A 144,179-nucleotide genomic window follows, 5' to 3' on the forward strand; every position below is an offset into this window, starting at 1 on the left:
TGCACTGAAGTGTGACAACACGCACACACACACACACACACACACACGGCAAAGTCCGGAGGTGCTTTGTAAGCTAATTAGACAGAGGCTGTGACTATACTTCACTCTACAAGAAATCACCCTGTTTACTTTTTTTTGTGTGTTTCAGTGCACATAATTTCAAAGACAAAAATTTTGTTGGTAATCTTTTATCTTCCTCTGAAATGACTTATCTTTTTGGGTGATGTTAACAAGAACTGTTAACAAGAATGTAAAAAAGCATGTAAACCCTTAAATCGGACTATTTTCTGAATATTTACTAAATATTGATAAGATGACATCATGGCAAAAATTACAATTATACTTGTGGCAGCTCCGGTGACATTATCACGATTCTGAACACGACAAATGAGGACTACGTATGCACTGTTTTGTTTGGAATACATGTAATGCACAGGCAGACGGATATGTGAATCAGATTGCAATGTTTACGGTTAAAATAAACAGATCTTTCAGAATGTGAAATCAGATTGGATTCAATCCAAAGACATGTACACAATATATACACCAAGACAGTGTTCTTGTTGAATGGAAGAAATTGCGACACGCAATAAGTCCCGCCTTCCAAATAAAAGAGCCAATTGCAAATGGGTAAAGTTATCTCATCACTGAAGCTGCTGTCAGCTCTGGTTCTCACAGAAACCCAAGACTTGTGCTTAGGACTGCAGATGGCCATATTTATTTTTTAGCATAAGAAACAACATATATGAAACCGATTTTATTGCCGATTTGAAATCTAGGTTTGTTCAGCATTTGTTGCAAACCTGTATGACTTTCTTCTGGAAGACAAAATAAGATATTTTGATTTTTTTATATATATATATATATATATATATATATATAAAGTCTCATTGTATGGGAAACAAACGTTCTTTAAAATATATTCTGTGCTCCGCAGAAGAAATAAAGTAATACAGATTTGGAACAACATGAGGGTTTACTATAAATGATGACTGTTTTTATTTTTTTGGGTGATCTACACTTTTAAACATACTGTTTCACTAAAGAATCTATCATTACAGAAGTAAAATGAGATGTGGATACCGTTGACAGGATCAGGAACCTCGAAAATCCCTTTAAGTGCACTCAAACAAACTACAGTTGTGCTGCAGGAAATGTCCACATATCATGTGTGTACGATCATGAAAGGGAACGGGAACAGGAAATAACCTAAGCCAGACCCAGAAACTCCAATCACAGTGTGTGTGTGCTAACCACTGCACTGTGGCTCCAACAAAATAGTCTATTTTTATTTAAAATAGCTTGTTTTCAAGCACTTCACTCAGTGTATGGTAAGGACCTAGACTGGAGTGTGCTACAGTTCAAGCCCAATATATATGAGGAGGCAGTCCAAATCTGCTAGGAAATGAGGATTTAATCCACTTAATGGGGAGAGGTTCAATGTGAAAGCTGCAGCTCCAGGGCTAGAAGTGTGTAGAAGAGAGAATAAGCCAGTATACCCTAAATGCAATAGACAACAGTTAATTTACATACAACGGAAAATCATTAAATATATGTTGAAAGTGTGATTCGACACTTGGTGACACTATCTCTCTCTCTCTCTCTCTCTCTCTCTCTCTCTCTCTCTATCTATCTATCTATCTATCTATCTATCTATCTATCTATCTATCTATCTATCTATCTATCTATCTATCTATCAGAGTTTGAGCTAATCCCAAAGATCTTAAGAATCTATCACAACATCCAAGGAGTCATCTTTATATTGTGGAAAGAAATGTCATTAAATGGGACAGATACTAAAACAAAATGTGTTAACGAAACATAACCAACCTTAACTGAAACGAAAGAGCTTCTTTTTCCAAATGGATTTCCGGCAAATGCATCAGCAAGTTTTAATGGCATTTTGGTGCTGTTGTTTAAATGGTAGCAAAACAGATAAATGATGGAAAGACACTGCATGTGTGAACAGCAGATGTGGTACATTTACCAGAAAATATATCCAGCTATTTTTACTGCAATTTAACGGGTTTCATTTGTGTAAGTGGCTATTGTTTATCATTCATATGTGCAAAATTCCTATTAAACAAATGCAAACATTTATGAGAAGAAAGTAATAGTTTTGAATTTATTCAAGCTAAAGTTTTTCAGTAGAAGCCTAAAAAAAAAAAAAAAGACAGTCTTTTAAACCTTGATGAGAGCACATCCACACAATTAAGTTAATTGGCATTAATAAACTACACACAATGTTACTTTATTTTTCGTTTAACAAATGTTTTAGTTTATTTTTCAGAAAGCACATTAGGCGGTCCAGAGAGTGCACAGCAGCATGGCTTACATTATTTATAGACACAGTTTGACATATAAATAGAAATAAAAACCAAGATATAAGAATAAAACACTTTATTTATTTAACATTGATCAACAAGAGAGTCAACATCACAAAAATTACATCAATGCCAAGACCTTTGCAGAGGTCATAAATCACTGTCTTAAATAACCGCCGTTACAATCAGTCACAAAAATGAACCTTTGGAACAAGGGCTCTTAGAAAAATGAAAATGGTCTCATTAAACATCAGTGAAGTCCTGCCATTTTAAAGGTCTTTGTGTGAGTGATGTCTTTAAAACTTTTAACCACTTAAAAGAGAGGGAAAGTGCTTTGCTTTTAAGTGTCCTTGAACAAACATAATTCTACGTACACAACACCGATGTAAGTCTTGGCAATATTTAATTTGAAGTCATTGTATGGGTTATTTTTTTTTTATTTACCGGTCTCTGTTCTTCAACATAACATTATAACCTATGTACAGAATAGCAAAAAAAGTTGCTCTGTTCGAGTTATTGAACAGCGTCACACATGCCATGCATAAATTTAAGGCACTTCGATGCGAACGCATATATCACATATCAATTTCAATATTCAATAGTTTTGTCTAGTAAGTGTTCCAAGAAGCCACACTGTTTATTTCAAAGTGATAATGATCACTGCACTTTAATAACTCGACACGTTTCCTCATATTTACCACTATACATCATTACATGCCCTTACTAATATTAAATAGAAAAGATATTCAAGGTATCTTTGAGTATTGAGGAAACTAATGCATAACAAACTCAAACTACTTCACTAAAATCATGACATGCATTTTAAAAGAAGACAACACAAACGGTCACAATGATGTACGAATACTCTCCCAGGCAAAACTATATTTACATTTCCAAACTTTAAAAGTGCAGGCTCTTTATATGTATATAGCACTTCTTAGCTTATACTTGAACTTAACTCTTGTGCTAGCAACATATGTGTTTTTTGGATACAGTATATACTCTCTCAATGTCTTTAGTGTGAAGAAGGATGGAGGAGCGACAAGCGGTGCCATTGTGAAAGAGCCGCCGAGACCATGGATACCATGTATAGAGAAGTAAGAGGGTTTTTCTTTTCGAAGTTACAGTATCTCCACATAGTTTTCAGGGATGAGTCCTCGCTTTCCCTCCAGCACACCCTCCAGCCATCCGGGCTCCCTGGAGTGTGTCACTGCAGAGCAAAACCACGGACACACAGGTAAAAGTCTTACTGCAGCTCTTCTGTCACATTGCACGTCAGACAAGCAAGAATTCCTCATCGGATGGAAGGCATTTCTTATGTGGATGGTTAGCATGGCTGATGAATGTCAACTACGCCACAATGGGTAGGAGTTAGGAACGTTTACATAAAAATAAAAAAGAGAGATACAGCAAGGCCCTGATGAAGTTTGCTTTATCAGCACTTACTGTGCTAATTTGGGAAAAAAAAAAAGGAACATGGGAAAATGTGGTAAATGGAGCTGATAGAATTATTGATTTATTAATAGCCAAAGTGTTAAAAAACAAACACAGAAGAGGTGGGAGATTTGTGAATAATGGGTGGAAAGTTATTTTTTTTTATTGTTATTATTATTATTATTTATTTTATTTTTTTAGATGAGAGCAGCGATGATTCAATCCAAGGGTACTGAGGCTCTGGGAATAATTTGAAAGTCTGTGTCTAAACTTAGGATACTAATAACTGTGAATGTTAATTATCACTGCATACTGAAGATGCTGAATGCTGTATTAGACATAAGCCAGGAAATACTGGCAAAGAAATACTGAACAACTGACTGGTAACATGTGCAGGCCTGCTTGAACAAACAGCGGGATGCACGTACAGTTAGTTACTATGATTTGTCGAAGGACAACCTATAATTTCAATAAATGTAATGTATTAGAACACTCTGATGAATAATGGGATGTGAAGGAAGTCCAAGTGAATGACTGAAAAATTGTGAAAAACACAAAAATGATGAAAAATGAACATGCGGATGCTGTGCTAGCAACACCACATTTACAATCACAAATTATACAAATTGACTAGAAAATAGACAGAATAAAAAATTCTATCCAATATTTTCAAAATATATTTACGTTTTTTTGCCTTTCTTGGCTTTCATGTTTTATGCCCATAATTTGACCACCATAATTTGTTTTTGCTGGTTTAGTTGAGCAATATTATTTATCTGGTTAAATATTCTTTTCTTTTTTACAAACTTTTAATAAATGTAACAAAATGTTACTTAAGCAATCTGTCATATCATTTGGGAAGCCAATTAACAAAAAAAATTAAAAAAATCACTTGATTCCATTGGTTCCATTGATTTGGCTCAAAATCATCTCAATTGTATATCAAATTCAGCAAGACTGCTGAGAGGCTTCAGCTGAAGTAGTTGAGAATAGTTTCAGAAAACAGGAGCTCTGATAGTGATTAAGGCCTTTATTTCCTCGTGTCATTCTAGCTCTGTCTCGTTCAATGTGAATTGATTTTAGGGGATGCTACACCCCTGTCCCACTTTCCTCCCTCCACCTATACTGATATAAGATCAGATTTTTTTTTTTTTTTTTCGTGCTGGTAGGACCCACCAAATCCAATATGTCTGTGGATTCGGGTGAGTGCCTGTGGCAGTGATAACGTTAACACTTACCGTCATGGAAGATTGCGCCAACCTGGAAAGAGAGTTCGGAATCGTGTTCAGCCTCACAGGGGTACACAGCCTTGGCTTTCATGAGGGTGACACTGAAAAATGGAGGCAATCAGTTAGTGGATCTCTCGCTATTCGGAAGCGTGGGGATTAGGACACGACTTTCCAACTAGCTGTAAAGTGGACTCAGCCGAAGTTTCAGTGGACTCACTGAAAGAAGTCTGTGTGATTAACATCTGTCCGTAAAAATCCCAGAACTGAGCTTTGAAGAAGTTTAGAAGTATGATAGTCATCAAAGAGTAGATATGATTCAAACAGAGAGAAATTCTCAAGCAAGTGTGGGCAGCATCCAGGCATATCCTGCCATTTAGAACTCAAAAATTTGGAGCATGTTCTGCAAAGCAGAGAACCGTTTCCACACCTTTTAATGCATTTCAATGGCTTTTCCATGATTTATCCAAACATTTATACTTACTGCATACATATTTCAATAATCTTATAAAATACAAATTGTAATTGTACTCACAAAGAGCAATTTTAGTCAATCATGTCCAATGGTTTTAAAGACTCTTTTGATTCCAAAAACTTAACGACTTGAGATTTTACTAAATATAACCATTTATTAGAAACAATGTGCGGTTATTGAAGAAGATATAGCAACAATGTGCTCTAGACTCTCTTCACTAGTAGTCTGCAGAATGTTTTATATATTGTCTCAGAACAACGTGCCCTTAAGTTAATATACGACCCAGGCAGACACCCAGAATCCAGAAGTTACTGCAGGAGGTCTATACAACGGCAACATAACAAAGACGTCATTCCTGAAGGTCAGTCATTTTTTTCCAACAGCTTTTTAACAGATTAAAAGACTTTAAATTGAATGAGTCTGATCACCTGCCATTGGGCATCATTCATTTTATATGATGGAAAGTTAATGCATCTTTGTGTCTGGATCAGAACTATAGATCATTGCAATGGCCCCTGCCTGGAAAATGTGAGACTAAGAGAAAGTATGTGCGTGTGTGTGCATTTGTGTGTACAGGTGTAGAGTCACAAATAGAGCTGAGGAAGCAGAGATGAGAGAGAGAGAGAGAGAGAGAGAGAGAGAGAGAGAGAGAGAGAGAGAGAGAGAGAGAGAGAGAGAGAGAGAGAGAGAGAGAGAGAGAGAGAGAGAGAGAGAGAGAGAGAGAGAGAGAGAGAGAGAGAGACAGCGTCAGCATGTAGAGTTGTAGAGTACAGTTGTGTCGGCATGTAGGAGGAAAGGAAAAGTTGGCGAGTGTGTGAGTCGGAGGCTAAACAATAACAGATGAAGACTTTGCGTCTTTGCATGAATGCATGTGTGATTGAGTTAATAGCCTGAGGCTGTGAGCTTGGAGTGCGAGTGAAAGAATCAATGAGACAGTGAGAGAGTATATGCGATAAAGGTTGAGCCAAAACCGGCCAACCTGACACTTAAATCAACAGACTGGAACAAATTAATTACATTCTATGAGAATGGATGTGTGTATAATACATGTTCTTCAGGGACAAGTGTGTTTACATCTTACCTTTCCTCAGGTTTATTCTTTTCCTTTCCTACTGATCCAGGTTTCACCGGTGTAAGTGAGTCAGGGGAGGAATTATTCATCCATGAAGCCGTGGCAGAGCATATCCTGTGGAACAAAAAGTGACACAAAAAATGTATACTGTAATGCTTTCCTAAAGTAAAAGACACCTATTTTAGAAATATTGCCAGCCAGTAAGTAGAAGAACAAATAGTGACCCAGGTTTGGACTGACATAATTTTGTTAAAATCCACAGATTGCATACTTTTAAGCTTCTAAGCTACTTTTTGAACTACAAAAATATGAACATCGTCTATTTATGCACATCAAAACATATAAACACAACACAGACAAACAAGGGGGTTAAAGACACAACAGATATGCATTCTGCTGCATGTATTCCTCCACACAAACCCCTTCATCATTATTCTTAGAGAGGCTGTGAGGCTCAGACAGTCTGACAATCTCAGAGAGGGTTAGAGAAGTGAAGGTTATGGGGAAAACTGCCCAACGTCCCCAAGAATCTGAAGGATTTAGAAAATGCAAATAATGCAAATGAGCACTTTAGATCCGCAACAGCTGACAGCAGGATCAGGCACTGCACAAGATGCACTGCAAATATCAACATGAAATACAGCATCTACACACACACATACACAAATAATCCATAGTAAGTAAATGCACCTATTTGAGTTTAAATAATACTACTAATATAGTACTTAATATAGTATATATAGTATAATATAGTACTTAAATAATATTTTCAATATGTATTTACTCAAACTCCTTAGAATCAGCAAATCAGTCAATTGTTAAAACAATTCAATTTAATCAGTTGAAAAGTATGAAAGTGGTTTGGATAGAGCAAGTTGTGGAACAAGCAAGATTCAGTTAGTTAAAATGAATTAAACTGGTTTACATATTGGATTTATTGATGATAATCTGGTAAACCTGGTTATTGTACATGTAAAACAAGTTTTATTCATACTATAACATAAATCTCATTCTTTAAACTGTGTATTCCAAATATTTTATATGCAATTGAAATACCGGTACATAAATCTAAATTATAGGCCAACATATTTTTGATCTGAAAAAAACTTTTTTAATCGATTAATCAGTACATGTTATTAAAGTAGCATGAAATAATCAATAAAATGATGTTGCTTGTACAGCACATTAACAGATGCCAGTTGTCAGGTAATGAGCATAGCTGACCGCCTGTGTTCGGCTTGTCTAGCTTGCTTCCAATGTCAGCTATATGAACGTATGCAGACTTCAGGAAGGAAAAAAAAAATGTTCTTTGCTAATTCAAGACACTTGAAGTCACATTCAAGTCTGGCAAACCACCTGTTCAGCCCCATGTAGACATGGAAGTCACATTTTTGTATCCTTGTACAGACATTATATGGAAGTCAACAAAGTTGGATGATTGGATGGAACTTTACACAGACAAGGTTGACTAGAGTAATGTTGTTAGCTCATATAATATTTAGGTCTTGTGGCTAGTCAATTTTCACTACCGTTCAAAAGTTTGGGGTCAGTAAGAAGAAGTCTCTTATGAGCACAAAGTCTGCATTTATTTGATCAAAAATACAAAAACAGTAATATTGTGAAATATTATTACAATTTAAAATTATTTTATATGTTAATATATGTAACGTTTTATTTATTCCTGTAATGGAAAATGTCATTATGCCAGATGTCACATGATCCTTCAAAAATTATTCTATTGTTTTGGTGCTCAAGAATTATGATCAATGTTGAAAACCGTTGCCGTGCTTAATATTTTTGTGAAAACCTATTTTTATTTAAACCAGCGTTTAAAAAACACACACACACAAAAAAAAAAACACCAGCGTTTTTGTTCATTTTCACAAAAGTTGCATGGCCCCCAGAATATTTTGCTGTATGAATAGCTGGACATACAATATCAAAAGAAATGTGTGTGCAATATACCACTTGAATGTGGGTAAGTTTCATAAAAAAAGTTACATTTTGAGAAAAAAGCTGAGAAAATCACGTTTTTGTCAAATGACTACATCCAGATGGGATTAAGAACGATGATCAAAGCATATGGAGTAGATCGAGTCCATCAACACCCCCAAAGCTTCACAGTCCTGTAGCTCGTCCTGGGTCGACATTTCATTCAGTAACATTAGGCAGTTTAAATTTATATGCGGTTTAATGTTGACGATCGCATTATTTTACATATGCATATGATTACATATGATATCGCTGGTCTCTGCTTCTTCTTCGCATGTTTTGATCAGGAGATTCAGTACTCTTTCAGAAGATGTATAATAGCGCTACCGTATAACACTGAAAGCCGGAAAAGTCCGTCAATGGCGGGGAAAGAGTTCAAATAGAAATCTTTTGTAACATTAAAAATGTCTTTACTGTGAATTTTGATCAATTTAATGCATTCTTGCTGAATAAAATTCTTACTGAACCCAATCAATCTTTTAAATGACAGTGTACTTCTAATTTTCACTTCTGTTTTCTTAATTATGTATATTATACATGGCATAAATTGAGCTTCACTTAAATCTGGAATATCCAGATAACAGTTAAAGTCAAGCCATGCTCTTAATTATATTTGGGTAACGCTGGTTTTGAATCTCAAGATAATGGGGACGAGGAATGTGTGTGTGCTGAAGGTGAGGAGTTGTGAAGGACTCATAGAAGCAGGGACAGTGGCAGCAGAGGGGCAAATGAGGAGAAGCATAGTCCAGCAGGAGAGACAGAGGAACAGAGAAAGAGAGAGAAGGAGATATATGTGTACAGTACGTATAGATAGAGCGAAAGATGCAGTGATTTATGACTCTGCAGTGGGTCTGTGAGTCCTCAGCTGCTGCACATCAGCATGAGACTCTAGCAGCGCTGCAGTGCAGCAAATCCACTCATTAACCTTACACCAGCCTCACACACACACACACACACACACAACTCACACCAGCCGCATGAATCCCAGCTAACACACCACACACACTGCTTGATACATACCGTTCACGCTCACACATTTCAAAACAAGGTGAATTTGAATCGTCAAACTCCAAAAGAAAAGCTAAATGAAGTGGGGGAAAAAAATTATAAATATAAATCCAGTATGGTTGCCCTGGCAACCAGCAGAACCACAGGGAAATGGTTTCACCCCAAAAATGCTTTTACAATTACAACTAAGCCACAGCAAGGAAATCGCGCTCAATTTTAAGCTATTAAAAACAGCACTTAGCAAAGAATTGCATCTTATGTCTTGTTTCTTGATCCTCAAAAAATGTCCTACTTGAAAGAGGCACAAAACGATTTAAGACTGAACAAGAACTGAAAAACAAACACTGATCGAATGTGTTTAACAATTCAGCTCTTTAAGTGCTGCTTACTGATAAACAATGTGTACATATAATAAGTACATGCAACATTGACAAAAATACAAGACAAAAACTTCAATAATAATGAATGAATTGGTCACCATTTCCACGTTTTTCAAAAATGTTCATTGATCCATGTATTCTTGCAATTAATTAATATTAAGTTTATATATATATATATATATATATATATATATATATACAGTATATATACATAAATAATTATAATTATTATTATTATTATAAATAATACAAATCAGTGTATCAGACTAATTACAATCAATCAATTTATTTATTTTTTATTTTTTTTTGCAGTCCAGCGCGAATACAGATCTATACATGCAAATACAGATTGATCTAGAGTGTATCTTTTGTATAACGGATAACATTTTTCTAAATTATGCCAATTGTGGATACCCTGGATTAACTCTCTGGTGCTCTTCAGTCATTTGTGAAAACTTGGTAAAGGTTTTGGCAATTGCCATGTGAAAACACACACACACACACACACACACACACACACACACACACACACACACACACACACACACACACACACACACACACACACACACACTCTTGTACATCTATCTTTATGAGGACATTCATTGACACAATGCAATCTCTAGCTGCTGACCCTAACCTTACCCATCACAACTAAGTGCCAAACCCGAACCCTTACCCTAAACCTAAACCTACCCTTAACCTAATTATAACCTTATCCCTAAAACCAAGTCTTGACCCTCAAACAGGCCTTTAAAGGGGTCTCAGAAATTGAGGACCGGCCAAAATGTCCTCTTTTTACTCTCTTTGTCCTCACTCCAATGGTCTAAAACTCAAACTGGTCCTCACAAAGATAGTTGTACAAGCACACACACACACACACACACACACACACACACACACACACACACACACACACACACACACACACACACACACACACACGATTCGAAAAGGTTAAATGGTCCTGAAAAAAATAATCACACTTGTGCTCCTCGCGATCAAAAATGACCGCATTGGAAATGAATGGGAGACGATTTTCATCTAGTGGAAACTTTTGGTACTGCGGCCAAACAAAATCTTACTGAAAGCTCATTTTTTTAGATATCAAGCTCAAATTTGGAACACAACTTGTTTAGATTTATGGCTTTGACTTTCTTGCAGTTTTAGAGTAAAACATATTTTTGAAAATATATATTTCATATAAAATTTTAAATAACAATAAACATAAAAATTCTGTAACTTTTCCACTTCACTTTCTTTTTTTTTTACTTTTTTCACTTTCGCAATAATTTGCCACGTGTGGTCTTTGAAAAGAGAAATTTAAGTTTGTGCTCTAAAGCATTCAAGATTAACGACAGTTTAAGTTGGAAATGAAATTTTCAGGTCTATGCTCAAAAAGTGAATAAATGTATTATAACTACAGCGTAAATTTAATTTAGTACCATAAATCAACTAAAAATACAAAATATTAAATAAAAAACATTATCGAACTAAAATATAGTACATTCATTTCATTGAAATATTTTATTTAATTTTTTTAAACGTGAAGAGCACCAGATTCTGTGTTGTAACACATTATCTCAAACAAGGCAAGAATACAATGAACGTCTCATCAATTACACGGTGGCCTGTCAACATCCAAAGCTTCATCAAGTGCGATATAGCACAATTCAGCATTTCCTACAGCATCACTGTGATCTGTGCTCTTCTTCAAGGCCAGGGGCTGGGAGATTTACAGATAAACAGGTGACAACCTCGTGACATATGGACAGGAGTAGCTCTGTAAGCGACAGCGCCTGCTAGAAGGGTAAACAAGGCGAACATCTCTCTGTGTCAATAGTGTTTACGGGGTAGTGCTGTGGCCACCTGTCCCTCGGACAAACAGCAGGCAGGATTTACAGGCGCACAGGGAGCCGCTTCCTCTGATGGCAGAGAGTGGGAAACGGCAGGGAGAGAAGCAGAGGGTTACATAAGACCAGCGCCGTCTGCACACAGGACCGCAGGCCAAGAAGAGAGCAGCATGTGATCAAAGCTCGAATGTGTATGGGAAAAGGGGAACTGTGAGCACATGAATGGGTAATTAAAAGAATAAAGGGGGTGCAGGAATGGATGGAGGTTGTGGCTTGTGGAAATGAGTGAGAACAAAATGTATCCAAATTTGGAGTGGAGTGGTAGAAACAGTGAACAGATGTTTGGACACAAAGTTTATTTCCAGGTGACTGCAGAAAGTGGTGGGCCCCTATTAGGATTCAACACATGAGCCCCAGACAAACACACAGCATCTGAAGGGCTGTGAAAGAGCTGAGAAACCAGAGGCAAAACCTCTGGCAAATAACACTGGCACAGGATAAGACTCTTAGCCCAAGAACTAAATCAAGTTGACAAGCACAGGCTTGAGCTCAGAAACAGAACCAAATACCAACACACACAAAAAAGACTGAAGGGATGGTCAGGTTATGCCTACAATATTGGTGATAGTTTTCTGCTGCCAAATTATTTTAAATAGCTTTTTTAGCATTATTTTATAAGTTTTTCTTATTATTTTTGAATTGGCTTATATTTCCAGCTTTCATTTTAGCAATTTTTTTAGTAAATTATGTGCTTTTGTCATTTTTATTAGTTTGATTTTTTTTTTTTCTTACATTACTATATAATATAGGTTTAATTTATTTTTAGTTAATTTTATTTTTGTTTTGGTTTACGTTCAGCTTTAGTTTTTATTGATTTCCAGTTAGTAGTTTTAATTTATTTCAGTTAGTTGCTAAGGTAACATTTCTAATTTGTTTATTTTAAGTTTTTAATCTAATATATTTTATTTTATTTAAACTTTATTTCAATTAACAAATATGTTTTAGTAGTAACAATGTAGCCAAGAAAAAAAGAAAGAAAAGAAAACTGTTTTATTTTAGGTGACAATAATAGCCCTGCTTCTGACTTGCTAGTAGACTGTTAAACAGCTTAGCACTAACATGCACTTCAATGACATGATTATATAAGGTTTACTTTAGGTTACACGTTGTTTTGATAGTCCACTTTAGACATTCTACTAACTAATAGTAACTTTGCAACTAACTCGTTAATTTGCAACTACTCTGAGTATTGGTAGACTTAGATCAGGGTTAAAGGAAGTAGAATAAGTTGACAAGTACTTGCAAAGTTACTGATAGTCAGTAGAATGTCTGTTGGAGGACCATCACAATAAAGTGCTAGCAGATATTAAGCAGACAGTCTACTAATACTCTAATGACTGTTGATGCAGTTGCAAAGATACTTATAGTTAGTAGAATGTCTAAAGTGTACAATAGAAATAAAGTGAAACTTTATAACTTAAAAAAAAAAAAAATCTGTTGTTCTGACTTTACACTGCAAAAGCAGCACAGAGGTAGCATTTGCAATTTGTTTCTAATATACAATTATTAGAGGAAAAGAATGGTTATTCTGAAGAAGCAAAAACATAAGATTTAATTTTAATACTTTATTTTAAAATGTTAACTCATGATTCTTAAATCACATTATATACCTTTTTATACATTCAACACATAAGCAATGCTTATTATAACAATGGTTTTGGAGAGACAAGTCTTTGCTACATACCCGGTGCTCTCTAGCATGGATGTGCTAATGGTGGCATGATGATTCTTGGATTTTTCGGGGGGCGTTCCAGAGGCATTCGAGGACTGGGAGGAGACCGACTCATCACTGACCACTGATGCCTCATCACTACCCAGGGCTGGACTCTCAAAGGATGGAGAGACTGTCAGAGCAAGGGAGAGAATGGCAAGGAAGAAAATAATGAAACGATAAAGACAATAAAAGACAAAAAGAACAGGAAAATGAGAATGAAAAAGACATATTTGTACATTTTTGTACATTTGCAACACATGTAAGGGTCAAATAAGTTTATCAAGAAAAAAAAGTGTACGGATTCAAATTGCACCTTCTTTTAAAATACATTTTGAGGTGATATTCTGTAGCCTGACGTCGTCATACTCAGATTCTAGTCAGAATATACTGAATAGAATATGGAGATACTGCTCCATTGGGCTGTGATTATGGGGCGTTTCAACCGAACCAGGAAAGAAAATGCCTCTGCACTCAATTGGATAGACCTACTGTACAACCAATCAGAGTGTCGATATCTTCTATAACAGACGCGATGGCGGAATCTACACAATATCAATTCTCCAGCGGCAGTCATGTGTTGTAAACAAATTCAACCCAAGCGCTCTTTGGTGACGCGGATGATTACGTTACTATTGATCATCTGTCCATCATCGTATAAAGCCCGCCCTGACAATTTGATGGGTCCGAACAGCTCTGGTTCGAGCATAGTTGCTCCACCACGGATCAAGTCCAGACCGAACTTCCCGACCTCAAATGTTGTGGGTGGGGCTAAGTTTGGCTGGCATCCAGGCTAGATATTCTGATTCTTTTCTCGTCCTTTCTCAATCTCTAAGCCATTGTAGACATTTAAGGTGCTCTAAGCGATGTCACGTTTTTTTTAGGCCAAAACATTTTTTGTCACGTACAGCAAACAACTCCTCACTATCTGCTAGCTGCCTGTCCCCTGAACACACTGTAAAAAAAAACGTGTTCTCTGTAGACAGCCCATGCTCCACAAACAGCAACAAAAACAAACTGGGCTAACCCGCACCATGAAACATAACAAACTGTTCCAGCCAATAACCGACAAGAAGGATTTGGGGGGTTAATGCGCGGATAAGGAGGAAGGAGGGTCTAGCTAGCCTTTTGTTTGACAATACTCTGAACGTCAACAAGAAGTGACGTCACCCAACATCACTTAGAGCACCTTTAATTGAAGCATTTTATTTTTTAACCTGACAGGTCGTTAATGGTTTTAACACTCTTGTGTATCCAACCAATGGCACTGTTGCCATATGAATTTAAGCAAAAACGTTTGCACCGAGTGTTAGAGGTAATATAAACTGATAACGATTGTGTTCTAATAACAAAAAAAGTAACACAAAAGTCCCCAAATTCATAAAAAAGAGAGTCAGAAGTCCCTGTTCTGTCTTATATCCAAGTATATATATTTTTAATTAGGTATATTTGTAATGTTTTTTGTTTTGTTTTGTTTTTGCATAAAAATCAATGACTTTAGTGCAGTTTTCTACATAAATGCCCCCTCCACATGTGAAATGAGTAACAACCATTTCTCATGGTTTGCAGGTTTTGCCGTTGAGTCTAATATAATTTGCAGTTTAAACCACCATTTTGAAACAGACGCACGTGTTTATTTTAGCACTTCTGTCAGTGAAACACCACTACAGCCTGTAAAACATTGAAATAAATATCAGTAAATATTGGTAATCTAAATAATATAAGTAAGTTACATGTTATTTCAAAAAAACATTTGTTTTATATTTCCCGACAAAGATGCGTCATATTTTATCTTCTGCAGTGTCAAGACATTTAGGCTATGTTTGATTTTGTGCTGCAAGAGAAAGCGAAACTAAAATCCCATGCGCGTGTGAAATGCGCTATACAAATAAACTTGACATGCCTCACTCGTGTCATAATATCCACGTAAAACAGCATTCACGTTCAAAAATAATTGTTTTTGCTGGTGCTACTCAGCCACAGACTGGGTAAACCCAGTCCGATCTGCCCGCGATTTGATTTCGCTCTGCAGCTCAGGCTGGAAACCTGTACATTCTTCTATCCTGCTTCCGTTACAAATTTGCGGGGACCAATCACAAACTGGCTTATCCACCTGGCACGCTATTGGCGGGTTTAATCCAATCCAATTCCTTTTAACCTCTCAACGATGCTCAATGGCTGCTTTAGTTTAGCAAACAAATCACTCGAGTGGGTGTAAATACCACTTACTTTCATGTTTTTTTTGCACAACCTGCAAAAATCGCTCGATGCCATTGCTGCTTCTGCAAACCGCTGATCAATGCTCCAAACCAACATGTTTATTGACACGTTTCCTGCCTGGAGTTTTCACTGCAAAGTACGTCACCTGGATCGTTGGTCTGATTGGTTGAAGGACTATCCAATTGCGTACAGAGTCATTTGAACTATGCCCGTTGATCACGCCTCTTGTGCAGTAGAAAATACAGAGCAGACTCCCCAGACTAATGTTCAATCTTAAAAGATCTGGTCTGGTGATAGCCAGACTAACTCAGCCACTGATGCGGTTGTCAAGTTTACCGGCACAGCCCTATCGCACACAAACTAAAACTAAACTAAAACTAAAATGCGTAGAGGTCCTTCAACCCTGAAAATGCTTAAGTAGAGATTAATAATGATGGTTTGGCCTTTTCATGAATCCAGCATTACACACATTTATAGTTTTTCCACCTTGTCTGTGTGTTTTGGCAGTGGCCACCTTCCCTTTCTGAAGTAACATCCCAAAACACAGAGGGATCTCTACTAAACAAATAACCAGTGTTTACTATCTTGTGTGGAACAGTGTGGTTAATCTGACTCTGAAAACTGCTGTGTTTTCAAAACCCAGCACATTTTGGAAAGCCTTGTGACAATGTGCTAATTCACTTTGTGAAAAGGGCCAATACTAGTTTTAGTATACCTGCACAGCTGTAGTGTGGACAAACAAGTGAACACACAGAAACATCGGTCACACTTTAGTTTATGGTCCAATTCTCGCTATTAACTAACTATTGACTACCACTTTTGCCTCAATAAACTGCTAATTACTGCTTATTAATAATAGTAAGGCAGTTAAGTTTAGGTGTTGGATAGGATTACAGGGTGTAGAATATGGTCATTCAGAATAAGGCATTAATATGTGCTTTATAAGTACTAATAAACACCCAAATATCCTAGTAATACTGTATGCATGCTAATAAGCAAAGGTAATAGTGAGAATTGGACCCTAATACTGAAACCACATAATTCTATAACTGAAAAGTGAAACTGGAAATATGATCTGCTTTGTTCTGTACTAAAAATAAAAAAAACCTTTGCTCAAAACCTAGCCTAATCCTGCACTGATCACAGTCTGAAATTATCCAAATAGAGAACTGGAAGACACATTTCTAAGAAGTCCAGGGCCCCTAAAGCATCAGTTATCCACCTAAATATGGACTGGCAAACTACATCCTGTAGCCCAGAGTGACAATGGGTAATCAGCATGTTTCAGCTGAGCATCACATCTGATTGCTCAGTAGTCTTACATAGTCATGAACCCTCACTAAGACAAACGGCCAATGTCCACATGGAAATAAACCAACTGCACAAACACTGCAAAAAAAGGGTTATTTTACCACCAGGTTTATCCAAATGAAAATGAACCTCTATGAATTGCTGCAAAGTCACTTTAATATTAAAGAAAAAGTATCTTTATAATTTATATATTGCATCATATCTCCGGGCACAGGCCAGTATTTTCTGTGCTTCTGGTGCAATATCTGTGAGAGTCAGTGTGGTTCTGCTTATCTTTCTCTTTCGATTGATAAAGGCCCTATATTATGTCATTATCTATTTAATAGTAAATCTATGTGACAACTATAATTCCTTGTGCTTTTCCCTTGACCTCACTGTGCTTAAACCCGATTAGTCTCCCGTACCTGTTTGAATATCCAGCACCTGCGGGTTGTACACAGCCAGCGGGCGATTCTGGCGGCTGAGCCTCTTGGACTGTCTGGTTGGCGCAGAGAGGGGTGTAGTTGCTAAGCATGGAGAGCTGCTCGGAGCATCCCCGAATATCTAAAAGAACAAAAAGTTAGTGGGATTTGCTGGCTAGACTGAATGTGTTGTGTGCATGTAAAAATCAAAGTAAACAGTTTGTTTACAGCCGATGCCTGCAGAGAAATAAAAATGATTATGTATGCGAGTGCAAATGTGTGGTGGAAAAAAACAAAACAAATAAAGATTCTGGATGTGCTCGAGACCTGTCTCTTAAAGGAATAGTCAATCCACACTCATGCATTTCAAAACCTGTATGACTTTCTTCCTTACGTGGAACACAGAATGAGATATTTATAGTAGAATGTCCAAGCTGCTCTTTTCTATAATGAATGGTGACTATGACTGTCAAGCAAGTGAATAAAGAATTAATTTCACTCTGTTCCTCACTCAAAAGTAATGATGCACCAAAATGTTTTTTACCGAAAACCAAAAATAAAACCTGAAAATAAAGCTTTAATAACTAAATTTGGATATTCGGGTATTTGAAAATGTATGCTGTCCAGGGTGTCCTGTTCTCAGGTGATATGTTAAACCAGCTGTAGTAAAGTTCTTTGGGCAACAAGCCTCTCAATTTTACAGTCAAACTAATTTTACATATTGCTACTCTAGCATCATTTTTGGTCACGGTGAGATTTCACTTGCTGTCTGTATGTGATGCTCTCTGAGGTGTAGTTGCGTCTTTAAACCTAGCCAGCTGCCAACCTAGACAACATTTTGGGCAGCTCACTAGTTTTGAGAAGTGGTCACGCATCTCCAGTGAGAAGTCTCACCTTTTCATGCTGTTCTATGAGAATCTCAACCACAATTTTCTGGAATTTGAGGTCTGTAATGGCCGCAACCATTTCTCCTGCAGCCTCATGAGTGTGGGGCCAAACACAACACCCGCGTCACTGGAGAAGCGCTAATTAAACTCAATATTTTCGGTCAATGATTTCAGCCGTTTCTGCTGAAAATTCTTTTCTTTTTTTTGCTTCAGCCGAATATTTTCAGTTGCCGAAATTGTGGTTTATTTTTAAAGATTTTGAGGTCAAAGGATATCATTTGACTTCAGAACACTCGGAATAAGGACACAGCTCATATGCATCCATTTTATGATGTTTTTATGGTGCTTTTTAGAGCTTAAAAGTCGACACACCAAGCCAACGGTCAGCCATCAAGCAATGTCAGGCGATAGTTGAGCATCTGTCGGCCTAGTTTTTGTGACGTTTTCTGCACCGTTGGCACTAATCAGACCCCTGCCGGGTATGTTGAGCATGTTGAATCGCTGACAGGGCCTGTTCTGATTGGCTGTTAAGCTTAACAAACCAGTCCACGAGTATAAAAACCGAAGTGATGAAAGCAAGCAAACAACTGCTTTGTTTACGGTTTGTCAGCTGCAGTCCTAGCTCTTTCCTTTTAGAACGATAAATACAGACTACTGCCACCTGCTGGTTATTTCCACTCAGGGGTGTAGTCTCTGGGGTGTGTTAAAGCACACCACAGTCGAATTTCATCGGTGCTAGTTCTTTGATATTGGTATGGTGTGCCTGGGCCTTCATCACCATTTACTTGGAAGAGAGTAGCATGGACATTCTTCAACACTTCTACAGAAAAAGGACAATCAAAAAGTTTTTGAAAAGACATGAAAATTAGTAAATAAATAAACTTCATGTTTTAGGTGAACTTTTGCTATATTAACAGCAACAGGCATCAAAAGACCTCTCATGAGAGTTAAGCCTAAATAAGATAACCCAGGCACATTGCCCAGCTGATTGTGAGAAGCTGAAACTGACATTTGAACGAGTGGCAGCCGTTCAGTGACAACACAGGAAACATGTTTTCATAATAGCGTCGACTTCATTACAGTCACGCAGTGTTTACATTTGAACCCCAGACGGGCAGTGTGAGTGACGGAGGTTAACAGAAGTGTGGAACTCTCGACAGGGATGAACAAAGGAATGAGGGAGCTGGTAGAAGGGATAGAAATCTGATACAGTTGTGAAATTCTGCAGACGACAGCAAAGCCTGCTCTCTCTCTCTCTCTCTCTCTTTTTCCATCTCAGTCTTTGCCCATTCCTCTCTCTCCCTCTCACATTTTCTTCCTCGTCTTTCTCATTCCAGATCTGCCTCTCTCTTGTTACCCTCTCACCCCCCCCTCTCTCTTTGCCCTCAGTCTACACACATTCCCCCCTCGTCTCTTCTTTGTCTCGCAACTTTTCCAACTACTCTTTCTATCTCTCTCTACAGATGGACCTGAATGCAAAACACTGTCTGTTGAGTGCATCTGGGGGTATCAGCAGTCTGGAGAGGAGCTAATCAGTCTGCTGCTCTGCAGAGTCATTGCTTCTGAATCTCAACGCTTTGCCCACCTATTTTAACTTACCTCAAAACAAAATCAAGGTCATACGCAATATCATTTTGTCTAGTAATGCTGTATATTAAACATTAATCTGCCCATTTATGGAATTTTGGATGCTGTTTCAGGGTGCTTTTCAGAACACAAGAACATTGATAATTTTTTGCATTATTCTTTTACGTACGCCAAGCACACATACTGAAGTGAGTACTAATGTCATAATGGGTAATAAAACAATCATAATGTTAACCACATCTTTTTTGGGTGCATGTATGTCTCTTAAAAATGGTGTATGATAAATACAAACAAATTCCCCTGTTGTTAGGGTTAGGGTTAGTCAACATTTTATTATTCAAATGAAATCTTAATTATTATTATTATTAATATAATACAAGTTTACAAAATCAGTTTACAAAAGATAATATGAAACAGTGAACATTTAATCAGCAAAAGTGATTAATAGATCCTAGTGTTTATTTTGAATACTAAAATATGATCATTGGTCACAACATTGGGCATAGTATGAAAGCAATTCATCAGACTGTTTCAAATGAAGGCTAAATAATTCAGAGATTATGAAATAATCTCACTCTTCCTCCCTTTGTCCCTCAGAATAAACCCCATTTTAGGATTAACCAGATTACTGTCATCTAAAGCCGATTAAATCAGTGTTTTAACCTGTATTTTAGTCAAATGAGTATGGTAGTCCAACTGTATTTGAGCCATCAGAAAGAGAAGCTAACTGAGCAGAGTACAGTCAAAACACATGGTTCCCCCTCCTGGCTGTGAAGAGAAGTACAACAACCCCTGCATGGGCAATGCCTTATAGAAAAGTTCAAAATCAAACATTGTTCAAATAAATAGATTTCATTAGCTGTCTGCTGTCTGTAATGTGATACTTGTGTCTTTAAACCTAGCGATCTGCAAACCTAGACAACATTTTTGGGCACCTCACTAGTTTTGAGAAGTCTTACCTTTTCATGCTGTTCTATGAGAATCTCCACCACAATGTTCTGGAACTTGAGGTCCATAATGGCTGCAACCGTTTCTTCCTGCGGCCTCATGAGTGTGGGGCCAAACACAACACCCAGGTTCGCCACTGTCATCAGGTTTTGTTTGCTGTTGGCTGCAACACTACACACACACACAGACGTTATCAAGTTATGATCAAATGACTTCAAAGAACAGGAAAGATAGACATCACTGCACATTTTTTATTTTGAGGAGAGATAGCGAGTACATTGAATTTATTTTGCATTTGTATTATTGGTTTTGATTGTGTGACTAGATGCAGTTAACCTCCTATTACAAAGATTCCTTAGAGACACGATCTTCAGTGTCCTTGCATCCTTGCTGAATTTACTCTGGTTGTGTTAATTATAGACAAATGACAAAATAAGAGAGAGGTGGGTAAACGCCATTACCCAAAAGACTTTCATAAGGGAAGAGAGGGTTGGCAGCACGTCAAAAACTTGAGATATTCAAAGTGTGTATGTGTGTGTTTAACTGCATGCTGAATGACTAAAATATGATTTTCACCCTTTTGGCAATTAGCCTCACAGTTGGAGAAGTTTTAGCCAAACTTCTTTACTCATTATATTTTCCATGTAGATCCATTTGTAAATCATATGAAAGTGTATCCTTACCACCCTTTGTATAAGAAACAAACCATTCCTTCGTAAGTCGCAATGAAAAATGTGTGTCTGGTGCATTTTCTCTTTTTAGTTTGGTTCATGTAGGCATGTATACTGTTTGAACATGGTAATTAAATTCAGTTCAAACAAAACAACAAACATGGTCCGAGACCACCTTGAGGAAACCTTGGCCCTGTTTACACTTGGCATTAAGATGCTTTTTGGTCATTCGGATCACAAGCAGATGAGGGAGACGCATTCCCGTTTACACCTGGTATTTTAATCCGTCTCTTTTGTCCACTTTCAACCACTTCAGTCGTGATTTCTTCGAGGGGAGGGTCTATGGGTGGGTACATTTTTCAGATCTTTTGATCTAATGGACAAAATAAGCTTGCGCAATTCACATATGAACGCGCCCGGAGATGACGGAACAACATACAGAGAGCAGCAGCTTACATTTCTGCTCTGAAAACTGCAAGACCAAGCCTTCCACAAGTGCGTGTTAGAAATCAGGAATGGTGGGACAACATTGTGCTTGGCTCTTTTTTCCAACCCAAATTTGAGTCTTCAGCCGACAAAGTTTGAATCCCGTCTGGCCAGTGCGCTTCCCATAATGTTTGCGCATTAGGTCAGTAGGCAGAGAGTAGGCGGCCTTTTGTGACTGTTCGAACGCATTCGGCCACGAGTAAGTTTTCGGAAGTGGTTGAAAGTAGTCAAACTCAAAACATTTTAGACCGTTTACATCTATTTAGCGTCATCCACTTGTGATCCGATCAACGAAAACACTTCTTAATATCAGGTGTAAACCGGGCCCTTGCTGCGATTTCAATGTTTATTAATATTACTCAGTACTTATTTGAGTAAGTACCACATAACTTAACTACGTCACCTTAAAATAAAGTGTAACCATATAATCTTACCTACACCAAACTTTTGAACAGTACTGTATATCCAATAGAGTGAACAAAGCAAAAAACAAAACAACTTTCTTCCTCTAAAAATGGTTATTAATGACAACTTTGACACAGTTTAAAAGATTCAGAAATGCAAAATAACATTAACAAAAACATTTTAACTAATAAACTTAAAAAAAGTATTATTTTTTTTTTTACTTCAAACTATTTTGTCCCTGTTTCAGAACAATGCGAATAAACAGCCCTGAAAAGTCAGTTTACCGTTTTTAAATTATGCACTTTGAAAAGATATATGCCACAGACAGACAGCAATTAATCACCTCTTTGATTATATTTCAGATAACATGGCAACATTTGGCTTTTTTCTCTCCATCTCTGATGGGTGTGCAACTGCGCCAACTCCTAAAGCATTCTGCGAGGGCTGGAGTGGATGGAAGAGGAATTTAGTGGCGGATAACCTGAATTTAATTTCCAATTGCACATCTTTGGCTGCCAGCAAATCCCACTCTATATTTTGAGGAAATGCGGCTGCCCAGTCACTGATTGCCGGAGGTTAAGAGAGATTATATGCTTATCCTCAATTTGCTTACATTCACATTATATAGAAATGTTAGGCCTGAGGTAAAGCCTTGTAATGGTAGCGAACATTTTTTTTTTTTGGAAATATATTACCCGATCTAATCTCTTAACAGAAAGCTGTTGCATAACTCTCTTCTCTAAGTTTGCAGTTGTTGGATGTAAAGGAGATGGTAAAGGCTTTTTTCTCTCTAGAAAAACAAAATTGTTGATCTAGATAACAGCATGGAGACTATGCAAGTCCATGTGGAGTTGTCTCTTTGCTCAGTCTCTTTTCTCTCCAGAGTGCTGTCTGCCTGTTTGCTCTGTTGCTCAGCAACAGAGGTAGCCTACTGGTGCTGCCAGTAAGAAGGGTGTGTGTTTGTGTAGTGAAGGTAAGCATGAAGAGAGGGAGAAATAATGAGAGAAAAAAAGTGGCTGACGGCCGAGAGAAGTAAAAGGTTGGAGAAATAAAATAGAGAATGTACACAAAAAATTGTGTATGCACAAGAGAGAGAAAAAACAGCTTCCACTCACTTGGCGAGATGCTTGGTTACCAGACTGAGCACTAATCTGTTCCTCTCTGGCAATTTATGAACCAGACAGTGAATGGCCTGAACTCTAGATTCTGGACTAGCGCTCTCTGTGTAGACCAAAAGAGAGAGAGAGAGAGAGAGAGAGAGAGAGAGAGAGAGAGAGAGAGAGAGAGAGAGAGAGAGAGAGAGAGAGAGAGAGAGAGAGAGAGAGAGAGAGAGAGAGAGAGAGAGAGAGAGAGAGAGAGAGAGAGAGAGAGAGAGAGAGAGAGAGAGAGAGAGAGAGAGAGAGAGAGAGAGAGAGAAAAATGGGGGTTTTAGAAGACATCATGAAACATGCAGTATCACAGTTTACACTTTACAATAAGAGTAATATGAGTGTTATACTCTGCACTCAATGTACCAAAAGTACCTGATCCGTTTTTTTTTTTTTTTTAAAGGCTGAATACAAACACTACCAGTCAAAAGTCTGGACACATCTGGCTGAATTTGTTTCCATGAACTTACATGTAAATGCATATGCTTAAATGTTTGTAATTAGTTTTGTAGACAAATATACATTTCACCTATGTATAAATTATTTAGAAAATAAATAAAATGTATTTATTGTTTTAAACGTAATATAATTAATTAAAATAAATATATATTTAAATATTATTGAATTAGTAGGACCAAACAGTACAGGAAAACTAGCCTACAAATGACCAGCATAGACACTCCTAAAAAAGAAGCATCTCAAGATACTGCTCAAAGTTGGTCCAGTAAATAAATTAAAATATAATATGATATTTTAAATTTGTTCAACTCCCAATCCTTTCAGGTTTTGATGTTTTATTACGGCTGGTGTAATCAGTGTTACTTTTGTATTATTTATATAAAGGTGTTATATCCCGAAACACCTGTTTTAGACCACTATAATTTATTAATATGGTGTAGGGCCTTCTTTTGCGGTCAAACAGCATCAGTTCATCTTGGGAATGACACATTCATGTCCTTCACAGTGGCCAGAGGGATTTTGAGCCGTTCCTCTTCCTGAACAGTGACCAGGACACCATGTGATGCTGGTGGAGGAAAACCTTTTCTGACTTGCTCCTCCAAAATACCCCAAAGTGGCTCAAAAATATTCAGATCTGGTGACTGTGCAGGTCATGGGAGATGTTCAACTTTACACCATTCTGCCACAAGTCTTGCTGTGTGTATTGGTGCATTATCATGCTGATGCACAGCACCCCTTCAGGGTACAATGTTTGTACCCATTAGGTGCACATGTTCCTCCAGAACGGTTCAGTAGTCATTGAAAGTGACGCGCCCATCAAGCACAGTAGGGAATGCAATTATATTAGACCCAAACCATATAAATAGACCCAAACCATCACTGATCCACCCTGTGCTTCACTCTGGGCAGCAACAGTCCGGGTGTTGAGCCTCTTTAGGGCTTCTCCACACCGTAACTCTTAAAGATGTGGGAAAGACAGTGAAGGTGGACTCATCAGAGAACAATGCATATTGTACATGGTCCACAGCCCAAGATTTGCACTGTTGGGACCACTGAAACCAACATTGGCTATAGCAGCCCGACCATGAATATTGACTCCTTGGAGCTCCCGTTGAACAGTTTTGGTGGAAGCAGGAGGGTCAAGGTGCGTATTTAATTCTGCAGTGATTTGGGCAGCTGGAAAGTTACTCCTGTTGGATGTGGTTCGTCCTTCGTGGTGGTATGCCGACATTACCCTAGATACCATAGCTCTCGATACACCACAAAGATTTCCTGTCCTGGTCAGAGATGAGCCAGCGAGACGCACACCAACATTTGTCCTCTTTTGTATTCTGATATCTCCCATTATGTTGTGTGGAATACAATTTTTTATGTCCAGCTGTGCTATTGCTCAGCTAATTCAACCTTCACACTCTGCTCTTACTGATTGAATGCAAAATCAGTGAATATTGGCCACCAGGTGCGCATTTATGTGAGCCTGACTAGAGTTTGGTTTTTCCAGCTCGAAAGTCAACGGAGAGTTGCTAGACCACCCTGGCTGCAAAATAAAATTAAAAAAAATATATAGTTTTTATTAATATTTTAAATTAGCTTTTATTTTTATATTTTCAGTTTCTATTTTAATTACTGTTATGTTTCATGTTTCGATAATTTTTGTTTTTAATTTCATAATTTAGTCATGTGCTTGTCATTTTTATTAGTTTTAGTTAATTTCATTTCTATTTAGCTTTAATTTATTTTCATTTCAGTTTTAGTAATTTAGTACTTCAACTTTAACATATTTCAGTTAATTCAGTTCAGTTTATTTGCGTTTTTCATGTAATATTTATATTTTATTTAATTTCAGCTGTATAAATCATTTTTAATAGTTTTAGCTAACAATAACAACACTGGGTGTAACTGTATTGGCCGAAGCGGAGTAGTGGCTAAATGTTGCTCCAGGGGGACCTGAATACAATAAGTCCCTGTGGGCCTGTCAAAAGCAAAATAACTAACAGTAAGTTTAGGCCTGCCTCTATTGACTTACAACATCTACCATAACCTACGACAACCTTCTGAGGACAACCATCTTTGGCAGTCATTTTCATATTTCAGATGTCCTTCAACAGAATTTAATTCAGTGATACTTTTGACAAGCATTTACCCCCCTTAAGAGTTTCACAAATCATAAGCTCTTTTCTCACTGACATGCACATATTATAATCGTATGGCATTTGTCAAGTAATTGATTGGGTATTGCTTGATTATTGTCTAAGCAAGGACAAAGACCTTACTTGCAGGGACGATGAACTCCTTATACAGCTCGTATGTCATTAGTGGCTCTGGAAGGCTCCTTGAGAGACAGAGAGAGAGAGAGAGAGAGAGAGAGAGAGAGAGGGAGAGATTTATCGGCTTTATTGGGCATTATTATATACACAACACTATGATTAATGTGGCTGATCACTGCAAGAAATTAGATGAGCACACAAACACACATACACACTGTGATAACCAAGTTCATCTGAAGGTACTTTCGCTCAGTATCTGGCACACGTCCCAGCACCGTTAGCCCAAAATGAGCACACCAATATCATTCATACTTGTAGTGCAGTACAAAGACAAAACACACATATAACTCTTTTTCTGCTGCATTACAAAAGCTGCCTTGTGCTATTCTATTGTTACACATCAATTACAGAAATCAGCTAAAAGCAATATTAATTAAATGTTGAAATATACATATTTTATCACTGAAAGGAATGTCCCACTGTGAAATTCACTAAAAAAACCCTGACATTTCACATGAACACATATATCCTTGATACTTTTATTTGAGATTTAAATCGATTTATAAATGAAAAGGCCCATAAGTTTCTTTCTGAGGATTCACACTTGAAGTTAGCTTTAAACTAAAGTTTACTTAGAAACAAGCAATTGTCTTAATGCTGAATGGTGTAGGCCTATTCTGTCAAATTACAATCAGTACATTTAGAGAAAGGATATATAGAAACTATGTTGTGTTTATTATCTGCAAACAGAAACGGAATGTAGAAAGTACAAACTCACCTCAGGTAAAGCTTTAAAGCACTGGTGATGGTTTTGACATCCCAGTCCTCACAGGCTGCTAAATCTATTTCATTGCTCTTCTCATCTGCAGATCACAAAACAATAAAGAATTAAGATCTAGAAATAAGAAATAATCTTTATTAGAGGGCAAAAAACTATGGTCGGTGAAGGGGGTGGATTATTTTGGATCTATTGCTCCTATCTAATGAGTGATTATAATCAAGGTATTAGCCTAATCCATATTTTTCCTTCTAAACATCACACGAGTTGAATGACTTCTCTAAGCTTATGAGATTTTACTTTGTTATAGAAGCTACCAGTGTGATTACTGCAATGTTCTTGTAGAGTATTCTCTAATGTCTGTATTTGATATCTGAATGCTGTAACAGCGCTTGCTTATTTAGCCCGGCTTCCAGAAATGAAGTATGGACTTCTTTAACATGTCAATACATTTATCTGCTTTTCTAGGGTACTCTGCCAGCAATGGTCACAGGGGTCATTGAAGTCTATAGTTTAAGGGACCATTTCTCAGTTAAAGCCTTACTTTCCAGTTATATTAAAGTGTCCTCTCCTTGAGAGAAAGAATGTATTATCTTGATGTTTTGAGAAGACTCTCCTGTTTATAGTTAGAGCCTGGCCAAATCCAACCTTGAAGAAGCTGTGTGTCGGTGTGTGTGTTAGTCTTCTTGGTTACAGGTTAAGGAACAACTGGCATTATTGGAGATTGACTGAGTTGTTGTTCTGGACATGCTGGCGCCCAGCAACCCAAATCTGCGACCTGGAAGGTCACGACGTGCCTGACTTCAGGGTCGGAGTGTCAGCTGCATAATCGATGGAGATATGCTTCAGTCTATCTGTATATGTGTGGAAAATTACTATGTCTATCTATTTCTTAGCCAATGAGAATCATTCAACCTGAAGCAAGGATGTAGCTTAGACCTTGGAAATGGTATAACTGCTGTGATCTTTCTAACTGTAAGCGGGGCGGCCTATGAACCCTGTGTGAGTCTTGAAGCCGACTTCTGCTGATGAAACTGCAAACTATCTTCAGTAAAACTTTTCTTCAATTTATTATAATTCTGACTCCGGTTATTCATTCATCATATCTGGTTCTGGGTCTTTGACTGTAAATCCCCTTACATCGGTAAGATTATTTAAATTTGTTTAATTGTCTTGTTTGGTCATCAAAGCTGCATGTGATGGCTGCACAGTAAAACATTAATATTGTGAAACATTACAATTTTTGTGGAAACTATGATAAAAATATTCAGGATTCTTGGATTATTTGATGAATAAGAAAGTTCAAAAGAACAGCCTTCATTTGAACTGTAATTTTGCAACATTATGAATGCTGGATAAAAGTATTAATTTCTTTAAAAAAAGACCCTAAACTTTTCAACAGTAGTGCATTTTGAAAAGTCTGGGACAACAGTAAAATGATACAATCAAAATAAACACAAAACACATTTAAAAGAAGCAGAAATAAGGGATTCAGATGGAGGTTTCACTTGTATGTTTGACTTGTGATGTGCTAACCTGCCTTTGTTCTTTTCTATTTATTTGTTTTGAATAATCCCTGTAATGCCTAAAATTGCGATTAAAGAAAAGAAAAGAAAAAAGCAGAAATAAATGATAAACTCGTGGTAAAACATTTCTGAGCCAGTTTTAGTGTAACCCTACTAGGACCCGATTAGGATGCTCAGTATAGATGAAGTACAATGAGAAAGATAAAGAAAGTAAGACAGAGAAAGGGCTGAGGGTCAGAGTACGGACGATTTGAGGGGAGGACATATGGAGAACTGATTCATTCAGTTAATTTCCCTTCTACATTTGAGGTAGTATCACTGCTCACATATGGGTTTATGGAGCTATAAATACTTTCCTGCAAGGAGGTTGGACAAAGAGTATGCAAATGTTTAAAATTTTCTGCTTTGAGTTTGTAACTTTTGAAGAATTCAGCCAAAGCACTGACAATCACACCTCTGTCTGGTTGTTACCATGGTAATGTCTGAGTGTGTTTTTAACACAGTAGATAATCAAAAAATGTCTTAGGTCACTTATATACAACATTTATATAAGCAAATATAGTTTGAATCACTGTGTGCCATTTGCAAAGGCATATAAATATTCTCTGTCTTAAACTGCAAGTCTGATTGAATTCAGTCAAGTCGCTGAATTCAACGTGCTCCAACCTGTTCTAAACTATTTACATTTTATAATGCAGTCCGCTGTTGACGACACACACAGCAGAGAAGAGATTGAGACAGAGATAAATTCTCTCTTTCCCAGTTCTGCTCTCCTTTAAAACGCTGGTGTTCTAGAACCTCAACTCAACCCTCAGACAGCCTGGAATACACAGACTGTATACACAAACTCGAAACTACTGTTGAAAGTTTGGAGTAAAACTATTTTTGAAATAAGTTTTGCAGAAGTCTACATTCATTTGATCAAAAACACAGCAAAACTGTGCAATATTACTTCAAATTAAACTTTTAATTTGAATATATTTGAATATGTCATTTAGTAGCAAAAGCTGCATTTTCATTACTCCAGTCTTCAATGCTCAAGAAACTGATTTGGTGCTCAAGAAACATTTCTTATTATTATCAATGTTCAAAAGAGTTTTGCTGCTTATTTTTTTTTGTTGTGATTGTGATTATTTTGTATAACTAGAAGTTGTTCTGCAGGTTCTGCAAATGTTGTTAATAAATGATAACAGTCGCTTGGCCTCTCATGGCTTATTGCTTTATTAAAATGGCATGTCAACTACCTGAGTTTTCAACCAGTGTTCCTGTGAGCACAACGAATCCTTAAGTGTTATGACTTGTGAGCACATCACGTCTCTGATACAGATAACGTTTTCGCACTATGTGGTTTCATCTTAACACTTAATTTGCATTCTACCGTCATCTCAATACAACATAATGCATGCTCATCCTCCTAAGTCACATTGTGAGAAAGAGTCTGTCAATAAAACAAATATAGCAATTGAAATTGGGATACAGGCGTTATGATTATATCGCTGTGGAACGGATTCATCTGGATACTAACGTATAGTATTATATTTCTTTGTAAAGATTCACTTACATAATCCTACATCATTAAAAAAAAAATCTAAATGCATAATTCTAATTGTGTAGACCTTAAAGCTTTAGTCCACCCAAAAATTCCGACATCATTTATTCGCCCTAAAGTTGTTTCAAACTTGTATGAATTTCCTTATTCCGTGGGACACAAAAGAATATATTTTGAAGAATGTTGGTAATCAAATAGTTCGGTTTCCAATTGACTTCCATTGTATGGATAACAAATAGAATGGAATGGAAGTCAATGGGGAAAGAAACTGGTTACAAATATTCTTTAAAATATCTTCTCTTATGTTCCACAGAAGAAAGAAATGCATACAGGTTTGGAACAACAAATGATGATTAAATGATTTTCATTTTTGGATGAACTGTCCCTTTAAATAAAGAGAATGTGTGGATATAATCCAGCGACAGCAGAACCTGTTAATGACAGTGCTCTGAATTTGAAAATGAGATGGATAGTTGGTTGTGCTCTGGACATTTGGCAGGTTTTTAAGTTCATGAACCAACTACAAGGGCTCAGGCTGTTCTCAGATGAGGACAGTGGATCCGTATAGAGTGTTAATGGCTATTAGACTCTGGAGTGGCTGAGTTCATGTAGCAGCAGGGGCACAGGCAGCCTGCCGACTCGACACAGCATTTAGCATTCAGAGCAGAGAGATACCAGCTCATGCTACGACTGGAGGAGAGAGAGAGAGAGAACCCAAAAGAAAGAAAGAAAGAAACATAGATGAGCATGGAACAGGAGCATAAGAGAGATGATGATAGAGCGTGATCAGATCGTGTCGGGTTTTTGGGAGAGGCGAAATAGGATCAAGGAAAAGAGAGAGAAAGCGAGAGAGAGAGAGAGAGAGAGAGAGAGATCTGTCCAGAAATCTGATTGCCTGCCTGCAGTAATGGAGTCAGGTGTCACCTGAAGGACAGGACAAAGGGACATACAGACAGACACCAGACAAGATGAATGTCTGAATGCCAATGAGACTCAATAGGACACTGGCTCTAGATACAATAATGGGGCTAAATCTGACCAACAATTACAGACCTATAATACGACGCTCAACTTACCAATCATAAAACTGACAAGCTTCTGTACTTTTGAACTGACTCCAACCACTCTGTACAGACCCTGGTCATTAATACCTGCAAAAAAACAAACAAAACAATAGCAGTTAGGTACTCTATAACCATCCCAGCTGATCTGGAAAAACTAAATAGCACACCAAGCTTTTCCTGCATTATCCAGAATGAAGCACAACAGGTTGTTGGTTTGGGCTGAGAAAAACTGCTAGATCATTCTGCTCTCTAGTGTTCAGAGGGTGTTACTACAGTATGTAACCTTACTGAAGGTTTTAGCAGACGTTTTCCTTTGTTGATAGACAATAAACTGTAAATAATGCCTGATGTTTTTATATGCATTACAACATGCTGTTACTTATTTTGTATATGCTTTTCATATATTAAAACATTACTGGGATTTACCTCTGGCTTCAATGGCGTTTATGGAATTTTTCACAAAGCTTATTCCCACATCATCCAACTGGGCATCGACTATGGAACACACAAATGTCATCATAATATATGCACCATCAATAAATACAAGCATACAAATACATTTTTGTTTGTTTGTGCATAAGCACTACAATTAAAGGTAAACTTCAGCTATAAACAGTAGCTCTGATATGATATTAATTTGAGTTCACTCACTTCCTCTTTCTCTTGAATGTGTTCGGTTGAGATACTGCATCTGTGCGTGAGAGATAAACATCAGAAAACACAAACCATACCAGCATGAAACACATTACACCAAACAGAACTGAATTTATATAATAGTCAAGAGACTATTAATGATCATTAAAATGCTTTGAAGTACACACTACCATTCAAAAGTTTGGGGTCGGTAGATGATGTTTTTCAATATTGCTACAATTTACATTAACCTCATGTTTTGTCAACTGATAATCAGAGAATTATTTTGACTGAATATAGCTTGAAGTTGAAGTGAGGGATTGACACACCGGCTCCTTTCCTCCCATCGCATGCATCCAGAATCTGTGGTCATCTTCTGAGATTGCCTGGACTGTCAGCACTGTGCCTGGTCTAGAAAAAAAAAAGAAAAAAAACAACACAGACTTAGCCTGCTGCTATATATAAAACTGAACACAACTACCCGTTTATTGTAGATTATTTGTCTTTTAGTGCATGATTCATTTCTCAACAGCTCCAAAATTGTTTTATCAAAATGTAGTAACTGTAAAGTGCCTTTCCATTTCATGTTTCTATTATTTTAAGGTTGTGCCTCTGGATCAGACACAGAGTTGTTTTGAGGGCACACACTTTGAGTGCTAATGAAGTTAAGTTAACGAAGAGAATAAAAGGAATACAGACAGACCAGTCCCTTCAGAAGCGAGGGCTATCTTTACATACAGGAGAAAGGTACACAATAGTGCTGCACGATTTTTGGTTTCAAACAGAGATCACAATTCTTTCACGATTCTGAACAGACAACTAAACAAAATAATATGTCATTTACAAGAGTTTCTGAAAAAAGATAAATGCTGGAGTCTATTTAAAATCCGAATGAATTATTTGAAAAAAATGAATGGTTTGAATGAATGATTCAATGACTCACTCATAAATACTTCATTGTTTCATTACTGGGAACATTAATCAAGTTTTTTTTTTTTTTTTTTTAACAAATCTGTTATTAAATGAATGATTCAATGACAAACAGATTTTTTTAACAGTCTCTTGTCACCACCTGGTGGCGTAACAACGTAATATACTGTATACAACTGTTATTTGAAGTGTCAAGTTATGTACTTTCAAAAGGTGATTTACTCTATTTTGATAGTGTTTACGTATGTCTGAACTATAAACTTTTATTTCAGTTCTTCTGTGAATATATGAATATTTTAACACAGAAATGATACTGTGTGGTTTAAAAGACTGTTTGTGAAGCTGTTTCATATTTACACTATATATAACAACTGCTCTCTCTGGATCAGCGGTAGCGCAGACGCAGATCTGAACGTTCCAGCGTTCCAGGTTTAATAGACACAGGCGAAATGTTGTCATTTAGGAATGAGATCGCGTGGGAGTTTGAATCGCGATTGCGATCTTTTAAAAAATGAATTGTGCAGCTCTAGCACACATGCAGCTTTTATGGTGCAAATCTGGGGTTGTCTTTTAACTTTGACTGTGCCATCAATTCGAAACGGACCAAATCCAGTCTTTTTTTTTCTTGTTTAAGATCCTTTTCACTTGGAAATACATTGGATTATGGAAATCAAAGGCATATTCATTTTGATATTGAGTCATATCCTAATTTGGAAACATTCTGATGTGCTATTTAAAAGATTCCACCAACCAGCCTCATGAAGCAAACGATTAGCGTTCATCATACACTCTGCCCGGTTCAGCTTTGGCTTTGATTAATGAGGGTTCTGAGCGTATCCTGGATGATCAAAATATTTAGATTTTCATTATCCTCTGACAAATGAGATGTAGTACCAATGAATCTAATTTGTCTCGCACTCATGTTAAACCCAGTAGTTTCAGAGGGATTTACGGTCCTATTGTTTTTCTTTTCCTGTTTATTATCATCATAAGTTAAATGTATAAACCTTAACAATCAAAAACGACTAATTTTGTCTGATTTGTTTTCATAAAATGCATTTTCAGATCTTTATATTATGTTCACTCTCTGTCAAAAAAAAACGTGGCAAACTGATTGGCAAAAAAATATCCAATGCAACCACAATGATTGCTTCTGAAGACAAAATACTTGCCACTGGTGTAGCTTGCAATACAAGATATTTAGAAGAACTGTCAGCTTGTTGAGATTAATAAAAAAAAATGAAGAGTCCGTTCAGAAATGAGATGACCAAACAAAAACCATTCTCTTTCAATCACTAAGGCCAGCTGTTAAAAATAAACTTAAAACTTGCATTTCTAATAGTTTGATCTCTTGGGAGTGTATGCAGCATTTTTGGAAGTGCAGTTTGTCTATATCCAGGGACAAAATAACTTCCGAAGGTTTTGCTCAACAGCAGTACCACTCTTGTGATCGGTGGACAGACATGAGTTGTTAAGAGTACACATCCTTGATTTACATGCGCCTGTTAAGGGGCGTTTCAACTGAATTCAATTTATTTACAACAGTGGAGTTAGCTGGGTAAGAAACTTGCAGTAAGTAAACTATGATGTGTAAATAGGACATTTTGATTTTCTATTTCATTTCCCCTTTAAGCAAAAAAAATCTACTTGTCAAGGAATACTGGGTTACAAGTGAGTCATAGTAAAACATTGTAAAAGTTTTTATTTTTGATGCATAAACGACATTATTTCTTGTGAATCAGAAACGCATCATTACATTTATTCATGCAAACCATTATAACTGGAGGCATGGCCAACATACCGATCTGTGATCTCTATGTCTAGGCAGAACCTCCTGTCAAGTGTGTCTGTGGTTTTGCGGACACAAGACTTCATTGTAACAGAGTCCGTCTCACCCTGAAAGGATACAGAACATTCTGTGAACAGCAGATCGGCAATACATTACTATTATATGAAACATGCCATTATCAAGACTAATGTGTCACGTGTGATGAGAACTTACAAGCTTCCCGCCTGATCTCTGGTCAAACGTTTTCATGTGTAAAATTTTTTGTTCTTTGACAAACGTGCAATAGCGTTTCACCCAGCTGGATCCAAAAGGAGGAGGTCCTGCAGAAATAGCAATAACTATCAGTAATGCAGCCAGCAAAGCGCAGGATAGATGGCATGACAGTCAGTAAAAGTAATAGGCACAAAAGAGTTCCATCATAAAAATTGTCTTGCGTACGCTTCTCCTGCATGTAAAGATAGCCCTCGCTGCTGATGGGGCTGGTCTGTCTGTACTCCTGTGGCGACTCTTTGATTCTCTTCAATAACTCAAACACCTCAGAGCGTGTGCCCTCAAAACGACTCCGAGTCTGAAAGCAGAGGCACAACAAAATAACACAATCATTGAGTAAGTTTTACAAATTCTGTGAGGGCCTGGTAACTGGGAATTTACACTGATGGAATTCCCAAAATCTTTGGAACACATTAGGAAATTACTCAATCCATAAAAAAAACACCTCAATGTGCTTAAACATTCTAATCCATGTTTTCAATCTAATCATCCACAGAACTCTGACCCTGACCATCACAAGTGATTTATAACTGATTCAAAACAAAACACCAGCGAGGGCAGTGACGCGGTCCAATCAAATAGGACAAGGGAGGAAGTCGGCTCTCAAACTTCCGGCTTAGGAGTTAAACACAATGGAAGGTCAATGCAAACAAAGGCCTTTAAGTTTCCCTTGGAAACCTTGGCCCTCTCAAAACGCTGCTGTATCCTGTCTTGGTAACTCTCTTTCCATGTCACTCAGCGAGCCAATAACATTAACAAGAAGAACGTGAGTGAAGGCTGACACATCTGGGCAAATCACTCTACATGTGTTGATAAACAGTTTATATGCTTTTTATGTTTAATATTTTACTCATTCATTGTATATATGAAATAAAATAAATAAAAATAAATAATAATAATAATAATAATAATAATAATATTATATATATATATATATATATATATATATATATATTATTATTATTTATTTATTTTTATATATCTTTACGAGTAAATCGTTCAAAAAAAGATTTAAAGTTTAGTGTATGAAAGTAAAAAATATTATGAAAGTTTTTACTTACATTTTGAATATTGATTTGAAGGGCCTTTTTGTAATGATCAAAATCTTTGGCCAACTCATATCCCTGATGATAGAAAGTAAATACAGTCTGAAAGAATGCCAGCATCTGCACAAGAGAGAGAGAGAGGGGAAGAAGGGAATGAGAAAAAAAAAAAAAAAAAACTTATACTTATATCCACTAGGACAGACATTACCATGTTCATATATGTTTTTGTGTCTAAATCAATGTGTAAGACAATGTGATGTCAAAGAACACGGTTTCATGTAAGTAGAAAGTCAGACATCCATAAACTGGAAAGTAATCAGGTAAATATTTGCTCTGCTAAAACACTCAGCTAAATTAGAAGGATACTAATTTATGTGCTTATGCAAACTATTAAATTGTGTTATCCTAGGTGAATTAGTGAGAATGCGGGCCCAAATAGACCCACTTGCAAATGGCCTGGACAAACCCATATTTAAAAGAGGCTTTTGTGTGTGGTAATTGCACCAAATGTAACCATGCTGTACTTACAGCTCTCACTGAATATAATTCTATTTCATTTATTTATTTGATATATGGTAGGCTACACTTTTTCCTCAGTATTTTTAAACAAATAAATGCAGCCTTGTAGCCTGGGAAAACCCAGACAACTTCCGGCAAATTTAGATTTGCTCTGCAAGTAGTCTGGCAAAGAGCTCATTCAAGCCCATTTCCATGCCGTCGCAATCGCGGCACCAATCAGAAACGTTGAGGCGGGCTTTACATGATGACGATCGCTCTGATTGGTTTTAGGTCTAGCCTATCCAATTGCGCCCAGAGGCATTTGAGTGACGTCTGTTGGTGAAGCGCACCAACTTCTAAATGCATTATTATATTCAAAGTGCAAACACATGAGGACAGTCTCCATGAAAGACCCACTGGCAGATGAACGTGCTACTACATTTCTCTCCGAAACGGTAGGAAATTAAATTAGATTTAATAGAGGATTTTAACTGACAAGATGATTGACAGGGCAGTTTATGTGACAGGATGCACACGACAGATCCGTCCGATAAAGATGACGAAGTAGTATGTCCCAAAGCTTGCCTACTTTTTTGCTACACATTCAAAAGTAAATACATTTTCTTCACAAAAAGAGTACATACTTTTATGGCGTAGTGTAACTAGTGGGACACAGCATATGGCTTTACATGATGCCGATCGCGCTGATTGGTTTTAGGAGTTTTAGGTCTATCCAATTGCGCCCAGAGGCATTTGAGCGACGTCCGTTGGTGACGCCCCTTTGGAAATGAGTTATTAAAGAAGCTTTGCCAGACTATAACTCAGTTACTACTGAGAATGGTCTGGTTTTAACCAGGCTAGCAGCCTTGGTGAGCATAACATACTAGTGTAAATAGGATTATGGTTACCAATATTGTTATTATGTAACTAACCTGTATATACATAGTGTCCACTTTCATTTTATAATCAAAGTTTAATTTATTCATCAACTCAGTTTTGTATAAAATTTGCAAACTTACAACATTACAAGAAATAGTAAGAGTATTATGCCAGTATGCCATTCCAAACATAGCCCTTATTTTTGTTATTCTATTTGGTGCACACGGCAGCTTTTTACTAAGTGTTATGACAATACAGATGAAATAGTGTATATGTATAAATACATTAATAAATGTATATTTGTAACGTGTATTCTGGTGCTTTACAATCGCTTCACAGCATTGAGAGTTATTTCATTAAATGTGTTTCCTTTCTTTTTAGTGGCATGTGAAACCATACCAAATGCTGTTGATAGACAAACAAGAAAGCAAACCATGTTGAAACAAATCAAGTTGAATGACCATCTGGATGAAGGGTCATGCACTCACAGGCTCAACACACTCAAACTTCTTTCTCTCCTGTATCTCCTGCAGCTTGCAAACGTACTCCAGAGACGTCTCCTGAAAGTGCTGTCTCATCGCCTCCACCGACACGTCTGCCTGAAAGACAGACAGAATGAAAAAAAAAGTTGAAGAAAACAAGAAACAGAAGCCATCACATGAAAATTAAGAGTGACTTAAGATATGCAGATGGAGATATGGGTTTTCCAAAAGCTGTCTGCCTGTCCATGTGTTGCCTGCCTTACAACACACAAAGGGCCTTATTCTGAAAATGTAACATTGAAAACAAATAAATGACTTGGATCATGCAATTGAGTAAAGTACTGTGTGAATGTAAACAGTGCTAAACAGTAACAACTTTAATATAGTTATTAGTTGTGCAAATACAGTTAAATGCAGTGCATCATACTGACGTCTCTTAGCAACATTCCATGGCGAACTCCATCATAAATAAACACACTTATGTAGGCTTAAAGTCTCAAAGCATTACCAAAAGAACTTGGAACTTGAACTTGCAATTGAAGGAATCTATGCCCACATACACACTGCCAAGTTTTGGCAACTGCATTTAAATGTGGGAATGAATCACTTAAGCTTTTGTCCTGTGTGTGTTATGCATTCTGGCGAATAACGAATACAGGAATAACTCCCAAAATTCATTCAGTTGGCATTGCAATAACCACAGCAATGTTTCGATTTCTTGTAAACAAGAAAATTGGACGCCAATAGTTGAACTTTAACCCAAATGGTGTTTGTGACATTAGCTAGTTTTAACATTTATTATAGTTAATATTACTAAAGACGTAATCATCTGATTATTTTATTTTTATTTTTTATAAACCACTACCAACAGATTCTCTTTTTTAAATCATTAAGCCCATGCTTTAAACAGAGTGCATAATCTGCATTGTAAATATAGGACTGGTGGGAGAAACTACCGTGGAGAGACACAGCATAAAATAAATAAATAAATGAATGTCTGCATTAACACTGAGTTTTGAATTAAGTTGTCTTGAGATGTAACAGTGTCTAAATATGTACAGTAGAATAATTTGTTGCGTACTAGATTAGACTGAATGACCAAAATCCTCATCCCTAACCATATTTGCCTGGAGTCAATGTGTACATGGCCCATGACAACTTAAGTGTCTTATGAACTGGAGAAAATTTAGCAGTCCTCTGGCATTCTTAAGTATTTCTATGCATCTTATAGAAGTTTGTCTGCTGTGAACACCAGTCTGACACTAAATAGCCCACTGCTAAAACCACAGCCAAAAACCACACGTCATAAGGTCCAGAGGAACATAATGGCCCACCATAAAAATTTCAACAGTCTCTAGTGGTTTTTGTGCTCAATGTACACAACATTCATGGCTGATGGGTACGCCTTAAAAGGTTATGTTCCCCAGACATTGTTCGATCAAGTGAGATGCCTAGCTTCTTATATATAGTAGAAATAATGACCAACGGCAATAAACAGTATAGTAAAAGAATATAGAAAACCATTGACCTTGGCTTAAATAATATATATATATATATATATATATATATATATATATATATATATATATATATATAATTTTTTTTTTTTTTTTTTTCACGAGATAAAGAAGAAAACCAGTATTTATAATTTGCATTACACATCCATCTTGTGTGTGGGAAGAATGAAATGTAAAGTACCTCCTGTAATTGTGGCTCCTTCTTCTTTGCTGACATGTTCAAAAGTTTCTCTAGCGAGCTGTAGTACTTCTCTGTTTCCTTCTCGTACCTCTTTCTCTCTGCCTGAAATATCAAATGGAGGAACTTACTATTTTTAATATATGGAACTGGTTACAATAAATGTACATTTTTCCATTTATTTGAATTACATCAATGCAAACATCCTAAATGTGGGAGCTAACAGTGAAGATCTAGAATTTTACCTTTGCTGAGCCGAGATGCTCTTTCCGAAACTTTTCTAAAGGCTTCATCAGTGTCTCTGTGATGTTTCTCATCTGTGAAAATGCAATTCAGTAATTTGATATATAATATTTGACCATTTAATTTAATTATATTAAACATTAGCAGAAACAGGATGATTTTCTTTCATCAAAACTTGAGCGAACACATTGTAGGTTTCAATTTTAAATGTCAATAAAGGTGACATCTTCGCATCACCTATTCCTTAGTCATGACTAAACCTGCACAGAAACTGTAAACAATCAGATAGCTCCACAGATTTCTACAGAAACTGAACGGCTGCCATTCATAAAATTCTACACTTCCCCCACTGCTTCCATATTTGTTTACTAAATATGCTGGATAATATAATACTTTCATCTAATAAGAGTACACTCTCGGGTCCATTTTAAGATTTTTTTTTATTATTATTAAATTAGCAGAATTAAAAAATTTGATTCTTTTTTATTTATTTTTTAATTAAAACAAACATTAAACAAAAAGGTAATATGCTCTATATTCTATGTGGTCCTTGTGATGACAAGCCAAATAGAATGCAGTAGTATGGAGCCCCTAAAACAGGGTTGGGCAACACAGGACTTCGAAATATACTTTCCTGCAGAGTTAAGCTTCAACCCCAATCAAACACCCGAACAAGCTAAACAAGGTCTTCAGAATAACTAGAAAGCTACAAGCGGATGAGCTTTGCAGGAAACTCCGCAGGAAAGTGGATTTCTAGTAAGCCCAGCCCTCCCTAAAAGGACATCAATGCTTTTGCGTTCACTTGCAAAACTTTTGTGTTCCAACAAGAAACTGCATTAGATCGCAAAATCTTAGCACTCTCTCGCAAAAAAAAAAATAGTTTTACGATCCTCAAGAAACTTTGCGTTTACTCGCTAAACTTTTGCCTTCTCTCATAAATCGCATTCCCCTAAGAAACTTTGCATTTGCTCACAAAATAATAATTATTTCCATCACAAGTTTTGTATTTGTCCAAGAAAGTTCATGAGAACACAAAACTTTTCTCTGAGAAATGCAGAAGTTTTGCGAGAAAAACCCAAACACATCAAAAACCCATTTCCCTTTAAGGACTCAGAACAACAATATGAATGCAGCTCTGCACATATCTGTTATGATTTATTTACATTTGCGGTGTAAATCAAGCTTCTTGAAATGTAGGAACACTTTTCCCCATTTGAAGTAATTAAGGACATTCTCTTTACCCTGAAATGAGATAATGAAATAACCAAGGCAATCCATGATGTGACTGTTGGAATGAGCATCTCCGGTCTACCATTACTCTGTTTCTGACCCTGTCAGGACCTGTTAGCTCTGCCCCTTCCACACATGACTCCAGTGAGCCAAGGGGCCATAACGTCATTGGCCCGCCGTGGTGTTATGAACGGGTGGGGCTCAAATCTGAGCTCATGACAACTGTCAGCTGTTGCACTTTGAGTCATGGGCAGGACCTTCAACTCTCTAATTCTGCATACTAAATAAATACTAACATGACCTACATGCAACATGAGCCCTTCCTACCTAGATGGTTAACCACGTATTAGAATATATAGTCCTCTCATACCTTAAGAATGCAAAAAATGCAAAAAAAATGTCTATGCCAGAGGAAGGGATTTGTCAATCTAATAGGTAAATCTGAAATCTTTTCTTTTGTCTCATTTTTACACATTTTACACTGTACAGCAAGTTACTAAGTTAATTCCAGATAACACAAGTGCCATTGGACGTTCTTTTGTTTTTGAAAGTACAGTTTCTACACAACACAGTTGAGATAGCATGACTCAACATAAGCAGCAGTCTTGTGCAATATCTGAGTAATCTGTTAGAGAGGACACAAATAACTTATGGCAATGTAACTCACTTCCTGTGGCAAAACTGTGACTAAAGAATGCAGGAACAAACAGAGGACTGACGTCGCTTTACAGACTATGTGTTGAAAAGTGTGTTGAACTCAGTGTTAAAACTGATTACTGATTATGTCTCTCCAAAAGCAAATGGCCATGCTGGCATGTTCCAAAAATATCTTTTAGCCTGCAAGGAATTGAGTGAAATGTATAACAGAGAGTGTGTTTGGTGCAAGTCTCAACTGGTTGTGCTCACCATCAGCTCTCTTTGGTCTTCCAAGTTTCTGAGAAAGGATGAGAACTCTTGCAAGGATTCATCTGAAATTACACATATGCAGACACTGAGCAAAGCACAATATAAGCAAATGTATTCATGTATGTAAATTAATATATGCAAAAAGGGTGAAAAAAAAAAACTCACCAATGCACTTCTCATCGTCAGTTTTGGCATCGCCGATGTATTCAAATTTGAACTCACCCAGGCACTGAGCAAACTTCTTCTGGGCCAATGAAAGCTCTGTAAGGCAAATAGTGAAGACAGAGGGAAATCAGGAATTGTATTATGTTTGGATGTTCTAGTGGCAGAGAGTTTTCCTTTTCATTCATTTTTCATTTTCATTTGGGAAGGTGTGTCACACATTAACCTACGCTACCATTAAAAGTTTGGGGTCAGTAATATTTTGGTAATACTTTATAAGGTCTCATTTGTTAACAGTAGTTAATATATTAATTAACATTTATTAACTAATATGAACAAATATGACTTGATTTTAAAATAAATGTTGAAATTAACATTAACGAAGATTAATAAATGTTGTAGAAGTATTGCTAATGATAACTAAAGTGGTTAACTAATGTTAACTAATGAAACATTATTGTAAAGTGTGACCTTTTTTTTTTTTTTTTTTTTTTTTTTTTTTTAAGTAAATTGTATTCAGCAAGGACACATTAAAATAAATCAAAAGTGACATTAAGGACATTTATGATGTTACAAAAATATTTCTAGTTGTTTTGAACATTCTATTCATCAAAATGTCCTGGAAAATGTCCCATTAGAGACTTCTTTCAAAAACACTAAAACATCTTACAGCCCCCAAACTTTTGAATGGTAAAGTATGTAAACCAATCCATTACATGACCTTAAACATTTAAAACACACACACACACACACACACACACACACACACACACACACACACAAAACAATCGTTTTATTGTATCGCACTGTGAATATTTAGATTACATTGTCTTCTGTTCAGGTGAAGTATTCCCAAAGAATAGTTTAACAATACCACCTATTTACAGATATAAGCTGGTCATAACGAAAGTTATGCTCTGCAAACATCCTGCTGGACTCTTATGTTGCCAAGAGCATCCTGAAGTAGCAGGTGTTGCTAATAGATATCAAGAATTCCCCTTCCCTCAGGAAAACATGTGGAAAACCCAATGAAAAAATGGATGGGACTTCGCCTGGAACATGAGGCTGGGGGAGGATTTGTAAATCAGAGAGAGTTTCATTTCATTCTGTGGATTCCCAAAGGATGATCCCGATATAAGTGAACTCTCACTGGGGTCCGTGGGACAGAGTGCTGGGGGTATTTTAGGACGAACACTATGAGCAGTATCCAGCAATGTAGTGTCATCAACACTGACAGCTGGGCCCGCCCGTGTGAAATGAGCTGGAAGTGCAGTAGACCCATCACATCTTATTCTGCTAACTATGGCGGTTTCTAAATTTGCTTGCCATATTTGTCTCAGATTTACAGTCTTTTATCCTTGTAATCCACTTTTAAGAGTCATTCTAGTTGATTCCATTCAGTCATTCATGAATGACCCATATTTCATTTATGGCCACACAGCTACCCATTAAGCTGCTTACTCCACCCTCTTGCCTAGTCCGAACTAAAAACGCCCGGTCAACTCATCTGTGAGGTTTGGAGTGAATGTGGATTACTCTACAACAATGCTCAATCATGCGAGTCTGGCAGAGTGGACTTGCTGACTACATGCCCCAGGACAGAACGGACTGAGAATGTCAAGAGATAAATGTGAATGATAAACACTATGCTCTAGGGCAGGGCAGGGCAGTGGTATTCAATTAAAGTTCCATGAGACCCAGTCTCTAAATTTTTTACTGTAAGCAGATGTCTGTACACTATGTGACATTCTGAGTGCGTCAGTGAGATGCTTTAATATCAACTGTGTTTATAGTTTATGTAGCTGAACATATCATGGTATTTTCATAGTGAAGAGAACTACTGTGTTGTGAAAAAAATGCTTTGATTAATAATTATATAATTATAAGGTCTTTTCAGCGCAACACCGTTTACATCACTTGCACACCGTGGCACCGCCCCCCACCGTCGTTTAGATTTTTGGGGATTTTTTATAGTAGTACAAATTATTTAGTTCAGTTAGAGAACAGACAATACAATTAAAAACAGTACAATTAAAAACTGAACGTGTCTACTCAATGCAGCGTTGGACGCGAGTCACAGCACAGATCAGCAGCAGGAGTCAGGTTTCACCGTTTCAAGACGATGGAGGAAAATTTGGCTTCAAAGCGAAATGGAACAGCCCCTTTTTAAGCGTGTTTGTCATTGTACTGTTTTGTTGTTGTTGTGCCTCTGTTTTTAATAAGAATAATAATGAACCCACCATTCAAGCAACTGCTGCCACCGAATTGGCGCTAATTCAAAAGCGAAAGTAAAACGCACACAGGCATTCATAATGGTGCGTGTCGACTGGCGCGGAGCGAGTGTGTGTTCGTGCTCAACATCCATAAGATTGAATAGAAAACGCTTTCTCTGCTCCGCACCGTACAGTTAAGCAAAATGATATTCATGACGACGCAGCACTGGCCCGATCGGGCAAGCGACAATTCCGTAACTGTCCCAAGCGTCTTTCATGCTGGCCCCGGGCCATCCGGCAGTCCTTATTGTTGAGCCCTGTACAGTCAAATGAACTATACAATAAACAGATTAATTAACCATAATTAAATAGCAACATTTGCTGAAAAAAGTCACCAATCATTATTTCTAAGAATGCTGTTTTTTAGAAGGCAGCTGTGTGACTGAGATGGCGAACGGGAACATGGTTTGTGTAACATTAGCAACACATTATTAGCTGTTTGATAACGTAGTCAAGCCAAAGGCTAATCATATCAATTACCGTTATGTCGACTTTTATTCAAATTCTGAATGGATTATATATAGCCTAGAAAACGTGCAAAGACCTCCTATTATAATCACTAAAAAGCGGTCACTCATCTCAGTTCACAATCTCACAAAGTTCGGTTGTAATCAATAAAGTACACTGCACAATTAATCTCTCTTATTTACACTGTCTACACTTTGATAATGAGAGGATTCGCAAGCATGTAGAACTCAGCACTGAACAAAAACAATACAAAAATACAGCAAATAGAAACATTTGACGTTCTCCAGAGTGCAACTTAAATATGCACTGGAGCGTTTACCAAATCTGTTTTGTCAATATGATATATCAACTGAGGGTGCTCTTGCTTTTGTCTGAGGGTGCTTAGCACCCCAATAGTCCCCACAGAACCGGGCCAACCAGTATAATTTGCTCTTCCTCTTCTTCTGAATCAGCTGATGTGATAGAGTGGAGACAGGGACTAATTTCCATATTCAGGGATTCACGTACACTAAATGAAGCAAGAATTCAAGCTATTTTAAGGCATGAATAAATTATTTTCACAGGGATTTTTTACTTTTTGTATATGTAATTTTGATTATCAAAGATGATTTAAGGCAGGGGTATCAAACTCAGTTCCTGGAGGGCCACAACCCTGCAGAGTTTAGCTTCAACCCTAATTAAACACACCTGATCCAGCTAATCAAGGTCTTCAGGATTACTAGAAACTTCCAGGCAGGTGTTTTTGGAGCTGGTTGGAGCTAAACTCTGCAGGGTTGTGGCCCTCCAGGAACTGAGTTTGACACCCCTGATTTAAGGGATACAATTATTGACTGAAAATATGAATGACATTTTTAAATGATTAATGACCCAGAACTGGGACTGAATCTGGACTGCAGTCTGATAATTGGTGGCCTCTGCTCTAGGGAAAAAAATAATAATTAGTGTGAAGTTACAGGTATGATTATTCTGTTTATTGCCGAGAAGTATATTAATGTCTAGAATACATCCATGACAGCAACCTCTTACACAGCATCCATCCACCCATCTGTAAAGACAACATCTGTCTAACAATGTCTCACCACTGTGTGCAGGGGAGGTTGATCGCCTAATTCTAGTGGGTATTAGGAAGGGCAAATGGCAGCCCGTGGGCAGCTGGGCACTGGACTAATTCAAAGCAGTGTTTGATGAGCTTCTGTTCTTTTAGCCAGACTCAAAATAGAGTCGCCAGGAAACAGTTTTCTTTCCTTTCTTGTGTGCAAGGTAAGCATCACTCTGTAAACATGAAGTCGTGGCTGTGGAAGTTGCCACGTTACAACATGCAATCAAAAGTGAAATTCAAAACTAAAAGTGTCATGAGCAGATCAGACTATTTATAATGACGTAATGACACAAAGACTTTCCCACGGAAAACCACCAGTACCACTGGTATTAAAAACATTATTACAAGCTTTCCGTTTTGAATCGAGATAAGGCAAGCAGTTTTGAACACTGGCTGGTTATGTACTTGCTTAAAAATTTATTTTGGATAATTTTTAACCCAAAAAAAGTTACGAACTGCAGCTTTAAATGACATATAAAAGTAAAATTATACAAATACACACTACCATTTAAAAGTTTGGGGTTGGTAAGTAAAAAAAAGTGTTTTTGAAAAAAAGTCTCTTATGCTCACCACGGCTGCATTTATTTGATAAAAAAATATTTCAATTTAAAATTAATTCTCTCCAACGGTGAAATGATGGTTTGACATGCACCCGCCTCCTCTCGCTCAATCCTCTCATTCACCCTGGTTGAATAGTGTTGGTGTTACGTCCTGAATATTGCACATAATTTTAGTGATTCCCGCAGGTTTCGCGCTCACACCAAAAGCTTGTGCAAAAAAAATAAGCCACGTAACAAGGATTTTTTTTTTATAGATATAGAATAGTAGGTTTTAGTAAAATTGAAACAAATGTTGGCGAAAGAGATGCGTCTTTAGTAGATTCTTGAAGATGAAAGACTCAGCATCTTGGGTTGAGATAGGCAGGTCATTCCACCAGCTTGGAACAGTAGAGGAAAAGGTCCGTGGAAGTGATTCTGTGCCTCTTTGGGATTGTTACCACAAGGCACAGTTCACTTGCAGAACGCAAGTTTCTGGAGGGCACGTTGGTCTGAAGTAATGAGTTGTGATATAGGGGTACAGAGCCAGTGGTTGTTCTGTAAGCAAACATCAGTGCCTTGAATTTGATGCGAGCGGCAATTGGCAGCCAGTGCAATTTTAAGAGGAGAGGTGTGACGTGCTCTCTCTTCGGTTTGTTAAAGATCACTCTAGCTGCAGCATTTTGGATCAGTTGCAGAGGTTTGACAGTGCAAGCTGGAAGGCCTGCCAAGAGAGCATTACAATAGTCCAGTCTGGATAGAACAAGCACTTGGTCGCAAGGAGTTGTGTAGCATGCTCTGATAGGAAGGGCCTGATCCTCCTAATGTTGTATAAGGCAAATCTGCAGGACCGGGCAGTTCTAGCAATGTGGTCTGTGAAGTTCAAATGATCATCAATCACAACTCCAAGGTTCCTGACTGTCCTTGATGGAGTTATGGATGACGAACCTAGCTGAATGGAAAAGTTGTGATGAAGTGCTGGGTTGGTCGAGACCACAAGCAGTGTGGTTATTTGTGTTATCATTTGCAATTTGTTTATTTGTTCTTATTTTATTACTGAATGTTTGCTTTTCTTTATTTCGTTTACGTCCCCATACCGGCGTGATGACTCCGATCTTCAACCAGATGGAACTGGATAATACTCTGATTGTTCCAATCCAATCTGACTTCTGACCTGTAATGCTGCCTGAATCATAATCATACACTGTTTGTTCATTGGCCAGAGGAGAACTGGCCCCCCGACTGAGCCTGGTTTCTCACAAGGTATTTTTCTCCATTCTGCCACCTGATGGAGTTTTGATTCCTTGCCTTGGCTTTTGGCTTGCTTAGTTGGGGACATTAAATTTAACATTTAATTTAATATTCAACAATATTATTGATCTGCCTGCATTGACACATTATATGAGAACTGAACTGAGCTGGACGATGACATCACGGTTTTCCCCAGAGCAGCTATATATATATATATATATATATATATATATATATATAGTAGGGGTGTGCAAAGCAGCCGGTATTTGTATCTGTATTTGTATTTGTTGAGGGGGGAAAAGTATTTGTATTTGTATTTGTATTCGAGTAAAATTCAAAATAGGTGTAAAAATCCATTTTTTTTGCGTTACACTTCTAATTTACGTTATAGTGTAAGTATTCTTTAATTATATCCATTATAATAATTATGGATATGCAATATTGGTTGATGTTTTTTTATAAATCCAGCAATGAACATGTAACAAGGAACGTCATTAAAAAGAAAATAACATAACAGCCATTACCTACGTTAACGTTACTCTGTCAACAGCCTATTGTCTAAATTACCGAGCTAACAGAGCTACTAGTGTTGTCACGGTACCAAAATTTCAGTATTCGTTACCAATACCAGTGAAAATCCACAGTTCTCGGTACCAATTTCGGTACCAAAGCTTAATTTAGATTAAATTTACATATATTAAAGTGTATATCACGGTTACAAAGATGGAAACTGTAGTATTAAAAACACTTTACAATAAGATTCCATTTGTTAGATAACATTAGATAAAATGACCTAACAATAAACAATAGTTATATACTGTCGCAATTATTCTCCTTTAGGGGTTAATTTAAAAATACATTTTTAACATTACTTACATTATTGTTTATGTTAACATTATTTAATGCACAATGAATGAAGTGAACAAACATGACCAATCAAGTGTTTGTATTAAATAACATTCACAAACATTAATTAATGTTGTAAAAATATATTGTTCACTCAATGTGTTTATGTTAGACAACACATTAAGTAATGTTAATGAATAGTATCTTATCGTAGTGTTACCAAACTATACAGGAGATAAAACGTGTTTTATTTGACTTGACTGTACTTTTATTTAATCCAAAACTGCATTCATATTTAATTTTAAAAGGGCTTTTTAAACCTGCTAAGAGTTATCCAGCCAAGAATAAGACTAGAACTGCTTTTCTGATGGACTGATATTAATGACATAATGACGGCTTTTTATTTCATTTCTCATCTCCATAAATATATCTAAAGCTAATGCAAGGGCTAGAAAACAATTAATTATTTGCTGATACTTCCTCGTCATCATGGAGAGCGCAGTTCGCACCGCTTTCTCCTTTCCACAAGCGCTTGCTCTCCCGTACGTCTGTCGTTGCTATGTAACCATGGACATAGGCACGCCGCTCGATTCTATTAAGAGCGCGCTTGCCGCGCGCCTACATTTGAAATCTGAACGCGCAAAAAACGCGCTATGTTAACGACGTATGTGTCTTTTTCCTCCTTTCTTATCAACAAGTGGATTTACAGCCACCACATCAGCAGCGCCGCCGGTCGCCATGTCTCATGAGGAAACGCAGCTTTTTGATATAAAGTTTTTCTTGTTCCCGAATACAAATATATAATTACAAGTATTTGTTCGAAATAAGTATTCGTAAAAAACACATTATTTGTGCCTTTCCGAATACCGTATTCGGGTTCGGCTCCACCCCTAATATATATATATATATATAATAACTAAATTAATAACTTTTTTACAACAAAAATGAAACATCACTGAACTTAAGCTGGACTGTGATGCTATTTTCTTCTGGAAACAAACTTTGTTGCATTATTTTCCTGTTATCTCTCTAAAGCTGCTTTGAAACAATCTGTATTGTAAAAAGCGCTGTATAAATAAATGTGACTTGACCTGACTTGATTATTTGGAAATGTAGTTCAAAGATTAAAATACAGCCTTTATGTGCTTTGCGTAAGCTATTAAAACACAATTACCCAAAATATCATAAAATTATAAGATAATAACAAAGTATATGTATGGTGGTATGTATGGCCTTTTTCCCTGAAGTATTGAAAATGGTATCGAATTTCAATATTTTTCAAGGTATCGCTTTGAAGTTGGAAACTCCAGTATCGTGACAACACTACTATATAGAGCAGTCAATATAGGCAACATCAGCTGAAAAAAAAACAAGTTCAGAAACAAGTTGAGATATGGTCTACCCCATATACTCTGGACTCAGCAGTAATGTGCAGGCTTTAACAGGACAGACAGAGACCTGACTCATGACACTGAGATATGCTGCTCACTCACTCATGGGGAATGCTTGAAGCATTGATTTGCTTTAGAGGGACTGTGACTTAAGGGGTCTTAGGATGTGCATTCAGAAAGGGCATAGTGTTATGGAGATATCAAGAGGGGCGTGCTAACAGCACACACACACGGAGGTTCGGCCCATTGACAACACCCATAAAATTCCCTGGTCAATCCGAGGGAATTCTTCAACAGTAAAGCATTTTGAAAACACAAACCAAAAACAACACACCCTGGAAACTGTGATTGTAAGGTCAAATTCTGAGTGCAGCCAAACCCTGGTGCTGACCCAAGCAAACTATTTTGTCAAATTAATGAAAGAGACTCAGTGACCATTACAATTTTCTGCACCAAGCATTTGCCATAGATTTGATAACAAATATATTATGTAGCCTAGCCCTTAAAATGATAGCAAACTCGTTCCAGGAAACTGACAACACTGTCGTGTCAACCTATATATTATGGAGAGGTTAAATACAGGTTTGGTGCTTTATTGTCAAAACAGAGGCACTGGCAGAGGCACATATTTTAGTTTCAAACACAGAGGCCTGCATTTAAAGTGACGTTATAACCTACGTTTTAAATTGAGAGTGAAGACAGACACACTTTGCTGATAAATTAAACTGCAAGGCTTGCTGCATGCCTGCACCATGACTTTGAAACCAAAGACACACGTTCAAAAAAATAATTTACCCAAAAAAGAAAATCATGTTATAATTTACTCACCCTTATATCATTCCGGAATAGTTTTCTTTTTATCCGCTGAACACAAATGCTGCTTTTTCCCACACAGTTAAGGTGAATGTTTACCAGGGGCTGTCAAGTTCCAAAAAAAAAAAAAAAAAAAAAAAGGACAAAAATCTCCATAAAAATATCATAACAGCACCAAATATAGCGTATCAAGGTGTGTCACATCAGGTCGGATGCCAATGATTCAAAATGACTTTGGTTCTCGTGTCTAGTAAAACTGATTATGAGGTGCTAAATTTGAATATGCACACAATGGTTGTAGGGACTACTTTTATGACGCTTTACTCACAGCATTTACTTTTTGGAAAAGGTTATGGTTCCATAAAGTAACTTTATGGATAAAAGAAACATCCTGCTTAAAATCTGTCGAATAAAGAATATTGGAATATTACAATGGAATAAAGAAAAAATTGGAGCATCAAGAAGATGAGTACGTTCATAACCAATGTCTTTTGTTTGTTTGTTTTTGGCTTTACTGAGCTTTACTTGTCTACTACATACACAAGCATGCGTGATGCTCGTGGTATTTCCAGTGTCTTCACAAAAATAAATAATGACATAATGAATATATTTTTCTATTGCATAGAAAAAAAAAATAGAAAAAATTTTTCAATTTAGTAAAACAACACTGATTATAATTATTACTATTACTATTAACTATTATTTCAATGAATATCATCAAACAAATATTTTTTTTATTACGTTTTAAAACATTGATTAAATAGTTAAAGTTTAACATTCATTTGATTAGACACTATTTTTTAATGATACATTTGTATTAAATCAAAATCCAAAAAAACTAAAAACAGAAACCACTGATTTTGGGGAGGGAAAGAAGAATAAGAATAAGAATAAGAATAAGAATAAGAATAAGAATAAGAAGAAAAAGATTAAATTAGATTTAGACATTAATTAAATTAGACATTAAATAAAGGATTTTACAAGCAATATATGTTTACATTTATTCTCAAGGTCTAACAAATATGTGGAATGAATTGCCTTGCCTATTAATGGTGTAACATGATATATACTGTGATAAATATATAAACTGAATGATATAGTATATACATGGGTTGGAAAATGAAACCGAAACACCTGTTTTAGACCACTATAATTTATTAATATGGTGTAGGGCCTTCTTTTGCGGTCAAACAGCATCAGTTCATCTTGGGAATGACACATTCATGTCCTTCACAGTGGCCAGAGGGATTTTGAGCCGTTCCTCTTCCTGAACAGTGACCAGGACACCATGTGATGCTGGTGGAGGAAAACCTTTTCTGACTTGCTCCTCCAAAATACCCCAAAGTGGCTCAAAAATATTCAGATCTGGTGACTGTGCAGGTCATGGGAGATGTTCAACTTTACACCATTCTGCCACAAGTCTTGCTGTGTGTATTGGTGCATTATCATGCTGATGCACAGCACCCCTTCAGGGTACAATGTTTGTACCCATTAGGTGCACATGTTCCTCCAGAACGGTTCAGTAGTCATTGAAAGTGACGCGCCCATCAAGCACAGTAGGGAATGCAATTATATTGCAGCCCAAACCATCACTGATCCACCCTGTGCTTCACTCTGGGCAGCAACAGTCCGGGTGTTGAGCCTCTTTAGGGCTTCTCCACACCGTAACTCTTAAAGATGTGGGAAAGACAGTGAAGGTGGACTCATCAGAGAACAAAATGTTTCACATATTCCAGAGCCCAATATTTGCACTGTTGGCACCACTGAAACAGACATTTGCCATTGGCACGAGGGACCAAAGGTTTGGCTATAGCAGCCCGACCATGAATATTGACTCTGAATATTGTCTTCAGTGTTTAAGCTTTTAAACAAAGATTTCTTTGTGTACTTAAAGTTAGCTAAAATAGGAAAGTCTTACTGCTCTCTGTCCAGCAGGTTTACAGACAGTTGAGCAAGACAGACACACACACACGCACACGCACACACACACACACACACACACACACACACACACACACACACACACACACACACACACACACACACACACACACACACACACACACACACACACACACACACAGTCTCAGCCTATATTGTGTAACAGAACAGTGTTACTCAGTGTTTGATTACACATAAATGTCTTTGCTAGAAACACCTCCCACTCCTCTGTAATTTGTGTACCGTTTGAACAGTCTTGTACTGTTGAACACAGCATCGGCCAAGCAACTCATGTCACGTGTGGATTTATCAAGTTTTAATTGTTTCTTTCCTGAGTAATTATGCTCGAAACATCCGTTGTGTTGCACTAACATTGTAGAAAATACATTAAAGGAATATTAGCTGATCTTATTATGACAGATCCATATTTCTAAACATTTCAATGATTTGTAGTTTATCTTGGTTCATCTAGTTTTTGCCACTGAGCCCAGGAAACCAGAAAAAAAAGAAGAAAAAAACACAGGAAAATGCCCCTCCTATTGCTTATCACAGGAAAACACACATCTGGGCACATGCAATACTATAACAACAGGGCACAGTCAATGTGACACAACAGTGAGGTATGACTCTTCTGCAACACTCTTCCCCAAAGGCATTTCGAACAAGTTTAAAGGATGGCCAAAACACAGTGTATTTTTTCCCAAGAAATAACAACACGCACTTCAGCAGCAGAACTGCCTTTGGACAGAGGACACACACCCAGTCTGAGTTTTAATCACTGCAATCATTCATATGCACTGTGAACCAATGAGTAATGAGCACTTAGAAAGACTTTTGGTAACTTGTCATTAAGCAAATGCTTATTATCTTGAGCGATTTACAGTAATGACATGAGCAGTCTTTCTGAAATACCTTTGTTTCTTTAGTGCCTGGGAAAGAGAATTTTAGTTATTCAGTCATTTCAGTTCATGGACAGCCCTTATATAGGATCAGACCTAGCTATAGCGAATAATGAATTTATCTATCCTTAAACTGAAATCATAACGTTTCAGATTTTAAAACCATCTAGAAAGGGTCTAGTACTTTGATTGATTAAGATTTTGAGCAGTCTGTTTTGAATTAACCAGAAATCCCCATTGAGTCACATTCTGAATATAAAAAGGAAACTTCATTTGGGAAAGTGATGTCACTCACAATGACGTCCTGATTGGACCCACATGTGTGATTTAGCTCAGGGGGTAAAAGGGAATCAAGCAAGGCTCAGTGTGCTTCTTGCAGATCTAAACCAACTAGATCACTGAATGTACAGTTCATTTAGTACTGTATTTATGGAGATGTAAGGGAAAACAATGATCCTAACTTACTCAAAGACTGACTCATGAAACCTGATGCAGAGAAATTAGCCTGGTTGTCAATAACATCTGGTTATATGGAGGTCTAATGACAAGTTTTACACATTAGAGGGCACCTATTATGCCCTTTTATACAAGATGTAAAATAAGTCTCTGATGTCCCTAGAGTGTGTATGTGAAATTTTAGCTGAAAATACCCTACAGATATTTTTTTACAGCATGTTAAAATTTCCACTTTTGGGGGGTGAGCAAAAACACATAATTTTTGTCTGTGTCCCTTTAAATGCAAATGAGCTGCTGCTCCTGGCACAGAGGGCGGTGCTTCAGGAGCTCGTGCTTCAGTGTCAGGACAATCTCATCTCACGGAATGGAAATGTCAGAACAGAAACTGTACTAGCAGTGTTCAGTTCGAACTGGAGTCGGACAATAATAACTACAGAGCCAGAATATGCTGTATGGAGATAGAGCAGGTATAGTTTAGTTTAATCACGGTTATAACTTATTTGTCATCTTATTTGTCTGTTGTAGCGGACCTCGTCCGAATAATGGCCAAAAATTTACTGATGAGTTTTATGTTTAAGTTTATTGTACTTCACACAAAAGATGAAGTATTTGTTTTAGTCCAGAAAATCACTGTAAGAGTAAAACAGTACAAAAAGTGTGCATTAAAGTCTTATCTATAAACTCTCTCTCTCCCTTGCATTATCTCATTACAACTAACAGTAAACAAATATATACAGACCTTTTCGGTGGGTGCTTAATAAACTGGTAAACTTTATATCCGTAAAACAACTCTGATGAACTGTAATAAATAGGGGTGGGAATCTTTTACCATCTCACGATTCGATTCGATTCCGATTCTTGAGGCCACGATTCGATTCAAAATCGATTTTCGATTCAAAAAGATTTTCGATTCAAAACAATTCGATTTTATTCATAATGATTTCTAATCAGGTTTCTGATCATGATCTACTCTCATCTGCTTTGCAATACAGAATGACAAACGGAGACATTAAAGTGTCTTTTTCACATTTATTAAGTTCAATTCTCAGGGAAGTGCCTTTTATCAAAAACATTGAAAAAATATTTTTACTTGGTACTTTTAAAGCAAAGTATTTATGATGACCCATAACGAACTTACTTCCAATACTTCCTATATTAATTGTATTAATAAAACAAATGGAAGTGATTTGGCAAGTCAACTGTAAGGTTACATTTGCCAGCATATGTCCCAACATTGCTGAGAACCAACAGGAAAATAAATGTGTGCCTGTACTAGCAGCATACTTGTAGTAAATTAATACAAACTTCAGCATATTCTGAATCTCTGGCATTTAATAATAGACTTCTAACCAACATCCTCTTGTTATTTCCAATGAGCAATATAATCCTTCAGACAAAAAAAAACATTTTGCTGTAGCAAATTCACAAACAGTTTTCGTTCAAAAATATAGAATTATGTACCTGAAGCTATCATAACGTATAATGCTTGTGGACTTATGCATATTCTGAATAATTAGTAACATACAAAGTCGCTCTTGACTTATACACAACTAAATAATAAAGAGTTATGACTTGAAATGTTTGCTGTATACCACAATCAAAAATAGCAAAGAAAGTGAATGAACATTCTGCAGAGAGTAACTTACAGTCAAAATGTAACTTTTTGTGACTGGCATTGCACATATTGCATACAGATCAGATCGGTTTACACAGCATATTGATGTGAAAACTAAACAATACAGAAATTAGCTCTCATACAAAAAAATACTAAATAGATCACAATGAAATTGCCAATGTTCCATACGTTAGCTTTTAACGAAGACATTCTCTGGTGCCGTTCGGATTTGGCGCTCAGCCATCATGCGTCTGTTATGTGCGCGTCTCTGTTATGTGCACGCCACAGACTGTCCGCGCACTGCACGTCCGCTTCAGAGTTCCGCCTTTTGCGTTCCTTCAATGTTACGTTATTAGATTTTTTTTTATTTTTTTTAGAAAATCGATTTTTGACATTTGTGAATCGATTCAGAATCGTCCACGTCCCGAATCGCGATTCATCTAAGAATCGATTTTTTTCCCCACCCCTAGTAATAAAGTGCGCACTCTCCCTTTCATTACTGCCGTGACCAGTATCACTCCGGAGACTGTAAGATGGAGCACAAACACAACAGTTGGTGCTGATCCATCCTGGGGTAACAACTTTTTTAGCAAGCCTGCTTTGTACGGACCTTCGTTCACAAAGCAGTCTGGTGTAAAATGATTTGCGCAAACAAACACATTTAGGTAGATTAGGGGCTCATTCCCTTCAAAAACAAACGTAATCCACTCTTCAGCAGCTCAGATGTTGGGAGTAAATGATGACTGCTATGTTCAAAACACCTAAATCGCTTCTGCTCCGGCGTCGAAACAATGGCGGACTGTGTACAGCTCACTCAGGGCGGGGCTATGCTAATATGGCAGTGTCAATCAACAGTTGTGGAAGGGGCTTGTGCAAAAGGACGTCACATTGCCCAGAATCTGAAAATGGCTTGTTCTGAGACACTGAATGATTTATGGGGATTGGGTGGATTTTTACCATTATAGGGTGGTTGTGTACACACACTGCCAACACACATTTATGTTATGTTCAAAAGTGAATTATGCATAATAGGTGCCCTTTAAGAAATAAAATGTGTTTTTGTTAAGAATCATCTGAATGGTGTAGATGAGATGCCTGTAATCAAAATATGTTAAAAAAAAAAGAAAAAAAGTTTTGATTATATATAATGCGGGTACACTCCCTTAATGCATTTTACCATGTTGAAACAATGTTACTTGCTGTGTTTCACTACATCAGAGATAATCCTCGTTGGCTGTCACATCTGCTATGCACTAGTAGTGTAATGTAGTTTGGTGATGTTGACAGGTAAAAAAGAGAATTGCTAGAATTCTTTTGATCACTCTCTCGAATAAAAAAAAGAAAAAAAGAAAAAAAAAGAAAATGTAAAATCATTACATCACATGCTCTTTCCATATAGATTTTACTAGTATCAGTGTTATTATAGTTAAGACTTTCCTATTTTAGCTAGGCCTAACTTTAAGTATACAAAGAAATCTTTGTTTAAAAGCTTAAACGCTGAAGACAATATTAAGAGTCAATAAACAGAGTCAATATTCATGGTCGGGCTGCTATAGTAAAAAATAAAATAAAAAAACCCGCAGAAATTATAAAAAATAGATTAAAGTATTAACAAAACCTAGTATCTCAATGATACTAAAACACTGACTAGTATGGCAAAATCTGTTTATTACAGTGTGATATATATATATATATATATATATATATATATATATATATATACATATAATCTGATTTGTATTTTATAAATTAAATGATTTTGCTTGTAAATTACTTGTTGTATCTCTTTATTAAGTAAAAAACACTTATTTGCTCATTTTTCATTGCACCCCTAAAATTTCTACACACAGTCCTACATTTTTCAACTTAGGAGCACATGAGCTACATGGGAAAAAAAATAAGCGTCAAGCCCTGTCATGTCAATCTTTATCTTCCTCCTTGAGGCAAAGAAGCCAAGCCAGATAAAACCAACTCATTCCTTACAACATTTCTAAACATCATTACACAAATCACATTTAAACAATTTCTTGATCTACAGGTTAGTGCATATTTAATTGTATCTCATTTAGCATATTTATGAAAGCAATTTGTATAAATAATCTTCCACAGCATATTTAATATTCTTAACAATCACAACAGTTTTGCTTTCACTGCTGAAAGCAACCAGATAAGGGTCTGAATTTCCTTTTGGAAAATGGGGGGAATCCTCTCCTTAGGTGACTCTTATGGGGAGATTTTGTTTTTATTTGAGTTGGGGAGGGGAGTTTTTATACAAAGTTTTAAAAAGAAATGACAATTATCTCAGCTAAATGTTTGCTCACTCAATGTACTTGTGTTTTTACAATGGGATAATTTTGTTGCAATAGCTAACAGACAGCACAAGAAAGCTTGATTTCAAAGTTTGAACTGAATTTATAAATAAGACAAGTAAATAGTCAGTAATAAAGCAAGAAGCACAAATATAGTAGCACAAATACAATAGAATAAAGATAAAAATGAATTCATCAGAGCTGTACTTTTTTCAGGTATACGTCTAACAGTAGTATTCAGGAAAAAATACAAAAATTGATTAATCAAATGTGACCCTGGACCACAAAACCAGTCACATGGGTACATTTTTTGAAATTGAGATTTATACATCATCTGAAAGCTGAATAAACAAGCCTTCCATTGATGTATGGTTTGTTAGGAGGGAAATATTTGGCAGAGATACAACTATTTGAAAATCTGGAATCTGAGGGTGCGAAAAAATCGAAACATTGAGAAAAATCTCCTTTAAAGTTGTCCATTTATGTTCGCGATTGTGCTGCATTCACTCACAAAAATAAATGTTTTATATATTTACGGTAGGAAATTCACAAAATATCCTCATGGAACATGATCTTTACTTAATATCCTAATGATTTTTGGCATAAACGAAAAATCTATAATTTTGACCCATACAATGTATTGTTGGCTATTGCCACAAATATACCCGTGCGACTTATGACTGGTTTTGTGATCCAGGGTCACAAATATAAAATAACTAGGGATGCAACAATACCATTTTTTCAGAACCGATACCAGCGCAGTTTTTTTTTAATCAAGTAGAATTTCTATAACTCTGTGTTGAACTGATAATAAGAACTGAAAAAAAGAAAAACAACAACAAAAAATATATGATCATAATCTGACATAAATGCTATTATAAACTAGATTAGTGGATAATTCAGCAGTAAAATTTAGTCTAGAAAAATCACGAGTGCACAATAATTGTATAAAATCTGAACATTTTGTGAAAAAAAAATGTTTAGTGGGGAACAAATTAGAGACAATAAGTGTAACACTAAATCTGGTAAAACTTTACACATTGCTCTTTGTATTGTTGTAAAATACATTCATGAAAAACAAGATAAAAATCAAAAATAGCAATTATTTTATACCCTTCTATAAAATTGAGACATTTTTTAAATGTATAGCACAGCTACTTAATGAGGTAGCAACATAATAGATCGGACAGAACAAGAACGGCTATTGATAATCTTTCATTGCGTCACTGTATTATGATATGAAAAGCTCCAATGCAGTGCGGCACACAGCGCTTATGCGCATCCCAAGCGCAGAATGATGCGCTTGAAGCAACATGAGTCACAGCGCGCAGCGCGTCGAGTCCGCATTGAAAAACATTTTAATAAAGATTATAGATATATATATATATTATCTATATCTATATTATAGATATATATCTTTTTTTTTATACTCAAAGGTACATTATGTAAGACAAAAGGAATCGCCGGTGCAGCACAGATGTCTACTAATTAAAATATTTATTTAAGGTGCATAACAATGAATGACTAACGTTTCGATGTAAAGTTACATCTTCATCAGAGTCCTTGGAGAGAATGAGCAATGAAGCCATTAATAAGGATCATCAACAGGTGTGATTAAGGGGGCGTTGGCCACCCAAAAATACACCACTCTAAACCAAGGTGTCACACTCATAAATCAATCATTAAAGGGCAAGTACCCACATACAGATAAAAAAAAAAAAGTAATATAAAGTTCACAATACAATGGGAATAAAAGTATATTCATCTTAAATACTGTATTTTAATATGCTTAAGTGTTTAGAGAAAGCATGTTAAACTCAATTCTTCATTTAGACCTAAAGGTTCTCGAGTGTTAAGTGTATGTATCCAAAACGCTTCCCTGCATAGGAGTTTATTGATAATATCACCACCTCTGGGTGGAGGTATGATTTTCTCGATTCCCCAAAACTTCAAAGATGCAGGGGAACCATGATTGGCCTGCTTATAGTGCCTCGCCATGGCATATGTTAAGTTCTGGGTACGAATTGCTGTTTTGTGTTCAGCTATCCTTAGTTTAAGTTGACGTTTTGTTTGACCTATGTACACCAGTCCACAGGGACACTTTAGAAGGTATACTACGCGAGTACTGTTACAATTGATAAATGAAGAAATAGAATATTTCTTACCAGTACGGGGATGTGAAAAATGTTTCGCATTGGTCGAATTGGAGCATTGCGCACAGTTGCCACATTTATAGAAACCCAGAGGTGGGCTGGGAAGCCAAGTAGTAGAAGGTGGGATAATCATATCTGAGTGAACCAATCGGTCACGAATGTTGCTGGCGCGTCTGAAAATGAACCTGGGCGGCTCAGCGCAGATGTCTTTAAGTGTCGGGTCACTGAACGTGCCAATGTTTACGAATGATGTTCTTTATTCTTCCTGCTGCTGGAGTGTAGCTAGTTGAAAAAAATACTTTAGATGTCGTGTGAGGCTTAGGTTTTTTCTTTAACAATGAGGCACGGTCTGTATTAACAGGCCGTGTGCATTATGTAAGATTTTTGTAATAAAATACTCAAAAAACACTTTCACAGTGTGATACATTTCATGCAGTTGTGCACTTACATTATCCCAAAAGTTCCCAAGGATTTGTAAATCCATAGAAATTTTCAGAAAATCCAGTTTTAAATAATGGCTCGTCCCTTGTCATTGTCGCCTATCAATGACGTAATATCTGCGCTATCCTCGGTTTCCGCTTGTAAAACCATATATATACATAGATTCCTCATTAGCGGCCATTTCAATGAGTCGCTATACGCAAGCCACCAATGAGGATCTATACAGTATCTTGCACGCCGCTGTTGTGTAGTTCAGTCATCATGGTTCATCATGGTTGTTGATTGCGAGTAAAGAAAATCCCAAAAAACGTAAACGTAGATCAACTAAGGCAAGCAGGCTTTGGGAAAAACAGAGAAATAAAACAAGGATCAATATCGGCTTAGCGTTTTCAGGATGGAGAGAGCTTTGCGACAAACTTGGACATGACAGAGACTCTGCTCTAGCATGTGTTTTTAATAGACAGGCAAGCAAATATTGTACACATACAGTTATATTGCACTTTGTTTGCACTTCAGTAACGCTTTTTATCAAGTCTGGTGACCAAGTCTATGGCAGTGAAATTAAATACAGTACGTGTTGCACAAAAAAAAACATTTAGCCATTACCTGCAAATACTGTGATTTCATTCAAATTTACTTTTTAACTTAAAACTGCGCAGCATTAACCCCCCAAATCATTTGACAAATAGTCACATGTCAGTAACAGGCTAATATAGCATTATATTTCACGTTCCTTCCAGCTAATTCATTACAATGACATAACATAGTGACATAACATAATTTATTACCTCACCTGTGAACATGATTCGTGAATTATACGAATTATACCATACATCACTGGATGGTGAAAACGGCATCACCCTTCGTTTCACTCTTTCATAGTGTCATCAAGCTTAGCCTTTGTTATTGTTTTAAAAAAGTGACCTCTGGCAGTGAAAAATTACATATTGAATCTATAAAAACGCATGCAAACTATAAGCTTTCGTGACTGTGTAGCACAGCAACGTCACTTGATTGTAACTGCAATAGAGACGATAGTCCAAAATCTCTACCGGTAATTGTGCCTACCGGTATATCGCCCACCCCTAGACTGAATGCATGGATCTAATATACTGATACACATGCATTTTCTTACTTAAATGTTTACATTCACTTCAGACAATTCCGTAAACTGTCCCGACACACAAGCGACATAACTGCGCAATTTTACCGTTTCTACAGTTTTAAGTGAGCAGCGCATCAAAACAACGGAGTGGTTCACACCACATGCGCTCAGGGTCGTTTATGGTAATGATCTTTTGGCGCAACATCATCTAATATTTTCATCTAAAGCAAAACATGCTTCATTCAAGCTTTCTCCCGATAAAAACGTAAAGTGCCGCATTAAGAGCTGCAGCTGATGCAGTTATTTTAACAACAGCAGAAACACGGTGAGCAGAAAAATAGATCATTTTGCTGAAAACACTGCAGAAAATGAAAATGCAGCAAATATAATTATTTTTATCTGTCATACAGTTGACTCAGACCATTTAACTAAACCAGATTTGAGACAACTAAGTTAACATGTGGCACCTTTAGACTTTTTTTTCTTCCTATTTAGCATGATTAATCCGCATATTAAGAGCATTTCATAATAAACAATGTTATAATTTGAAAAATTATTTAGAGATGGCAAGGGAAGACAACAACATCTGAAATTACTACTCATGATGAGAGTTTTGATTATTATATTATGTAGCCTACGTTGTTTGTTTTTAGTAGTTTTGAGCAAAATATACAAATGGCCCATGCTTTTCTTAAAGTGCCTCTATGCCATTTTAAAGTTTCCTAATGTTGTTTTGGAGTCTCCTTCAACAGGTTTACATGCATCAAAGGTCAAAAAACTGTTTAATTTTCTCATAATATACATTTGCACATCACCTAATTTTCAATGATTCTCAAACGACTCGTCAGATGAATCAATCTCTCTAAATCCCTCCTTTCCTCAAGCTACTCTCTGCTCTGATTGGCCAGACAGCTCAGTCTGTTGTGATTGGTCTATCGTGTACAGCGCACATCGAAATTAAAAAAGCCCATTGCCATAACAACGTCAGCTCTGCGTGTCCTGAGGCTTCCTACACCGTAAACTAAATACAGTAATGACCAATGACGTCGATTTTACCATATCAATCAGAGCGCGAGTCCAATTATGAAACATTGGAAAAACTAGTTATTCAACCCAAACCTCCATCGCAAGGACAACTCGAGCAGGATGTTTCTCAGTGATACACTAACTTACTCACTTTGAGGGACATTATGAGATGTTGCAACTGTAATTCCTCGCCATCAGCATTAACAAGTGAATGTCCATCAACAAACCAATTATTTTACTTGTACTTATTTATTTACCAAGGATTTTTCTAATTTATTGCGGTGAACATGTGGAAACTATCAATAACAGTGCATACATTAGCCGAGCTCTAGCGTGAATGACTGATGATACATAAACGTTGGTAAAACAAATCTTGCTCCATGCTTAATCTTTCCTCAAAGAAGTGAGAATGACAGACAATCTGCATTAATAGACACAGTTTTAGGTAACGTTAATAGTGGCCCTCAACTGATTAGCAGAAGTATTTCAGTAAGACAGTAATAATGTGAGTTAGCCAGTTAGCAGGAGACCTACACAATATAAAACTCAAAACTAAGTATTTTGAACACCATCTTTCAAGAACAAGTGGTTTGCGAATCCTGCATTGAACTCCGAGATTTGAGAAGCAGTCGTCAGTAAAATAAAGGGAACACAGCAAAAGTTTAGGATTATACTGCAGTGGTATTGTGGTAAAGATGAATTTTAACCACTGAATCTTCACATGCTCGTCCTTGGGCAGTGAAAAAAAAAAAAGGCTTTAGCTTCACATTGTAGAGCACAGCGTCTTCTCGACATGATGCTGTTGTCTGTTCTTTTCTGTTCTGTTGTGAGTGCTTTTTGCAGACGCCAGTTTTCCCTGGTGTCTGCGCACGCAATAAGTGGGCGGGCAATATGCTAATGTTTCGTCTTGACGTCACAACGAAACGGCTTATGACTCGTTTGAAAAACGATTCATTTCATTGATTCAGAGTCAACTCTTAAAGACAATAACTTTATATACGGTGCACTTTCAGATTTAAAACTTTGCAGGATGTTTTCATTCACTTAGAGCTATGTTACACACTACATGAAAGGTCATTTTCAAAAATCCATAGTAGGGGCACTTTAAGAGGTAAACCCTGCACCCCCAATATGTTTTCTCAGTCCCATGAGCCATACATGTACTGTAGGTGTCTAAATGTAAAAAATATATAAATAAAATTTAAAAAAATACATAAAAATAGCCTGATAAATATCTGATCTCCAGTTCACTTTGATGGGATTGGGTTTGGGTTTTTTTATTTTACAAAGCACAACGGCTGCCCCGATGGAAATGTATATAACTGTTCCAAAAAATTATTGTCCGAACCTCAGCTGGGAATGCACTGTACAGTGCATACATTTTTGCGGGAATATCCCGCTTTATAATCTCGAAACCCGCAGGAATGTGTACAACTATGCGCAATACCCGCACCGAACTTCAGGCCCTGCAGATGAATGCATTATTAGCACCTGCACAAAAAAGATAAGAGTCGCCGTTTGGCCATGAGAATGAAACTCCTGGAAGATTAATAATAACGGGTCTGAATAAATACTAGCACAATCTGTGTTCAGCACAGACATTCCCCAGTGCTCTCAACCAAGGCCTTTTAAGGCATGCCGGGAGAAATACTGGAAATGGCCAAGATCTCCCTTATGAATGCAAGAGGCCCATCTATTACTATTACTAGTCATCTATTACATAAATAATTGAGTTTCAGTTTCCTCTAACTGCAAAAAAGGACAGAAAGAAACTGATACATTTATCAGACTAAATTGCGAGTGCAAGTTAAAAGAGCACCCAAGTCTCAAGGGTGAAGGGGTTATGTATGGTATGTGGGGTATGACAGTAAAAATGAACAGATGGAGATAGGTTTATGGTAATAGCGATGGGTTTCGGGTCAAGACCATTCTGAACTAATGAAGACGAGGGACATGACTTATTCTTCAGGTTCACACAGCCTCAAAATTTTTGGCTTCTGATCAATGGTTCTGAAATTTCGTAAATGAAACGACGTAGAGTGTCCAGACTGATAACAACTAGGGGTGTAAATCGGACAGTTCATCACGATGCGATATCGATTCTCTCAGCCAGCGATACGATATTTGCCGATACCTCAAAAAATTCTGCAAAAAGATTTGATTCAAATCAGGGCTATATCGATTGATTTATCGATATTTAGATATTATGTGCCAAGTTTACACAACCAGTTACGTTTATAAACTCACAAATACAACCTAAATATATAGCCTAATATGAATGTTTAATTAAACTATTTGAAAATTGCACACCCTCTCCCAGTTGGGACATTTACAACAGAAGAGTTCATTTGCAAAAAACGATAACTCCGTTCTTGGTGATTTTTCATAAATCATGTTTTTTTTTTTTTTATTGTGCATTTCAAGTAATATCAATCAAACTGCAGCTGGGTTGTTTTGATTAAGTAATAATAACTCAAAAAAATACAGGTAACTTACAAAATTAAAGTTCATTGTTTTTTATATATTACATTTACATTTAATGTATTAAAAGTTTTACATATTAAAGTTAATAATATAATAAAAGTTTATAATTAAAGTTATAAAAGTTCTACATATTAAAAGTTTTTTTTTTTTTTTGGCAAAAGCAGATAACTGCACATATACAGGGAGCTTTTCCCTCACCACTGTAACGTGCTGCTTTAGCAAGGTTCCGTGAAAAAGTTTCAGCTTTTATTTTCCTTTAACGCCCCGAAGATAGATTTCACGGGTTCATCAAGTTTGTTGAAATGATCTAATCCTCTATCCCTTTTAGTCAGCTTTGACGAATAATGAAACTCTTCTCAGCTAGCGCGTCTTTTCGAAGTGACTAAGTTAATAGCCTTGTCACTTGACCTGAAAACTGCTGCGCGCTGATTCGCTAAAACAAACTTTTCGGGTTGTGTTCACAAACAAAAAGGGTGCTGCTCGTCGGTTTCTGCTGTAAAAAATGAACTCGCAATGCCTTGACAGTGGACAATACTGGCTTTTGTGACAAAATGTGTTTAGGGTTCAGTCAATCTTGTCAGGCATCTATTTCAGCTGAGAAAAGTTATGCGAGGATGTGGATAGTGCCAAAATAAAGGTACTGTATATTGATATTTTATGTGAGGCATCGATGCATCGTAACGTTAGACGACGTTTGATCCATATCGATGTATTGTTACACCCCTAATAACAACCTGTGTTTGAATACATAGAATGCCTACATATTTGAAGCCCAAGTTAAAGTACAATTATATTAACTCTCATTTATGCATAACTAAAAGTTAGAAAAGTTTAAATCACCATGTTTATTAATTTGTCTGCACCAGTTACAACTGTAGTATTGTTTCATACTTTTTATTATTCATGAATTAATTCAATTTATACCATGGTCTGGGTGAATACTCGATTCTGATTGGCTGCAGGGTGTCCATTAAAAAGTGATAATGTACACCTAGGAAAGGCGTCCCGTCAATTTGCCTGATGACAGTTCTAAATGATTGCGCTGGCTCAAACTCACTGATCAACTGCTGCGGTCGGGTCGCTGTGGCCACGTTGCTTGGCAACGCCTGTATACGGGAGATATTAAATAGTGCGCTCGACTTAATAAATAAAAACCCTCACGATTTTTACTCTAAAACACATTAAAGTATTATTAATTGATTAAATATTTCTTTCTTTCGTAAGTGACCATGGTATAAGCGGGTTAATGCCCTTCGAGGTGTCCATTGTCAGGTATTAATGGACTTCGGCGAGGCGTGAACCGTCCGACGCGCAGCGCCTTTCCTAGGTGTACATTATCACTTTTTAATGGACACCCTGCAGCCAATCAGAATCGAGTATTCACCCAGACCATGGTATAATACCTGATAATGGACACCTCGTCGGGCATTAACCCTTACATGGCGGGTTAATTCACTGCCAAAAAAAATCTTTACAAAATTAGTTCAGTGTTATTAAAAATAGATGTAGCCAATGTTTGCTATGTTGTGTATTTGTTAGGGATGTGCACTACGATTAATTTCATTAACGTTAAAACTGAAATATAGTAACAGACTGAACTAGTCTAACAAACCCTAGAGGACAGTCAAAAATTATGTATGAGATCAATTTGAAATAGCCTACTTAATCTATGAGTCTATTAGTCAAATCCTATACTGAATGCTGCTGAAAAAATATACAATGTACTTATATAATGTGATGTGCTTGCCTCGCATTATGATCATTCATTGTATATTAAACTTAAGTGTTAAATTTATTAGCATTTACCAATATAGACTAAATAAATAGGCATTGCAAACTCAATAGCCTATTATAAACTAAATTAAAATAAAATATCAATAAAATATTTAATCAAATCAACAGTTTTTTGTTGCTTGCACATCTGGGTTAGAATGTGTTTAACTTGTGTATTGCAAGAAAATCTTGACGTGTACTGGCAACTATACATCATTTTTTTACACATGATCTGTTGTTGTAATGCAAGTTTCATTTATAATGTTTCCTCTTTCATATTAGTAGGACTACAAGCAGCAAAACAAAACAGACTTGCATCTTCTTCATAAACAGCTCTGATGTGACACTGAGGGCACAGTTAACCATCAAGCTAAATTACGAGCAGGACTGTGTTTACACAACCATCTCTTTGTCCAATCTTTCCTGTTCCACTCACTGATCTTTTCCAGGCCTCTCTTCTTACCCTCTTCTTCGCTCACCCTTTCTTTCTTTTCCTCCCCTAAGGCCTCTTTTGGCTAAAACGTCTCCAACTTTATTAAGCACAATATTTTTTTTGTCAGAAGAGCATGACATCATTCTCAACTCTCTGGCCTCAGTTTCAGTATTAATTCCGTGAATGCGTTAGAGATATGATCATTTTGTGGAATACCACTGCAGCCGTTCCAAGGCTGCAACACGTCTATGCTGAACTGAGAAGTATTTGTTTTTGAAAACTCACTTGAGACCGTTGAGGAGACGTTGTAGTTTTTCCCTCTTTTTAAAAGGCTTATGGTGCGTGTCCACTGCCGCGGAGCAGAGCAAGCGTTTTCAGTTTATTCCTATGGAAGTTGAGCTTCACGCTTCAAGCTCAACTTTCATTGGAATTAATTGAAAATGCTTACTCTGCGCCAGTGGACACGCACCGGTATGAATGCCTGTGCGCATTTTAGTTTCCGATTAGCGGCAATTCGAGGGCGGCATTTGCTTGAATAGTGGGTTCATTATTATTCTTAATGAAAAACACAACATAACAGTACAATAAACTCACTTTTATTAAACATGGAACTTTTATTAACAAATCTGACTTCTGGTGATCTGTGCTGCGACTAGCTCTTTAGGCTCCTGCTGAATTGAGCTGATGGGTTCAGTTTTTATTTGGAGTGTCTGTTCTCTAACTGAACTAGGATTAATTAATTGTCGATAATATTTTAATCGATCAAACTTATCGATCGTCGATTAAGCAAGGTCATGCGCATGCATGCTGCTCAACCGCAAAATACGTAAAGCAAACACGAGTTGAGTTATGTTTGGGACAATTTTACGTTAAAACGCTAGAGTTATATACATAACATTATAATGAGAACACTATAGTAACAAATCGTTGTGATTTCATTGGGTTTAGTTGCCATGTTTCAGCGAGTACACAGGAAGAGTTCGTCCACAACAGGAGTTACACATTCTGACTAACACGCATCTGAGACGGCGTTGGTGACACATTTTAGTAGTCGTTATATTTTATTATTAAATAAGTAATTTAATTAAGTGATCAATCTCATCGACTCATTTTACAATTCTAGCCCTTTATTTAGACTAAAAAACCCTTCTCTTTCATTTGGTGAATGAGATGGCGTTTTGAGAAGCATTTGCACACCCTGTCTTGCTGTTATTATTTAATAACTGTCAGTGCTCTGTATACCTCCGATCTCTCCTCTTCTGTGAGAAAAGGCATTCCCTTAAATCGTATGAAGGCTGTATGAAGGATCCTCTTCTGTGACTCACTGTTGTACCTCTTCAGGAGATCTGTTCTGATTTCATTCTTGATCTCATGGATCATGTGTGAGTCTCCGTTGGTGTCTGACATATTCTGGAGGAGTTGCGCATTTAGAGGAGCAATGAGAGAAACTGTCGGATTGCGCTCTTCTGACATCAGTGTTGTTGCATCCTTCATTGGCTTTAATGCCCTCACAGCATCCTCTGCATTTGTCACATCTGTTTCAGTAAGAGTGCACAGATCTGTCTTACATTTTCTGACTTCTGGTGACAGCACGGTGGCACAAATTGCAGGTTGTTGTTCCAAGAACCTCTCGACCATGCAACATCAGTTAGCCTATGATTTCTCAGGCCAAGACATTGCTGTTTCACTTTCAGACAGTGGCTCGCTGTGGTGCTGCGATGGAAGAATGTTGATATTCGTCGGATTCTGCCCAAAAGCCTGGAGAGCTTGCACTGGGACGCCAGATTCAGTGTATGGGCGAAGCATTTTACGTGAGGGAATGTTCCGAATTGAGCTGCAGCGATCATCTATCATTCGACGCATTATCTGTCACAAGCACTACATCCTTATGTGATAGCTGCCATTCATCCACGACATGAGACAGTGGCTCTGCCAGATGAGCACCCGTGTAAGACTCATAAACGGCTCTCGTTTGCAGCACATGAGACAAAATCTTCCAGTCCTCGCTAATGTAATGTGCCGTTATTGTCACATACGACTCTGTCGCAACCGAAGTCCAGGAATCACATGTTATTGCAACTCGATGAGCTTGGCTCATTGATGCCATTACCTGGGCTTTGGTTTCGTGGTAGAGTTCTGGGATAATCTTTTCTGAAAAGTGGCTGCGAGAGGGGAGCTTTTATCGCGGCTACAGTGTTTTCCACTACAGAAAAGGGCCATATATCCTTTGCAATAAAAGGTGCCACTGTCCTGGTAATTCTCTGCCCTCTCTCCGAGTTGGGCGGCAACGTTGATATCATTTGATCTATTTTTGGCTGAGCTTGATCCACCTTGGCAATGACAGGCATTAACAGCTCGGGGTGAAAACGGCTGACGTGGTTTCTCAAGTTAGTGGTATTGCCCCCTGCATATTTTATTTGTGCGTGACATAATTTACACACAGCGTGTGTCTTCTCCAGGTTGTGCTTACCAGGTTGTTCATAAAGGCCGAAATGTGCCCAGATGATGGCTTTTAAAGTAGTTGGAGCATTTTTAATTACTCGCACTCGCCTCCCTCTGCCATTGTATGCTACCGCGACAAAGCACGTACGCGACAAATGACGTCAGAAAAGCGTCAGTACATTATAATCGGTTATGGTCTATTACTGAACCGATACCGAATCGTCCTCGTTTGCATCGCGATGCATCGTAGAAACGATTAATTTCGACACCCCTAGTGAGCATGTGATGTGCAACCGGTGTTGCGGCTGAACACAGTGCAACACTGTTAACACAGACTATTGCAGAAGGCCTAGTGTAAACTTTTTCATACTGTTCCTGGAGTCTCCCAGCACTGCACATTTTGGATGTCTCCCTAGACACACCCATCTCAGGTCATGCAGTACTAGTTGATCTCACAGCTGATTAGCTGTGTTTAATAAGGGAGACATTCAAAATGTGCAGTGCTAGGGAGGCTCCAGGGACAGTCTGAAAACACATAATGTAAACAAACAAACAAACAAACAAACAAACAAACAAATTAAAATACCACCAACTCTTTGCCCAGCTTATGTCAACCTAAAAAACTTAACACCAAGAACATCCAGGTAAACAAAAGCACCTCAAACTAGGAGTGGATGATTACTTTTGTTGTACTTTATCTTTGTTATCAAAAACAAGAACAAACATGCAATTACGAACAATAGGACAGTGTTAAAAAAGCGCCTCTCGGACGCTCTGAGATCTTGAACTGAGTTCTCGTTGGCAACTTATATTGTCAAACATGCACGTCTTGGCTAGTATTCACGTAAACAGTCTTAAGTTAGTGTTCTGCAAACGGTTGAGAAAGAATGCGCACGTGTAACCGTATATTGGATCCATGTGTAACAGCCTAAAAAAAAGTCCACATAAGTCCGTATAAGTTAAAGGGATCTAATGGCCCTTTTCACAAGATGTAATATTCTTGTGTTCCCAGAATGTCCGTGTTAAATTTCAGCTCAAAATACCCCACCGGTTATAGCTTGTCCAATTTGCCTCTATTTGGGTGTGAGCAAAAACACTGTTTTCGTGTGGGTCTCTTTAAATGCAAATGAGCTGCTGCTCCCCGCCCCCTTTCCTGAAGAGGGAGCGGCCTTTACAGCTTGTGCCGATCCTACGGCGTCAATAACAAACCAGGAGAAGTGATATGTCAATTTAGACAAAGTATTTACTTTGTCAATATGACTGACAAAGTAAATTCAGGTGTGTTCACTGTTCAGTCCTATATGTGGGAACCTGGGTCGGACACTGATGATGAAGGAGAGAGAACAACTTTGAGAATGATAGTTGAGTAATACCAACACTATGCAGCTCTGGTGAGTCTGACTGAGCAGGGCTCCAGACTGCGACCAATTGGTCGCATTTTGCAACAATTTTTCCTGCCGGTGCGACCAAATATTTATTTAGGTCGCGCTGGCGCAACCACAACGTTGCCAAGCAGCGAATGCAAACTAAATGACAGCGGAATGAAAATGCGCCACTCATTTATGCTTCACGGACCGTTTACACTGAATTAGTTAAAATACATTGAATTCGCCTCAGAATTAATAACATCATCGCTGCGTGATCCAGTGAGAAACATTCCGTTTCGGCACAGAGTTCTCTGTTATAAACCACAGATATCAGATCAAACAGCGCTGATGTGGAAACCAGGAGAAACACTTATAGAAGGCTTTCAGTCCACAAATCAGCAACATTCACCATGGATTTAGGCTAATGTAGTAACTCTAACCATAACTATGGTATTGTGACAGAAATAGTCAAACGCTTACAAGTAACATTACTACACATCTTTTTCCAGCACTTTAAAACTATAATTTCATATATAAATGTTATTTTTAATGTGATGACCAACACATGTTTTGTTCATCCTTCAAAGATTGTCCTAAAACTAAAAATTTTAAGATGTAGGAAAATTCTTATTTAAATAAATAAATAATTACCATTGTAAACAGTAGGATGCTTATTGGCTATTTTCACTCCCTAATATAAATGTTTTCACTCGTTTTGCTTTTTAATTAATATTAAGACATTATGAATGATAATAATTAAAGTTAATTTCATCTACACCCTAAATTAAGCTTAGTGCTTTATTGTCAGCCCCAGTGCTACCAGATATTTTCTGTAGAACTCAGTGGCTCTGGTGCCGCTGCCCTCAAATGTTAGTCTGGAGCCCTGTGAACTTAAAATAAAACTGCACATTGTAATATCTGTACGTTAAGTCTATTTATTATTAAAGAATTTGTCAATATTACAGTTATTTTGGGGGAAATTTTAATAATTGCATTGCAAGCTGATTTAAGGTGTGCCCCTAAATGTTCTGCTTGCGCTCCTAAAATTTTCAGTCAGGGTCTACACAGCGCTCCTAGTAAAAAAAAAAAGTTAGCCTGGAGCCCTGGACTGGCAACTGACATCCCTCATGATACTGATATGTGTCAACTGTGCAGGTCTGTGCAAAACACATTCCATTTTTAGTCTATTATCTATACAGAAAACTGAGAATATAATCACAGGCACATTAGTGGTAACTTTAGCTGTGGAAATTGCTAACAAGCACATTTGTAAAGGCGATTTTCAATCATTTACAAAATATAAAGTGTGATGTATCACACTTTATATTTTGTGAATGATTGAAAATTGCACTTTATTTTGTAAATGATGATGTATCACACTTTATATTTAGTAAATGATTGAAAATCGCCTTTACAAATGTGCTTGTTATCAATTCAGGGTGTGAAGCTGGACCACGAACAGTAGATACTGCTTCATCCTTGAGTAACAACCTTTTAGATAAACCTGCTTTGCATTGACCCTCGTTCACAACTCAGTCTGGTGTAAAATGATTAGAGCAAACATGAACGATTTTAGGTAACTTGAGAATTTTTACCATTCTAGGGTGGTTGTGTACACACACACACACACTGCCGACAAACATTTATGTTTAAACAACACGTAAAAGTAAATTTTGCATAATAGGTCCCCTTTAAAATAACTATACATTATTTAAGCGTATTCTCTTCGTTAAGATGTTGATATAGCAACTGTTCAAGTGTCAAGTAAGTTTCATTCATAATGTTGGTAAAGTAAAATAAAATGATGTTGCTAAAATAAAACTTTACTATTCTCTGCAGTATGGCACAGCATCTGCACAACACATGAAGCTAATTTCACTCATTTCTTTTCCTAAAAGTAAACTTTCCTCTTCCATGATCTCATATCCACTTTAATTCTGTTTTAATTAATTATTATGACGATGTTTCCTGACAATGCATTGAGATAGATTACTCTGAGACTTTTGCCAAACTGAATCCTTGGCAAGAGTTGAGAACATCTCACAGACAAAACGTAAAACGTGACATGCAGAGAGTGGAGGACTAAACTGCCTATTTGTTTTGCTTAGGTTTAAAGACATATCAGCGTACAGCTTTATGCTTCCAGTATCCTGAAATGTGGAAATCATTTTAACGTTTCAGCAGAGTAAAAACAAATCCTGCAGAAGCTGATGCATGTATTCAATTTGTTTCCTACAAACAGTGACGAACAAGGATCACATCTCCCCTGGGGAGAGGGGAGGATACGAGGACAGGTCAAGAGGTTGTGTGACAAAGACTGGCCGCTCTGCAGAGGAAACGGACAAAAACAGGAGCGCATCCTCTGAGTCCGTCTCATCCACCGAGGGATTCCTGTTCCACAGCAGCTGACCGCCTGGTTGTCACACGTCTCTCTGAATCAAGGATTCCATGGCAGAATACATCCTCCCAGACTTCCAAAAGGTGGAACAATTTGTTATAGTAAAACTTTCCTAGTTGTAGACTATGTAGATTCATTTGTGCATTCTAGTCGTATTAAGTGGCATTATATTTATGATGAACAAATTTAATTCCGAATTTTAGCAACGTAACACGTCACGCGTACATAAAGCGCATCAAATGTGGCAAATAGAAGTTCAACAGTGCTTGCTTGATACATGATAACCAATGTGATTTGTTCTCTCATTTCATGAAAGCACGTTTCATATTAAGCAAGAACCAATGAGGTTTGGTGTGCTCTATGTGCATTAATCAATGTTTATACGTGAATAAAGGCCTAAATTAAATCGGTTTATTATCTAAAGTGATCATGTCTCTTCAGAAGACCGCTCAATTCATTATGGAGTAGACATGTGCCGGTATTCGGTAATGCGATAAATGGCGATAATGAATATGCACGATATTGTTATCGCGGGCACTTCAAAATACCGTGAAAAATAATAGATCAGAATTTATATTTATAGAAAGCGCATTAGCTTATTTTCCATCAACCGCTTAAACAAACACTGCGTATATGCTGCGCTAAACACGTGCGCACTCTGATGTAAACAATCCTCACAAGAAGCACGGCGGGAGGAGGAATTCTGCCGACGATTTATCCCCCTTCTAAAAAGCAGGGCTGCCAACTCTACGCCTTCAGCGTGAGACCTTACACTTTTCACACGCTCTAGCGCCACACATCCATTTTCTCACGCAGAAAAAAATAAAATAAAAATCACGGAGCAAAGAGGACACTGACACCCGACAGACTAGACAGAGCAGGATACTTTTGATATGAAAAAAAAATTCAGCTCTCAGGTTGTCCATTTTATTACGAAATTCAGACAATAAATACCGTTTTGGCGCTTGTAAATGTGACGTGACCGCTGTAGCACTTCAGTTCAAGTAAACCGATTATGTTACTTTTTATTTAAAGATACAGTACAACTTACCGAAAGGTATTTATTCCTCATACATAATATCGATCAATCAGTGTTTTTCAACCACGGGAAGAGGTCAATAAAACTGCAGGTGAACAATTATGTCACAGAACGTTACATTTACCTCAGGAAAGCCATTTAATGACCAACACGTTAGTTGACTAGAAAAAAATAGCTATAGAGGAGTATTTTGCTAAATATGTGCACTATATTACATTTGTATTATATTTTTACTTGTGTCATAATTGTTATAATAATGAAAATCAAATTATATTTAATTTGTTAATTTGTAACCTTTAATAATACCAGCTGACAGGGCTCTCTGTATGTTTACAGCATTATGTGAGATTTTTTCTTGAGAAATATTAACATTTAGGCCATCTACTGTAGCCTACTAGTATAAATCCAAAGAGTCAATATTGAATCAAGATTGAAATCAAATCCCAAGAATTGAATTGTTAGTTACCAAATGTTTTGACAATCACAATTACACCTATTGTGATGCAAGTTTTTTTTTCCTACATCCCCTCCCAATCCATCCTTTTCTCTCGAGCAATTTAAATATCGTGATAATACCGTATACCGTGATAAAAGCTCAATCAATTAATCGCAGCATGAAAATTTGATACCGGCACATGCCTATTATGGAGTCCTTTTTTTGTCTTTATTAACCCATTTGAAGTGTCAAAGTTTTCTGTGGACTTTCAATAGTGGGACAGAAGTCTCTTGGGTTTCATTAAAAATATCTTAACTAGTTTTTCAAAGATAAAGAAAAGTCCTATGGGTTTGGAACAGTGTGAGGGTAAGTAAAAGAAAGAAAGAATTTAAAAAGAAAGGAATTACATTTTGAGTGAACTATATCCTTTGAAAAAAAAAAAAAAAGCTCTGATTCCATTGCTGAAAATCAGTCCTACTGCACTAAATGGTCACTGTCATCCCCAAACATGTATGAATTTCAGCACACATAAGACAAGCAATTTGGTTGATTTCACAACCACAAGAAAAGCAAGCAAAAGCTGAAGAACTGGGCTCTTTCATGGTTATTTGCCTCAGGGACACAGCCAATTCTCTTTAAGATGACACTTGAAAGTAATTTTAAAGAATGATATGATGCCTTTTGAGAAACTTTTTCTGAAGAAAAAATTATTATAATAATAAAACAAGCTTTTTGTAGAGTCTTTATGAAATATTATGATGATTGTGAGGCATTTGACCTTATCAATATTTGACATGCCTTATAGTACACTATACAATATGTAGGGCATTAAGTTAAGTTTTATTAGAGTTCCCTGCAAGGATTCTCTCGGTTCATGACCATGAGTTAATTGGCCAGTTTTGCTGTAAAATGCTGTTAGGCCACTGCATGGGCATCTGTATACACGAGACAATAATGTTGAAGTCAATTGAGCAGTGAGAACTGGGACAAAGCCAACCACTACAACATTAAGAAACACTCTGGGTACATCCTGCTTCAGAAAGTCAAATGCCAGTGAAAAGTAAATCAAAACATGCATGTATGCCAAGTTAAACTCTGCTAACATGGCGACCAACTGCTTCTATAATATTCAGCCATGCCAAAATTGGTGTCACATTATTTTGTTGCCAACAAAACATAAGAAGATAAATGTCATGTGTTAGACAGTAAAGTGACCAACAAAAGGGGCTTTCACACCGGGCCGTAGTACCCGGTTTTTGTCGTGTTCGCACCACAGGAACTGGGAATGCTTTTAGTTCTAGGAACGCCTTTTGGGGGGAACTAAATTAGCTCCTACTTCAGAGTAGGGTCTATCCCAGGCTCACAATATGAACTACCAGTAATGTTAGTGTACGCTACGCTGATTGGCCGAAGGCACGGAAAATAACAAAATTTACTAAATCTGTGTCACGCAGATTATAGCTAGCCTATATATTTACTCCACACTCTTACTCGTAGGTTAAACTCTACGGACATGGAAAACAGCAGATGCATCTCTCAAACTTTATGCTAAGGACAAAATCCAATGCAACTTTGAGAGGACCACCAAGCATAACATTTTTAATAATAACATGATTTAGGCCTAATAATAACGTTTGATCACTTAAATTCACATTATTTTATTCCATTCTATTGAAATAGATGCAAGTGCTGAATTACTACTCATTCAGGTCACTTTATTTGATTAATTCAAATTGCGGGGTAACGCAGCACTGTTTTACTTGGTGAAAACAATCATACTAAAAATACATATGGATGTGTTGACAGTTGTGTTATTACTGTGCGTTATCTCATGACTAGTAGGAGACATTTGTTGCACACTGCAGTAAGCTAGATATTAGAATATCATATTAATTAAAAAAAGTGCTGTCTGATTTACTTTTTGGGTGCAAACATGTTACTTGTGGTAAATAATAATAAAAAAAACCCATAAAATTCAAATAATAAGACTAACCTTGTTGAGCTATAATGATTCGTTTTCTATCGACAAAGGTGTCCAAACATTTGCTCTCCTGTCTAATAAAACACATAGGCTAATATATTAAAGCATCTTTGCTGTTTCCATGGTTTCTGCGAAGCAAAACCGGAAATCGAGGGTAACGCAGATAATATGATGCCATTGACAGGCGATGCAATGACATGAGATGTTACACTGGTTAAAATGGCTGATTTCTCTAGATTTAAACATTGTTGTAAACATTTGGGATAAAGTACACAAGTCAACAAAAAATATAGGCTATAATATATGGCTAACATTGTTCTAGTGTTTTTTTTTTGGATATTTTAATCCAAAAATCGTACATATTGTGCCTTTAAGTACAGACACCAATTGAACATGATACCTTCTGAATGGCAGCACTTACAATTACAAAACATTATGAGAACAAAACAGCAGACAAAACTGATTAAAAAAACAAAAAAAAACATTTGCTTGTTATTCTTGACTTACTCCTGAGGGAAACTCATGGTTTACCTAAATCAACCTCTCCCAATGTATTGGTTGTTGGTGATTGCTTTATGTTTCAAGCCAAATAAAACTAAGCTAACCAAGCCGTGATTATTATGTGGGCAGTGGATGTGTGGGCTTATGTACCATGAGCCAGCCTTGAAGCCCTGCACATCTTAATTTAGCCATATTTACAGTTCAGCATTATCTGGAAGCTGTGACAAAACAAAACTGTGCATCACGCATAGGATTGAAAAAAGAAAGAGAAACTCAGACAATATTTGCTTCAGCATAAAACGGTCAAGCACCTAAAAACTTTGGCCTTTCTTTTTCACTTGAACAAAAATGTACTGATATCAGCAGAACAAATACTCATTTTAAAGATAAGTCTACCCAGACACTGCAGATCCTAATAATTCAAACAAGTCCAAAAAAGGCCTGGACGTCCAAGGCGCGATACGCAAGCTTTATTTTTAGCCAATTTGTTCTGTCCAGTCCTAAACTCTAGAAAAATGAGTGCATAAATGGGAAGAGACATAAAATGTTTATAATAGGCCTTACACGTGGAGGGTCACATGACAGAGGTGATAAACTACAGAAGAAGATGCAAAACTGCTGATGTAACTGGAAACTAACTCAGTAATGTGGCCATTTAACCATGTAAACAGATCAAAAAGCAGACTTTTAGGACACCTGATGATCTGCACATAGTTCATGTAAATCATACCTCAAGAAAACTGGGTAAGGTCAGCATATCTTATGCCACGCAAGCTCATTTCACCAAATGAACCAATTTTACTCTCCAGACCAGCAAAACTATTCTAGCCAGGTATCGCGCATACGTGGAAATATGAATGACATAGGAGTGACCTTGACAGAAGAGAGAGAGAAAAAAAAAGAAAAAAAAACTGCCTGACTGATTTGAGTTAATAATATATTACCTATTGCATTCAAGTTACATGGACTGGACCACATGTTGACTGAACACACTAACAAGTTTTAGAGATAAAATGACTTGGCACTTACGTTTTGTGGCATTGATGAGATTCTTTCCATCTTTATATAGCTCTTTGATAAATCTGCCGGTTTTGTCCAGCTCTGCTTCATGAGCCTTTATTTTGTCTCTGAAAGCAGGACTGTCCAGGTAACACTCACTGAACTCCAACGGGTGTAAACCCATTTTTACTGGATTCAGCTAGTTTACTGACTAGCTAGCGTTTCAATCCCGTTAGAAAGCGACCAGCGAATGAATACAAACTGGTCAAACGAATAAACACAATTCAAAGCTGTAACGTTAGTAAAAAGGATCTACCAACGCGTCCTCGTATATTTTACGCGTCGGGACTTCTCTTGGTAATAAAACTCTTTCCAAGTCGCACAAGTAAACTTGTTACTGGGTATATTAAGTAAGTCCCAGGATTAAACTCCCGCAAGATAAGATAAAACAGTCATACGCTACACGGACATCTGTTGAAATAAAAGTAATAATGTCCAGTCAGGTTTTTGGTCCGTGAATGACAGTCGAGGCGCTCCTCCCGCCGCGTGTAGGACTCGGGCTTTTTTTTTTTTTTGACTGCACGTCATCACGCTTGGCTCTCTGGAGATATTTTGGAGAATATTGGGACGCGGGCAGTGTTATTGTAGAAATTGACATCTGTTCCAGGTGTATAAATCGTTCAGCATAAGTATAAAATTTTGGGTTTCTCAAAAAATTAACTATTAATACGATAATACTAATGGGCTGGTCAGAGTCAGTAAATCTTATGTGGAACTCGAGAATAGCGGATGTTGTTTCCGTCCGCCTGGTTGTACTGAACGGACCTGCAGTACAGGAGCAGATTTTCAGTAGTATTAGCTTTCATCTAGAGATAAAGCAATATAAAAATATGTTTTAAGCGCAGTTTGGGGGTTTAATTACAGCGATTGGCTGGAGTCGCAGAGACATTGATACATATACAGCCCCGTGATCTCAACTAGCAAGCCTGAAGAAGGTAAATAGAATCATAAATCAGCCTTTACCTTTTCAATCCAAATTTTGAACGTGACAAATAATGCTGTAAAAAATGTTAAATTAATTCTTGAAATCTGCATTTTAAATTGTAAAATGCAATAATTCTGGTTTCTTATTTCGGTGGGGGGAAATTATATTCAATGTTGTTATTCTGATTTATGAAAATCTTTTCTGTTGGAACCACATCACATTTGCTACATCTACTGAATCTACAGATTTTTGGAATGAGCAGATTTGTCTGATTAAATATGAATAATTAATACATCTTAAAAATGAGTCATTCTGATTATATTATATTATCATTTTATGAGTAAATATAGCCTACATGCTCAAACACAGACGTGTTACATTTTACACTAAAACATTTGTATATTTATATTTGACAATGGTGGAATTGTCCCCCCCCACACCACCACCAAAAAACTGTCTATTTTTCAGGTTTTTCAACATTTGCAAGTGATATATAATTAGCTCTGTCATTCACAGAAAAGATGCCTAATGCCACTACAAGACCAAAGAGGACGAGGCGTCATAGACAAACTCAGAGAGAAGATGCTGCGAGAAATGAGCTGGTGTCTAGATCACTGGAAAGTGCTCAGCAGTGTTTGTTCAGTCAGGACTATGGCACTGCTTTTGTTCACTATCTTTTGGCTCTAAACCTTGCCCCAGCTCTAAGAGACTTTGCAAATGTAAGCTTGATTTATTTTATTTTTATTATTATTATTATTCCATGTTTTCATGTCTGATTACTGCAGCAATGTATGGTCGAATGATAAAGTTATTCAGGCTTCAGAACCTCTTTTGCAAAATCTGTAAATGTTTTTATTTATTTATTTTATTTACAGGAGTCCTTCAGATTCACTCTGTTTAAATGGGCTGATGAGCTGGACTCTCTTGGACGCATCCAGGACCTCTTTGATTGCTATGAACAAGCTATGGAATTGTTTCCAGTGGATGAGGTTATAGTGAACAGTATGGGAGAGCATCTCTTCAGGTTATTTATTTATTTAGTGGTCTTTGTGAACTAAGAAAAGTCACATTTATCTCTTCAAGATTATGTAATCATGTCTTATTTATACATGTATAATGCATACACTACCATTCTAAAATATGGGGTTGGTAATATATTTGAACACTTTAGACAGATGACTCTTGTTCTCACCAAGAAGACTGCATTTATTTGATGAAAAATGCATAATTTACTGTCAAAAATTATTTGACAGTAAATTCTGCATAATTACAAGTAATTAACCCTAAACCAAACTTTAACTGTAACTGTATAGAAAGTACATGTAGTTAATTAATATTACTCAGTACTTACTTGATCAAGTACAATGTAACTATGTCACCTTAAAATAAAGTGTAACTTCATTCTAATATGCTGATTTGGTGCTCTAGAAATATTTTTATTATAAATGTTGAAAACAGTTGTTCCGCTAAATATTTTTGGTAACCGAGATACTTTTTTTATAAATAGAAAAATGTACATTTTAATTAGAAAATTTAATTTCTTATTAATAGAAATTTAATTTAGTTTATAGAAATAGAAACTTGGTTAATTTATTTGGAATTTATATAATGTTTATTTATTTAAAATATCTTTTTTTTTTTTTTTGTAACAGAAACATCCTTAAAGAATAAAAGTATTTCTTTCAGAAAAAAAAAAAAAAAAACTTAACTGACCCCAAACATTTGAATGGTGGACCGTGTAGTTCATTTATAAACATAATCAATCAAACATAGTCAATTGTTGGATTGGTTTCTTTTGTTTCAGAATGGGATTTCGGGATGAGGCTGCTGGGCATTTTTACAAAGCCCTTAAACTCCGACCAGACTTCCCAGAGGCGAAGGAGAACTTTTACCGTGTTGCAAACTGGTTGGTGGAACGTTGGCACTTCTTAATGCTCAACGACCATGGGCGGAACCACAAGTACCAGTTGGCTATTAAGAAAGCTGTTGAGGGAGGATGCAGCTCGGTTCTGGACATCGGAACTGGCACCGGCATCCTTGGGTAAGATTTTTCAGAAACTATTACATAACATGTAACAAACGTCTGCTACAATATACAATGGTGAGTGTGGTTTGACGCTGTTCGGTTGGTATGTTAGAATGTGTGCAAAGATGGCAGGCGCTGCTGAGGTCTATGCTTGTGAGCTGTCAAAGACAATGTATGAGCTGGCATGCGAGGTGCTCTCAGCCAATGGGATGGCAGATAGCATCAAGATTGTTCACCTGAAGTCTCTGGACATGGAAATTCCAAAAGACATTCCAAATAGGTAAAGAATCTCTTTATACAGTTAACCAGATATGTATTGACATGGTTTTAAGCTGGAAAAATAACAATCTGTGTTTTTTGCAAACATAAATCCCACCAGTCGGATTTTTAAACGTTTTTGAAAGAAGCCTCTTATGCTCACTAAGGCTATATTTATTTGATCAAAAATACAGTAAAATGGTAATATTGTGAAATATTTTTACAATTTAAAATATCTGTTTTCTGTTTTAATGAATTTTAAAATGTAATCTATTCCTGTTTTGGCAAAGTTGAATTTTCAGCATCATTAGATTCAGTCTTTAGTGTCACATGATCCTTCAGAAATCATACTTAAATGCTGATTTGCTGCTCAAGAAACATTTCTTCTCAGTTTCAATGTTGAAAATATTTTGTATCATATTTTTGTGGAAACTGTGCTACATTTTAACTTTCAGGATTGTTTGATGAAAATAATGTTTTGACAATTTAATGTGACAAAAAGAAAAGAAAAAATCATACTGACCCAAAATGTGTAAAATATTGCATTGACGAAAAGCAAATTCTGACTGACTTATTTGAAAGTAAAGTAAAAATAAAATAAAAATCCATACATGTTTTTGGCTGCAGAGTGCATTGCATTTTTGTTTTTAATTAAACTTTTCAATCATATAAACAGCTCACTATGGTACCCATTGAAGATAACAAGAGTGTGTTGACCTGTATTATATCTCTTTCATTAGAGTGTCTCTGGTTGTAACAGAGACAGTAGATGCAGGGCTGTTTGGTGAAGGCATCATTGAGAGTCTGATCCATGCATGGAAGCACCTACTGTTACCTCCACCTGTAAGTCATTTTCTCAGTGATTTCACTATATGTATGCAGTATTGATTGTTCTGATCAGCAAACCTACAGTGGGGTCACATGATGCCTCAAACTAAACTCTGATTATAGTGTAATCCTTTTATACAAATTACTTTATCCTGTCTGATCCAATGTTTATCCGGCCGTGGTCAGTGACTAAGAGATTTTTGTCTCTGTCTGTCTTAATGGCAATCTTGGCAAAAATCATACTTTGCTGTCCTAGAACTAGATTATTTCTTCTAAATCCTTACTTTAAATATGTTAAGCTTTTTCAGTATCATTATCAGAGATTTAGTCAACAGGGACACCTAGTGACTACCCGAGATACATGCATGTGTTTTAACATGTTTGTGAAATGTTTTAAAATCAACATGGTACCATAACAGAGCTCAACATTAAGGATTTTTTTTTTTTATTAGCTCTTCCACTGATCCAAAAATTGATTATGGAAGCATCTCTCAATTCTGACTTTTTCTCTCAGAATTGCGAGATATAAACCCGCAATTGTGAGAAATAAAGTCAGAATTGCAAGATTTTAAGCATCACTTTACTGTTTATATTAAAGGGGTGGTATAATGCCCTTTTCACAAGATGTAAAATAAGTATCTGATGTCCCCTAGTGTGTACCGGTATGTGAAGTTTTAGCTCAAAATACCCCACACATATTTTTATATAGCATGTTAAACTTTTTGAGGGTGAGCAAAAACGCACCGTTTTTGTGTCTGTCCCTTTAAATGCAAATGAGCTGCTGCTCCCAGCATAGGGGGCGGAGCTACAACAGCTTGTGTCCTTTTACCTCACACAGACATGCACTGAAAATTTCAAAAACTTTTAGCCTTTTATGTTCAAACCAGAGTCAGACAATGATGGAGAGACTCAAGAAGAATGATAACATGTAGAAGCAACAGGACGTTTCTGAATGGTTAGTTGATGAATTTATGTAGCTTAGTTATCTTCTAGTCATTGATTAGCATATTCTGTCATGATAATCTATAAATCGCGTTCACGGGGGCGGGTTTATGTAAATTCTAGTGTTGGTGATGTCACTAACCCGAGAGGAATGTCATGTAGTCCCTACCAGCCGCTTGTTGTAGTCCTTAAAAAACATTTTCTTTAAAATAAATTATCTCCATTTGCTTTGAACTTTGAGCATTGTAACTTTGCAGATGTTGTTTATGCTCAAACAGCAACATTACACACTAACTAAAGTTAAAAAAGTGAAATCATAATCAACCACCCCTTTAAGCAATTCTGAAATAAAGTAAATATTGCAAGTTTATATTACGCAATTATTAGAAAATTCTCAGAATCGTGAAATGTAAAAACGCAATTGCAAGATAAAAAAAGTCAGAATGGTGAGGAAAATAATCGCAATTATGTTTTTTTGTTTTCCGTGGCGGAAGCAAGCTTCCATAATTGATACATGTTGTTAATATTACATTTTGTTTCAAATATATAAATGGTCACACTTTAGTTTACAGTTCAATTCTCACTATTAACTAACTATTAACTACAACTTTTGCCTCAATAAACCCCTAATTACTGCTTATTAATAGTTAGTAAGGTAGTTAAGTTCAGGTGTTGGATAGGATTAAGGGATGTAGAATATAGTCATGCAGAATGAGGCATTAATATGTGCTTTATAAGTACTAATAAACACCCAAATATCCTAGTAATATGCATGCTAATAAGCAACTAGTTCATAGTGAGAATTGGACCCTAAATTCATACACTTTGAATTTAAAAGAAAAACATTAGTGATTCATAATTTTCAACTCATTCCAACTAATAATTAAATCATCTTAACAGAACTTTCGAGAACCCTTTTCCAGTCCCTCGCAAACGGGCCGAGTAATACCCGCCGGCGCAACTGTGTTTGGAGTCGCTGTGCAGTGCCATGAGATCCGGAGACACCACAGGTGTGTGACTAAAGCTGCTCATGCATAAATGACACGTTGTGAATGTGTAAGTTTATAGTACATTTCTTTTTAAACCGTTAAAGGTAAAATATGAACACTGTTATCAAAGAAGCAGGCTCTAGAGAGTATGATCTTAGAAAGAATACAATGAACATTCAGTGACTGAATTACTAAAAGCATTGCACATCTTAACCATCCACTCACCCCTCTGCAGGCTGTGTGTGTCTTCATTGGGAGGCTTGGATCTGTCTGTTGTAGGACAGATCTATAGTCCTGTTAGCTGTTTTGCTGATACTGAGGACAGCACAGAGCCCTACACCACTGAAAGACTGAGCCGCCTGCGTGGAGGATACACTCAGCTCACACAGCCTTTCACAGCTCTGGACATAGACTTCAATAATGTGCAGGTATTGAACTCAGTCAACATATAGAGCCATGTATTTAGCAGTAGGGTGTTGAACTAAAATTTCTTTTGATAATAAAACAAATCTCAGGTCACAATGTTGTTCTAAGAAATTAATACTTTTATTCTGCAAGGTGGAGACTTTTAAAAATCTTAAAAATCTTTAAAAATCTACTTTTATTCCTCTTCAAGGAATTCTGAAACTAACTGATCAAAAGTAACAACACCTACAATGTTATAAAATAATTCAAATAAATGAAAAAAAATGCTGTTATTTTGAACATACTGTATATATCGTTTCTATATATTGTATATATAGTTTAAACGACACTACTGAAATACCTAAAGTGACATGAGCATTCTCTGTGTTGCAGGAGCTGGAGGGTCTTTGCTCCAGAGAGGTGATGCAGATGCGGCTGTGTGTGACTCGGGAGGGCATTCTTGATGCTCTGGCAGTATGGTTTCAGCTACACCTGGACCAGGACAACCACCTGTCCACTGGCCCACAGGAAGACACATGCTGGGAGCAGGCCATCTATCCAGTGCAGACTCCATTCAGTAAGAACTGCTGCCTATCTATTGAAAAATATAGAGAATATTGTAAAGAGGACCACGACTCTAGAGCAGTGGTTTTGAAGCCTTTTTATAATGAATATTCAGAATTCTCTAATATATATATATATATATATATATATATATATATATATATATATATATACATATATATATATTAATTGGTTAAACCTTGAACTTTGAAGAACATTTAGCTCTTAAAACGTCTGGCGTCCTGAAATGTAGTTATTCTTATTTTAATTATTTTAGTTATTTATTTTAATCTAGGCTATATCGAATGTTATTGTGGAGAATGGGTGGGCTTGGAGTTAAGAAGGTTGAGAACCACTGCTCTAGAACTATTCGCTTTAATGAATTTCTTGATGCATTAATGACAGATCCCTTTCCTACAAGAACAGGAAGTAGTCTCACTAACTGCACATTAGCAGCAATTTACCCTTCAATATAGACTCTCTTTAGTTTATTTTTATCGTTTTTTTTTTTTTTTTAGATTACATGAGCTCATTTTTCAAAACAATTGCCCATTTAGACAGGAAAAGACCATTTGACCAACTATCCACTTGTACGCAATTTATTGGTGGGTTATTTGAAATGGATGATGCCACAATAACTGACTTGGAAAAAATAAATAAATATTTCTTCTGTAAAAAAACAGTGTTCCCCCTATTCCCGGAACTGATGATTTCATCCAGCACAATTTTTTTTTTTTTTTTCAATATGCATCACATGAGGTTGAAACTAATACATAGCTGTTTATTTGCGTATGATATTTGCATAAGATCAAGGCCTGGTTTCACAAACAGGGTTTAGATTAAGCCAGGATTAGGCCTTAGTTCAATTATGACATTTAAGTAGCTTTTATAAGCATGTCTTAGCAAAAAAACAAAAAACATTACTGGTGTGCATATTAAGACAAAAGAGTGGTACTGACATATTTTAAGCTATGTTAGTGCAAGTTGCTTTCAGTTAAAACAGTAAATCAGTTTTAGTCTGGGACTAACTTAACCCTTTTCTATTAAACCGCAAGATAGTGTTTAGTCCTATTTAGTGAAGAAGATTAAAGGTTTATCTACAGCCAGTTCTAATGTTAATAGCTTTTTTGAATAAATTATGTTTCATAAACAAAGTTTGGGAGGAGCACGTTCAAATAATCAATCCAATCAACTTGTCATCAAACAATTACCATGTCTACCCTATCAGCATGAGAGGAAGCATATATATATATTCACTCTGTCAACTCACCTAACGTTCCTTGACAGTTTTCAGCATCCCTCCACCACCCCGACTCCTCACTCTTGGCTTGTTCTTTCACAGCCAGGAATACGGGGGGAGTACTCTGGGTTCGGGCCGAATACCGAACCCGGAGCCCTCTCCTCTCCTCGGACAGCACGCCAAATACGCATTTATTCTATCTGACTTATTTGTAAGTGTGAACCTGTGAATAATAGGTGTTTGACTTGAAGTGGCGCTTCACAGACCAATCGGTGTATGACATCAAAGTACTGTGAGAGCGATTAGAGAGCAGACCGAATCACTCTCACTGTACTTTGATGTCATACAGCGATCGGTCTGTGCAGCGCCACTTCAAGTCAAACACACCTAATGAATGGACTTTAATTCATGTTGTCCCTCATTATGAGTATTGTAAATTTTAAAACTCTTTAGTTTTCCATGAATATAGCCTTTTATGGTGGTATGGCGTTAAATAAATCAATTCATGTCGTCCCTCAGACACTGTGAAATGTGGTGATGAAATACTGGTGGAAGTTTCCTGTAAGGACTCTTATCTGAGGCTGTGCTGCATTGCTATCGTAAGAGACGGACACACATTTCAAATGGACAATGCAACTAAAGGACCTTCCAAAACCCTCAATGCAAACCCTGAGTCAGAGCTGTGCAGTGCTCTGGCTGGCCTTCAAACCACCCAGGAGAAACCTTCTTGCGCTTTTATGCTGGAGTCCTCAGAGATCGCCCTCCTCAATAACACAGCGTATCATATCAGCTTCCAGAAGGCCATGAGCAAACTTTTAGTTTCTCTAAAGTCGGCTAGGAGGTCACAGGAGTCAGACACAGAGCTTGACCCAATCTATGTGCTTGATGTCTCTGAGGGCTTTTCTGCGCTCTCTTTGATGGCAGCCCAGTTAGACTCCGATTCAAGTGAAGATAAACAAAACAGCTCTAGACTGGTTCAAGCCTACAGCTCAGTTGAGAAGGAACATCACCAGACTATGCTGAGACTGCTGGCCAAAGAAAATGGTGTGCTTGAAAGTGTACTAGAGTTCTGGTTGAGTCACGTAGAGGACGATTCTGCAGTTCTTCAGCGGCCATCCATCGAGAAGCTCTGGAGCGCCATCATACTCGACTGCATAGAGACTTGCGGCCTTATTAGACAGAAACTGTTGGAGAAAGCAACGTTAGCTAGGTAAGAGTGTAAAACATACTATGGTTAGTTATTTTCTTTAGGTTGGCTTACAGTTGTTCTTGTAAACATTTCAGGTGCTTGTTGGAGGACGGTGGACAGATTTTTCCAGAGCGCATTGTGATCCACGGTATGCTTGTTGAGTCAGACACGCTGCTTCTGGAAAGCGCGGTTCAGGGAACAGAGCCGACTCTTGGGTTCAACATCGCTCCATTCATCAATCAATTCACAGTATGTTCTTTAATAGATCTGTGAATACTGTGCTCACTATTCATCTCTTGACTTTGTGTATGAGGTCCCATATTTGCTCTGAAATGTTCTCTGGTATTTTGACGTTCAATGTAATGCAGACTTTGTTCACACTGCAACCAAATCTGATTTATTATACAAATCTAATTTACAAACCAAGTATATATATATGTATATATTATGTATATATTATATATATATATATATATATATATATATATATATATATATATATATATATATATATATATATATATATATATATGTATATGTGTATATATATATATATATATTAGTAATTTGCAAATGCTTTATTTAAAACTTAAAGGAGAGGGTGAAAATGGAAATGTTGGCTTTGCTCATCTCCATCATAACATCTTGTCTTTGTGTGGAATTTGAAGTGCATGACATAAGCATCAGAGTCATTAATTATCAATCATAATATTTTATGAATTATTTCATATTCAGTTTTGGCATCACAGGAATGCGTTACATTTTCAAATATATTCAAATAGAATCATTATTTTAAACTCTACAAATATTTCACAATTGTTGTTTACAATTATTATTTTTAAAATTTTTACAATTATTTTTCACAATTATATTAATTTGTTTTCGTGTCAAATAAATGCAGCCTTGGTAAACATAAGAGTCTTCTTTCAAAAATACCATTAGGCCATGACTGCTCCCAGTTGTGTAATGTTTGCATTCAGTTTACTCGACTTGCAAACTCAAGGGCACATTCTAGTGCAGATGCCAAAATGGGGTCTTTGCTGTTTATTTTAGGTTTTATTGAATTGAATCTCAGTGTACATGTTAAATTTGCCACCTTTGGCACTAGAATGACCAGAAACAACCCTGCTTTGTGGTTTATTGTAAAGCTGATTTATGGAATATTGTCCAATCAATGTCATACTTCCTTAACAGAAACAACATGTTTATGTCAAACAATTAGTGAGATATGAAAGATTATTAGCTTATCAAAGGTCACATTTTCCATTTCATGCCCTATTGTATTAAAGCTGTGTATGGGCTGGGGTGTTCTGATAATTCAGCACTGAGAGAAATTCAATAACGTACATGATGTGATTTTCTGTAAATTTGATAAAATGTCTCTGTATTGTGCGTTTTCTCCCTCAGGTACCTGTTCATATGTTTTTGGACCTGTCCACCCTTGAATGTACACATCTTAGTGAACCAGTAGAACTCTTCGCACTAGACCTCATGAACAACACTGCCAATTACACCGACAAAGAAGTCAGAGTGAGTTTTGGGTTCTTCTGGGTTCCCTCTATTGAGGTGGTGTTATTTTTAACTGAAATAATTTTTATTCATTGAAATAAAATAAAATACAAAATATTGGATGTAGCAAAATTACTAAAACTAACATTTTAAACTAAACTAAAATCTGAAAATAATAATAATTCAGTCTATTTATAAATACTATAAATTAATTAGCATTTCTCATCATTGTGATTTATGCATAAATATCTTAAAAATATATATTTGTACTCACAATATATACCAGATAAAATATCTTAGCTTGGCCAAGCTTAAATATATATATATATATATATATATATATATATATATATATATATATATATATATATATATATATATTAATTCTAAAATTTCCTAAGGCATTTTCATTTTTTTTTTTTTATTAATTTATGTGACTTTTCCAAGTCTAGAAAAAGTTGGGGGACCAAGCGAACCCTGTGTCTTCAGAGGAAATGAACAGTTGTTGAGGGGGTGAATTAAAACAAGAAATATATTGATACTTGGTTGTTTTAGCTTATTTTAAAACTCAAAAAACTGTGTTTATCTAATTGTGAGTAATTTTAAGTCCCCCTATAGGCCCCATAATTTGCTATTAAGGTGCTTTTTATTCTTTTGCATTTGTTAGGTGCAGGTCAGCACCTCAGGCAAGGTGACTGCCATTCCCTTCTGGTACCAGATCCATCTGGACTCTGAGCAGAGCGTCAGCACCTTCAGTGAGGACTCTCACTGGAAGCAGGCGGCGGTGGTCCTCCAGCAACCACTGGCGGTCAGCAGAGGAGAGTGGGTCCGCCTCAGCATCCGGCTCCACAAGAGCAGCATATCCATTACAGCTGTTAAACAGGAATAGGGGGGCTGAGGATGTCATCAGGAAGGCAGTGACCAGTACCAATATAGTTTAACATACTCCAAAATCTGCTGCTAATGGGCAATTATTTAATTGCTGTAAACAAAGTTATTGTTTTTAGCAACAGAACACATTTTACATTAAAATAATTTCACCATGACTGTGTGGTTTGATGATTCTTGTAGGTATGTTTAAAAGGAAAGTTCACCCAAAAATGAAAATTATTTAATAGTTTACTCACCCTCATGTTGTTCCAAACCTGTATGACTTTTCGTTTTTTTTTTTTTTTTTTGTCTGTAGAATAGAAGTAGGTGGAAACCAAAACTATTTGGTTACCAATATTCTTCAAAATATCTTCTTTCGCAGAAGAAAGTCATACAGGTTTGGAATTACATGGGAGTTAGTAAATGACAATTTCTGAGTGAAGTATTTTAAATTGGGATTTAAGCATAAATACTCAATACACATTTCCATGTGAAGTTTAATTAATTGTGACAACCAGTTAGATAAGGCAATGCAACAGCAGTACAAACCATTGCAGAATATGCATCTCTCTGAATGAATCAGAGACACATGACAGTTCATAAAAACAATTAAATGGGATTTCCCACAGGTCCACATCTGTAATGATTAAACGATCTGCTTGTGCTGTTATGCTATATATCTGACATTTATAGCGCATGTGCAGCTAATGTTGTGTACTAACACACTACTGACACCCAATATTAACAAAGAAAAAGACGATTTATTAAAGGGAAGATTCCCCCTAAAATGAAAATTCTGTCATTTATTACTCACCCCCATGTCATTCCAAACCCATAAAACCTTTGTTCATCTTCAAAACACAAGTGAATATATTTTTAAAGAAACTTTCGTTGTCCCTCCATTGAAAGTCCACGTAACCAAAAATGTTGACACTTCAAAAGGTTCACTAAAACATTGTCAACATAATCCATATGAAGTCTTCTGAAGAGACACAATAGCTTTATATGATGAGCAGATTTAATTTAGACTTTTATTCACATATAAACATTGATCGATGCGCATACATAGAGCACATCAAATATGGTAAACAAGTTCAAACGCATGTGCTTGACGCGAGGAAAAAATTAGGTTTGTTTCTCAGGTTTCATTAAAAAACATTTTCAATTGTGAAAGAATTCAACGATGAAAGAAAGTGACATGAGAGAAAGTACATTTTGACAGAATTTTCATTTTCGGTCAAACTGTCCCTTTACTAGCAATAAGACAGCTTTGGCTGATATTTAAACATTGCATCATTCCCCGAGGTGAACTTAAAAAGTCAATATTCAACATTTTCAATACTTTTCAAAGTAAGGTTTTAAACAATTGTCTTTGTCTAGCCATTAAAACAACCAAAAATTAAATGTATATATTTTTGTTTCTAATTACTAATTTCTGACAAAATAAAGAAAAATGACATCTGCATTTATGTTTTGATGCAATTGCATGAAGCTGTTTAGAAGGCAAGTCCAAGAAAAGTTGCTAATCTCTGAAGCGAACTGAGCAAAGATATGAGTGTTTCAGTAATTTGTGCTTAAAAGCCGATGTACAGTCAAAACTGTAGTTGCTTTAACGCATGCATATATTCTGAAACATCCGTGTTCCAAATCTTAACGGCATCCTGGCAATTTCATATTACTGTCCATGATCAAGGTGCTGCTCCTCAAAAAAAAAAAGCTAAGGTAAAAGTATTTGCATTAACATAAAATGATTTAGTGAAAGTAACACTAATGATAAAAAAGGTGTAAAAATGACTTGCTAACAAAATCCAGGAGAACGTCAACGAAATTGTGAAGTAGCATTATCAATGCATAGTGTTTCTTAGAGTAAACATTCATAAAGCTGTCTTAAAAGAACCGTTAACTGATTATTACATTTTAAAACTGGTATTGGGGAATTACTGTGCTTGACTTTAAGGTCAGTTTATAATATGGTCATGTTTCCAGCAAAGTAATTGCAAAACGGAGATAAAAACAGCGGACCAAGTCCTTTACGTTCTTGCTACCAAAGCTTCACCGAGCCTCTCTGAACAAATATTAGCCACAGGTATCCAGTAGTTACCAGAGTTAACGGTAGCTAGATTGATTGATGTGCTTTAAATATAAAAGCGTTGGTAGCTGATGCTAAGTAATCTCCGGATAGTCTGAACACTGTTGCTCTGTGCAATCGCCAGATATCACAGTTGGCGGGATGTCATCCACATCTCCTTCCCATGGTACGGAGCCAAGGTTTGCAGGAGCAGAGATGGAGTGAGGGGTCATGGTGTGACCCATGCCCTGGTAACGGCCCTTGGGGGATGGAGGGTTGGAAGACGATTCAACTGGATCCTGAGCTCCAGCTGACAGCAGTCCCGTGTTCTCGTCCTGGCAAACCTCTTCACCAAAATATGTTTTCCTTGGTCGACCCATGACAGTTCTCCCTGAAGTAATAAAACAAAGCACATACATATGATGCATAACTGTTTTAATAGGGCTAGGTATTGACACAGGTTTCACAAAACGATTCGATTCTGATTCAGATTCTCAAGCTTTTGATTTCATTTGATTTGATATCGACTAGTTTGTATATATGTATCAAGAACAGTACATGTCAATTTTTCTTAAAGGTGCATTGCTTAAGTCTCTGAGTTTTTGCAGAACTATGCCCCCTCTGGCGACAAGCGAAACTGCAACCAGAGGTGTGAACGCTCATGGACCACACGCACACGCACGCTTGCACGAGCACGAGCTGTTCATAACCAAAGGAGCATCAGCCGCACAAATCTTTTGTTTACAGTCATAATGTCTTCAGAGGTAATAAAGTTATAAATCTGCAAGTCATTTTAAATATGTGAAAGGAAAGGCATTTGAGTAAATTACACACTTATGTGTGAGGGGAAAACGGGGGTAGTAGAAAACTTCGGTTTTTGTTTCCATCTATCTCCATGTTGAACTGTTTTATGTGTTTACTGTATCCACTTATGATTGTATTATTATGGAAACACGTTCATGAACAATATAAGTTATTACTTTGTTATTACTTTGTAAAAGCTCAAAATATTAATCATACCATACACAGTTGGTCAACAAAGTACACTCAAATGTCTCAAGGTAATATTCATAGATTATTACATCATTTGTTGTCATAGATTTGCCGTATCAGACATTAGAGACTGGGCTATATCTTACCGTTTTATCAAGAAAAAAGCCAACTGAGGATCCCGTTTGAGCCCTAGAGCAGACCGGAGATTCCAACGAACAGTATTTATATCGTTTTTACCTTTTGTACACAGCCACGTCCAAGTGATCTGAGGGCGCTGGCGCGGGCGCTTCCTAGTGTGTGCAGACCGGAGATCTCTCTTGTTGAAAGCCTTCCCGATGTTGACTCTCGTCTTATTCCGACGCCTGTGGCACTAGACAAAAGTTTTCTTTTCTTTGTCTTACGTGGAGTTTGGAATGAACTACAAGCCGGTCTCTTTGAATCCATCTTCTACTTTTGTCGAAAGTTGACTAAAGTTTTGTCGCTCGAGTTGTCTTCGCTGATACGGAGAATGGCAGCGTCGCGGCGAATACACAAACCTGCCAGACATTACCAGGTGAGCGTGAACGCGCATGACGTCACGCCCAGTCTCAAATTCCGTCCCGAATCCCTCTTATTTATTTTACTGTACAGGATTATAGAGGCAATCGCAGTGATCAGAGAAGGGCTCATTCAGCCCATCAGGCAATTGTTTAAGCATGTATGGGTTAGAAAAACGGGTATTTTTAACATGAAATGTTGCGCAATGCACCTTTAAGGAAAAAAATCTGTCCAAAAGTCCAAAACTAATAAATTCAATTGCTATTTATTTTCAGATATATCAACACTCAAATAAATTCAAACTAAGGAGATATGGACATTGAATAGCTTTCCTGAGGTATTGTTACACGTTACATCGTTTACAAGCTGCTTTATTGACGTCTTTCTGCAGCTGAAAAACTGACTAAGCGATTACATGAGACATAATGCATTTCAGAAGGTGTACTGTTTCTTTCAACATTCCTTCTGATGCTGAAGTATATTTCATTTACATTTATGCATCTAGCAGACGCTTTTATCCACAGTGACTTACAGAAGAATAACAAAGCATTCATCAAAAAGCCAACAATTTTTGTAGAATATTTCATGCTATAACTAGTGGTAATCAGGAAATCATCAGTTCAAATGTCCTCCATGTTGCCTCTTGAACCAAGACAGCTACAGCAATCAGTCAAAACACTAACATAACACTGTCAACAATGCCTATTCTGTGTTCAGAAACTTGGACCATACCAATTAAAGGTACTAATGTAGCATTATTCCTGGCTGTGCAATACAGAGCTCCAGGAAATTATATGTCGATGCATTTGCGTTCTCTTGCAAATGTTTTGAGTTCCCCTGAGATAGTTTGGAAGAAAGCTAAAGTTTTTTTCAGAAGGAAAGACACATAGATAGATAGATAGATAGATAGATAGATAGATAGATAGATAGATAGATAGATAGATAAATGAAGCATTTTGTAAAAATCGTATCTTACCAAAAAAGGCTTCAAGACCCTCTGACCATTCAACACTAATAAGAAAAGACTGTGTAGTGACTCACCGACATTGCGCACTTGTTCTGAGATGTCAGCCCGTATGTCTGAGATATCCCACATGGCCAGGAAGGAATCAAAGCAGGAACCTTCCTCTGCTTCCTGAATGTAGGGTTTGTAAGTGAAGCTGAAGTGATGGGCAATGGCTGCCAAAAACATTTCCAAACAGATGATGAAGTCCTATGAGAACAGAGAATCGCAGACTCTTAATCTTGAAGGTTACTTCCACTCGTGCAACCGAAGTTCATTAATGGCACTGCAGCAGCAATGGTATATGATAAGCCAGTCAAAAACAATTCCTATTATCAAAAATATTTTAAACCAGCGTCTCACGAATGGTAAGTCCCATTACAGTCCCAAGTATTGTTACAAAAATAGTAGTTTAGTGCTCAGAGACCAAAGTACCACACCTGCAATCCAGTGGCTACAGCCTCCACACTGTTCCACTCCCATGTGTGAGATTCTGAGATCACACCAACCTTCACTAAAAGCGCAATGACCGCAGCTTGCCTAAGACAGATAAAACAACTGAATTAAATAAAACATTACATGGTGACATAAAATCAATATCCATCCATCCATCCATCATAAATTATATTTTATATTGGCTTCATGAGATTCACCAATACATGTTTATTATAATTCTGCCAGTAATGACCATTAACTGCCATGGCTCATGGCATGACTAGTTGTGCAGAGATGGTAGTTGCTATATAATGTATCCTAGAAAAGTTTGAGAAAACTACACTGAATAACAAAGGATCTAAACATGATTATAAAAGTCATCACTGCAAGTAGATCAGAATTGTTATGTGCGATGTGTAGAGAACAGTTTACCAGAATGACACAAAAACCACCAGCTTGACACAGAGGAATTTGCCCACAGGTTTTATGGGACTCAGCTCTTCTCTCAGAGCCTTGTAAAACAGCACAAGACAGTACATGGCAAACTGAAGAGAGAAAACAAGAGCACCATTAGCACAATACCATTAGGTTTTCAGGTTACTGTTTAACTTGAACTATCAATAATTATTCACTGTTGTTGCTTCAAGTTCCTTAAGCTTTTAATATGCATGAGCTGCATGAACACAAATGAGAGGCTGTCTGTTTTGTTTTACTGTTGATTAAAAAAATCAATACGATGTCTCTGTAAATAAGGCTTTAGTTACATTGTATCTTCCTTTTACTGCTGTTTGGCTCCTGGGTGTAACTGTATACTCATTCCGTGACATAAGCTCACGTGACAGTCTTGCATAATATTCAGAAGAAAAACCACAAAAAAAACAGGTACTTACGAGCTGAGAGAGATTGTTGACAATAACCAGATATGTCCAGGCATTTTTGGAACTGAAGTTGCCTTCATCATAGACACCACAAAGCTGACAAATCCTAATTTGGTAGGACAGAAATGACATTGAAAGTACTGACTAACAGCTAAAGCTTTATTTTGAACTGTTACATGCTCAATTTAAGAGTACATTTAAAAAATATAGTCTATAAGAGGGTGTAAGTTTAGTACCAGGAAACTAGATAAGAGTTTTGTGTGTAAAAGTATCAGAGCACAGAAACATATGGAACCATTAATGTTGACCAAAAGGGTTTGTTGATCAACTGTCACTAACAGAAATAACACTACCGTTCCAACGTTTGGGATCAGAAAAGAAATGAATACTTTTATTCAGAAAGGATGCATTAAATTGAGGTTCAGTTTCCACATAAATATTAAGGAGCACAACCTTTTTCAACATTGATAATAATAAGAAATGGTACTCGGGCACTAAATGAGCATATTATAATGAATTTCTGACATTGAAGACTGGAGAAATGGCTGCTGAAAATTCAGCTTTGCCATTACATATAATTAATTCCCTTTTTATCAAATAAATGCAGATTTAATGAGCATAGCAGACTTCTTTCAAAAACATACAAAAAAAATAAAATGACTCCAAACTTGTGAACTACAGTGCATATATTGTGTCTCTTTGTGGTGTAAAACCTAATAAAGTAACACTTACAAAGCAATGACTGTGGTGACAGGTCTCACAACTGTGTACTGCAGAACTCCCAGTTTGCATCTCAACAAAAGCACTCTGTTAAGAGAAAAAAATAGTTAGGTAAATGTTCTGTTCTTAATATAAAAATAGAGGAAAGTTTTAAAAAGTATTGGTAAGGTATACAAAAATAAATGTGCATAAAACACTTCAAGTTAGGTTAACAGGCACATAACAGAGCTTCACTGTCCTCTGAAGCACTACACAAACATATTTTTTTTCAGTTTAAAAAACTCGCTGGTTTAAATCAACAAACTCTTCACACATTTCCACCACTGCCTAACGTAAATTCAAAAGTTGCTGCTGTCAGAGGCAATAGCTAAAGGCAGCCAACAAGCACATGAAAGTCTTCAATCTGCAAGCAATTTAGAAAAATCCCTTTCTGCTATATCTAAACTTTCATTTCCCATCCTGCACTTTGAAGAAAACTCCAAAGGAGAAGATGGTAAACAGGTAATGGAGGCCCTCGACATAAGAGCCTCGGCTAACATCTTGACTTTCTCCTTTAGTAATATTAACAACAGATATGCATTAAATACCACATCCCGCGTCAAGTTACCCCACTCTTATATCATAACTGTGTTTATGCAAACACTCACTCTCCCATGGGCCACGGTGGGCAGCAGCAAAGAGGAGGGAGATGTTTTTGTTGCTCCTGCACCTCCAGCATCAGCACCAGACTCGGATACTGGTTCCCCAGATAGTTGAGAAGGAAGATCATGAAGTTGTAGATAACATAGGCCTCATAGCACTCTCTACATGTGTCTACATAGATGGCAATGCTGGGATACTTCAACGCAATCCACTGTGAAAACAGAGGAAACCAATGACATTAGAATAAAGGGATTCCACAGACAAATATCCTGCTGCTCAAAAAAGATTAGATGCACATGAGTTTGGTCAAATTAGTTTCTGTTCCAACTCTTAAGTAATCCAAGTCATGAGCATCTGCACCATCAGGCCTCACATTAACTCAATGTCAAACAGAAAAAAGGCCGGTATTCAAGTGAAAGCAATCTAAGTTGGATAGCAAACATCAAAGAAGTGATTCAAATACCAACATTTTAGCATCAAGGTGATCACATGATACTCACACTGTCCAGGCTGTAAATAGGAACCATCCATAATATTCTAAAAAAGGAATAAATAAATAAATAAATAATAAGTGAGAAAGAGAAAGAACAATCGCACAGAAGATAATGTCCTACACAATACTGCACAAATTAAACTAGTTGCAAAGTCATATTATCTGTACATCAATACCTGATAATGGGTTTTTGTAGCTCAGGTTGGGTGTAGTGTACTAGATGCTGCAGTATCCCCCACAGTGAGATGGGTATAGTCATGAACACGAATAACCCAGCGATGAACCATGCCTTATTTTGAACACTAGCCTACGTGATTACAAAGAAAAAACACAGCCACTGTGAAAACCAGACATTGTCAAAATGATCAAAACTTAAAAAAAGTAATGTATATACATATATATATATATATATATATATATATACAGTTTAGTACTATTTATATACACTTATTTATATTTTTAACTAGCTTTTATTATCAAAATTTCATTTATAATTTGAGTTTAAATTTTAGTAATTTTTATCAGCTTTTTTAATATTTCTATTTCTAGTATTTCTGGCTTTAACTTATTTATTTTTTTATCTCAGTTTTACCCCATTTCAATGACAAGGTTTAAGTCTAGTCCCAGACTAAAATGCATGTTTGAGCTGTTTTAACTGAACATAACTTAAAATATGTCAGTGCCATTGTTTTGTCTCATGATGCACATGAGGCATGTTTATAAAAGCTACTTAAATGTCCAAATTGAACTAAGGCCTAATCCTGGCTTAATCTAAACCCTGTTTGTGAAACTAGGCCGTAGTTTTAATAATTTTAGCATTTCAACTCACACTTATTTTAGTTCAGTTAGTTGGCAAGACAACATTTACTTATTTTATTTTTTTAGCGTAAGTTTTCATGCAACATTCATATTTTATTTCAGCTTAATGTATATGAACAGAAATAATTTGTAATAGTTTTAGTTAAAAATATCATCAGATGTGCAAACACCATTGAAGAGATGACGGCAAACCCTGCGAGGACTTCAGATGACAGCAACTCTAAATCAACATGCATGCACCACTGCCAAATTGTCTATAGATTGTAATCATTATGATCACAACTTGACATATGGACATTACTTTGACACAGTCACCTCTGATAACGGATTACTCTAAATTGTAATGTAGAAACATGCATTTTTCTATAACAAAACACTTTGGGACCAGATAAAATCAAACTTACAAGTTCTTTAGACCTCTTATACCATAATAAAGAGTCCAAATGAATTATTTATTAGTGGTTTCCATTGTAGGTCAAATTAGACTCAATGGTTATGTGAAGTTTCTTCACAACAGCATTATAGGCACATTCTTGACTATCAGCTGCTAAATGTTTAATGTGTGTAGTTATAAAAAGACTTCTGACCCCTGATTTTTGAAGTTCCCATATACAGAGTGGAAGGACAACCAGAAGGAGCAGAATGTACAGCAGCACCACGAGAGGCCGAATCCACCTCCTCCAGTTCCCGCATGTGCACGGCATCTTTCCAACGGACACTAACCTCTTACATTACACTCCAATGGAGTTTGACACAGAGACATGCAACGTTACAGATAAAAACTGAGTTTACTGGCAGTTCTACTGCTGTGGTTTGGTTTAGAATGCATATGACTGGAACAGACACTACAGAGATCTAGACGAATCATGTGTTCAGCGAGTCAAATAATCAGCTGATTCCTCCCGATGCTTTCCGCCGCTCCCACATACATTAACGTTACAGTCACTGCTTAGTTTCAAGAGCCGCTCGCGATCGCGTCAGTTATAAAGTCAGCGCGCAATCATATTTAATTCTCTTTTTGCTGAAGTCATGTCATAAAAGTCATATATAAGTTTACAGACTTCAAATCATATCATTAAAGACATACATACGTTAACAGACTTAAAAAAAATAAGAAGTGAACGTGAGCGACAAGTTCATAAACAAAGCTGGTCGGACCTTCCTGTTGATGTTGTCGTCACTGCAGGTTCTTCGCTTGTTTAACGAGACATTTTTAATACTTAGCGCCACCACTCGGATGGGAGAACAGCCAAATCACGGCGTGCAAAAACAACTAACGTTAAATTAAGAAACGAGACGACCGGTGAGTGTTGTAAAGCATTTTGTTTCGACGTCTGATTCAGTGTCGTTTTTCAGAAAGGGGCTTATATCTGTCTGCTAAAAAATCAAATGGTTTAGAAATATAATTATCCATAAATTGTGTAAAATAATATAAAAAACGTTGTCACAACTTCCCCCACTACCGACGTGAGTTGTACTGCCCAGAGCCTATGGCTCTGGTACTGCCGATTGCAAACACGGGCATTTTGATTTTTTTTATCTAAAGTTACTGTGGTGATTAAATTAGCAAAATAGTTTGTATGCCACCCCCAACCTGCCCACAGTGCCCTCATTCATTAAACATTTTAATTAAAAATGATAAACTTTAATTTAAAACTGCAAATACTATGGGAAACAGAAAAAAAATATAAACAAACTTTTTGCTAACAACTAACGTTGAACAAAACAGACAACGAGCGCCCATTTTGTGGGAAAAGCTAAAGTACATTAGAAAGTATGTGACAGACCTCATGATCAGACATTTCTAGTATTTTTAATATAACGTTAGCTGAAAAGCATGTGATGCCATATATAAAATTAAATAACTTGCCAGTTCAGATGATACCATTTCTGTCATTCTGTGTGATTGCAAAACAATTTATTTACCAGACATGAAATAATACTTTTTCCTCAGAGTTTTTTTAAATCTGTAATTCCTTTATAATTTTTCTCAGAAACTGATTATTTTGTGAAAATTGTATATTGTGTGCATTATGGAACTCCTCTGTTACCTTGTCTTTGGATTACTTTTCAGATTTTTGTTGTTGTTGTTGTTGTTGTCGTCCTTTTTCAAGACTGACAGCCTGGACTTCAATGTATTGCCAACATCCTGCTAATATCTCCTTTGGTGTTACATGGAAGAAAGAACATCATATGAGACCGTCATGATGGTGAGTAAATGATGCCAAAATTGATGAACTGTCACTTTAAGTTTATTTGAATTTTACATGCTATTGAGTTTTACTTAAAATTGTTCTTAGGAGAGAAAAGCAAAGATTAATAGAATAGTCTCACTGAAGGGGATTTAAACCAAAATGACCTCATAATCACACCAAGAACAAGTGAAAGTACAGTGTGAAACAAAGGTGAAATTGGTCAGACTTGGGTGTCTCACTAGATGGCAGTGTGTGGCAACACTTTCCGTGAAGGAGTATCCCAGTAATCCATTTGCATCTCTTGTATAAAGTGTTCCTGAACAAAAAAAACAGAACAAAAAACAAGCCAAGTCTCTAAGTCTGTTTTCTTTTTTAGCAGGAAGATTGTGCCACATGTTTTAGTTTGTTTTCCTGAACAACAGAACAGTCGTCAAATTACTGTTTCTAATTAAGATTCCTGGGGTGTGTGAAAAAAGATTTATTTATTTTCCCCCCTGCAGCTAATCCAATTACACAAATGCCGTATCAGCACGAAAGTACATTTTTTAACTGGTTGAAAAAAAAAACAGTTAAAAATAAAATAAAAAAGTTGCTGCTTTAAATTTTTAAGTACAATCAACTTGGATGTTTAAGTCATTTCAACTTAAATGACATTAAACTGACTTTTAAAAATGAGCTGAATATTGTATAACTTAAAAAAAAAATGCTTAACTTATTTTGGTGAGTTAAAGCAATGTAAAAACATATGTTGTCATAACTTATTGATCATATAATTTTTTTTACAGCACAGAACTCCAGACAGAGTTTGACTTTTTCTTACAGTGGACATAGCTAAACAACTGTTTTATTTTATCAGGAAGCATATGCAAGTATAAGTGTTACTAATATACACAGCACTTTAAAACAGCACAACATCTTAAACGTTTTATAGGCCTAATTGTTTTGTTTATGCAATTTGTGAAGTTAAAGAGCTCGTCCCAGGCTATATCAAAACAAAATTAAAGCTGCAAGCAGCATTTATCGGCGTTCAAGCGGTTTAAGCACATGCGTAAAAAGATATTATGTTTTATTTAGCAAGCATGTAAAGACTTAGAAAACTTAGGAAACCAAAAGTAATTTATAAAAGATCATATAAGAGATTCAGTCAAGAATCATTTTGTACAGACGCAAATAATGTATGTTGGATTGATGTTTATAAGGAAATTCATCCTGATAATGCATTGTCAGCATTTGAAAGATTATTTTACCCTTTGGTGGACAAACATGCACCTATGAAAAAATGGAAGAATGTTAGGGCACCATGGATTGTGAATTTTCATGAGCTGAAAAACATTATGTTTGAGAGAGATGTGGCAAAGGGTACAGCAAACAGAACTGGGAATAAGGAGGATTGGGACATCTATTGCAAATTGAGAAATCAAGTAAATCAACTAAAATTAAAAGGAAAAAGAAAAGAATGTTTTGCAAAATTAAAATAAGTGAATGTAAATATGATTGTAAAAAAATGTGGAGTACACTCAATGAAATAATGGATAAGAAATCAAGTCAAATTCCTTCTTTTATTGATACAGGCGACTCATTTTTAACTATTTTTAAACCATATGAAATTGGAAATTATTTTAATGATTTTTTCATAAATAAAATTGACAAATTAAGAGAAGAAATGTTGTTTGGCAGAACCAGTTTGCCACATCTTTAATATCAGTATTGAAAAAGGGATTTTTCCTTTAGCTTGGAAAGATGCAAAGGTTACTCATCTACAGAAAAATGCAGCACTGGGTTTTAATGGTCATAATAGTCGACCAATAAGTTTGCTACCAGTTCTTAGCAAAGTATTGAAAATGATAGTTTGTGAGCAAATTAAATTATTGGTCCCACTTTATATTAAGTGGTGTTAAGTACTATGTACTTACATCAAAAAATAAGTGCAATGTACTTATTGTGTTCATGTTGTGTTCATGTTGTATTGTAAAACACTTTTGCTGCTATTGAGGTGTGATACGGGTAAGGTTAGGGACAGGTGTGGTGGATTGGGTAGGTTTAAGGTGTAAGGTAAGGGTCAACTGTGTAATTACAAATGTAATTACATAAATTAATTACAGCTGTAATTACATGCAGGAATTCTTAAAATGTAAGTACAATGTAAAAACATGTAGTTACGCAATAAGTACATTGTATCAAATTATTAATTTCAATGTAAGTACATGTAAGTAGTACTTAAAGCCACTTAATATTAAGTGGGACCAAATTATTCTTTAAGGAGAATAATTTGCTATCTAATTTTCAGCATGCATATTGAGAGAGCACAGATTGATGACAATAACTTAGTAGGAGCAGTATTGTTAGATTTTAGCTCAGCTTGTACTGGATCATAAATTATAGCTGGATAAACTGAAATGTTACTAATTTACTTCTCATAATGTGCATTGGCTTAAAAGTTATCTATTGCGACAATGTGTATTTTATAATGGAAGTTATTCAGATGTGAAAGAGTTGCAATGTGGTGTGCCTCAAGGAAGTTGTTTAAGACCAATGATCTTCCTCTTGGTTTAAAGTGTGCATGCAGATGATAAAACATTATATTTACCTGCAACATCAATTAAGCAGTTGTCTACTGCTTTGGATGAGGAAATACAATTGGTCACATAGTTGGTACGGAATAATAAGTTGGTTCTAAACTTGATAAAAATCAAAAGCATTGTGTTTGCATCAAATTGCATCAAAAGTTGATTGCAACTTTTTTTTTTTTTGACAAAGAGGTTTGTCAGTTATTAAGAGATGTGTAAACTTTTTACCACAACACTGGCTCTTGGCTCTTGCTTAGATTATTGCCCAGTGGTGTGGTCGAGTACATCAAGTAAAGACACAAAATTGAACTAATTGAATATAGTCCAGAACAGAGCGATATGACTCACTTTAAACTGTAATAGAAGGGCTAATATAATAAGAATGCACTGGTGAAGGATTGTCTCTCTGCTTTGTTTTATAAGAAATATTTATGTGTCTAGAGTTCCTAATGTCCTGTACTCTCAACTTTTGTATAGTACTAGTCATAATTTTAACACCAGGCAAAACACTTAAAACAACAGACTGTAATGTATAGAAGAATGAAATTATGGAATGATTTACCATTGATATTACATATTTTTTAACAAGAAAAATGAGTTTTAAAAAAAATATTTAAAGGAACATTTAATGGCACAATATATAGTAAATTGTTGATTTTGATATTTGGAATGAATGTTGGGTTAGTATGTTTCATTGACTTTTTATTGTTGTTGATTAAATGTAGTTTTGTATTTTTTACTTGTTGGGACCCCAGGAAGAGTAGCCACTGCCTAGGTAGTGGTCCAAATAAACAAATACACTTAGATCATAGATGGAAAAGACCATTTACAGCCAATACAGGCAATTTACTAAGGAAACATATGTTTTTTAAAGTTTTTTTAACAGTTATAGCACCATGTCTTGCCTGATCTCCACCACTTTTATTAGGTGTCCTCAAAGTGTGCCCATACGTGTGTCAAATTTGTTGTAAACATCTCATTTCGTTTTGAAGTTTAGACACTTATATTTATGAGAGCCTAAAAATTATTCATGGGTGACATTGATTGGATTTTTTTTGTCAGTTCCTATCATAATTTTGACATTTGGACGTTATTGTTTAGCTATTGACCTATGTTTTCAAATTTTCTGTGGTGGTTTTGTCTCAATCGGACCAATGGTTTCGAAGATAATCGCAAGTTTTTTAAGCGCTAAATGACACCGTTACACAAACCATAAGGCGAAACCTGGCATGTTTGATATCGTTGGACTCGGCAAGGATTCAGGAGTCTAAGGAGGTCACTTCTGTGAAAAACGCTGGCTTGAAACTTCTCAGGCTCCTTCAGGGCATTGTGCCGATGAGGCATACTGAGTTTTTTGAGATATGCCAATGTTCTCATAGACTATCATGGCACCCTGGACAAAGACACTGCATGCCAATTTTCATCGGACTAACGGTTGGGTGGGTGTGGTTAAAGCCATTTTCATGATTTCTTTCCCTGTTATAGCGCCACCAAGTGGCCTATCGGCACTTTTTTTTTTTCATGTGACCTCAGATTGAGCTCATTAGCGAAAATATCTCTTTCCGTTCACAAGTTATAGCCGTTTTAGTAAAAGTGGCCCCGGTCACATTGAACATTTTGGTTCCCCTTAGCGACCGTGAATTTAAATTATTATTATTATTTATTTATTTTATGACTATTGATAGTCACTCTCCAGAGAATATTTCTGCAGTGGTTTGGTTCCGATCAGGCCAAAAACCTAGGAGTAGTTTGCAAAAGTAGATTTAAAAAAAAAACTCAATTTACTCGAAAATGGTACCTGAAGGGCGAGCAAATTTTGTCCGCCTTGAGCCAAGGATTCCAACGATATAAGACACTTGAGCCTACGCCTAACGGTTTAGGAGTTATGAGCCATTTTTTGACCGCTGTTGCGCCCCCGTCAGGCCGTTCGGGGCGGGCCTTGGTGACGTTGTAGGCGGTGAGAGTACTACCAGCCTCAAAGTTTCAAGTCTCTATGACTTACGGTTCGGTCTGCCCGATCAGTTTTAAATGGAGAATGCTGCATCATGGGGAAATTAACAATAACAATAGGGTTTCAGTGCTACGTGCTTGAACCCCTAATAAAAAGGGCCTAAAAAAGGCCTTTATTTATATATAAGAAAAGAAAAAAAAACTTGACGCTTGAACTGCTGGTTACAAAATCTTTATCAAGCCTTATAACATGTACCTCAGAGAGGAAAAAGGTCGCTTTTTGCATTTTCAGCTCATTTATCATGGAAATGTGGTGTTTTTTGGTATGTTTTTTTTTAAACCTTTTGAACTGTAATACCTCTACTAATGGCCCAACATCCATAAAAGTTTCCAAGCTTCTTTAGGATCATGTGACGCATGTGCACGCCCAATTTTGTGAGGTTGTATGCAAAACAGGCAGGAAGAGGGCCGCTTTTAGCCATTTCATGGGATTTGCCATAGAAATGCATAATTTTGACACCTTTTTAACAGTTGTAACGCCACCAAATGGCCAGTCGCCACGTCCTTTTTCACGCTACCACAGAATGAGCTTTTACATAGGTGTGCTGAGTTTAGTGAAAATATCTCGTTCCGTTCACGAGTTATAGACAATTTAGTAAAAGTGGCTCCTTCCACTTCGAGCGTTTTGGCGGCCCTTAGGGACCGAGAACTGAAATTTCCACTTTTGTTTGATAATTATTGACAATCAGACTCCAGAGAATCTTGCTGCACTGGTTTGGTTCCGGTCGGGCCAAAAACCTAGGAGTAGTTCGCAAAAGTAGGTTTTTCGAAAAACCCCAAATACCCTAAAATTTTCCCAAATACCCAACACTCTGATGTATTTTGTCCGCCTTGAGCCAAGGATTCCAACAATATAAGACACTTGAGCCCACGCCTAACGGTTTAGGAGTTATGAGCCATTTTGTACTTTTGACCACTGTAGCGCCCCCGTCAGGCCGTTCGGGGCGTGTCTTTGGTGATGTTGTAGGCGGTGAGAGTACTACCAGCCCTCAAAGTTTCAAGTCTCTACGACTTACGGTTCGGTCTGCCCGATCAGTTTTAGATGGAGAATGCTGCATCATGGGGAAATTAACAATAACAATAGGGTTTCAGTGCTACGTGCTTGAACCCCTAAAATCAAACCTGTGTATTTACTTGAGTGTGCAATGAGGAATAGCAATAATTTCCAGATGCTTTATTGAGTAGGACAGATTTAATCTCAGACAGTCTCCCCTTGTCAGATCCAGCAGTCCCGCAGAAGACATAAGAGCGCAGTTTCACTAGCCTGTTTCAATACCCACCGAATGTGGAAGATGACTTTAATGGTCTTTTACATGGAAAATCAGCTAGAGTTTAAATGTTTCCATGATGAAAGCAGAGGCAGGAGCTTGACCTGTAAAACTCAATACTCATTCTTTCCTCTCTCATGCCCTTGTGTTTATATAAGACACAGACTGCAATAAAAAGGTTTAAAAAGACCTACCGGTCATTTGCCAGTCACAAAAAAATAAGGTATACCTGAAAAAATTGTCAATGAAATATTTGAGGACAAAGGAAGATGTACAAGGCTGAAGTAGTCCTGAATACGTGGAGGCAGAACTTTTCCTTTATGTCGCTGCGCTGTCATCATACTGTCCCCCAGTTACAGAAATGGCTCATTGCGATGGGACAGATTGTTCATGAATATTGAATCGATCCTTTTGGCTTTTATAAATTAGAAATCGTTCTTGCCACACTCATGTGAGCGCCTTGTTGGATGACTTGGAGGGATAGCTCTGCAAAATGGCATGTGGGACTCTGCCATGTCGGGGCAGGGAAGACAAACAGGCGGTGTGTTTGAGAAAATTAGATACGTATTTAAAGTTTAAATGCCTAGTGCCGTCCATAGTTAACATCTCATGTGACTCCCAGAGTGAGAGTTCTTCTTCTGTGTTTAGTTTGGATTTAATTTAGACGTCAGTACTTGTTGGGCTAAATGAGGACAGTTATTGGATCATGGTTTGTGGCTTTATGTCTTTGGACATGTGAATTACAATCTTCATGAATTGGTGTCATGCCAGATGGATGGAAAAATTTTTAAAAAATATGTTTGATTATTAATTAATCTCAAACATCTGGCCAAAAATGTATGATAGAAATTGTTTAGTGTAGAAATGATTCTGTCTAGTCCTCAATATTGTAATATAAAAAATAAATAAAAATCTGATTATTGTTCTTGGAGCTCAGTCATCTCATACATTAATTTTGTGGATGGTTTGAAATCCCTTGCATGCGAGATAAGGTTACCTCATTCTCATAAATAGAGGTGACTGCACTGCACGCTCTCACAGTTAAGACATGTTTTATCCACAGATATGATCCAAATGCCGTTGGTTTCTTGCCTTTTTAAGTGTTATGGCAGTGGTGGCGTAATATCAGAAATGTGTTATTAATATAATCCATGGCAGAGCACTCTTATTAAAAACTTTAGGATACAGTCAGCGCTTATCTATGTTTGCTGGTAGTTTGGCCTTGGAGGGCTACTTTTCCTCTGAAAATAACTATGTGCTTTGTTGAGAGACCTGAGCTGAAGGACTCGATTCTGATTGGCTGGAAGGTGTCCAATACAACCATTTAATGCACAGGTAGTTCCAAATCAGTTGAATCACTGTTCTATATCAATGCACTGCTTTCATTGAAGCACACACACACATACGTCACTCGCAACCAAGAGAGATTCAGAGATTGCGTTGCGCACACAGAAACTTGATAATCCATGGCTATCCTGTGCATTAAATGATTTGAATGCACTCTGTGGAGGCAACCAGTTAAAATCGTTTAATGCACAGCTAGCCGTGGATTATTCCTTACTTATATTATAGGTGTCAAATTTTGGTATGAGCTTGAGGTATATGAGCTGCAGCCATGGATTTTTTTAGTAAATAATGACTTTAGTCAACTAATAGAATTAGTTCCTCACAAAAAGTTATCATATGACTTTAGAAGACTTAAAACATACAATTTATGAGAAAAGAGCAGCTCGTACATCCTTGGGGGAAAAAACAACTTTTTCAAATGTTTACATTTTTTAATTTCTAGAGGAAAGTAATAAAAACATTGAATTTAATACAGATGCAGAGCGATATTAGAATTCCTTTAACTATTTGAGTACAACGACATTTTGATGGCATCTGGGTAAGTTTCTAGAGTGATGTGAGTTACACATGTCAGCTTTTCTATTATTTTATTTTATTTTATTTTATTTTATTTTATTTTATTTTATTTTATTTTATTTTATTTTATTTTATTTTATTTTATTTTATTTTATTTTATTTTATTTTATTTTATTTTATTTTATTTTATTTTATTTTATTTTATTTTATTTTATTTTAAAGGCTCCTTGTGTTACTTTGCCTTTGAGCTTCATTTGCTCCTTCCTTGGCAGGCTCAGAGGTTCCCACCAAATTCCTCGGACCTAAAACCTTTCGTTCTTCTCCCTGAAGGCAGTTTCATGAGAATAAGAAAAACATATCTCAAATCTCTGATGAGACGTCATTTTTGCATTAATATGCTTTCAATAGTAGACTCTCAAAACTGACTTGTCTTTCCTCTAATTCAATTTCTAATTCCATGTGTGATAAGAACATGTCTTAAAAGAAACAAAAATAATTTTTTTTATTGTAAATTATTAAGTCCATGCTTATTTTGGCTGGTGAACATGGCCCATTTATATTCAGCCTAGAACATTGTGTTGCAATGACTTTATATCAATCAAAAATTATTAGCTTTTTAATTAATACACATTTGTAACTGTTAGAGCATATAACTCTTTTTCAGAGAAATCGTGTTTGAGACCAGACCAACAATTTGTCTACTGTGCTTATAAATAAGCATCATCTTCATTATATAATATAATATAACATTACAAAACCCCACACAAGCAAATAAAAAACACATTTATTTTTCCAAACCAATATCAGACTGATATAAACAGTAAATTACATTGCAGACAGATAATGGTTTCAGCTCCACAGTTTACATTAAGGCTTCTAGTATGCCCCGTTCACATCCTCTAGGTTGACACTGATGACCCAGAGGGGCCGTGTTGCCTTGTGGGTCAAAGTGCATCACAAATCACTCCCATACTGGAGCTTCTTCCCAGGCCAAAAAGAGACAGCTCTCACAAGGGACCTATCTTTTTAACACTGAAACCTCGGAGATAAGGAGATAAGACAACATTGCTTTAAGTGGTAGAATCAATAGTCTGGTCCAATACTCTCAAAAATAACTAGCAGCTAATCTAGAAGATTGGACTAATGCTGTTGCAGTCTATGAGAAGAAGCTTGACAAGTTTTAACCAGTCAGTCATGATATGTAAAATAGTCTAAAGTTAATTATCTGTACTGCATAGCATATATAGAGTAAACAGATGGTCGGTTGTTATAGTGCTATAATAAGTTTAAATATATATATATATATATAACTGTGCAACATTCCTCACTCAGTGGTGGTAAAGTTCAACCAGTGTGACAAGGGTAATCCGTGACATCAAATTCCACTTCAAACATGACCTTTTTTCTTTATTTTTTTTTTTGTCATGCATAAAAATATCCCTCAACACTTAGCATTTCAAATTATCAAGACCCATATAGATCTCTGTCAGAACGTGTACAATGTCATTCATATTAGTTTCAAATTATGTCAAAAGAAAATGGATTTCTTTCAAAAGTTTGGGGTTGGTAAGATTTAATAATGTCTTTGAAAGAGGTCTCTTCTGCTCACAAAGGTTACGATTAGTTGATCAAAAATACAGTAAAACGGTAATATTGTAAAATATTAGTACAAATTGCAATAACTTTTTTCCATTTTAATATATTTTAAAATACAATTTATTTCTGTGATTGTAAAGCTACATTTTCTGCATCATTACTCCAGTCTTCAGCGTCACATGATCCTCCAGAAACATTTCTTGTTATTATTATCAATGTTGAAAACAGTTCTTTGATATATTTTTGTCAGGATTGTTTGATGAATAAAAAGTTCAAAAGCATTTATTTGAAATGGAAATATTTTGTAATATGAATGTCTTTGCTTTGTATCCTTGCAGATTAAAAATATACATTTATTTAAAAAAAATAAAAATAATGATACTTACTGACCCCAAACATTTGAATGGTGGAGTATATTTTTGGTACAACAAGATAAAGAAAACAAATATTTCAACTTAAAATACAGATGATATACAAATACTGAGACCATTAAATATTAATAATATTGAAGTAATGTATACAAGGTTAATAGCATGTATGAGTTCTCCACACAGAACTTTCACAGTGTCAAAATAAAGCAAAGATATGTTTGTATCTCTTGGGCGTTTTTGTTTTGATTACACAAAAGCCCCCTTTCCCGCGCCCTTATACTCAATTTTTTTTTTTTTTTTTTTTCTTTTACACTATAACCCAGCATTTGTTGCAGTTGGAGTCATTCCTAGAAATGACTCTTAAATCCTACCAAGGTCAAAGTTATTTGCCTCCTCAAATCTGGAACACAATCCAGCTGTTACATTTCACATGTGCTGTATGATCTTCATGTTTGTATTTTTGTATTTTTTGTATTTTTTTATTCTGAGCTTACATATTCATCTAACACCTTTCAAGCATATACACATGAAACTTAATTTGGCATTTAAACAAAAAGGCATATCTTCATTATCTTCCTACTACTCTAAATAGATATAGGTGACGTCCAGCGCACAATATGATTCGCCCTAACAACTAAATAAACTTTTAGCCAGTTGGTGACATGAAAGTTCCTGTTTTACAAACTAGTTTTGAATCAAGCTTCCATAACTGCATTCAATGTGCTAATAATAACAACCGGACACAAAAGGATAGGCTGTTCCCTCAGTTGCATGGGAGTTTCTTTGGCAAAGCCTATAGGAAGGAACACAAAAACATGCACACAAACACACACACACACACACACACACAGATTGACCCTCACCACTTTACTCTTCCTTTCTGCAACTTCCTTTCACATCAGACAGTGACGATCCAGAGCTTGTTCATGGTGCAGTATTTACGCAAGGAAAACATGTCGAGCTCCTGATGAGGGTTAATTTGTAGCTGTTAGGTTCAGCTGCATCCTGTTGCTGTTGGTCTTCACTCCTACCACTTCTCTCACACAGAAAAACAACACTCTGAATGTCTGGGAACAGCTGCTCTAGGTCTACGGGAGACTTTAAATATATCAGGTCCATTGTCTGATCTGAAGCTATATATAAAGACATCCTGATACTGCGCTGAGCACAGGGCCTTTAGTTTCATATGAATGGTTACAATGCTCTCCACCTCAAAGTTTGACACTGATGATGTCCGCTTTTCTAATGCGTTTTAAGCATGTAGACTGTCCCCCGCCTCTCAGTCGCTGTATTTGCGAAGGCTTCTGTCGGTATTGAGGTTGCCGGGCTCATGGTTTTTGCACTGAATGCTAGTGCCGTTCACGGGGCCTGAGCTGGACACCTGGTTCTTGGTATGACACCAACAGCACAAGCAGGACTGAAATAGTGATAAAGATAAAGGAAAATCATTTGATTGTTGCAACATAAGCTCATTAGATGTTATGACCCCAAAACACACCACAGTGCATGATTTGTTAAGTAATACATTTTTTTAACGTTTGCATGACATGGGTTTCTTGCATAGTAAACTAGCTCACTAGCTCACCTGGTACAGCACTGCACTTGCGATTCGGAACGCTCAGGTACGAATCCAGTTAAAAAAAGTGTCACGACACTCGATTAAAGAGCTGAAAGACTTGTAGAAGTAAGCTAAAATGGCATGGTTTGCTTTTGTTAACACTATCGGTTACGTTTAGAGCAGGGTTTAGTGTAGGTGGTACTATAATTTCGAAGGAGATAGAGCTTGAACCTTTTAGCGGCACTTGCTGAAAATTTCTGTTTTGAACTGCCACGATAACAGCCAACATTTTAAAATGTTGCCAGTTTTACATTCTTCTGTTTCGAAAACAATTGAACATGCTTTTAGCACCATTCACGGGACATTTCAATTTGAGCATGCTGTAAAATGTGCAAGAAACAATGTAATATTATTTTGCAGAAATGCTGCCCCGCATGCAGCTAACTTTGGCCCATAGTAAATCAATGTTGAATATTTCTCTTGGACCTACACCATCTCTTGCACAGCTCACCAGTTTGCTTGTATTTAGGGCCATGAACTTTGGTTGGCCAACTGAGTTGGTGTTATGGTTTGTCTCACAAACGCTTCAGCTGCATTGTATTTATGGGATCATCCTCGTTACTGAAAAGGGGCCCACTTAGGATCTGACGTCATTGTCTGTAATCTACGCTCAGACACCCATGGCTGGGCATGGCTTATCTCTCTCTGAGAATGACTCACAGACACCTAAACATTCGTCTCCATAAATCAAGCACATGAATGTTCTGTGGCCGCTGATTTTGCGAAGTCGTGACGTGAGGAAACGTATGCATTCACTCATTCTGTATGAGTCTGTTTGCAATGGCTGGTTAATGAAGGAAGAAGCACTCACCTTAAAGCAATTCTTGAACTTCTTGCTGACAAAGTAGAGGATGATGGGGTTAATGCAGGAGTTTACAGTGGCCAAGTTGATGCCAAAATAATCCATGATCAACAGGAAGCTGAAAGTTTGGACACTTGTTTAGTTTTGTTGTGTGTGAGTTTACATATACCACTTGCACAATCTACAAGATGTTTGTCATTTTTTAATAAGATGGATTATTTTAGAGATTGCAATGACAAATACTAAATACTAGCTGAAGATTTAAAATACAACAATTAATTTAAAGCTGAGCTTATACAAAAATCACACTAGAAATATTATACCATAGTCACATAAAAAAACATGACTTTTTAAAATTGTATTAATATCCATGACTTGTTTTTAAATTACAGTTTTTAAAATTCCCTGATATTTCCAGGTTTTCCATTATTGTCCCTGATCTGTCCTGAGAAGGGAAGCTGCCCAATAATCTTGACAGAAATTTGTTAAGATCCTGTAGTCTTGGTTTCCCATCATGCTCTATGTCTGAGTTTTTCCAACAGTGGCTATATGATGTCTTCAGTGGCCAACTAAGGGACTCATACACAACTATCACTATTAATGCATAACTATATATATTTTTATGTACCATTTGAATATTCCTGTTAACTCTAAACAGTACAATTTGTCTAAATTAATATATATTTTTTGTCTTGTGGAATATAATGAAATACAGTGTTTTAATCAGTCTGTTTAATGACAGTACTACATTTAAAATATGTTTTATATATCTTATTTTTATTTTAAATTTTTTAGATTTTATCTAATTTATCTTTTTATTTTTTTTATTTTTTAGTTACAAGTCTTACAGCTTCTGTTAGAGGTATGTAAACTTATTTGGAAGTTATCTGTAAACACTTTAGTACAAACTATAACTTGTATGTCAAGAAATAAGTACCATGCACATACAGTACAAGTATGTAGGGTATAAAATAAATCAGTCCGCTGTTAAGAGTAAAAATTGGCGAAGGCTCACTCACTTGAATAGGTCACAACGCCTTTCATCAGTTGGAACATAAACCATTTTCTTCAACAGTCTACTGAGATGAAGGGGGAACCAGCAAAGAGCAAAGATCAGCACTAAACAGAAGACTGCTTTAGCCACTTCACGCCGCTGAAAAACATAAACAAGCCATTAGATCCACATATGTTCAATGTTATATAATGTACTCTCTCAGAGATGTTACTTTTGCAGACTTTAGCACATAACAGGCTAAAAAGATTAGTATAATATCATCTAATTCAAGGATGGGCAACTTCGGTCCAGGAGGGCCACTGCTCTGCAGAGTTTAGTTCCAACACTAATCAAATACATCTGAACAAGTTAATCAAGGTCTCCAGAATTACTAAAAAAACAAAAAACTGCAAGATACTCCAGGTCTGAAGTTGCCCATCCATGATCTAATTGTTAATAAAGACAATAAGACTGTGCACTTTGCAGTAATACTCCTTATGTTTGAATGATACTGACTTGAAGGTTTACGAGCACTAGTATTAAGGACTTTTTCATACCTGTTTAAGGTGTTCACTGAGGACGATCCGAAGGCTCCTGTTTCTACGGTGGAGCATTTCACATGTCATGAGGGTGTAGAAAACAGCTGTGCAGGCCAGTGGCACGCAGAAGTAAAAGCCAAATAACCACCAGTCTTTCAAATCTACATAGAACTGAAAGCAGATGAAAGACATTCACAGTATCCATTATGTTTATAGGAAGAAAAAAAAAAGGAAAAAAGTTACGGTGTCATGAATGATGCAGTGTTTACAGCCAGTGAGAGATCATTTAAGGGCTGAGTTGTCACAGCACAATTTTTTTTATACCAACATGAATTGGTAGCTAATTGAAAGTAGTAAAAATATAGCAAAAATGCCCTCAGAAGACTTAAGTATTGTTTTAACTGTGAGCTTAAACTTTTGATGTTTAGACGCCGGAAGCAACGAACCGGTAAGAAAAAATAAAGAGATGGATTCGAGAAAAAAAGAGGAAGACATTCTAGCTTAATATGATATAGACTAAATTTGGGGTCAGTAAGATTTTTTTTCTTCCTCTTTTAAACATTTGTTACAAAAAAAGTCAATACATTTCTATTCCTTAAAAAAAAAAAAAAAAAACTATCATTGTTTCCATTAAATATTGAGCAGCACAGCTGTTTTTAACTGTGATAATAATAAGAAATGTTGCTTGAGAACAAAATCAGCATGTGACACTGAAGACTAGAGTAATTCAGCTTTGTCATCACAGGAATAACATCACATTTTATAAATATAATATAAATGCATAATATAAATATAATAAAATACAAATTTTATTGTATTTTTTTTTTACTTTCAGTGTTGTAAAATATAGTTTTTTGTTTGTTTGTTTGTTTGTTTGTTCTTTACTTAGCAGTTAACATTTATTCAATAATTTACTTATTTGTAGCCATGCAATAAACAGGAAAAGCATTTTGCGTTGCATCCTGATCACCCTGCTGGGTTTATTTTATGATAATAATCAGCTGACCTTAGGTCCCTATAGCATAACTGTTTAACATATAAAACAGTAATCAAAGTGAAAACAACACAATGTTAATTTCATTTTTATAATTTAATTTGTGCTGTATTAAATTGTCTCATCTGAATTGTCCAATGTTTCTGAGATTAATGGCAGGGTTCATATGAGAGAATGAACTCGGTTTCTCATCCACACATATGGCTCTGCTTGAGAGAGATACATCAGCTTGTAATTTCACTCATGGTCTGCTATCAATTTACTTCTTTGGACCGAACAAAGAAAAAGAAATCTCCAGATATCGTCTGCATGGGAAAACTGAAGAAAACTCCAAAGGTTTTACTCTTATCCCCTGCATTGTCTGTGATTTACGCAAAATGTTGCTTTCAAGATCAAAGTTTGTAAATGATGACAGAAATCGTGCATAGCATCCTGCTCGAGGTCAACCACACAGGATGCACTTACAAAAAGTGCTTGAGTGTTTATGTGAATGAAGGGAAAAGACTTCGGCAATGACATCCATCCGATTAAAGCTTACCCTCGTGAAGTCACTTTCAGGCTTGAGCATACAAGTGCGGATGGTTTGGTTGTTGTAGTCGAAGGTGATCATGTTGAAGACTATTGCCTCTGGTACAGCCAAGATAATGGACAGGACCCAAATGGAGAAGATCTCAATGGCAGTAAAGAGGGGAATGCCGACCCCCTGCACTCTGCTCCAGGAGGCTACAGCCCTGTACCTGAGCCACAAAAACAAAACTCTCATGAGATCGCTCATCTGTTTTAACATTTCACAACAGAGACATGTCATTAGCTATGTTTTCATCCAAAGATGTGCATTTAACTTGTGCGCAAAAAGAGTATCGCATAAAAACAATTGCGAAATTTCTATCTCACACTATAAAAAATTATACGATCAATAAGTTAGGACAACATGTTTTACATTGCTTTAACTCATCAAAATAAGTTAAGCCATTTTCAACTTTTTCTTTATGATATACAAGATTCAACTAATTATATTAAGTCAGTTTAATGTAATTTAAGTTGAAATGACTTAAACATCCAAGTTGATTGTTCTTAAAAAATGTCAGGCAGCAACTTTGTTTTTAACAGTGCATGTACTGTATTTAAGAAAACAAAATTGTCACTTACTAGTAATAAAAATGGAAGTTGCTGCAATCGAGAAGCCACTGTGGCTGTTTTTTCGTACATTATACATTACTTGTGCCTTAGAGCGTGCAGACTAAATGCAATGAATGCTGTCGTGTTATCTTGCGTTCGGCGGTGGATGCCTGGTGTTTGGGAACTCAGTCATGTGAGACAGTTCTGGGAGGTAATTATCTCCAGCAATTTGATGGGGGGGGGGGTGTTGTTTTTGCGCATCAAGGGATTTTTTTGGTAAATGTGTTTCCATCATAGTTTATGTACATTCTCTTATCGAATAAATAAATAAAATCCTTTTTTTTTTTTTTTTTTTTTTCATCTTGCCAACTTTAACTTTTCATAAAATGGATTGATGGAAAGATCCACTTTATTTAAGATCCACTTTATGTGAACTAGACATCTCTGTGAATGACCTCAGAGAAATATGTATAATCTTCAACACCATTTTTTTTTTTTTTTTACATCAACACCTGCAAAGCTTGACTGATCAGATTCCTATCGCGTGGGAAAGCTTCTGTGAAAATATTGCCGTGCGTGCAGCTGTGCCAACTTTCAGCTACTGGTTTACAGCTACAGTATCTAAGATTAATGAAAAGGCTGCTTTGCATTGTAATATGCATATTACTAAAATGCTCACAGATATACTTCAGCTGTTTGTTTGGATATAGTCACTGGTTTGCCTGGCTGCTTGTTTCCCTTTGCTCAAAGTCATGTTTGCTTGTTTGTTTCATTAATATCTTTTCTCTTGTGGGTGATTCTGTAAAACGGTGCATCAAGATTTTATATAACTATATATTTTTTTTATAACCCATTTGAATATTCCTGTTCAACAACAATGGGACATTTATATTTCACTAAGTAGAGATGTATCCACTTTGCCAAAACTTAGACGGATAAGAAAGACGTGATATAATAATAATAATTCATTACATTTACGTAGCGCTTTTCTCGGCACTCAAAGCGCTTTTACAAGGGGGAATCTCCTCAACCACCACCAATGTGCAGCATCTACCTGGATGATATATGTATTATCTTGAAAGCTCACGCAACATGGGGAGAACAGATCTGACGAGATGTGCTGAACATTTCCTCGGCATGATTCAGAAACTAATTGAAAGCAGCTGTGCTGTTGTGAAATTAAGTCCAGCAGTATGATTCAAGTGATTCATTCTTTAAAAATTGTGACGGGTTGCTAGACATTTGTGGCTCAGATTCGCTCTTATGGTTCTAAATGTCAGTGAAACATCATTCACACGGGAAAAAATGTTGATGGCTTGTTTTTGGCTTATACAGTATCTTAAAAATTTGGCCGAAAGACAACATTTTAGTTTATTTTTATTGTATAGACATACGACAAGATAACAGCCATTCTTCCTTCTTTATGGTAGCGTTTAAACTGAAGTGGGCAGGTGGCTTCAGGCTCTTGATGAGGAAAATACTTTCTAATGAGAGGTGCCCATTAGAGCTGACCTTGTAAACTGGAGGAAGTGCCCTGATTCAAGAAGTGGACGTCCCGCCTTTTCCCCTAAACCACATGCGCAAATGCACTAATGTTTCCTGAAAAGGTTTTCATTGGAACCACCCTGATCAAGATGATACGGGAAATACAGCTTTTTCTCATTTCATACAAAATTCTTAATTTAAATGGCAAGAGATCTCTGGTTTTAAAATGGTGGATAAATTGAAAAGAAAGAAATTAAGCTACTTTTTGACAAATTACCTGTATATAATTTGAGCTTCTACAGTCAAAATAATTACATAATTACATAATTACAATTTTCTAAACAACTACAAAATATACAGATAGACACCAGTGTCCAATGAAATAAATGTACTCAAAACTGGATTTTTAAGATTGAATTGTTAATTGTTTTTGCTGATAAAGACAGCATAATGTATTTGTGGCAGAATACAATGCTTCCACAATGCTTTATGAGAATAAAAATTATAGAGTCTGAAAAGTTAGGTCATGTTTGGTTTGAAGACGTACAATAAGCATACAGTGAGATTGAGACAAGAATTGTGAAATATGTTTCTTTTTAAAGGATTAGTTCACCTCAAAATGAAAATTTCCTCACCCCAATGCCATCCAAGATGTTTATGTCTTTCTTTCTTCAGTTGAAAAGAAATTACGTTTTTTGAGGAAAACATTTCAGGATTTTTCTCCACACAATGGACTTCAACGGTAACCAAATTGTTGAAGTCCAAATCAATGCAGTTTCAAAGGGCTCTGCACGATCCCAGCTGAGGAATAGGGTCGTATCTAGTGAAAAGATCATTCATTTTCTAAATAAAATAAAAATGTATATACTTTTTAACCACAATTGTTCGTCTTGTGCTGGTCTGCGATGCGCCAGGCATTACGTAATCATGTTGGAAAGGTCACTCTAGACGTAGCGGTCTCCTCCATCTCCCTAAGGTCTTCATCTGTGTACCCTACCAAAAAGGTAGGGTAGGGTGAAAAACTCCATCTCATTTTCTCCTCCAACTTCAAAATCGTCCGACATCATTGTTTTACCTTTTTTGTTAAAGGGCTTTTGTATTAGTCTTCGCATGTTCGCTTTGTAAACAATGGGGCGGTACTTCCGCCTACGTCCAGCGTGACCTTTCCAACGTGATTATGTAATGCCAGTACAAGATGAACATTTGTGGTTAAAAAGTATATACATTTTTATTTTATTTAGAAAATGACCGAATGTTTCGCTAGATAAGACCCTATTCCTCAGCTGGGATCATGCAAAGCCCTTTGAAGCACTTCAAAGCCCTTTGAAACTGCATTGATTTGGACTTCAACAATTTGGTTACCATTGAAGTCCATTGCGTTGCGAAAAATCCCGAAATGTTTTCCTCAAAAAAGTTTTGAAACTTGTTTTGCAAGAAAAATGTTTTCCTCTTTTCCACTGAGGAAAGAAAGACATGAACATCTTGGATGGCATTGGGGTAGTAAATTATCAGGAAATTTTCATTTTGAGGTGAACTAACCCTTTAAATATCTGAATTACAATATAGCTAAGAGAAGGAGTGACAGATTATAACACATCTAGGCCTAAAACCATAAACCCAGCTTCTGACCTTTGTCTCTCCCTGACCCTAAGACCTCGGCTGTGAAACTTGAACCTGTAACCTCAAGGAGGCCTGATGTTTAAAGGTCAAATTAAAGAAAGGTGTGTAGATAGCTTTTTTTATTAGATGAGTTTCTCTCATCAGTAGAAAAACTCTTTGACAATTTAAAGATGAAAATAAATTAGAAAAGGCAAGTTTTTTAAAATGAGGTTTAGAACATGTAGACACTGAAAGTGACAAATATTTAAAAAGGTGAAGCAGTGATTTACCTGTCCACACTCAAAGCACACAGATTGAGTACTGTAATCCCAACAGATGCTTTCTGGAGGAATGGAACCAGTTTGCACAGGAAGAGTCCAAATGTGCTGTCATCAAACGGCCATTTTGTGACAAGCAGCTGCAAGAAAAAAAGGATTGTTCATTTCTATGATTCCTCAGCCATATGACCCACAAGCTCTAGTAGAATACATTGCATTGAGATGAATGAAATGTGGATGCATTTTCTTATTTATTTTAAGCACTTATGTCTGTACATTTATTTATAAAGTTGGAATGAAATGGAGATGTTTAACCATAATTGAGGCAGTCTAAATTTCTGGAATTTGCTGGTTTCTGAAACAGTTTAACTTAAATAAGTAGCAGATTGTTTTGCTTTGACTCTCTGTTCCCATCTTTGGCCTTAAGGGCACACATCTTGTCTTGATGAAATTGATTTAGTGCAGTTTCAATGGCTACTTGTATATCGGCCCAGACACTTCTTTGTTCGTTGTGTACTTTTGCTAGTCTTCACCTTGGAAGATTCTAGTAGTGTTAAACAAAATCCTCATGTCTTCTTTTTTGAAGTGTACCCCATTGTGAAAAGAAGTTTTGCGTCAGTAGAAGGTTTGTGTTTTGTTGGTTTGGACTCTTGCAAAGTCTCATCATTCAAGTAGCCTTGACAGGGTTCTTTGAAAGGGCGTTGTCTTTTGTTAAACAGGAAAAGTATGTGGTTTATGCTCAGGTTTAGAAAGGAGGAAGCTCTTCATGGGTGTATCCTGGCCCTGTTTGTATGAGGAGTGTGGAGTTTAGCACAGATGGAGTGTGTATGTGCATTTGATGTATATTGGAAGTCAGTGGTCTGGAGTGCACAGAAGTCTGTGCGTCACAAAACAAGACATGCTAACTGCCGCACTTCTGTTTTAAAACACTGTTGTTGTTTGAGCTTTCAATGTTAAACGGACACCTTTCATCCTAATAGAGAAGCTCTCTGGATCGCCGCCCAACATCCTGTTGAAAAGTCCCTCAAAATGAAATTTGTAAAAACTGGAAACATTCTGTGCTAAACTGTTGCACATTGCCTCAGAGAGTGTTTTAACATTATAAATCATATAGATAGACTACAGATAGGAAATTTGACCCGGGTCAATGATGCATAAGAAAGTCCAAGATAAAGAAAAAAATATACAGTACTGTGCAAAACTTTTTGGCATGTTATTTATATCTTTTGCTGTAGTGTGTCAGTAGGAAATATCAGTTTACATTTCCAAACATTGTTTTTGCCATTAATTGTAATAATCCAGTGAGATTTCTGTATGCACAAGCAATCTGACAACAGCCAGGATGATCTGATCTCACCATCATCGAGTCCGTCTGTGATTACATGAAGAAACAGAAAAAACTGAGACAAACTAAATCCAGAAGAACTGCGGGAACGTCTCCAAGATGCTTGAAGAAACCTTCCTGCAAAGCTACAGTACTGTGAAAAGTACTGGCACTTGTGTTAAAATGCTGTAAAGTGAGAATGCTTTCAAAAATTTTGCACAGTACTGTATATAGTTAAAAACATATGTATGTTTAATTTTAATTTTGACTCTAAAAAGTATACAGTGTATGACTCTAAAAATGTCATGTGGTGTATCCATCAAGTAAAAAGTATTAAACAAAAATAAGTAAATGTACAGAAAGTAAATGAATCTAAAAGTCCCCTTGTGGTGAAAATCAAGTATTTAATGTTGTTTATATGTCTATGTGGTGTTTTTGATGTGCTTTAAGACAAACCATGTGAAAATTCATGCCTACACCATGAGTATTTTCTCCTTAAAACTGCAGTGAACCAAAGACAGTCTCAATAACTCGGTTTGAAATTGCGGGTGTTTCTGACTTAACAAACTACCTTGTAACCAATCACGTCAAAGTGTGATCGTAAACTAGTGGATCTCTGAGCTGGTGTGAGTGAGTGGAGGCAGGGCTAATTTGCATATCCACAGAACCGCGTTTTTTTTCCAAGGAAAAAAAACGTTTAAATGTCATTGTGGTCATCAAAGATGATTTTTAAGGGATTAAATTATTGGCTACAGGGGGACTTTAATCATTAAAAAAAAACAAAAAAAAAAAACAATCATATATTTCTTAGGTACGTTTTTAAGTTAATTTTTTTGGGGGGGTCACACCAACCCCAAATATTTTAAATAATGTGCGTGTATATATATATTCATTGAAAAGGTCATTGCATGTCTGAATTACACTTTTAATGTATTTAAAATTAAGAAGAAAAAAAAATTGAGCATCACATCACTGACCCATCTGCTAGAGGCCTCTGTTCACTGTCAAGTACTCAGTTCACTGATGAGCAGAGTATTAGACAAGGGAATTTTGGCTAGTGATGAAGCATTAGTCAAAACAGGGCTGTTCATTTGGACGATGGGCTTTCAATCCCCTGTTTATTTTATCAGGCCATATCCCTGCTGTACTCATCATAAAAGCCTCAGTAACCGTAATAGGACGGCCCTGGAGATAAACTCTGAGTGACCGTATAATTATAGGGCCCCTTGCCCTGTGCATCTAAGCATCCTCCCAACTTCCTCTGCCAGCTCACTCTCCACATGTGTACACAAGTACTCTCTTTTGTATTGTACTGTATTATATGCACTCTTAAAAATAAAGGTTCCAATAGAGGGTTTTCAGAAATGCCATATAATAACCGTTTTTGATTTTCTTAATGTGAAGAACAATATGAGAACCTTTTTTTCCACTACAAAGAACCTTTTGTACAATGGAAACATTCCATTGAGGTTAAAGGTTCCTCATGGAACCACAGATGCAAATCAAGAACCTTTATTTTTAAGAGTGTAGGCTGGTCTTTCTGTCTGATTTGTGAAAAATCCCTTTAAGAACAACATGATGTCATGTTTCCTACCAATTGAAAATAATGAAGAAACAAAGGTGCCTACCTTGTAGACATTGATAGGGATGTCTATGGTGATATAGATGAGGTCTCCAAGAGCCAGGCTGGCGATGAGGGCATTGGGTCCATTTCTCATGCACTTGTTTTGGTAAATAATCCTCAGCAAGGTGGCGTTACCTACCATTCCCACCACAAATACGACACAGGAAATAATTGTGTTAATGTACTTAAAATAGAGCGTGATGGAAGTGGGATCCTTGCAGGATGGAAGTTTGGTATTGTTATTCAGCAGGGCCTTTTTGTTGGTGGGCTGGAGACCCTTATGCACATTGGTTTTGGAGGTAGTAGAGTTTTGAAGAAAACTGTCCTGGACTTCCTCTGTTCGATTTATCAGACATATTCCACCAGTGGCCAGGACGGCCATTAGCAAAAACAATTGTAGTGTCGTAATGCCCATTGCAGAGAACGCAGTTCGCTCTTTGATTTCCAGATGAGGTGATACGATCCTGATTAGTGCAGCTGTAGAAAAAGAAACAACAGGACGGACATCAAAAACACACAATGTTGTAAAGTTTAGTTTGTCACAGCTCACACACACACACACACAAAATAAAGAGACATACGATGCAGGCCTCAGAATGAAACAAAATCAAAGAGAATTACTTAAAAGTATAACACTAGATGCGCAAAACTTCAACACAACTTCAAAAGGGATTTAGTGGAGGAGCACAGATGGAGAGTGCCAGTACGAGTTACTGTCATGCTATGGGGACGAGACGTTGCCTTTCCTGTCATCCCAGGCAAGTACCCATCAGTGCTGGCATGGTGCTAGTGGCACAGCACCAAGCTTTTGTTTTTTCATTTGTAATTTTAAAAATGCACCCGTTGCATGGCTTTCATCACTTTGGTTTCCTCAACACACATTTCCGCTCTGGTTTGCGTTTGGCATTCATTAGGGCAGTTTCCCAAACTTAAACATGAAAAAAGACATTCACTATGTTCTAGTAATTTACTACAGCTTAATAACAATTCAGTTTCATATCAATCAGATACCTTTTTTACAATAAGGTTCTATTTGTTAGATATCATGAACTAATAATACATCTAAAGCATTTATTAATCTTATTTAATGTTGATTTCAACATTGACCATTACTACATTATTAAAAGTTGTATCTGTTAATATAATTTAACTAACATGAACTTACAATAAAGAGTTGTATTTCTATCAACGAACATTAAAAAAGATGAATAAATACCGTAACAAATCTATTTCTCATTGTTGAAGTGGTACCAAATAATATTTTAACATTACAGTGATGCCATATAAATTTCATTAGATATGCTGTTCGAAAAGAGCATACAATTTCTATTTTTTATTCTTAAAAAGTTGCTAATCACACACACACACAAAAAAATAATCTCTTTCAAATAAGTTGTGCAATTTTATCCATAACAAATGTAGCCTATTCGTACACAAGAATCACAAGTGAGAAAAGTTAATCAACTCTCATCTTGTTTGGAATCATTTGAAACCCCCTTTCATTATCTTGACAGCAAAGGAACACTTCTGAGCCAAGATGTGTTTCCTGTTCAAAGTCCCTGCCACCACCTGGTACACAAGGAACTATTTAGTAGACAGCCCTTCAAGTAGCATCTCAGTTTAGCATCAGCTAGGCACTAAAGAGATCCTGAACGGCACGTAAACTGTTACACTTATGAATTATAAATGCCTCCTGGTTTTTTACCTACCGCTCCTTAAATGTCTGCCTTCCCCAGGATCCCGTCAGTCAATCAGTCAGTGAGTTAGTTAGACGAATATTCGGCTAGAGCCCCCCAGACATCTGTGTGGTATCATATGAGTAATTAACCAACTATCAAAGTGTAGCAAGATCCCATTTGGACGCCACGACGCACCAAAGCTGCTGTGAAGGGGCTGCGCATTCTGTCTCCTGCTTTTCCTGTGGAGAGTTGCTGTGTGTGTGTGTGTGTACGTGTGTGTATGTGAGTGTTTAAGAGAGAGCACTTTGACGGGGTGGGATTGCAAATCTCCACCTCCCCCCTCGGCCGGGAGGGGGGCCCCAAAGGAAACACCAGCGCTCGGTGAGGCACAGCCTGCCTGACTGTCAACAGTCAGCCGAAGCTTGGGAAGCATCAGGAGGAATTACAAATCCTCTCCTGAGGTTTGCCGCCTTTCTCTCCCTCGATCTTTGTCGTTTTCTTTCTCTCGCCCTGACAGAGCCCTTGCCACCATGTCATAACCTTCTCCCAAATGATCAGCAGCGATATTTGCATCTGACAAACTCACCTACGAGTCCTTTGCTTTAGATGCGATACTGACTGATATGCAGGAGGGGTTGTGGGGGACGGTGGTGGGACCGAGAGCCAAATGTGCCTTGGACTTTCTATGCCTGAAATATCACAATGTGGGTGGTCAGACTCAGGGGAAAACTTGATTGCTCATGTGAACATAAAAGCCCACATAAGCCTTGGGTTCAAGTCTGCCTTATACCAGCCTTACATAAATTGAAGCTATTTTGGATTCTTTTTCATTATGTGCTCTGGCAGCATGATATGCTGTCTTTAAGAAGGTCGATTGGAACAACAAGCTCATCTAAAGCAAAGTTCCTGGCTGACTACATCACTGTCCATTATGCAACCTAAACATCTATGCCTAGCAAAATGGGCCATTATCAATATGGGGTCTAAGTGCAGCCAGGAAGGCTTATCGGTATTGTAAACAGGCACCTAAGCTGAAACTGCAACTGTACTTGTTTCTATTAAAACATTGACCTGAATATCATTACAACTTACTGGTCTATGGTAATGTTTTATTTATGCCCAATGCCTCCTCATTACTGAAGCTTTATCAAGTTGTCTTGAGAGTTAGAGGTTTATCTCATTTTGTTCTGTATGCAAGGGTTGATTGAACCTATCTGACTGTTTTATTGGTAAACATGGTAAACATGTATTAACAAAGCACTAATTTGTTTGTAGCCTTCATATCTAACAACATTCATGTTAATTCATGTTTTCAGCTTTCAGCACAGCACTGTTTTAAAGATTTTAAAACAGATTTTGGCAGATGTCAGTGCTTTAAGCATAAGAAGTATCTTATGCTCACCAAGGCTGCATTTATTTGATCAAAAATACAGTAACAACGGTGATGCTACTAATTAAATTAAATGTTTGCTATTTTAATATATTTGAATGTAAAGCTGAATTTTCAGCATCATTACTCCAGTCTTCAGTGTCACATTTCCTCCAGAAATCATTCTAATATGCTGATTTTGTGCTCAAAAAACATTTATTATTATTATCATAAAAATGGTTGTGCTTCTTATTATTTCTTTGGAAATCATGATATATTCAGCATTCTTTGGTGAATAGAAAATTCAAATGAACTCAGAACAGTAGTTATTCAAATTTCTTGTAATGTGAAAGTCTTTTCTGTCGCTTTTGATCAATTTAATGTATCCTTACTGAATAAAAGTATAAAATAAAGCATTTTTCTTTCTTTAAAAGAAAAGAACTTACAGACCCCAAACTTTTGAACATTATATTATATTATGTTATATTATATTATACCATACTTATATTAATTATATTATATTATATTATATTATATTATATTATATTATATTATATTATATTATATTATATTATATTATATTATATTATATATCTGTGATTCTTTGCAAGTTTCATGTTTTTATTTTGTTTAGTTTTTTCCACTTTATTTCATTTCTGGTCCACTGGTCTATTCTAGCATTGACCGTATAGCAGCACCAAATCAACAATGTGCAAAGACTAAAAAAAGACTGTTACTGTAACTTTTAAAAGTAAAAATCCCAAATAGTTATCCTTTGTCTATCTAGCTCATATTCTCATCACGTTTCAACATGGCCAAATGCTATGGGCAGTGTAATTCCCCCTTTCATTCCATTTGTACGTGCATCTTTTAATTGGAGTGTTCATTTGCAGCTAATCAGCCTGCTTAGTATTAATTGTGACTTAATTGGGTAATACTAATATTTATTGGCATTCAATTTTAAAACGATTGTGTTTTCTTTAATTGTAGGCATGAATTCATAATAGCTCTTGAATAAGTCATGGTCAACAGTGGCATATATTTTATTAATCGTAACGTGATTTGCTGACAGGATCCTTTTTCACAGAGTCCCTCAAGTCTGCTGGTAGTTTCAATGGTGTCACAACTTTTGGGGGAAAGGGAGAGAGAGAGAGAACGAGAGTATGTGTGTGTGTGAGAGAGAGAGAGAGTTGAGTTTGGAGTCTTTGTTAATCAAGACATTAATATATAAAATGATGAAACCTTTACCTGGTCCCAGTTGTTTTGGGCTTTCATGTTGTTGTGCTGTTGTTGTTTGGGCTCTTCATCTGGTATTAATGGCATTCTGTCTGAACTCAAAGATGGCAGGCTGCCTGGTAATTCATATGCTTGTTCTCTGATGGCATCTGTGAAAATGTGCTCCGTGCATATTGGTACATACCCTGTGGGAGGGAGCAGGAGCTCAAACCTCTGACTGAGTGGGATGTACGTGGTTTCATAACTGGGGCATTTGCACCAAAAACAAAAGAGAGAGGGAGGGAGGGAGGAAGAAAGATTGGGAAAGAAGGCCAATTTGATTTTCTTATCTGTGACTGTGACTGACATTCTGACACAGATGATGGTACTGGACTGAAGAACCAGTGGCGAATAGTTCGTGTTGAAGTACTGAAGATATTAGAATATTGTAATGTATCATATGAAACAATTAGCACACACACAGTGTCACACATACACACATTCAAATTGTGAATGTCAAGCTTCTGTTTTCTATAGACCTTATGTAGCCCCGCCCCTTTTCAGCGCTGCGCTCGTTGTCTTTTGTCTTCCGGTCTGTATTTTCACAGCGATCTTGCATATTTATGAATGAACGGCTCATTTTAAAATCTTCCCGGTCTACTGACATTTGTTAAGACATCTGCTCTAAACATTACAATCCTCATGAAAACTTTCGTTAACTTTACATTAAGTAAATCCACTTCAAAAGCTAATTACTCCTGGACAGCAATGCCATAGGAATATACCATAGACAGTATAAGAAGTGGACAGAGCCATCTCATTGGAACTCAATTGAGACAAGTGAAGCCCATTTTTAGCGATTTTTTAGGACTTCCGTTCCTGACGCGCAGACTCAAACAGAGCTTGACGATGTAGATGTGACGTGAGCAACCCGTCTGTCTTCTAGTGGCTGTGGCATGAGAAATCTGAATCATTCCCTTCCGAAACTTGCAGAGACGGAGAGCGTGAGTATGAGCTGTCAATGAGCTAGGAGCAGGAGAAACTTTTGCTAAGTATTCTGATTAATTACTTTGTCATTTTGCCTCCACGTCCCCCCGATTGCGCGCAAGCTTCTCCTCCTGTCCATACGGTAATCTCTATACTGTGCGACAGAGAGTCGCGTGGTTTTGACGCAATCGTTAGACTACTTTTACAAAAACTGCTTCTACGGGGCCATAACATAAGCTACAAGGTAATGGAGCATTTTATACATTGTCGTGTTTGTTTAGAAATAAATAATGGACAAATGGAGTCTTTAAACGCCTCAGATGTAAAGTTATTCGCTGTCAAAGTGACGCCAAAATGAATGGGAGTCAATGGGATGCTAACAGCAGGTGAAGTTCTGCTACAAGATGGTGGCACGCGGCCGGCTTCAACTTCCGGTCGACTTCCTTCCCGCTTGGAATATACAGAGCAACCGCAAAAACGGATGTTCAAAGACAATATTCTAAAGATGGCGGTGCCCTTGTTTCTCTGGTGCATAAGGTCTATACAAGCAGAGTGGATTTAAACTTATAAGCTCCAATTAAATATCACAATGGTAGTCCAAATGTGTGCTATATTCCAAGTCTTTGTACTGAAACAATAGGCCTACACATTTTTGAGCCGTTGTTCACCTTCATCTCTGCCATTCCAGTTGCGTCTAATTTCAATCATGCTCTATTGTAATCAGTCATGTGACATGGAAGAACCAGTGTCAAACCTCATGGCACCATTTTTTTTTAACATAGACTTAACTGATACACCAAACTGATGCCAAAGAACTAGTGCTGATGAAAGCCGACTATGTTGTCGCCTCGCGTCGCCTGCGAGAGCTGCATTTGAACACACCGAGAGAACTACAGGCGACTGTCAGCTAGCATGCGTGTTCTGCACCTGTGTGTAAATGAGACTATACTGTCTGTTTCTGAAGATATATTCATCTATAGCCTCTTCGTCATTCAAAAAGGGAAACCGACGCTGCAGACTGCAGATACACAAACCATAAACAAAGCAGTGCGTGCTTACCGTTTTGAATATCAGTCCTGCTAAACAGTTTCTTTATTCCACTCCGCTCATGTTAATATTGAAATATTCGCCCAAGGAACACTCAGGTAAGATGGCGTAACATTAGAACAACCTTCTATCTGTACCTGTTCTCAGAGTGCGAATTACCCCACCATAATTGGGGGGTACTGCTCCTTCACTTCTTCTATGACCATCATGGTCCACTACCATATCAATCCCCACCGTGATCGCCAAGTGCAACATGTGTTGTGCAACACACATACAAGGTCTAAACATGCGACAAACTGATAATCAGTAGGCTACAGAATATCTCATTGTTATTATATATCCAAAAGAGAACTGATTTGATCAACTCCCAAAAGTTAGAAGTTAGAAGTGCACTGAAATACCATAATTACTAGTAAAAGTAATACTAGTAATAATAATAAAAGTAAAAGAAGCCTATTGCCTATTTCAGGGGTTTTCCTGGCTCAAAATGAGGCGGAGGTGGTAAAACCATAATAATGTATTTTAATAATAAGCTAATTAAATTAGTATTTTTTTGTAGATCCTCATATAGCCTAATGTGTTTCCCACATTTTTTGTGGGAGAAGTTTGGTATCTCTAGGGGGGTCCGGTGGCATGCCCCCCCGGAAGAAAATTTTGTACATTTTAAAGATAAATTCATTAATCTGGTGCACTTTGAGTCACCCGAATCCACTGTTAAAAATAAATAATCCACCCGCAAACCGCCCATATTCTTTGATTTAGATATCTGCATCTGATCATCACATTACAATTATTCAAATTCTTAGTGTTAAGCATGATAATATGGTAACATATCACACTGAAGTAGGCTGATTTAAAATGAACATTTATTTAAAATAAAAGTTCTTCTTTTGGCAAAATTACATTTCCTTAATAGCCTAAACAGAGGCTTTACTCCCTTCAAGCTTAAATTGTCAATGTTTCATTACATCACTGTTTGAAAACACTCAGAATAATTTTTTGTACCTTTATAAAGGGCATTTTCCCCTAATTTTATTAAATGTATGATCCATCTTTCATTTCAAATTCTTAAATTTGATAAATATATTCAATTAAAATAATTAGACACTAGGCTGTTACCAATAAAATTAAATAATTTACATTGAAAAATTATAACTTATAAATTATAATTATATGTATTAAATTAGATTATTTTAAATATTTTTGAATATACAAATAAGGAATGTTGAAAAGAATGATACTTTATGAAACTAGCGTTTTGTCATTCAACGTTGACACTTGCTTGAGAAGTTGAAGTCATTCTCTATCTCCATTGATTCTAGCCACGGTGGTTAAAAATGGTACGGTCCACAATAGGGGTGTCTGAAATGGCTTAACATTAAAATGTTCCTACAGTGAAAATAGGAGTTGACTTGTATTGTAACTGTAATTATATTTTTTCACAATATCAGAAAAATTGTCTGACCCTCCCAAAACTGTAATTTCTGTCCCTTTGGGGACAGAATTTCTCATTGGGGGGTATAGTACCCCCCAGTACCCCCTGTAATTCGAACTATGCCTGTTCTCTAAGCTGAACAGCCAATCAGAGTTCTCTCTCTCTCACCGAGAGTATTTCAACATGTCGAATCGGCCGAAAAAAAGCCGACGAGGACCAATGTCAGCCGACTGCGCGGAACACACTGAGAAAACTTTGTCGGCCGACACACAAAAACTGCCCGACCGCCCGACCGCTTGGTGTGTCCCGGGCTTTAAAGTATGTTTCTCAGATAAACTTCTAAAGTCATATGACTTCAGTATAGAGATAGAATACTCTGAACATCTGAAGGTTAAATAAAATATAAGGGTTAGATCAGAGATAGCTTACAATTTCAGGTTACCACTTTCACTGATAGACTACTTTTATGTTACTTCAAAAGTGCTTTTTTGCTCTTTTTGGAGTTCTCAAAAAAATATAGAATGTTTAAAAATGGCATAAATCACATAATCCCTACCTGAGCATCTCTTTTTCATGCAATATTTTGCTTAACACCTCTTCTTGTGTTTCGTATCAAAGAATAAAAAGAAAAGAATACAAAAATGGAACAGCATGAAAGTGAGTGAATTATGATGCATTTTCTTTTTCTTTTTTTCTTCTTTTTCTTTTTTTGTGGAACTATTCCTTTAAACTGACCAGCATCTGTGGACAGCAGAGACTTATTTACCCTGTTAGTTTCGCAGTCTCCACCATCATCAGTTTGTCCATGTAATCTACTTTTTCTGTAAAGAAAGGATGATTTATGAATGATCTGGAAAAGTGTTCACATTAGTCATTTTACTGCGACACCAGAAGGTCTAAGGTCATGAGAAGTGCTCCTACAGTATTATCTGTTCGACAGTGCAGACAGACAGTTATGCAGATTATGCTACTGCGTTTAAAATAAGCACGTTTTAAAAACTTTTGACGAGCTGAGAAGTTAAATCATTTTAGATGATGGTGTATGCCCTTTTGTCAAGCTTGTTTGCAATCTAAAAAAGCAATCTTTGAAAATGGTTTGTGGTTAATACAATAATAATTCAACAGCATAAAAACAAGATTTTTTCTTGCTTACTAGGTCAGCTACACACCATTAATAGTCAACAGGTGGACACCATCAAGTGAGTCAACTTCGTTGTTAGCATTGTGTGTTCATACAAAATAAAAATAAATAAAATACTATGCTCTGTCATAAATTGTAGCTTTCATGTTGTGTTGATGGCCAAACTCAAACTCTCTATAGACATAGAGAGTGATAGCATGAGTCTAAGAAAAGTCAGTGAGGCTTGTAACACATTCCTGAAGAACCCCTTGCCTAATCTGCCTTTTGTCAGATGTTCATTGCGAGAAGCGATAAGGTCTGAGCGCACGTCTATATCTGGGACATGCTTGCTGCATAAGCTCTTAAATAAACCCTTGGGGGACGTCTAGGACTTAATAACCGCTCATCCTCCAGGAAACTCTTTCTAAATTTCTATTTAGCAGAGACATAAGTCACATGTTTGCCGAAAGTTTGGAAAACAGAAGCTTTTCATTTTGTTTATAATGCAAATTCAAAACAGTCTAGAGAGAAAGAATGAATTATTAGAAAGACTTTATTTATTTTGCAGATAAATAAATTAGAGACTAGATTACTTGATTTTGTCCAGTTGAAGACAACACAAAGTAAAACACACACACACACCAAAACAAACAGAGACAGAGTGTACTGTTTACAGTAACATGCACAAAGATATATCATTGACTTTCCAATGAGTTAAGGGGGACTTGGATTTATTGATTGATCGGTTGATCAGTCTCCACAAGGAAATGTTTACACAAAATACAGTACATGATATACGTAACCATAAAATGAAATAAAATAAACATATTAATAAAATAAAGTTAAAAGGTTCTCTACAATGACTGCATACTCAAAAATAATTATATAAAAAAATAAGCAAGGATGCATTAAATTGATCAAAAACTAAATTTGCAATGTTTCTAAAGATTTCTATTTCAAATACATGCTGTTCTTTTGAACTGTCTATTCATTAAAACATTCTTAAAAAAAAATATGGTTTCGACAAAAATATTAAGCAGCACAGCCATTTTCAACATTGATAATAATAAGAAATGTTTGAGCACCAAGTCAGCATATTATTAGAATGATTTCTGAATCATTATGTGAACTGAAGACTGAAGTAATGATGCTGAAAATTCAGCTTTTTCATCACAGGAGGAATACATTTCATTTTAAAATATATTCAAATAGAAATAAGTTATTTTAAATTGTAATAATATTTCACAATATTGCTGTTTTTACTGTATTTTTAATCGGATAAATACAGCTTCAGTGAGCATAAGAGGCTTCTTTTAAAAACAATATAAAATCTTACAGGCGCCAAACTTGTGTATGTATGTAAATGTGTAGTGCAGCTAAAGGGAAGTGGTTGTAATGCAATATAGTCACATTAGTACAGGGATAAACTGTACAGACTAATGGCAGTGGGCAGGAAGGATTCACTGTCTCTCAGTGATACACCAGGGCATGATAATTCAAGAACTACAAGTGCTCTTGTTATGGAGGTCTCCATAATATTTTAAAGTTTGGACAGCACCCTCCTCTTGGCCACCACCTTCAGTGAACTACTGTACTCTCCAAGACAGACCCACAGACTCCACTGCATAAAAATGGCACTTGCTACTGTAGGTTGAATATTCATATTCTGCATATTTTGAATGGTCGACTAAGGCCTTTCTTGTATATGAAGAGTTCAGATGCAAAAGCCTCTAAGTGCCATCTGAAATTTTCTTCTAGAATGATCATTTTTATCAAGCTCGTATATTTAAGTTCAGTAATTTCACTTAAATGACAATTAATAGGTCATTTCCATTGCCATTTAAGTGAAATTACTGAACTTAAATATACAAGCTTGATAAAAAAAAATATCATTCTAGAAGAAAATTTCAGATGGCACTTAGAGGCTTTTGCATCTGAACTCTTCATATGTTCTGGATGTTATTAGACCAGTCAACGCTGCTGTTCAGGTGCATTCCCAAGTACTTAGAGGAATTTACCGTGTCAACATCCTCCCAATGGATGTAAACTGGGGTGAAAGGTTTCCTCTTCCTATTATAAGTCCAGAGCCATCTTCTTTGTTTTTTCCACATTGAGCTTAAGAGGATTCTGGTCACACGGTCCACAAAGACACTAGTGATTCCTCTGTACTATGCCTTCTCTCACACATCCAACAATCAAAGTGTCATCTGAGTATTTCTGTAGGTGACATGACCCAGTGTTGTATTTAATGTCAGCTGTATGAAGAGTTAACAGGAAGGGAGCCAGGACTTTACCCTAGGGAGCTCCTGTAATATTGAGCACCTGATCCGACACACAGTTAAGTCCTACAACAAAACATACTTGAAATCAATTTTTTTGTTTAAAGAAATTAATATATATTGAGCAAGGATGCATTAAATTCTTGCATTAAATTCTGTAAAATACTTTTACATTGCATTGCATTTGCAGAAATATTGATTTCAGATAAATACTGTTCTTTACATTTTTCCATTCATTAGAGTCCAGAAAAAAAAATATTAAGCAGAACAACTATTTTAAACATTGATATTAATCAGAAAGGTTTCTTAAACACCAAATCAGCATATTAGAATGTTTTTTGAAGTATCATGTTCAGCTTTGCCATTTAAAGAATAAATTATGCTCTAAAATATATTACAGTAGAAAGAAAATTATTTTAAACTTTAAAAAACATATATAAAATACAATATGTAAAATACAAGATATATGAAATACAAGGTATATTATAGGTATTTTTGATCATATGCAACTGAGGCTTCTTTATATTATAACAGTAATATAGGTCCAGTGCAATAAATACATAAAAGACACCCTTCATTATAAAGTTCTCTAGATGAGCAAAGGGCAGAGGATATAATCTTGAGGCAAAAAAAAAAGAGTAAAAAATTAGAAAGAAAAATGCAGTTTTTCTGTTTTGCTAATTTGATTCTTGTCATGTATTATATCGTGTAGACCTGCAGTTTCATTGCATAACGTTCATGAAATAAGACATTCATAAAAATGAAATAAGACATGAGTGTGAGGTTGGCTATAAAAATAAAGAGAGAATATGTTGTAGCTTTCTTGGTAGCACATCAAGTAATAGCAGCTATACTGGAGTCATGATGTATTGCAATGGAACTTGCAGTTGATGAAGTATATGCCATACAGTTCATTAAGTATAAGTTTGTTGAAGAGCTGCTCTGACAGATTTGGTGAGTTAATTCAGTTAAACAGACAGACTTATTAAAATGGATAACTCATGGGCCGATTGCATAAACTGCTTAGACTAGTTTTACAAGTTAGTCATCTAATTTTTTTTTCTTCAAGACTCGTCATAAATTCTTTAAGTCAGTTACATAAAAAGGTTGATTGGCCTAATTTTAATCTGAAAATTAAGACTGATTAGCCCTAACTAACTGCTATTTGGTCAGACTAGTTTGAGATGCAGTCTTAACTTAGCAGCTATGCAACCAGCCTACAGTACATTTCATTTTGAGTGATTCATTAACAGAACTGACTCATAAGAACCATTTATTAGTGAATCGGACAACACAGGACACAGTTTGAAAACTGTTGGTATGGGGTTTCAGGACTCCCCTTATGATTTCTTGGAAACTTGAAGGGAGACTACAAATAAATGTCTACTTGCTGAATATTAGCCACTGAACCTGAACAACATTTCAACAGCACATTTTCCCGTCTCACTGCTAAGCTCTAAACAAAAAAGTTCAACCACCCTTAAAATCTACTAAGCATTCTTATGTGCTCCTTAAACATCACCTCACCGAGATCAGGTCGACTCAAAGCATCTGCAAACAATTATAGAAATAGCATGTGAGATACAATATCAACACAGCTGGCCAAACCTGAGTGATCAGCAGAATCACTCAAGGGGAAGTTTTAGTTTTAAGTCAATAATTGCATCCATGTGGTCTATAAAGACGGGCTTTTGTATCAATGTCAGATATTTGTAAATATTATAAGAAGGAATTGATGAAACTATTAGAACCTGGTGCTTTTTGTAGCATGCAGTTATTTCGTGTTGTTGAGTGAGTACGCTACAGTTTGGGGTCAGTAAGATTATTTATTTATTTATTTATTTAAAGACCTTAATATTTTTATTAGATGTGTATTTCAAACAAATGTTGTTCTTTTGAACTTTCTAATCAAAGAATCCTGAGAAAAAAAGAAAAAAAAAGTAGTTTCCACAAAATATTAAGCAGCACAATCATTTTCAAAATTAATGAATATTATATATATATATATATATATATATATATATATATATATATATATATATATATATATATATATATATATATATATATATATATATTATATTATTTTCAAAATTAATAAATATTATATATATATATATATATATATATATTATAAATATTATATAATTTTATTTTTTTTGCAGCAAACAATAATATTAGAATGATTTCTGAAGGATCATGTGACACTGATGACTGGAATAATGATGTTGAAAATTCGGCTTTGCCAACACGGGAATAAATTACATTTTAAAATATATTACAATAGAAAACAGTTATTTTAAATTGTACTAATATTTTACGATATTACTGTTTTCTCTGTATTTTTGATCAATAAGCTAAGAGACTTATATAAAAAAATATATATAAAAAGAAGAAACAACTAGCTGACCACAAACTTTTGAATAAAAAGGTGTATGTTCACAGTGCTTTCATGTATCTAAAATGATTTAATTTGCATTATCATATTTTTAAAATTATGATTTATGAATACATCTTGTATAAGCTGTTCAGGACATGACTTCTTGCAGGTGCTTAGAAATCAGTAACACCCCAAACATACTTTAGCCGCAGTTCCAAATGAGTGGCAAATGAGCATAATCAGTCAATGGGGCTTTCTCTTGATTGCAAACAGCGTAACGTTAAGTTTTGATGTTTTCCACATGGACGATTACCACAAAGTCATTAGAGGGCTGTTATGAAAGCATTCTCAATGACTTTAGCTACCCTTCAGCCTTTTTAAAGGACCGCAGAACATTTATGTGAGTTAATCAACATTGGCCCTGCTTTACTTCTGTTTTTCTGCCTGATGTACCACAGCTCTGGGCAATGATTTGTCAATTGGCAAGTTCCCTGCGTTCCTCAGCCGATGATGGTACCAGAAGAAAGTACAACCCTATACCGAGAGGCTTCATCGCAAAGAATGCACATTGTTTTAGGAGTACAGATCTGGATTGTGTTCTTTTAACTAAACCATGTGACCCCATTTCAAACAAAATGACAGGTTACCGAACTCTGAAAAATATTCCAGTGGAGGAAGATCACAACACAGCACAACACGTACAACACAGTTACACTATGTGAAATAGCTCGAGACCCAGAGAGAAGAAAATGAATAGTGGAATAAAGTCGTTATTTTTGTTTACTTTTTGCGCACAAAAAGTATTCTCGTCGCTTGATAAACTTAAGATCGAGCCACTGATGTCACATGGACTACTTTGATGATGTCTGTATTGCCTTTCTGGACGTGAACAGTATGCCGTCCATTGACTTTCAATGGAGGAACAGAAAGCTCTCGGACTAAATCTAAAATATCTTAAACTGTGTTCCGAAGATGAACGGAGGTCTTACGGGCTTGGAACGACATGAGGGTGAGTCATTAATGACATCATTTTCATTTTTGGGTGAACTAACCCTTTAATAGGTAACCACAGTAGAAATGATACATGTGTGGTTATGTGATCACATTTTCTTGACCTGATGGGAACTCTAGCAGCTTAATTTTGGACTAACTGTAGTTTGTTTATTGAGGATGCAGGACAACCATCTAGAGGTCATGAATGCATGAACTAGCTTTTCTGCATCAGAAACAGATAACATGTTCTGTTCAACATATGAAATATGGTTTTCAAAAACTGCTGTCTAATATAACACCCAGGTCTTTAACTGTAGAGGATGAAGTAACAGTACATCCTTCTAAATGCAAATTGTATTGTAAGAGATTCTGTGTACAGGTGTTTGGTCTAATAAGTAATACTGTACCTCTGTCTTTTTCAAATATATTAAAAGAAAATTACTGGTGGTCATCCAATATTTTCTATCATTAACACACTCTGTCAACTTGGATAATTTAGTATTTTTATCTGGTCGTGATGAAATTATATAACTGAATATCATCAGCATAACAGTAGAAACTAATTCCATGTTTTCTAATAATATTACCAAGGGGCAGCATGTAAATTGAAAATATCAGTGGGCCTAAAACAGTCCCTTGTGGCACTCCATAAATTTACTAAATATACTGACATTAACTTGGATAATTCCCCGTTTAAATAATTAAAATAGCAATGGTAATTTTGCAATCAATCTAAGAGTATGGCATGATCTATAATGTCTACGCAGCACTAAGATCAAGTAAAACGTCTCGGTTACGTATAGTAACCCTCGTTCCCTGAGGGAGGGAACGGAGACAGACGTTGTGACCGACGAATAGGAATCTTGCTTGAGAGGCCAATCTATTTCGAGTGAAACTAAACAAGCCAATGCACATTGCGTGCAATCATTTGCATCAGCTGTTCAGCCATGCAGCGCAGGTATATAATAAGCAGCAGGTGCGATTGCACTTCAGTTTTTTGCTGAGGAGCCAAGCCTGATAAGCTGGCCGCCCCAGCGGGCAGCAGCAGATGTGGCGACGGGACGTACGTCTCCGTTCCCTCCTTCAGGGAACGAGGGTTACCATAAAAAAAAAAGCCAGGGCTGGGTCTGCCTCCTCCAGCGGCAGCGTTTGCAGGTTCACCACCTGGTCCCTGAAGGGAGTGGTAGGAACCTTGGGCACATAGCCAGGCCGGGGTCTTAGTACAACATGGTTGTCACCCGGCCCGAAATCTAGGCACGATTCGACGAACAAAAATGCTTGCAGGTCCCCTACTCTCTTGATAGGGGCCAGTGCAATCAGCAGCAAAGTCTTCAAGGAGAGAAGCTTTAAGTCTGCTGATTGCAAAGGCTCAAAGGGAGCATCCTGAAGTGCTCAAAGCACCAGGGAAAGGTCCCAAGAGGGTATGGAGGGGGGTCGAGGAGGGTTTAACCATCTCGCCCCCCTAAGGAACCTGACGACCAGGTTGTGCTTTCCTACTGATTTGCCATCTATGTGGTCGTGATATGCTGAAATAGCGGCAGCATGTACTTTGAGGGTGGAGGAAGACAGCCTTCGCTCCAACCCTTGCTGCAAGAAGGAAAGCACGGACCCTATCGAACATCTTCGGGGGTCTTCTCGGCAAGAAGAACACCACTTGACGAACAGGTTCCACTTAAAGGCGTACGCACGTCTTGTGGACAGCGCCAGTGCAGAAGTGATGGTGTTAAGTACCTCTGGGGGTAAGTCACCTAGAACCTCTGCGTCCCATCCAGGGACCAGACATGGAGTTTTCAGAGGTCCGGACGTGGGTGCCATAGGGTGCCCCGTCTCTGAGTCAGAAGGTCCTTCCTCAGAGGAGCATGAGTTCTGGGAACCAGGTCCGGGTGGGCCAATAGGGAGCCACCAGAAAGACCTGCTCCTCGTCCTCCCTGACTTTGCACAGGGTCTGCGCAAGTAGGCTCACTGGGTGAAACGCATATATGCAGAGGCCCCGGGGCCAGCTGTGTGCCAGTGCATCCATGTGTTCCCTTGGTCAGGGAGTAAAACAGCTGGCAGTGGGAGGTCTCTGAGGAGGAAAACAGGTCTACCTGAGCCTCCCCGAACTCTCTCCAGATCAGCTGAATTGCCTGGGAGTGGATTCGCCATTCTCCCTGGAGCACAGCTCGTGATAGCTCGTCGGCCATACGGTTGAGCACACCGGGGACATACATGGCGCGAAGTGACCTCAGATGCTTCTGACTCCAGAGGAGGAGATGGTGGGCGAGTTGCGACATGCGATGGGAGCGTAAACCACCTTGTCGGTTGATGTATGCAATGGTCGCAGTGTTGTCCGTATGGACTAGCACAGAAGCTAAAAGTAAGTTGTTTGTAATTTGAATGAGCCCAGTCTCTGTGCTATGATGGGGCCTCAATCCTAAATGTAAATTTTCATAGATATACTTTTTTTGCAAGAAGGAACAAAGGAGCAAATATATATATATACAGTGCAATGCATAAGTGAATACACCCATGCTAAAGTTGACTAAAAAGAGGAATAAAAAATCATATTTTGGAAATTGAACTTAATGCCTTAATTTAAAAAATTAGGAAAAATCCAACCTTTAAGGACACCAATTTTCTTTGTGAATGAATAATGTATCGTAAATAAATAAATGTTCTTCCTTAAAATACATGGTGCATAAGTGAGTACACCCCTATGTTAAATTCCCATAGAGGCAGGCAGATTTTTATTTTTAAGTATTTTTTTAAAAAAAAAATTAGGATACTATGCATCCTGATAAAGTTCCCTTGGCCTTTGGAATTAAAATAGCCCCACATCATCACATAGCCTTCACCATACCTAGAGATTGGCATGGGGTACTTTCCATAAGATCATCTCTCAAAGCAAATCAAACTAGCTTTTAGGCTAACTGAAATAAAATCATGCCAATCTCTAGGTATGGTGAAGGCTATGTGATGATGTGGGGCTATTTTAATTCCAAAGGCCAAGGGAACTTTATCAGGATGCATAGTATCCTAAAAAAAAAAAAAAAAAAATACTTAAAAAATAAAAATCTGCCTGCCTCTATGGGAATTTAACATAGGGGTGTACTCACTTATGCACCATGTATTTTAAGGAAGAACATTTATTTATTTACGATACATTATTCATTCACAAAGAAAATTGGTGTCCTTAAAGGTTGGATTTTTCCTAATTTTTTAAATTAAGGCATTAAGTTCAATTTCCAAAATATGATTTTTTATTCCTCTTTTTAGTCAACTTTAGCATGGGTGTATTCACTTATGCATTGCACTGTATATATATATATATATATATTTTAGACATAAATTGAAGATTTGAAATGGGTCTGTAATTTGCCAATTCATTTGGATCTTGTTGTGGTGAGGCTTAATAACTGCCAGCATTAAGGGTCTTGGGACGTGACCTAGAGATAGACCTAGAGATTTTTTTTTTAGGATTCTTGAATGAATAGAAAGTTCAAATGAACAGCATTTATTTGAAACAATGTAAAAGCCTGTATACTGTCATCACTTTTGATCAAATGAATGCCTCTTTGTTAAATAAAAGTATCAATTGAAATACAATTAATATATAAGTTAATATTAATTAAACAAATACATATTTAATCAAGCTGAACTATTATTGTTAATAAATAATAGTTTTCAGTAATTTATTAAATATAAGTTTAGGTCTCTTTTTTTCTCACCCCATCCTCCATTTTGAATTTCTTTTTTTACTAAGCTTGTCGCAGTGCATTATGGGTGCATGATTGCAGTATCCTTTGGCTGCTCACTAGTTTTTAAAATGATCTCTGTTTTTGAAGGTATATGCAAATGCAATCAGTGATTAGCATTTAGCCTCTAGCAATGGAATAATCTCTGACCCCAACAATGGCATGTCAGAGACTCTTCATAACCTTTTCCAAGCACATATCCCAGGGTACTAATCAGCAGATGTCTGTCTAAAAAAACGATCAAGTGACAGCAGATACACATCAAAACAAATCTATATATATTATTTAATATAATGCTTATCTGTGTATGTGCCCCAATATATATATATATATATATATTTTTTTTTTTACAATAACATTTGTCCTGGGACATTCTGCTCTCAGTGGCACTTTGTTAGATCAGTGTAATGACTATACACAGTACCATCACTATCTCTTCCTTCATCTCTATAATGACCAAAATCACCCAAACAGACGTTCACATATCAGACAGGCTTCACTGGACTTTACGATCAAATACGTTACAGAAGTTAAAGTGATGGCATCACCCAACTTGTTCTACGTTAAGAGAGGGAAACATAGATGGGTGGCTGTTTTTTGTGTTGTTTTTTTTTATGTTATTTTTACACAGTCTGTTGTGTTCATATAAATGGGTGTGGTCCTGTTCATGGCTGGGCGCTTAATGGGTTTGCTGATATAACATTCAGTTTGATTTGAGACAACAAAGAGTAAAGTGCACAAGAAGCATTTATATTGCTTCTTATGATGCGTTGATGTTGTAATATTATTATACATTCTATAAAGGGGCTATAAAGCATCTATTTGTGGCCAATCTAACAGTATAGAGCTTCCAAGTTAAGATGTAGTCAAATGCATTGTGATACAAAACGCTTTGTTTGCTGTTCCTGATGGTCATAATTGTTATTATGCCCATAACTGCACAAACATCTTCATGAATGGTGCCCAGATGTCTCTCAAACTTCAAATTCCTGTGGTTCTTTTTCTTTTCTTTTCTCTTGCACACACACAAAACATACACAAACATGCCGTCCTGGAACTGACCTCACCAAAAACGTCATGCGTCTCACTACAGTCATCATTTCCTGTAGCTGTTTACAACAGAAAGTCCTCTAGACATCATCAGACGATGGATGATCAGCAGCAACATTTAGACATTTATTGTGAAAGTATCAAAGTATGACTTTGAATCACAGTTTGTTGCATCTTCAGTGTTAGAGAGGGTGAGAAAAGCGAAGGGAGAAGTTATCCGCTCTTGCACTCTTTCTCATCATGTCTCGCAATTTATTTGTTCTTTTTCATGGGCAATGTGACTAAGGGGCCTGTCCCTGGGGGATTGCTTAAATGAAGTGCTGGAAAATCCTCTGTGTCTGTACACGCAATCACAATACTGCAGCTGTCAAATTGATTTCAAATTTTTAATTGTGATTCATCTCAATTTCTTTGCCATTTTAGCATTCAGACAAAAACTAAAGAATAGGCCTCTGTGTAGTTATTAGGTTATTATGCAGCAGTGCTCTTATCTCGCTCACACAAAACATGATAATCTATATTTCTCAAATTCACGTCAAAATGCATTGGAAATGCAAACATAGAACTCATTTCAAATATTGTGTTCAACTTAAAGGTCCCGTTCTTCGTGATCCCATGTTTCAAACTTTAGTTAGTCTGTAATGTTGTTGTTAGAGTATAAATAATATCTGTAAAATTATAAAGCTCAAAGTTCAATGCCAAGCGAGATATTTTATTTAAAGCTATGGTCTACGATTTCAAAGATTGTTCATTATTAATAACCTCGTTTAGATTCTGGTTATGGTTCTACAGTACAATCCTAACAATATGAAGAGAAAAAAGAATGAAAAAAATCCATTCACTCTATTGGGTGTACAGCTGCAGAGAAGTTGACCAATGTAAGCTGTCCGGCCGGACAGCTTACATTGGTCAACTGCTCTCATCCAATCCCCCGCTCCACTTGAAACTCCACGTGGCGCTCGCGTCTCCACCCCACCGCACCCCACCCCGCCCCCCTCCTGCGACATGAAATTTCGCGGGCAAGCAGCTGACAGTCTATGGTAGCTAGCAAAGTAGCATCAGCTCAGCAGTGGAGATTTGGGACTGAAAACCGACGCTGACACGGCTGACTTTTTGTTGAGCAGGTAAGCATTTATTTATACTTTTATGGTGTGAGGTGTGACATAAATAGCTTTTTATCAGTCTGACAACATGCTCATGCTGCCGGTCGGCATTGGAATGTTAGCCGTTTAGCATCGCCTATCACGGGTCACAGTAATTATATTTCTTAAAGTGCTTAAATATATTTCAGTAGGCCTAGCGGGTTTCTGTTCGAGCCGATCGGAATTTGAACAAGATGCGCTGTTTACTACCGGTGATCACAGCTTGACTGAGTGACGTTGTTCAGGTCGTTTCCCGGTGGGAGGGATCAGGTAGCACAGAGGGGAGGGGGGTGTGTGTGGAGGGGCGGGATGAGTTTTTTTAAACTTCCCAACCGTCTCAGGCTTTCTCGACCGATTTTCAACATCGTAGACTACAGCTTTAACAGAATTCGCCTACAGTGAACAGCCTGTTTGGACTACATCCCTCTACTTCCTTCTTTAATGACGTCAGTAGAACCATTTTTTGACTAACCTCTGCCCACAGGAATGCTCCCTCAACTCTACCGAAATTCGTTTATGTACTTCTTATAACTTACTGTGTTTACTCAGCTCTTACGGTGATTTTCTGAAGTAAAACTGACGCTTCATCTTTTGTGTGATGTACAATAAACTTTATTAAACTCATCAGTA

The 144,179-nt window shown here is 36.7% G+C and overlaps 4 protein-coding genes across 5 annotated transcripts; 1 reads left to right on the plus strand and 3 right to left on the minus strand.

Moving 5' to 3' along the window:
* Positions 1-2,385: 2,385 nt before the first annotated feature.
* On the minus strand, positions 2,386-79,061 carry arhgap10 (Rho GTPase activating protein 10). Its single transcript, XM_084094954.1, has 23 exons — positions 78,511-79,061; positions 42,009-42,104; positions 41,844-41,905; positions 39,710-39,781; positions 39,468-39,569; positions 37,776-37,886; positions 35,926-36,030; positions 35,033-35,162; positions 34,808-34,914; positions 34,607-34,701; positions 32,205-32,286; positions 31,894-31,933; positions 31,669-31,737; positions 31,255-31,329; positions 27,104-27,188; positions 26,332-26,390; positions 23,567-23,672; positions 20,901-21,060; positions 17,471-17,609; positions 13,509-13,668; positions 6,541-6,645; positions 4,997-5,088; positions 2,386-3,534 (listed from the first exon to the last, which is right to left on the minus strand). Exons 1-23 carry the CDS (start codon positions 78,662-78,664, stop codon positions 3,446-3,448), a joined length of 2,295 nt encoding a protein of 764 aa, XP_083951080.1. The 5' UTR covers positions 78,665-79,061; the 3' UTR covers positions 2,386-3,445.
* A 206-nt stretch (positions 79,062-79,267) lies between these two features.
* Positions 79,268-90,461, plus strand: prmt9 (protein arginine methyltransferase 9). The gene is made up of 13 exons (XM_084094942.1): positions 79,268-79,475; positions 79,982-80,184; positions 80,341-80,489; positions 81,270-81,506; positions 81,604-81,771; positions 82,490-82,592; positions 84,420-84,529; positions 84,744-84,936; positions 85,307-85,490; positions 87,237-87,927; positions 88,002-88,155; positions 89,314-89,436; positions 90,083-90,461. Exons 2-13 carry the CDS (start codon positions 79,987-79,989, stop codon positions 90,302-90,304), a joined length of 2,532 nt encoding a protein of 843 aa, XP_083951068.1. The 5' UTR covers positions 79,268-79,475; positions 79,982-79,986; the 3' UTR covers positions 90,305-90,461.
* Positions 90,462-90,764: 303 nt separating this feature from the next.
* On the minus strand, positions 90,765-100,055 carry tmem184c (transmembrane protein 184C). Its single transcript, XM_084094963.1, has 10 exons — positions 99,461-100,055; positions 98,231-98,361; positions 98,062-98,098; positions 97,567-97,772; positions 96,932-97,006; positions 96,212-96,305; positions 95,754-95,866; positions 95,327-95,426; positions 94,925-95,096; positions 90,765-92,744 (listed from the first exon to the last, which is right to left on the minus strand). Exons 1-10 carry the CDS (start codon positions 99,575-99,577, stop codon positions 92,449-92,451), a joined length of 1,341 nt encoding a protein of 446 aa, XP_083951089.1. The 5' UTR covers positions 99,578-100,055; the 3' UTR covers positions 90,765-92,448.
* Positions 100,056-110,162: 10,107 nt separating this feature from the next.
* Positions 110,163-125,141, minus strand: ednraa (endothelin receptor type Aa). 2 transcript variants are annotated; one of them, XM_084107192.1, is made up of 8 exons: positions 124,829-125,141; positions 123,124-123,596; positions 120,184-120,311; positions 116,229-116,427; positions 114,715-114,867; positions 114,183-114,316; positions 113,173-113,281; positions 110,163-112,160 (listed from the first exon to the last, which is right to left on the minus strand). In XM_084107192.1, the coding sequence occupies exons 2-8, from the start codon at positions 123,532-123,534 to the stop codon at positions 112,023-112,025; spliced, it is 1,272 nt and encodes a 423-aa protein (XP_083963318.1). In that variant the 5' UTR covers positions 123,535-123,596; positions 124,829-125,141; the 3' UTR covers positions 110,163-112,022. The 2 variants fall into 2 exon arrangements, with proteins under 2 accessions (XP_083963318.1, XP_083963319.1); XM_084107193.1 differs by having other exon boundaries at positions 124,825-125,000.
* Positions 125,142-144,179: the final 19,038 nt, after the last annotated feature.

Source organism: Abramis brama (assembly GCF_963993115.1).
Source record: "Abramis brama genome assembly, chromosome: 2".
NCBI lineage: Eukaryota > Metazoa > Chordata > Actinopteri > Cypriniformes > Leuciscidae > Abramis > Abramis brama.

Excerpts from the sequence above, each read along its gene's own strand:
- arhgap10 (XM_084094954.1), bottom strand. The coding sequence starts at position 78,664 with ATGGGTTTACACCCGTTGGAGTTCAGTGAGTGTTACCTGGACAGTCCT. Across the intron at positions 41,906-42,008 it reads TGACGATGAGAAGTGCATTG|ATGAATCCTTGCAAGAGTTC; the intron begins GTGAGTTTTTTT and ends GTGTAATTTCAG. Across the intron at positions 23,673-26,331 it reads GGAGTTCATCGTCCCTGCAA|AGAGCGCTAGTCCAGAATCT; the intron begins GTAAGGTCTTTG and ends TGGTCTACACAG.
- prmt9 (XM_084094942.1), top strand. The coding sequence starts at position 79,987 with ATGCCTAATGCCACTACAAGACCAAAGAGGACGAGGCGTCATAGACAA. Across the intron at positions 84,937-85,306 it reads TAGACTTCAATAATGTGCAG|GAGCTGGAGGGTCTTTGCTC; the intron begins GTATTGAACTCA and ends TCTGTGTTGCAG. Across the intron at positions 87,928-88,001 it reads GAGAAAGCAACGTTAGCTAG|GTGCTTGTTGGAGGACGGTG; the intron begins GTAAGAGTGTAA and ends TAAACATTTCAG.
- tmem184c (XM_084094963.1), bottom strand. The coding sequence starts at position 99,577 with ATGCCGTGCACATGCGGGAACTGGAGGAGGTGGATTCGGCCTCTCGTG. Across the intron at positions 95,867-96,211 it reads TCAACAATCTCTCTCAGCTC|TTTGCCATGTACTGTCTTGT; the intron begins GTAAGTACCTGT and ends TTCTCTCTTCAG. Across the intron at positions 95,427-95,753 it reads GTGGTTTTTGTGTCATTCTG|GCAAGCTGCGGTCATTGCGC; the intron begins GTAAACTGTTCT and ends TATCTGTCTTAG.
- ednraa (XM_084107192.1), bottom strand. The coding sequence starts at position 123,534 with ATGGGCATTACGACACTACAATTGTTTTTGCTAATGGCCGTCCTGGCC. Across the intron at positions 114,868-116,228 it reads CTGAAAGTGACTTCACGAGG|TTCTATGTAGATTTGAAAGA; the intron begins GTAAGCTTTAAT and ends ATCTGCTTTCAG. Across the intron at positions 114,317-114,714 it reads TCAGTGAACACCTTAAACAG|CGGCGTGAAGTGGCTAAAGC; the intron begins GTATGAAAAAGT and ends TATGTTTTTCAG.